General features: G+C 37.9%; 5 protein-coding genes and 4 long non-coding RNA genes across 10 annotated transcripts; 5 read left to right on the top strand and 4 right to left on the bottom strand.

The window, feature by feature from the left end:
* Positions 1-7,785: 7,785 nt before the first annotated feature.
* LOC110920296 lies at positions 7,786-8,337 on the top strand. Its single transcript, XM_022164514.1, has one exon. It carries the CDS (start codon positions 7,786-7,788, stop codon positions 8,335-8,337), a length of 552 nt encoding a protein of 183 aa, XP_022020206.1.
* Positions 8,338-33,382: 25,045 nt separating this feature from the next.
* LOC110915121 (GDSL esterase/lipase At3g48460) lies at positions 33,383-34,805 on the top strand. The gene has a single exon (XM_022159760.2). It carries the CDS (start codon positions 33,392-33,394, stop codon positions 34,532-34,534), a length of 1,143 nt encoding a protein of 380 aa, XP_022015452.1. The 5' UTR covers positions 33,383-33,391; the 3' UTR covers positions 34,535-34,805.
* A 3,971-nt stretch (positions 34,806-38,776) lies between these two features.
* Positions 38,777-39,310, bottom strand: LOC110920297. The gene has a single exon (XM_022164515.1). The coding sequence runs from the start codon at positions 39,308-39,310 to the stop codon at positions 38,777-38,779; it is 534 nt and encodes a 177-aa protein (XP_022020207.1).
* Positions 39,311-43,869: 4,559 nt separating this feature from the next.
* On the top strand, positions 43,870-44,919 carry LOC110920298. The gene has a single exon (XM_022164517.1). The coding sequence runs from the start codon at positions 43,870-43,872 to the stop codon at positions 44,917-44,919; it is 1,050 nt and encodes a 349-aa protein (XP_022020209.1).
* A 15,154-nt stretch (positions 44,920-60,073) lies between these two features.
* On the top strand, positions 60,074-60,888 carry LOC110915127. 2 transcript variants are annotated; one of them, XR_002578768.2, is made up of 3 exons: positions 60,074-60,228; positions 60,307-60,412; positions 60,697-60,888. It is a non-coding gene; the product is annotated as an uncharacterized LOC110915127 (long non-coding RNA). The 2 variants fall into 2 exon arrangements; XR_002578767.2 differs by having other exon boundaries at positions 60,077-60,412.
* Positions 60,889-72,667: 11,779 nt separating this feature from the next.
* LOC118488032 lies at positions 72,668-75,491 on the bottom strand. Its single transcript, XR_004883316.1, has 3 exons — positions 74,410-75,491; positions 73,540-74,225; positions 72,668-72,818 (listed from the first exon to the last, which is right to left on the bottom strand). It is a non-coding gene; the product is annotated as an uncharacterized LOC118488032 (long non-coding RNA).
* A 24,523-nt stretch (positions 75,492-100,014) lies between these two features.
* Positions 100,015-101,610, top strand: LOC110915128 (adenylate isopentenyltransferase). Its single transcript, XM_022159768.2, has one exon. The coding sequence runs from the start codon at positions 100,181-100,183 to the stop codon at positions 101,300-101,302; it is 1,122 nt and encodes a 373-aa protein (XP_022015460.1). The 5' UTR covers positions 100,015-100,180; the 3' UTR covers positions 101,303-101,610.
* Positions 101,611-109,492: 7,882 nt separating this feature from the next.
* Positions 109,493-111,122, bottom strand: LOC110918511. The gene is made up of 2 exons (XR_004883315.1): positions 111,018-111,122; positions 109,493-109,673 (listed from the first exon to the last, which is right to left on the bottom strand). It is a non-coding gene; the product is annotated as an uncharacterized LOC110918511 (long non-coding RNA).
* A 3,908-nt stretch (positions 111,123-115,030) lies between these two features.
* LOC110918546 lies at positions 115,031-116,660 on the bottom strand. The gene is made up of 2 exons (XR_004883314.1): positions 116,556-116,660; positions 115,031-115,211 (listed from the first exon to the last, which is right to left on the bottom strand). It is a non-coding gene; the product is annotated as an uncharacterized LOC110918546 (long non-coding RNA).
* Between the last annotated feature and the right edge of the window lie 27,519 nt (positions 116,661-144,179).

Genomic DNA, 144,179 nt, shown 5'->3' with positions numbered 1-144,179 from the left:
TTAGTCAATCGCTATTACGATTCAGTTTCCGGGATCAATATACCCAAAGAATATCTAAGTGCCGCCACATTGGGCTATGCTTTATCGTTGTCGATAATTCGATAATGAGCCGAAGCATTGTACTTTGTCGTTGTCGATAATTCGATATACGAGTTGAAGTACTATACTTTATCGTTTGTCATTTTGATAAATGAGCCGAAGTATTGCACTTGGACATTCATTGTCACAATTGATCTCGGAGAATTATCATAATCGTTGTAGTGATCACTAATCCTGTTTTGTGTGCTTTGTTATGAAATTAGGTGAACAGGGATTAAATCTAAATTCTATCAACACTAAATCTGCAATGTGAGTCATTCCTCTTTTATAAACTCTTTTCTCACAGATTGTGAGTCATTCTCTTTTTAGCAACTGTTTTACAATACTCCAAATCATTTTCCAAAAGTTATAATTACAGTGATTAAGTTTATGTAATCACCAAATTACAGTCGGTATGTGGGGTATTGTGCACAGTATTGTTATTATTGTTTCCTTCACATTAGGTGGGCGAGCCTAATTGTGACATACGTCACTCATTGGGACAGCCAATGGTGATATGACCACAGTCACAGAGCTGGTCTGTGACAAATACCTATTCTTGAAATGTTGGTTGATAATAAACATATGTAAAAACTCTTAATACTGTAAATTATAACAAATGTGTCGTTTTTAGTAAAATGAATGATTCACTCAGTATTTCCCCGCTGACAAAATCTTTTTCAAAAATGTTTCAGGTGATCTGCTGTAAATCAGGAAAAGTGCTGAGGAGCATTTCAAGCTTAAAATAGTGGCTCAGTATAAAATGAATAAAGATGTTTTAAAATAAGAAGTTATCACTAAATTTATGTATTGTAAATTATCGGGGTTTTATCCCGAATTGTGAAATAAAAATAATCGGGAAAAATTTAGCTTTTCAACGATCCTGATGTTTAAAATTTTCCGCTGCAAAACTCAATTAAACAAATATCACGTGGTTTCTGTCCCACAGCTCCGGAAACGGGTCAAACCGGGTCAGGGGCCGTGACAAATGTACCAGCGGTTACAGAATTTGAAGCAAGGAGGCAAATCTGTTGAAGATTACACAACAGAGTTCTATCAGTTGGTGGCTCGAAATGACATTCAAAAAACCGGAGATCAACTTGTCTCTCGTTACATTGGTGGTTTGAGGGTTCTAATTATGGAGTTTGTGAATTTGTTTGATCCGATGACAATTTCTGATGCACATCAGCGTGCCCTGGTTTTTGAAAAACAAAACCGACGTAGTGGTGTTTCAGCCTCATCTGCCTTGACAGGAGGTAGTTCGGGTTGGGGCAACGTGGCGTCTCGTTTTGTGCCCAACCAAGCAAAACTGGGTGGTGGCACTAATGGATCTAGTTCTAAAGGGGCCGGTACTAGTAACATGAAATGTTTTAATTGTGGAGAGACGGGTCATCGACAGGCAGAGTGCAAGAGGGCTGGGAAGAGACACTTGTTTAATGACCCTGAGGTATGGGAAGATGATGATGAGGCTGGTGGGAATTATGAGGACGGCCCAGTTTATGATGAGGAGCCTGAGTATGAAGAAGAGGAGGTGGCTGGAGATGTGGGGTTGAATCTAGTGGTTAGGAGCTCATGCTTACACCAAAGGCCAATGATGATGATTGGCTTAAACATAACATCTTCCACTCGACATGTACTGTCTTGGGAAAGGTTTGTAGTTTTGTTATTGATTCAGGGAGTTGTGACAATCTAGTTTCTGAGGAGGCTGTCAGAAAGCTAGTTTGTAGACAGAGAACCATCATAAACCTTATAAGCTCCAGTGGCTCAAGAAGGGAGGCGAGGTACAAGTAAGCAAGCGTACCCTTGTTACTAAAACATATAAGGATGATGTGTGGTGTGATGTGGTACCTATAGACGCGTGTCATTTGTTGTTGGGGAGGCCTTGGGAATATGATCGTTGCATAGAGAATAACGGGTGTTCTAATACCTACAGTTTTATGTTTGAAAATGTGAAGATAACTTTGTTGCCTAATAAACCCAAGGAAGAAGCCGCCAAGCCCACTGGTACCCTGTTGACTCTTTCTCAGTTTGAGAACGAATTGGAGGTGGGAGATGATGTTTTTGTGTTGATTGGTAAGGAAGTAGTTGACGGGGCAAACATTCTTGATGCTATGGTTCCATTGCTTGAGGAATTTTCTGATATTTTCCCTAATGAGTTGCCTGATGGATTGCCACCTTTGCGTGACATCAACATCATATTGATTTGGAGCCTGGGTCACAGTTACCCAATAGACAACATTACAGGATAAGCCCCGGTGAGCATGAGGAGTTGCGAAGGCAGGTTGAGGAGTTGATTTCTAAGGGTCATGTTCGTGAAAGTATGAGCCCTTGTGCTGTTCCTGCTTTGTTGACTCCAAAGAAATATGGCACTTGGCGTATGTGTGTTGACAGTCGAGCAATCAACAAGATTATTGTGAGGTACAGGTTTCCTATTCCTCGACTTGATGATTTACTTGATCAGATTAGTGGTGCTACTATTTTTACAAAGTTAGATTTGAAGAGTGGGTATTACCAGATTCGTCTTAGACCATGTGACGAGTGGAACACTGCCTTCAAGACTCGTGAAGGGTTATATGAGTGGTTGGTGATGCCATTTGGTTTATCAAACACACCTAGTACTTTTATGCATGTGATGAATCGGTTGCTTAGACCTTTTATTGGGAAGTTTGTGGTTGTGTACTTTGATGACATTCTTATTTATAGTGCTTCCTTCAGTGACCATGTTATGCATGTGAGGCAGGTTTTGGCCTTACTTCGCAGGGATAGTTTTTATGCAGCCACCAAGAAGTGTGTGTTCATGACCCCTGAGGTGTTGTTCTTGGGGTATGTTGTTTCTGGTGATGGGATACAGGTTGATGAATCCTGAAGAAACACTAGATAATTGACTGGAATCGAATTATCTATGGGGGTTTGGTTCTGCATAAAAGGGGGTTGTTCTCTCTCGTTTGATTCGATACAGCTAACCTTTCTCTCCGGTAAACTCTGCAAAACAAAACACTGTTAGCCTCGTCAAGGGGAGAAGAGGGGTTCTCTCCTTGACCCGACTCCGGCGTGAGAATAAGTATGTGTTTACAAAGAAGAAGATGTATTGACGAAGTGTGTGTAACTTGAATTTCATACCTGAATTGTTCTCATACTTATAGCCAAGAGTTTTGGGCGGGAAAACCTGTTGGTGAAATGCTGACGGAATATGCTAACCCCGTAAGCGGTTACATTTCCTTCCGTTAATCTTCTCGATCCGATGTGAGTGCACACGGATCACTGTTTAGATCTATGGCTAGGGGTTTGCCACGTGGAAAGTGATCAAGTGGAGGTTTCTCTCCAATTACATGCTATCCTTGTGATTTCAGGGATGCCTGAGGTGATGACACGTGTCCAGACGGTTATAACCGTCCTAGTGGTGCACAATTGAATTCTTCAGGAAGATTACTGCTGTAATCTGGTGCAACTCTTTATCGTGTGGTATCAGTTAAGTAAATAATATCCAAGTCTGGGTATTATTTAGGCGGGAGTGCTTGCTGGGATTTTTATCCCTATTTGTTATAGAGAAAGGCGCAAGGATTCATTAATTTCCTTTTGGCGCGCAGGGGTTACCTGCTGTTTTTCTTCTAAGTTCTCTTTGTAGGACCAGTGCGCGGCCGCGCAAGGTCTAAAGAGGGTTAAAAGATGAGGTTGTGGTATGGTTCCAAGTATTCAAGGCGAGGTTTTTGGGACCTTACCCTTCAAGTCCCCCCCCAGTCTAGTGTTGCTCTTATGCAAGTAAGTGGAGCACTGGACTATGAGAGAGAGTTGCTTTTTGCTGTAGAATTTTTTTGGCGCGAAAATGAGGAATCTTCTGGGATAAGATATTCTTGCTCATTATGACTCTGTTTGAAAATTGTTACTGAAGGAAATTTGTGAATTTCCTTCTTTGGTTTGATCTTTCTTAATCATGATCTGACGTTTATTACGTCAGTTTGTAAAATAAAATGAATTTATGCAATACCTTTTCATCTTCTCTCTTTGGGATATGTGTAGACGCTGTTAGACTTCTTTTAATGAGATATGACGTTTTTTCTGGTACCGCTGTTTAGGGTGAGATGATTTGATAGTTGATCATGATTATTTTTCCTTTCTCTCCTATCGATGCTGGTATTTCCATTATATATACATTTGGCAGTTGTGATCTTTTTACCTGATTTGGAGATACGAGGACCAGGCAATCCTCTCGTTCTTGAAGATTGTTGGAGATCTTGAGAGTTTACGAGGCCGTTGAAGGTCTTCTTTTCCTTGCTAATTCGCCGCCGCCGGAGGTTACCGGAAATGAGGAACCTCTTAGTTCCGCTCTTCACACATCTGTGTGCTCTGGTTATGAATCTCGCCAGCCGAGAGATGCTGGTCAGGCTTTACTATCTACCGGAGACGAGAAACCAGTGTCTTCCTTTTATCCCACAGTGGTGGGTTCTGGTTCTGAAGCTTGCCGGCCAGAAGTTGTTGAAGAAAAGGCTGGTGTTTTATCTGCTGATGCCTTGATGGCACGTTTTCCGATGATTCAGCGTGGCGGATGTGAACTGGTGTATTATCGTCGGAAGAATCGCCGTGTTGATCATGTGCCGGTTGTTGCTGATGGTGTTGCTGCTAATTAGGTTAGGTTTGGGGAACTGTGTATTCCTTTTTTGACGTTTATGTTGGTTTTGTTACTAAATTTTTTGAAGATCACTGCCGTGATTGTTGTGAACGGTTGTTTATATTCCGTTTTGATGATATATATATATATTTCTTGATACACTGTCGTGCATGTAAGCTTCAGGTTGTGTTTCGATTACAATGTGTTGCATATGTTTAATTATTTTGAATAGGTAGAGCGAATGAGAATGGTATTGTATTCACGTGTGAACATTTGTCTAAGATGCACAAGGTTGCGCCCTTTTTTAGACTGTTCATGAAGCGTACAATGTTTACCATATTGTTTTCGCGTATACCCAAAGAATTGTATGCAATTTGTAACAAACAGTAATATGAGTAAGGATTATGCTTGTATTAATAAGGGCGCAAGGCCAATAATACAAAGGATAATAAAGAAATACATTGCATGTATACTTTCATTTTGCGGATTGGTTTGGCTTATATGTAACACCTGTGCAACTGCTGTGCGTTCCAGGTGCGGGGAACTGGTGTCCCATCAATTCTTTTCAGGGTGTAAGCTCCCTTGCCTAAGACTTCATTGATGACGTATGGTCCTTCCCATTTTGGCGCTAATTTGCCTGGTTTTTCTGCGTTGGAAGCTTCATTGTCGCGCAATACGAAATCACCAGGGACAAAGGTACATACGCGTACGCGCGTATTGTAGTATTTTCGAGTTTGGATTTGTACCTTGCTTCTGTGATGGCGACATTTTCGCGCCTTTCTTCAAGAAGGTCTAAATCCAATCTTCGCTCTTGTTCGTTGTTTTGTCTTTCCATGGCTAGCATGCGCGGTGATGGAAGACCAATTTCTGCTGGTATTACCGCTTCTGATCCATAGACCAGGCTGAACGGGGTTTCCCCAGTGCTGGTTTTTGGCATGGTGCGGTGTGCCCATAAGATGCTGGGAAGTTCATCAACCCATCCTCTGCGCGCTGTCCTAAGTCGCGCTTTTATGCCATCGACGATCTGTTTATTAACACTCTCAACTTGGCCGTTTGCTTGTGGATGTGCTACAGAGGCAAAGTTGTGCTCGATCTTCATTTCTTTGAACCATTTTTTAAGATCATCTGAGGCGAAGTTAGTGCCGTTGTCGGAGATGATGCGCAATGGTAATCCGAATCTACAAATAATATGTTCCCATATAAATTTGCGGATTACCATTGCCGTCGTTGAGGCTAGTGCCTTAGCTTCGACCCATTTTGTGAAATAGTCGACTGCCACAATTATGAATTTGACTACGTCTGGCGCGTGTGGGAATGGACCAACAAGATCAATGCCCCATTGCTGAAAAGGCCAGGCGGACGTAACTGGAATGAGTGGATTCTTTGGACGTAACTGAAAAGTAGCGGTTGTTCAAAATTGGCCAACTCCTACTACCATTACTGAAGTTCGTAGTTTCTATGGCTTGCTTCTTTTTATAGACGGTTTATTCCACATTTCAGTTCTATTCATGGGCGGTGATGAGGGTGTGCGGGGAGGACCACCACACAGCGCCTGTGATTTCATGGGGCACGTGTTTTCTTTTAAATCCAATATATATACATGTTAATCATTTTAAATAGCATACTCATACCAACTCCAAGATAGGCCCATTTACAAAACAATTTTTATGGTTTAGAAGTTAGCCCAATATCCATTTGACTTAGTGAGCCCAATACACATTTGATTTTAAAAATAATAATGATATAAAATATTACGAAGAGCACATTTTTTTGAGCTCGAACAGGGTATATGAATTCTCAGAGACACCCCTGGTTCTATTATGGCCCCAGTGACAGATTGTATGAAGGGGAAGACGTTTGTATGGACAGAGGAGGCAGAGTTGGCTTTTCGAGTTGTGAAAGACAAGCTCACTACAGCACCAATTCTGGTGTTGCCTGATTTTTCTCAAGTTTTTGAACTTCATATTGATGCGTCAAGGTTGGAATTTGTGGGGTTCTTAGTCAGGGTGGTAGACATGTTGCTTACTTTAGTGAGAAGTTAATTGGGCCTAAGTTGAGGTACAGTACTTATGATCTGGAGTTTTATGCAGTGGTCCAAGCTGTAAAGCATTGGCGTCATTACTTATTTCAAAAGGAGTTTGTTTTATTCATTGATCATGATTCCCTAAGGCATATTCGTACTCAAGACAAGGTATCTCATAAGCATGGGCGATGGTTGGCCTTTCTTGAAAAGTTTACTTTTGTGGTCAAACACAAGACTAGTGTTTCAAACAGGGTTGCTGATGCCTTAAGCAGGAGGAGTAATCTGCTTGTATCTATGAAGGTTGATGTGTCGGGTTTGGAGGTCATTCGTGAGTAGTTAGCCATTGGCCCTTATTTCTCAGTTGTTTTGCAGAATGTGGAAACGGGGCAAAAGTCAAACTTTCTTTTGCATGATGGTTATCTGTTCAAGGGGAATCAACTATGTATCCCTGATTCCAGTCTGTGCTTGCAGATTATTAAGGAGTTACATGGTGAAGGGCATGTTGGGCGTGACCGTACTTTACAGCTGGTGCAAGCTTCTTATTTTTGGCCTACTATGAGGAAAGAGGTGGATCGTTATGTGAAGAGGTGTCGTATTTGCCAGGTTTCAAAGGGCACAACTACTAATGCAGGTCTCTATATGCCTTTGTCTGTCCCCTCACAGCCATGGGTTGATATGAGTATGGATTTCGTGTTGGGGTTACCTCGTACCTAGAGAGGTAACGATTCTATCTTTGTTGTTGCGGATCGGTTTTCTAAGATGGTCCATTTTATTCCCTGCAAGAAGACGAATGATGCTGTTAATGTGGCCCAACTCTTCTTTCATGATGTGTATCGTTTGCATGGGCTACCTTCTTCTATTGTGTCTGATCGGGATACCCGATTTCTGAGTCATTTTTGGCGTAGTTTGTGGAAGATGGTGAATACTCAACTCAACTTCAGTAGTGCTTATCACCCACAAACTGATGGCCAAACTGAAGTTGTTAATCGGTCACTTGGTAATTTGCTGAGGTGTTTGGTTGGTGATCATGTGAAGGCGTGGGATCAAAAATTATGCCAAGCTGAGTTTGCTCATAATCATGCTGTTAATCGGAGTACCGGATTTAGCCCGTTTTCAGATAGTTTATTCGTCTCAGCCCCCGGGCCCACATGATTTGATGTCGCTCCCTGTTTCTGGATCTGTTCCAAAGAGAGTCCAAGATTTTGTGGAGGGTTTACATGAAGTTCATAATGCTGTCTATGATAATTTGACCCGAGCTAATATGAAGTATAATCAAGCTGCTGATCAGAAGCGTAGACATGTTGATTTCGAGGAAGGTGATTTTGTTTGGGCTGTTTTGACTGAATATCGTTTTTCAGTTGAGGAATACAACAAGTTGTCGGCCAAGAAGATTGGACCAGTTGAAATCATGGAGAAGATCAATCTGAATGCATATCGTCTAAAGCTGCCTAGTCACATTCGTTGTTCAGATGTGTTTAATGTGAAGCATCTGTTGCCTTATTATGGTGATTCTTCTGATGATGAACCTGTTGGTAATTCGAGGGCGAATTTTATCTATCCAGGGGGGATGATGCGGGCCCAAGTATGGAGGAACGGGCTATCTTATATATCGAGGCCCAAGATCGTGTGACAAAAGGGGCTTCACTAAAATGGCTCTCACTTGGGCTATGGGTGTCTGTTTTGGGCGTGCGACCAGCCGAATCGATCGTGAGAGCGAGGCCCATCTTTTTACAAATGCCCACGGCGGTTTGGGGCATCATTTAGGCCCAAAAACGCTTATTTCTATTAGTTATTTATCGTTTTATGTTTTTTACTGCTTTTGGTGGACTTTTATTTTGTTCTAGCTTTTGGCCCAAGTGTTCTTTTAGGCCTGTTTTCAATTTACGTTGTTATTTATATGATTGTAATGGAGAAGGCAAATCAGTTTTGAAATATATGTAATGTCATTTTTCTCTCCCAATTCACTAGTGTGTTCTGTGTGTGAAAATCCCAATTTTTGGTATTCTTTGAGAATCAACGAATTTTGGAAGAATCGTTCCTGGTATTCTGTGAGAATCAACAAGTCCGATTTCCTATCCCGTTTTCTAGTCTACATCAAACACCCAGTTATTTCGCGCCTTTCTTATACACCAACACACCACAATAATAATGGATTGTATGCATTTCTTTCTCAACGTCGAACCCCCACAACCCTTGTAAACATTGAACAAGTATGAAACTAAGAACACGTAAATCGGATCAATCATGCACCAAGTACTAATGTTTTGCCAAAGTAATAGTTGACACATAGCAAGAAATTAAAAATATGCTATACTATTTCCACATCTTCCTCACACTATCTGCAAGCCAAGGAGTCGAAGGGAATCCCATGTTTCGCGAGCGCCCATAGTAGGTATCCGATTTTGAATAGTCCGCCATCCAAAAATGTTGATTTTTGATGGACTAATCCGATCCCAGATAGTAGCTACACGAGCTGGGCCAAACGAAGCTAGCACCCGCTTCATGGAACCCACCGAAAACAAACCCGTCGAGTCTCCTAGCCATACCACTCATCCAACTCTTTACCCCAAACCACATTCTTAATTTTTTTCTTCTAAATACTCCACAGCCCTAACATCCTGATCTTCCCCCGGACTACTTTTCCATACCCAATTTCTACTTTTCCATAACCCGTTCAACAATTCACATATATCAAAATTTTCCCAAATTCCCGGGTTACGTTTTGTTGTTAGAACTTGCACAACATTTGACGAAGATCAAACATCAACAAAAATTTAGGTTGCCTGCTTTCAGATGCCACTCAACAGTTTGATACCGTTTTTTAAACTTTAGAATTTGTGTGAGTTTTTGTGCTTTTGAGAGCTAAAGAGTAAAGAACGGTTGTGACCAAAGCAATACACTCAATACCTATTTATACCAACATATAAAGGCAAAATGATCCAAATTACTAAAAAACAAGCCTATAAACAAATACTTAGCTATAACTTTCTGTGTTTTTGAGAGTTAAAGAGTAAAGAACTGTTGTGAGTTGTGACCACACCAATACACTCAATACCTATCTACACTAACATATGAAGGCAAAATGATCCAAATTACTAAAAAAACACGCCTATAAAAAACTATATAACCGTTAGAAAATGGCTAGATTTTTTTCCAACGACTATAGCCTGCCAACCGGTTAATTTATAAGTTAAAGGAACCGGTTCATGATTGATTCTTGCTCTAAAACTCTAAACGGGTTCCTAACCTATGGCTTTTTTTTTTCTAACTAAAATCGGTTATTCCGGTATTAGTTTCAAATTGATTACGGTTATGGCTATTAACCGGCTCTTTTGTGCACCTTTACTCAGCAGGCAGGCAGGATATAAAATATAAAATCATAGAAATGATAAATCGAGTTGTTATGAAGTCCATCTGTAAGTGCTGGGTCTGGCCCAGTCTACTTAGATTTTCCCAATGGAACTTAATTAGGCGATTTAGGCCCAAATCCAATTGCTCAACATGACTACTTGAGTGAGACTGATGAGTACACTTATTAATGACCAAGGGCCCAGTTAGAAACACTGTGTATAATAATAATAATAATAATAATAATAATAATAATAATAATAATAATAATAATAATAATAATAATAATAAAATAATAATAATAATAATAATAATAATAATAATAATAATAATAATAATAGTTAAGTGTGTGTGTGTGTTTTTTTTTTTGTTTTGTTTTGTTTTTTTTTTTTTTTTGAACTACTATAATAATAGTTGTTTAATTGGTATTTAGTATATCTATAAACTAGGTTATAACCCTGTGTGTTACACGGGGTGAATCATAACTATAATATAATATAAAAAATATGTTCATAATACGATCTAAGTATATATAATATAGAGTAATATGCAGACCAAATACGAAATAAATATTGGAGTTTGTATAGTCATTCATAATAATATGATATGTTATTTGTTTTAGGATTTGTCACAGGAACTTAAAATTTTGTACCACTACTAATATTTGTTGTGACATTTTCTTGTTTAAAGGTAACGTGTCTGATTTTATCTGATAATATATTATTCAGAAGGATTAATGTTGGCATAATATTATATTTTCTACCATCTAAATATATCAATAAAACCAATTAACTATAGTTGAGAAAATACTATGTATAGTGTAATACTTTACATGTACAATTGAACCAATGAAACATATATATAAGTGAAAAAATAAAGACATGAGACTTTAGACGACAACTAAAATTTAAAAAAAAAGGTTATGACATTCCGAATGTAAAGATACCTTTCACACACCTCTACATCTTAGTTACAGTAAGAAAAAAATATGTATGTTAAGAGTTTACCTTGTTTTAAAACACATATATCTAGAGTTTTTTAAAATAATTTAAAAAAATCTCATTTGATTAAAGGGGAATAAATTATTACTTATTTGACATGGTAAACTTATCTAGTTTTACCATATCGGTTTTGTACGACACATAAAGCACTTTTAATGCTAGAATGTATTGCAACAATTCTTTAGAGTTGGAATTGAACTTTAAGAAGTAACATGTTTGATTTTCCAAGTTCTTAGAGCATTCACATCCATTCCACCATATTTTTACCCTATATTACACCAAAAACCACCATATTTTTCTCTCCTTTTCAATTAAATAATATTTTTATACCTTTATCATTACGTTTTCTCTCTCCTCTACTCACAACCACTTTCAAAATATATTAAAAAATTATAGGAGGTGAACAGTGTCCCCTCAGATATACAGATGAACAGTAACATTTTCTCTCTTCTTCACTCACAACCATTTTTTATACTTTTTATGTTATAAAAACTTCACTCATATGTTTTGGTGGAATGGATGTGAATGCTCTTAGATAGCAAATTTGCCAAACCACATTCCATTATCTTTAACAAAATTACAATTATTCCAATTATTTTGTTTGATATATATATTGTCAATTAAATTGATCAACGATTACAGTTTGTTCTAAAGTTTCGGTTCCATCAAATTTTAATTCAATAATTCCAATTATTCAATTTGGATATATAAAAAAATAAATGCACCTTAAACTCGTAAGAGTTGGTTTTTAAGAGTTGTACAACACATAATTTGTTTCAATTAAAAGAATTGTTAGTTATTTGATTAGAATTTTAGAATTTAGATTTACAATCAAGATAAAATTCTAATATAATACTTAAATCTTTTTAATTTGAAATTTAAAATTTATCTATAAATTATGAATGCCCTTGTTGAATGACATGTGTCCAAAATCAGGTTTCTTTTATTATATAGTATAGACTAGGTTAGATTCCCGTGTATTACACGGGCTGAATAAATGTAATTTTATATACTAAATAAAAAATTGTATCTTTAAAAACCGTCTATTGCACTTTCTGAGCCCTCACTTTTACCCTTTTGGACTGAGGCTAAAAGGGTTAGAAAAAAAAAAGACGTTAACCTAATAATAAATTAAAAAAAACAAAGTAAAATGTTATAAAAATATATAGTATATCAAAGTTCATTTTTTTCAAAAAACGTATATTAACGACTGTGTGTGTTAACCGATTACATCATATGTATTTAAACTGTGTAATACATGTATATGTTCAATTATTAAATATAAAAACAAAATGGTAATATGAGAAAAAGGAGTAATAGTGCCATTACCTTGTCAAAGTGTGGTTGATCTCATTTGCTAGTAATGGCTTGTATATTGCACTAACCTGTTTAATGAGTAAATATGAAACGTATAATTTAGAATTAAAGAATATATCAATTTTTAAAAGAGGAAGAATGCATACATGTATGTATGTATGTCGATAAAGAAGTAGCAACATTTGAGTTGCCACCCAAACTTCCATATGGATCTGCACACAAATTTACTACAATAGAAACCATTTAAATAATTTGCAATGCCTGTTTCCATATGTTGCTACTGGTGTGTAGAATTTCTAAATGGAGCTCCACATTCCTTGCAATCATTCATATTCCCCTATTTTTGCAAATAAACACAAAAAGTTTAATAATATGACCTCCAATCAACAAAGGATAGAGATAAACAAATACGTGTAACAATACCTTAAACACTTAAATGAAGAATTACCAAATAAGATGCTACATCATGTAAACAGTGCCTTAATATGTATAACGATACCTTAAACACTTAAATGAAGAATTACCAAATAAGATGCTACATCATGTAAACAGTACCTTAAAAAATAAGTTTCAACAAAAATTGATAGTGTACAGTTTATTATCTATACTTGGAAGATTTATTAACCAAGATGAACAAACTAAACCTAGAAATTAAAATTGAGCCAAAATTGATGAAGGATGATCCCTTATATGCTATTAAAAATTGATTACAACTAAATGTCATATGTTTTCGTTCTTTTTTTTTTTTTTTAATGGAGTCCCCCCCAACCCTTTCCAATTCATCTTCAAAATATAGAGTATACTTTCCCCTGGTTTCAAGATCTTTTCAAATCAACTTTTATCACTTTTATAACATTATATATCAAATCTGATTTGTAAATTTAAAAAACATGAATGAAGCATACCCTTAGATGATATAAAATAACAAATCTTTATTATCATAACATGCCACATTCAAGAATAATCACAACCGACAAGTATGAGTTATAGAATCGAAAACCCCATCAACAAAAAGATCAAATTAAGTACTATAAACAGATTAATAAATTAGTTTGTTGATTACCTTGGAAAGAGAGATAATCCATGATGGAGTAAGTGAGCGTGACATGGTAATAACCGACGACTATTCTAACGATTCCGTGCTCCGAGCAAATGAAAGGGGTTGGAGGCGACGGCTGATAAGAGAAACGGTGGGTTACGATTCCAAGCTCCAAGCAGATGACGGTGATCTAGAGGATGAGGGAGACTACGGTGGAATTAGGGGTTATGAATTAATTTGAAATTTAATTTATCCATCAAATCTTCTACATTTACTATATTTTTTCTATACTTTCAAATCAAAAGCTAAACAAAAAAAAAAAAATCATAGATTACGATTGAAACATTTAAAATTGATTTGAAAATTAAAAAATTTATCCATTAAATCCTCTATTTATTCATTAAATCCCCGATATTTGATATTTGATGTTTAATATTTAATTAATGTGAGAAAATTAAATTATTGATGCTCTATATGAATGACAAGTGTCCAAATAGTGGTTTCTTTTATTATATAGATAGATTTTGGACGCTTTTTGTAAGAAAAATAAAACAAAAAAAACATCTTTTTTTTCATTTATTAACAAGACTACTCACACAACAACCCAATGTTTTTTTTCTTCTTAAAAACATGTTTTTTTTTATGGTTCCCGAAACAGCAAGACTACCGATGTACCGTACATAACTACCCAATGTTAAAAAAATAATAATAAAACAAATAAATATAGACTACCAACTACCCAATGTTAAAGAAATAATAATAAAACAAATAAATATAGACTACCAAAACCCTATCAATCGACTACCTCCACTGTCCTGATTTATCTTTTTTTTTTTTTGATTTTTGAAAGGTGAACTTCATTAACCAACACCGAACCCGAAAACCGGGACGGCCGAACAAAACAAAAATTACATATTCACAAATTTACACCAATCCCTCCACTGTCCTGATTTATCTAACAACAGAATTTTAAAACCAATTGAATCTAATTGTAATTAGTTAAACCATTTCCATTCCAAATTCTAAAATACAATAAAAACCATTTTATTTCATTAACTAATTTGAAACAAAACTAAATAAATATCACAAGTGTCACATTTAAGAAAATAGGATAAGGTTATTGTATAAATAAGTTTTGTTAAAAATATAAGTGAAATTCAATTTCATTATTTTTAGTTGTGTTTAGATTTTGTTTACTTGTTTTATATTTCTTGTCATACAGGTGGGCCAAGGATGGGCTGAAGGTACTGGACTAAGAAGACTGCCTGCTTGGGCTTAGTAAAGACTCGGGATAACATGGGCTGGACTTGGATTATAAAGTCTGTGAATGAAGGCCGGGTTGTTACAACAACCCGGGTTACCCGCTTTTACTGGAATATAAAGTTAAGGGGATCCATTTCATAAAAAATATCTGAGATATTTTTTCTTTCTCGTTGTTCTCTCATTTAGGGCGATCTAGGGTTTCTTTCAACAAACCTCTTCGGTTTGTTGTCAGATTTGTTTCTTGTGTTCGTTAGTGTTGATCATCGTGTTGATGATCATCTGAGAGTTCGAGTGTGTTTCTCAGTTCAGTTTGTGAGTTGTGTCACTGAATATACAGTTTCTAGGGTTTGTAACCTTCTGATTTGAGTATTTTACAGTTTGTACAGTTAATACCATATGTTTTGACATGGTATCAGAGCATTGATTGCTCTTGGGTTTCATCGGTGTTGTTTGAGTGTCGATCATCGCTCCGATCTTCGTTCCGCTGTGGTTTTTTGTGGATCTGGGTAAGGTGTCTCCTGGCAGTTCCGGTTCTTGTACAGTTCTGTTTTTGGATTTTGTGCCGATCGTATTGCAGAAACCCTAAATCTAGGGTTTGTGGAGTGATCTGGGTCTTGGTGATCATTTCTGTTTACCGACATCAGAACCAGTCGTTGTGGTCCGCTTGGAAAGGATCTTGGAAGCTGCCGCTCTGATTAGGGTTCAATCCTCGAAGATTGTAAAACCCTAATCAGATTTGGAGGAACCCTGACTTGGGTTCGTTTTCTTGGTGAGATCTTTCCTTATTATTACTCTGTTTTTCATTTCTGCATTTAGGCATTATTGTTGCCGGGTTAGGTGGACCGGTTTGATTGATTGGGACACAGGAAGGGTTCATCCTGTTGCATTCTTAGTTGTTTTTTGGTTATTTCTTGGTGTTGTTTGCTATATTCTGTGGTTCGTGTGTTATTCCTGGTCTGTTTTATATTGTTTAGGCTCCCTTGATAAGGCTTGCAGAGGCACCTTTTGAGTGATGAACCTCTGATCTTGTCCCTGTCAAGGTTTCGCCATTGTTTTCTGATTTTATTGTGTGGTAGCTTTGTGCTGTTGTTGATTCTTTCTGTTAGTATTTTGTGTTGTTCCTGATTGTGTGTTCATAATGGTTGATGGTCCTGTTGTTACAACAGGTGGTGGTCCTTCTAGTCCACCACCTGAGACACTTGTTAGTAAATTGGATGCAAGCGATCCGTTGTACTTGCATCCTTCTGATTCAAGTAATCTTACTATAGTCACTGTAAAACTAAAGGGTTCAGAAAATTACACTGTGTGGTCAAATGCTATGCATTTAGCTTTACAAGTGAAGAATAAATGGGGTTTTATTGATAAAACTTGTGTTAAATCTGAAAATAATGAGGTGTTAGCTAGACAGTGGGATAGATGTAACTCAATTGTGCTTACTTGGATCTTAAATTCTGTTAGCGAAGATCTTTATATGGGTCACGTGTTTTCAAAGAATGCTTGTGATGTTTGGACTGATTTAAAAGAGACATATAATAAAATCGATGGTTCTGTGGTGTATGATTTATATCAGAAAATAAATTCGTTTGCCCAGAATGGTGCAACTGTTTCCGAATACTATCATAAACTGAATATAATGTGGAAACAGTTGGATCAGATTGTGCAATTACCCTCTTGCTCCTGTGATGCTGCAAAGGACTTTAATGGTTTTAATGAAATGATAAAACTCATGCAGTTTCTTATGGGACTGGATAGTCAATATCAAGGAGTGAGAACAAATTTGTTAATAAAAGAAACCTTACCTACTGTTAAAGAAGCCTTTGCTGTAGTTTCTAGAGAGGAATCTCATAGAAACTACAGTGGGGGTAATAAGAAAGGACAATCTTTAGCATTTGTTGCTAAGACTAACCAATCAGTTGAGTTTAAGAAAAATAATAGAGTTTCTAATCAGAACTTAAAATGTACTCATTGTAATAAGACTGGGCACTCGGTTGATAAATGTTTTGAAATAATAGGCTATCCTTCTTGGGTTAGACCATCAAGGGGTAATCAAGCAAAGAAAGCTGGGTCTAGTAATAATGCTTGTGTTGATGATTCTTGTGTTCCTGTTACATGTCTTACTTCTGATCAATTGTCAAAATTGTTGAGTTTGTTGAAGGATAAGTCGCCTGAAATACCACAAAGCTGCAATGTGTTAGGTGGGTTTGTTTGTTCAAATGTGTTCTATAATTCTGTATATACTTTTGGGAAGGAAATGGGATGGATTATTGATTCAGGAGCCAATAATCACATGGTAAACTCAGAAAAGTTTTTGTCTGATTTTGTTGATGTTTCAAGTTTAAAGATACATGTTAAACATCCAAATGGTACTAGTGCTTTTGTAACTAAAATTGGATCATTAAAACTTGCAGAAGGAGTAATATTGCATGATGTGTTTGTTGTTCCTGAGTATAGTGTCAATCTCATTTCTGTTCACAAACTTGTTCGAGATAATAAGTTGTATGTAGGTTTTGATGAACATAAATGTTACATACAGGACTTACTAACAAAGAGAGTCCTGGTGATTGGTGATCAACTTGAAGGATTGTATGTGTATGGTAATTCTGTTATATGTAATAAGGTGTGTTTTAATAGTTTAAACTTGTATAAACTGTGGCATGCTAGGTTAGGTCATCCCGCTGATCAGGCTGTAAAAGAGGCAAAAAAGTCTCTTAATGTTGCTTTTGAGACTGATCACGGTCCTTGTGATGTGTGTCACCGAGCTAAGCAACATAGAGAACCTTTTCCGCTAAGTGAACATAAAAGTTCACAGTTAGGTGAACTTGTTCACTTAGATGTTTGGGGTCCTTATAGGGTTGCAAGTAGGGAAGGGCATAAGTACTTCCTTACAATTGTTGATGACTATTCAAGGGCCGTTTGGATATGTCTAATGAAAAATAAAACAGAAGTGTTTGAACACATACAAGATTTTGTAAATATAATCCAAACTCAGTTTAAAAAGGTGGTTAAGTGTTTCAGAAGTGATAATGGATCTGAGTTTGTTAACTCTCAAATGAATTTGTTTTGTAAGTCAAAAGGAGTTGTTCATCAAACTTCGTGTGCATATACCCCTCAACAAAATGGTATTGTTGAGAGGAAGCATAGACATTTATTAAATGTTACTAGGGCATTGTTATTTCAAAGTAATCTTCCTGTTAGGTTTTGGCATGAATGTGTTCTAACTGCTGCATATCTTATTAATAGGACTCCCTCATCTGTTCTTGCTGGAAAAACGCCCTATGAGCTTGTATATGGTTTTAAACCCTTCTTGTCCCATTTAAGAGTGTTTGGGTGTCTGTGTTTTTGTACTGTGTTGAATGAAAGTGATAAGCTTAACAGTAGAGCAGAAAAATGTGTTTTTATAGGTTATTCTCTTGAGAAGAAAGGTTATAAATTGTTTAGTCTTGACTCTAAAACAGTTATTTTTTCAAGAGATGTTAAATTTTATGAATCTTTCTTTCCTTTTAAGGAACAGTCTGTTTTTGAAACTTATGATGGTAGTTTTGATAAAACTGTTAATGCTTTAAATTTTTTTGATTTGTATGAAAATACAGTATCCAAACACCAAACTGTGAGTGATCCCGATGATGATAGAAGGGTTACAGGTGAAGTTGATGTGGGAACGCATGTAACTCAGCAATCTGGGATACTTGAGTCACCAACTGTCATGGCTGATGTACAGCAGACAAGTGAAACTCAGGTATCCTCAGATACGGCAGAGCATGTGACTACTGCAAATGAAACTACTAACACTTCTGAGGGGGACACAGTGGATACTGAAGTGTCTGGTGGTCCTAGAAGGTCTTCTAGACAATCTGTGTTTCCTAGAAAACTTGATGATTTTGTTGTGAATACTAAGGTTAAATATGGAATTGACAAAGTAATAAATTTTTCAAAATTGTCTAGTGAATCTAAATGCTTTGCTTCTACTTTAACGAAAAGTTTTGAACCTGACTCTTATAAAAAGGCTGTCATTGATCCTAAGTGGGTTGATGCTATGAATAATGAAATAGAAGCTCTGCATAGGAATAATACATGGGAGGTTGTTGATAGACCTAAAGATAGAAGTGTGGTAGGCTGTAAATGGATTTATAAGATCAAGTACAAGTCTAATGGTGAGATAGAAAGGTATAAGGCTAGACTTGTTGCAAAAGGGTATAGCCAGAGAGAGGGAATAGACTATGAAGATACTTTTTCACCTGTTGTTAAGCTTGTCACTGTAAGATGTGTTGTGTCTTTGGCTGTTCGAAATAATTGGACTTTATATCAGTTGGATGTGAACAATGCGTTTCTATACGGGGATTTAAACGAAGATGTGTATATGAATTTACCTGAAGGATATGGTGCATCTGATAATTCTAAAGTGTGCAAACTAAAAAAGTCTTTGTACGGGCTTAAACAAGCTCCGAGAATGTGGAATGAGAAATTAGTGAATGCTTTACTTGAATTTGGATTTGTGCAAAGTAAATGTGATACGTCTTTGTTTGTTAAAAATATTAAGGATGTCTTTGTTGTATTGTTGGTCTATGTCGATGACATAGTCTTAACTGGTAATTCGTTGGCTGAAATTGACAAAGTCAAAGAATGCTTTAAATCGAAATTCATGATTAAAGATCTTGGTGTTTTACAATATTTTTTGGGTATTGAAGTTTTTAGTTGTGATAAAGGTATTTGTATGTCTCAAAGAAAGTATTGCACTGATCTGTTGGCTGAGTATGGAATGTTAGCTTGTAAGCCAGTTAGTTGTCCAATAGAACAGAGTCACAGTGTAAATGCTGTTCTTAATAGTAATAATGGTCCGTTAGAGACTGTTACAGGATATCAGCAGTTAATAGGAAAATTGATATACTTGTCACATACTAGACCGGATATTGCTTATGCAGTACATTTTTTGAGTCAATACATGCATAGCCCGACTGAAGGTCACTTAAAAATTGCCTTTCATTTGCTAAGGTACCTTAAATCCGCACCAGGTAAAGGAATTTTATTTACCAAGTCAGATGTGTTTAACTTAACAGCCTATGCTGATGCTGACTGGGCTAAATGTTTGAGTACCAGGAGATCTATTACTGGGTATTGTGTATTTCTTGGTGATTGTCTTGTGTCCTGGAAAAGTAAAAAACAGCCCACAGTGTCCAGATCATCAGCGGAGGCTGAATATCGGGCTATGTGTGCTGCAGCGTGTGAGGTCATTTGGTTAAAAAATTTACTAAATGAACTTAATATTGTTGTCAATATTCCTATAAAACTGTACTGTGATAACACGGCTGCGCTTGCAATTGCAGCCAATCCTGTATTCCATGATCGGACCAAACATTTCGAAATAGATTTGTTTTTCTTACGAGACTGTATAGCTAAGGGTATAGTTAAGTGTTTGGGTATAGAATCTGTGAATCAACTTGCAGATATCTTTACCAAAGGTCTGTTAATAAAAACACATGTTGAGTTGTGTAAAAAGTTAAAGTTGTTTGATTTGTTCAAATAATGAAATTGTGAGGGGGTGTTAAAAATATAAGTGAAATTCAATTTCATTATTTTTAGTTGTGTTTAGATTTTGTTTACTTGTTTTATATTTCTTGTCATACAGGTGGGCTAAGGATGGGCTGAAGGTACTGGACTAAGAAGACTGCCTGCTTGGGCTTAGTAAAGACTCGGGATAACATGGGCTGGACTTGGATTATAAAGTCTGTGAATGAAGGCCGGGTTGTTACAACAACCCGGGTTACCCGCTTTTACTGGAATATAAAGTTAAGGGGATCCATTTCATAAAAAATATCTGAGATATTTTTTCTTTCTCGTTGTTCTCTCATTTAGGGCGATCTAGGGTTTCTTTCAACAAACCTCTTCGGTTTGTTGTCAGATTTGTTTCTTGTGTTCGTTAGTGTTGATCATCGTGTTGATGATCATCTGAGAGTTCGAGTGTGTTTCTCAGTTCAGTTTGTGAGTTGTGTCACTGAATATACAGTTTCTAGGGTTTGTAACCTTCTGATTTGAGTATTTTACAGTTTGTACAGTTAATACCATATGTTTTGACAAGTTTCAACATGCTAAACGTGAGAAGGGAAAAGAATTTTTTTTTTCTTTGATTTTTTTTTCTCATCTAGTCAAAAATGCATTTTAGTCCTATATGTGTATAAGTACTCTATTAGAAGAATTATATAATTTCTTCAAAGTAATTGTATGTAATTACTCTACTAGAGTAACTGTACAATTTTTTTTAACTAAAAATATGCTTAAATAGAAGGGAAAAAATTTCAAAACAAATAAAAAAATAAATATTTCTTTACATCTTACATTTAACACGTTAATATTCGTTTGTTTTTGATATTTACCAAGAAAAAAATTTCTGAGATCAAAATCTTAATGTATATGACTAAGATATATTGAATAACATGAACATGAAATAAGTAAAAGTATTAAATATCATTGTATTTTTTCCATAATACTAGTTTATAAAAATAAGGAACTATATTTATTATTTAAACATTATAAAGAACCAACATGTTTATGCATATATGACTTGTAACATTGGTTTAGGGTGTTTTTCAAAAAAAAATTGAAATTTTTCTTTTTAACCCTAAAGTTTTAATCTTTGACAATTTAAGTTTAAAGTTTTAATATTTCTTTCCTTTTTAACCCTAAAGTTTTAATATTTGACAATTTAAGTTTAAAGTTTCAATTTTGGAAATTTAACCCCTTTTGATTAATTTGATTTTCCACTTCTAATTCAAAAGTTTTCATCTTATACAATTTAACCACTTTGATTAATTTGATTTTTCACTTCTATTCAAAAGTTTCCATCTTTTGCGATTTAGCCATTTTGTTTTTTTTTTTACTTATGTGTTGTAATCTTGGCTTTGAGGGTTTTTCAAAGAAAAAATGGTTATGCATATGGTTTTTGTAACATTAGCTTTGGGGTTTTTTTTAATTGATTTTTTACTTTTCACCCAAAAGTATTTCATAAATCACTTTTAACCCAAAACTATTTGTTTTTTTACTTTAACACAAAACTTTTTAATCTATCCTCACAACTTTTTTTACTTTCAACTTTGGTCCTTTATAGTTTTCATTTTCCGCAAAATTTTCGCTTTATGCTTCGTTCTAAATTTTGTGACTTAACACATCGCAACATGCGTCTTTGGTTTAACATTTTTACGTTTCGTTCTAAATTTTGCGAGTTAACATGACGCAACGTGCGTGCGTGTGTGGGTAAACGTTTTTACATCGTCTATTTTTTTCCCGTTTGATAGGTTCAACATAACGTGCGCGTCCTAAATCGACTTAGTTATAACTAAAGAATCCCCGCCGCATTGCGGCGGGTTGTATTTCTAGTTATAACAATTAAATAACTATTCATACTCACTTTCAAATTATATATATATATATATATATATATATATATATATATAGGACAAAGATCCGTTAGGAACCACCTTTTATTGCGAGAATCAATGTGAACACAACAAAAAATGCCTAAAAAACACACAATTTTTTTTTAAATATGTTTTATAAGAAAATCGCTACTTTTAGTAGCAAAAAAAATTAATTTTTCTTTAAAATTTTTTTTTTGGATTTTAACTTAAAAAATATTAAAAAAAATTAGATTTTTTTAGTTTTTTTAGATTTTTTTTAGGTTTTTTGGGAGTTTAGTTTTTAGCATTTTAGCTTGGGGGTGGTGTGGGGTTAAGTTTTTTTTGGGATTTTAGTTTTTAGCATTTAGCTTGGGGGGGTTAGGTTTTTTTTTTTTTTTTTTTTGGGGGGGGGGGTGGGTTAGGTTTTGGTTGGGAGGGGGGGTTAGGTTTTTTTAGGGTTTTTTTAGCTATTTTAGGTTGTGTTCACATTGGTTCTCGCAATAAAGGTGGTTCTCGCATGAACCTTACCATATATATATATATATATATATATATATATATATATATATATATATATAGGGTGAGGTTCAAAAAGGATCATTTTTGTGAGAAGTGTGAGAAAACATAGAAATTGACATGTAGTCATCATATTTTGGACTTAGGCATGATGTTTTGGGTTGTTTTGACAAGAAAAACACCAAACATAATAATTTAAAAAATAATGCAACGTATTATGGGTGTGAAATTTAATACGCAACTAAAACACACTGCTTAACACTTAAAACACATTACTTAACGTTCTTGGTATGGTGTTTTAAGTTTAAAGCCTAGAATTCATTGAATTGTGTCTTAAATTGTTATGTTTGGTGTTTTTATTGCCAAAACATCATGCCCAAGTCCAAAACATGATGCCTACATGTCAATTCTTATGCCTTCTCACACTTCTCATCAAAAATGTTTTTTCTACAGGATCCTAAAACTATATATATATATATATATATATATATATATATATATATATATATATATATATATATATATATATATATATATATATATATATATATATATATATATATATATATCACACACTCACACGCACACATAATTTCCTTTCGATTTCTATTTTAATGCTAACCCCCCCCCCTCCAAAAGAAAAAAAACTACACAACAGCTTAATCGATTAGCGAGATTAGGATGAGTGGCAGATTCATGATTTTTTTCCAAGGTGTTCCTTTCGTTAGATTTTCATTTATTTTCACTATTTTTTTCCAAATCATACAAGGTGTCCATTATTTTTTTCCATTTCTTTTCCAAACCGAGGGGCTTCAGGGGAACCAGGGAACCCACTGGATCCACTCCTGAATTTAAAGGCTTTCCGCTTGAAATAACGCCACCGAAATTCATTGATGAAGCGACGACGGCCATGCCAGCTCTGTGCTATAAGGACGGTGTGGAGGCGATGCTGGACAAAAAGAGTTAGTGATGATGTTGTACCTTGAGATTTCAACGAATCCAGTCTTACAACAAATACCATCACTTCGCCGTAGAGGATGGAGTAAAAATACTTGTTAGATAAAACTTGTGAAGTCCTTGCGCCAAAAAAACAAGGCAGACTTAGTATTGGCAACCTATCATCAACAAACACGACACTTTTGGTGAAATGGATAGCCCGGTTAAAAAACAGACCATATTTTGATTACATGTGAATTTGCAAGCTATGTTCGGCTGCAGATTTTCACTTGGATTAAAGTACCCATGCAACGTTTTCTACTCAGTGTCGTTGAGCTTTTTGAAACCGTTAATTCGTATCCAGCTTGCAAACCGAACAAAAAGGCGATGTATCTAATTCTAGCAACAACATGTTGGATTTTATGGAAAACCCGCAACGACACAATCTTTAAAGGAAAGATCGGATCCTTATCAAGTGCAATCGGAGAAATTAAATTGTGTTGGTACTTGTGGATACGTTCACGGGCGAAAGTGCAGGGGTTGGATTGGGTGAAATGGAGAAACTTCGACTTCAAAATGTTTCCGATGTAACGTGTCTGTAACTCCTCAGGCTGAACGGGGTGTCTTCGATGACCTCATGCGGGGAGCAAGTTTGCCGACCGGGAATGTGCCGCCAACATGCTTCTGCTGAGCGATGAAGTGGTTAAATGGTGAGTAGTCACCGAGTAGGGAAGAGGAGAGAGAATGGAGGGCAAGGGGGTTAATGGTGGGCCCCACCCTCTTTTAACAAATCACAAATTTATCTTTTTTTTTTAATTTGTTTACCACTCTCCATGTGTTTGCACCCCTGGTATTTGAGTGCAAAATGTGAAGTGAAAAAGGAAGTTGACAGACATCATATTATTGATTAGAAGAAAAGTTTACTACTCTCCATTTGGGAATCACCCTTTCCATCCTCATGCTATATACCCATGAGGATTATAATGTCTTTATTTTTTCTTGTACTTGTTTCCTATGTTTGAGCATCTTGCTTTTTATAATATAATCACCTTAAAAAAAGGGGTAAATTACATTTTTCGTTATTTATGTTTGTAGCGGGTTGCAACGGATACCCTTTAACTTCAATAATTACAGTCACAGTCCTTTATTTTAAAAACTCATTACACCTTTCGTCCTTTACCACTAACCCAATTAAAATTTTGAGTTAACTCATAACACACAAGGGTAATTTAGTCTTTTTACTGATTTAATTAAAAATAGTTTAATAGAAAAAGGCAAAAACCTAAAAAGGGAGTTTCCTCTTCCACCTGCCACCAAACACCCTCTAAAGTCTAAACCCACATTTTCTTCCCCAACCCATCCCACCACCATCTGCCATCACACTGTTCTTTCCTCTTCCAACCAACCGTTAAAACTTAAAATCAAGAACCCAAGATTTCAATAGTCCAAACGGGTCAACAATGGATGACATAAACACGAACCCACACAACCTATCTTCATCTCCACCTGCATCCTCTTCTACATCAGAGCATCATGTTTTTCTGGCATTACTCACGGTCGCAAGTCAAACACTTCAACCACAATTCTTGATCTGGTTAATGGTATTGTTTGATTTGAAGTTAAGTTTTTGGGAATTTCGAAGTTGGGTTATTGAGAATCTGTGTTTGAGTTTGATAGATTAAAGTTTTGAAATTTGTTTGATTTTTGGGTTTTTTTTCTTTCTTTTAGGATGATTTTTCTGGTTTTGAAAGTTTAATGATTGTTTCTGTTGTGTGAAAATTTTGCAATTGTTTTTCGGTCTACGGTGGTGGCGACGGAGCCGGCGATGAGGAGGTTGAGTAGAATGTTTTTCGGTCTACGGTTGTGGTGGTGATGGTGGCAACGGAGCCGGTGATGAGGACTACTGAGGAAGTTGAGTAGAATAATCGCAGCAAGGCCCAGAAAGATTAGAAAGATTGAGAGAATAAGGAACATGATGATGAGTTTGAGGAGTAATGATAAGAATTTAGGGTTTTGTTTGGGTAGTGAACGGTGGTTAACAGTGGCATGGTGGTGGTGTTCGGTGGTTGGCATGTCAAAGTTGGATCTTGAGGGAGGAAATTGGTGAGTTTAGAGAGAGAAAGTGCCGGTGGTTTGAGGAGAGAGAGACGTATGATGGCAGGTGTTGACGGAACTTGAAACAGGTGTTGAAATCTGTGAGCTTTGTTGGAGTTGAGGAGTCTGAGTTTGAGAAAAAGAGAGGACTTTCGTGAAGGAGAAGAAACAAAGTATGAAAAGACAAAAATGCCCTCACATGATGTGCACATGACCAGACTTAACTTAAATTTTTAACATGGTTAGTACTAAAGGACAAAATGTGTAACGAATTTTTCAAATAAAGGACTGTGACTGTAATTATTAAAGTTAAAGGTTATCCATTGCAATCTGGTATAAACATAAAGGACGAAAAGTGTAATTTACCCTAAAAAAGAGTTAAATGTCATTTTAGTCCCTATGGTTTGTGCCATTTTCCCTAGTTTAGTTCAAAGGTTTCATTTTTCGCCTGTGAGGCTAAAAAGGTTTCACTGTTGTCATTTTAGTTCACTGGGTTAACTTCATCCATTTTTTTGTTAACGAGAAGGGCAATTTGGTTATTTTATATGGCCGAATTGCGCTTCTAGTTAACAGAATTGCATATAAAATGACCGAATTGCCTTATCGTTAACAGAAAAAAATGGATGAAGTTAACCCAATGGACTAAAGTGACAATAGTGAAACATTTTTGAACTCACAAGTGAAAAATGAAACATTTGAATTAAACTGACAGAATGGTCCAGAGAACAGGGACTAAAATGGCATTTAACTAAAAAAAAATAAAAGCATTTAACTAAAAAAAATAAAACTTTATGTGTGTGTGTGTGAAAGACATTAGCTTGACTACAATAAATAGTAGTCCTACATTTAATTTATCTTGGACCACAACAAATTAAAATTTTCTAAAAAAATGCATATATTACAAAATTACCCAAATAAATTTGCAACATCTTATGTTTGCAGAATCTTAGAGTTCGTTTGTCAAACGATAAATCGTTTTGCACAATTTTTTGTTTTTTTATTATGGCTTAAACATAGAAAAATTAATTTATAAATTTTAAAGTTGAATATAATAATTTCTTTTAAAAAATAGTAGAGTTAAAGATGATTAAGTAATTTAATATTTATCTGTAAATCATATTTGCTATAACATTTTGTTGTATTTGCAATAAAAAATTGAAGGGTGGAAACAAAATTAGTTATGTTAAGTACTATGATTTATGTAGAATTTTCATTGAAATTAAACATCTTGAAAAATACTGATTAGACTATCCCTATTCTTTTTATTCCTTATTCCGTTTAGGATGGAAGAAATTCTTGATTTTTCTACTAGGAATTCACACAAATAGCCGCCCTTTCTGAGCAAGATTTAATCGAAAATACATTTCATTATTTCAATAACCAAGGCGTGTCCCCCCCCCCCCCCAACCCCAAGGGGCTAAGGGACCATGGGTTTGTGACGAATAAGGCGATAACCAAGATGGAGGCGGACAAAGTAGCTAAGTACGAAAAAACTTGCATCGAGAATCAGCACGTGTTCGTCCCGTTCGCTTTCGATACCTTTGACGCTCTCGCCCCTGAAGCGGCACGGTTCCTCAAACGAGTTCAATAGGTGGTAAGCAGTAACACCGCGCATGTTAAGGGGCAGCATTTTGTGTTTAGCAGAGTAGGGTTTGCTATTCAGAAGGGGGTAGCGGCGCAGCCTGTTGCACGTCTACATGTCATTAGTCTGTAATCGTCTATGTTTTTATATTTTAAATCAATTTTCCATTTCTTATTTCAATAGTAATTAGTAGAGTAAACTGTAATTTTACCCCCTGGGGTTTAAGCCAATTGGCACTCTGACCCCTCCCAGGGAAATTTCGCACTTTGACCCCCCAACTTATGAAAAGGCCTGCAAAATGACCCCCTGCTGTCAAATAAGTTAACAGATCTGTTAAGTGGAATGTAAAATGACTATGTTACCCTTTCATATTACCTCCTATGGTTTGTTCTAAGCAAACGTATTACCCCCTAATGTTAAATGACTAAATTGTCCTTTCTTATTACCCCCTAGACTTTGTTGTAAGAAACAATATTACCCCCCCGTTTTAAGTGTTTCATTGGTTCCTTACCCCCTGCAGTAAACAAAACCCTTCCCGCCAAAAAGGTTTGACCAGCCACAGTCAAAGGATGCAGAAACTAAGTGTAAAACCTGGTAATTGAACCTGATAATGCACATAAACAAACTAAATGCCTAACCTGCTGCAAATGGACTTTGGTCATTTAACTTGCTCAAACATGCTCAAATTGAATCTGCTGCTAAAATTGAATCTAGCCTACTCAAATTGAATCTGCTGCTAAAATTGAATCTAACCTGCTCAAATTGAATCTGCTGCAAATGCAGATGACAAAATGGGGGCAAATGCACATGGTCCTTTTATCTTAACACTCATCATCACTGGTGGTTATCTAACATGATCATGTTACTGCTGCAAATGCACATAACAAACAAACCAAGCCTAACTGCAGTGCATTATCTAACATGGTCAAAATGGTCATTTAACAAACAACTGCAGTGTTATCTAACACTCTTCATCTGCAGTGTAATTGACTGTACTTCATCAATCTAACATGATCATCTACCTGCCGCAAATGCAAATGCACATTATAATTGAGCCTAACTGATCATCAATCATAATCCACATAAAACCTGCTGCTGATCATCATCATCATCAGTCATCAATCAGTTAACTGATCATCATCAATCATCATTAACACTCATAATCTGCTGCAAATGCAAATGCACATCTAACTGATCGTCAATCATCATCATTAACACTCAAATCCTGCTGCAAATGCACATCTAACTGATCATCAATCATCATCATTAACACTCACATAAACAAGTAGACTTTAATGCTTGTTAATCATCACCATCATTAACATCATTAAGAGTGTTAGATAACACTACTGCTGCTGATCAAACATCATCATCAATCATCATCATTAACTTCTACTTTAAGTTAAGTTAACCTACATATTACACAAAACCTACATAACTACTAAGTTAACATCAGCTCAACTCTCTGGTGGATAATGGAAGTTGAGGACAGGCCTACCAAACATGGAGACCACCAAGTGGACCACCAGTGATGAGCTTGATAGGCTCATTGTCAAGTCAACTGTAAAAAAACACCAAACAACACAAAATTAACAGTGATGAGCTTGATACCCTCTCTTTATAACATGAGATTAACTAACACTAACACAAATCTGACCCTAATGGGGTTATACCCAATCTGTAACATCGAACCCTGATTAACTAACAATGGGTGATTGTACCTGAAGTGTGGCGAATCAGGTATCGGATCAGCCAACATACTAACGACATTTCGTTGGAGCTATGAAGATCGCCGGAGAAGATCGCTTTCGTCGGAGCTGTGAAGATCGTCGGAGAAGAGTGGGGGGGGGGTAAGAGTGCAAGGAGTCTCATATGTATGGGGTGGTGTATTGTGTAAGATACAAAAAATAGAGTGGAAATGACCTATATACCCTTTGACCGTTAGTAAATTATGTTGACTTTAAACAGAAGTTGACAGCATGGGGTCATTTTGCAGGCCTTTTCATAAGTTGGGGGGTCAAAGTGCGAAATTTCCCTAGGAGGAGGTTAGAGTGCCAATTCGCTTAAACCCCAGGGGGTAAAATTGCAGTTTACTCTAATTAGTAACTCCATACTAACAAACTATTTATGAGGAGATCAGTGGTGTCCGGGAATAAAACTAGGTTCTGGTATGGTTCATGGTTGGGGAGATTTTCGCTAAAAGATATGTTTCTAGGTCTCTCCAAGTTAAATTCAAAAAAATCCTGTTTCATTGAAGAAAGAGTTCGGTTGGACAGAAATATAGTAACCTCGTGGGAGTGGAAACGGAAAAGGAAAAGGCTTTCTAGTGGAGAGATAAAGGACATTGCGGATCTGTAAGTGATTGTTTCCATGCTTCCTTTTGGTGACGGGTCAGATGGGTAGAAGTGGTTAAGGAGACCAAAGGTGGGTTCATTGTTCAATGGCTAAAGAAATTTCTTGGACGAGGCTTGCTTTGGGTCTGGAAAAAAGGTGTCTTGGGTCCCTATTAAAGTTAATTGCTTTATATGGAGGTTGTTATAGAATCGGATTCCAGTGGTGTAAATTTGATTGCGAGAGAGATGTGTAGCATTTCCGGCTGCTGGAAAGAATTCTCGGATGTTTTGGAGTCAATGGAGCATGTTTTTTCTTGACTGTCTACTGGCCAAGGTTGTGTGGAGAAGGATCTCGGTCTAGTACAAATATGGATCTTATTGGTTTGTCGTCGCTAGAGCAGCTAGTCGAGGAGTATTTGTGGTTGGACTCATCGCTTAATAATATGATGCTTTTGGGAATAATTTACACCTACACTTTGGTCATTTGGAAGGAGTTGGACTTGCTCTTTAGGGGGATCAAGAGCTCAGTGGAGTCGGTCTCGGAGGATGTCATAAAGCTCTTATTCGGATGGGTGAAAAATCGGTCGAATTATTGTGAAGCCAGCTGGGCAGACTGGGTCTGTAAGCCTGGTATTTTTCTTATGTTTTATTGAGGTTGGGTATGTGTAGATTGTGTTCTGCTTTATGGCCTTTTCTGTCTTTTTGTTTTGTTTGCCAACTTATCGCTAGTATTTCTTTTTGTTGAATGAATCAAGTTTTGTAACGCCCTAAAACCCAACTCTTTGTTTCACTAGTATGTTTTCTTGTCTCATGGTATAGAATGAGATAACTAAGTTATTTAACTTAGTTAAAATATGAGGGCTAAGTCTGGATGAAAATGGAGGTGTTGGTTGTAAATAACCAAAACCCTAAATTAGAGGGACCCAAGGTGATATATGGGAAAGTTTATAAAAATTCTGCATTTTATATGTGTATGTGTGTGTGTCGACACACATGAGAGGGAGAGGGGACGCACTCACTGAATCCAAAAATTGAATGGTGAAATTGAAGCCAAATACTTGCATATTGGAATAATTTTACTCATCTAGTAGTAACAATCATAAGTTATGTTGTAGAATTCTCTTTGATGATAATTTGACTAGAGAATTGTTGAAAAATGAAAATATTCTATGAATTTTAGTGATGCAACATGAATTGTTGTATTTGTGTTTGGAATCACTAGATTAGCAAGTATGTGGGTGTAGTTGGAGTAATCATAAATTTGAATGAAGATTGTTGAAAGGGGTGAAGTGGGTTTTCAACATGGGGATGAACCCATGATTGTTTTTAGTTAATTTGGTGTATTAGCTTAAATAACTTGAATTTGTGCTAACTAAATGTTAATTTATGAATGGTACTTGTTGATTAGTAAGAAAAATGGGTTTGATAACATGAGCTAGGTAATTAAGCATGGATGGGTTGTACATTATGCTTAGATGGTAGTATGCACACTAAATGTTTGATGAAATGTCTACTTATGAAAATGTGTGAAATTACATGCAAGTAATGGACAAACAAGAATAAAATGTGATAATGGATGGAAGTTGTTAGTAAACTAATAATAGGAATGTGTCTTAATGAAATCCGTATGGGATTTAGTTTGATTTCATGGGTTGGTAGAAGTATACATTAGTAACTTGTACTCAATACTTGAATGGTGTGGTATATACCATGTGTTTGTCTAGATGATGAAAGTGTAACATGAATAGAATGTGAAAATGGATGAAAATTATTAGTAAACTAATAATAGGAATGTGTCTTGATGAAATCTATATGGGATTTAGTTTGATTTCATGGGTTGGTAGAAGTATGCATTAGTAGCTTGTACTCGATACTTGAATGGTCTGGTATATACCATGTTTTTGCTTAATTAAGGCTAAGAAGTGAATTGATATTGTTTGTGTAGTATGTGGACTTACTAGTAAGAGATAATATTGAAATTATGTGGTATTAGCTAACCATGGATCAAGTTGCTAATTGTAGAATTATGGAAAGACTAGTATATGTGGAATTGATTATATATGCGTATGTATGTAAATAAGTGATCATATGGATGTATGTGTATCATACAACATGAGAATGAAACGCATATGGTGTAGTGGTAGTGTTATAACGTGCCAAGATGAACATACATTTCTAAATTGGAAGTTCGTATGCTTGACAGTTGACTTTCTGGAAAGTTAACGGATGTGAGAATAACATGATTAAGCTTCCCAATGCAATTGTTAGACTAGGGAAATCATGTAATACTTGTTATACCATTTATGGGTGTGTTTGTTTACTTGCCTTAATCGATGTGTTAAATGCACTATTTATACTAAGATTGGGTTAGTTAGGCATTTAATGCATGCGCTTACCTTCTCAAACCTAGGAGCATCATTAAGGAAAGACATCTCTGATGATTGATGTGTGTGTACTTTTGGTGTAGGCAGTCTTGTAAGACTAAAGGGTATGGGGGCCGGCTGAGGCCCGGCTAGGACCGGCGCCGGTCCCCCACACCGCCCCCTGGGCTCGGCTCGGCACAACCGGCACCCCACAGCCGGGGTAGCCGGTCCTCCCTTCTCCTTCCTTCTCTCACATATACCTATACATACATACATATATATACATAAAGGGGTTCATCCCCCACCCCCTAGGTCCATCCCCTCCAAGCCACTCCTACGTGGCGCCGACGTGGCGGCCTATCCCCTTGGGGATGAGGCTCTCCATACCCCTTAGTCTAAAAACCCAGAGACTTTATCTTCGGCCTTCAGTACTGACGGGGCTCCGGACGGGCCGGAGGTGTGCTATTTTCTTTGTTGATTCCTTTGTAGGGAGCATATGGTTTCTTTTGATAGTGGGAGATTGCCTAGCGTTTGTTAAGTGTGTAGGGTATCTTCCCGACAACACCCACTGCTCCTTTTGTCAGTTCGCAGTCCTGACAACATTAAATGCTTAACAACCCTGCACTAGTGTCAGGTTGTCACAACCTCATACTTCTTATTGTCAGGTCTTCGGGGCAATGATTACATACCCTTGATTCGGGATTCCATGCCTGTTGTGTTGATTTATTATGTTCTGCTCTATGGTTTGCTCCGGGTCACCCTTCTTCGGAGTTATCTTGTTGGTTCGGCCTTCGGCCTCCATCGACTGGATCACATTCCTTCGGTATCTTGCCATCGGTACGGTCGTAGGGCTTCCTACATCAACAGTTAGAATGCTTTTGTGTATTTGCGAGTGTTGATGTATTTTGCAATTACGAATCACCTTACTATTTACAAAGAAAAGAAAGTCCAACTTTGTTCTCTTTTAGCCCATTCTCTTTCGGCTCGTCAACAGTAACTACTCAATCGCAAGTCGCAACTGAGAAGCAGAAACTAACCGAGCGGTAGCAACCTAAGAGCTCGGTACCAACTGATTAGGTCGATACTAGCAACCTTAGATAATAGATATATTGATTTAAATACTTATTTATGAATGAATTATATGCTTATTTACTCTAAAGATATAGATTACATGCTACACGTACAAATTATACGTTTGAATGAAAATGGTCTAGGTTTAAAACCGGTTTTATTATCCCAATAAAAGTTACCAGTCAAACTAAGTAACTTTATATATAACACAATAAAATCTTTGATATAATTAAATAATGTATGGTATTTTAAATTTTTAATATAACGCCTATTATGTAGTCGCCTGTATCCATCAAACATGTTTTAACTTCCATTTTATGGTCAACTTTAGAATTTTCAAGATATCACATGTTCCAAAAGTTGGGTAAGTATGTTGAGTTGTTGATAAATACCCCAACAACCAAGGTGAACAACATCTCAAAACAATTAAAAGATGTCTTCTTTTCTATACTTTGCCCTTCTCACAATTTTCATACCCATCATTCTCCATTCACCATTTTCTCATGCTAGCCCGCGAACCCGCCCGTTCGACAAAGTCTACGTCTTCGGAGACTCTTATACCGACACGGGCAACCTCAACGACGCCACCCGACCATCCATCTTTCACCACGTGGACAGCCTTCCATACGGCCGCACGTTCTTCCACCGCCCCACTAACCGATACTCTAACGGCCGTCTAGTCATAGACTTCATAGCCGAATCACTCAACTTACCCTACTTTCCACCCTACCTTAACAAGCACGCCAAAACCACTCACGGCGTCAACTTCGCCATCTCCGGCTGCACCGCCATTCCAAATTCGTTTTTCGCCAAAAACAACCTCACATTAGATACCGTCCCACAATCACTTACAACACAACTCACTTGGTTCAAAGAATACACCAAGGGTTCCGGATGTAAAGACGCGGTTTCAACCCCGGCTAAATGCAAGGCCGTGTTCAACGGTGCGTTAGTTTGGATCGGCCAGATGGCTGCCAATGATTATAACTACATTGCTGGATCAAAAATCACTAGCAAGGCGGTCCAAAAGCTAGCCATAAAGTACCAAACACAAGTTATAAATGAGCTTTTGAAAATGGGTGCAAAGCATGTAGTTGTACAAGGCTTGCCCGCGACTGGCTGTTTACCATTCTCGTTCATAATGGCGCCACGCCCAACCCAACTCGATCAGATAGGTTGTGTTGCATTCAAGAACAAAGAAAGCTACGACCATAACATCGCGCTACAAGCAAAACTACATGAACTACGCAAAATGCACCCGTCCGCGGTGATTGTGTATGGTGATGATTGGCATGCGTACCGTGAGGTTTTCGGTAATGCTGCGAAATATGGGTTCGTTGAGCGGTTTAAAGCGTGCTGCGGGAGTGGAGGGGGGGCTTATAACTTTGTTCCGGATCCGAGGAGCACGTGTGGTGCCCCTGGGGCGATGTCGTGTAAAGATCCGTCGCGGTATATGAGTTGGGATGGGTTACATGTGACCGAAGGGTTGAACCGGGCGGTCTCCAAGTTGTTTATCGACGGTTTGTTCGCTCAACCGCCGTTCCCCTATCTTTTGAAAAAAGCGGTTGAATCATGAAGGTGATGATACTCTAACGTACTACATGTTTTGTCTAGAATTAATAAGTTTGTAACTTTTAATGATTTGATGAATGCTTGAGATGAATAAGAATGTAAGAGGGTAAAATTTGGGTATTTAAGTTATGTTATAAGTTATAACCATGGTATAAGAATATCGAAATTATATGTTGTTTAAGGGCACCTTCAATGTCGTCTAGGGATGACCATGGACAAGAGAGTGGACGTTCTTATGACTTTTTTTTGGAAGAACTTACTAAAGTTAATATATATGTAGGGTTGTTTGTTTAGTTCTTAATGATGATTTTAATGGTTCAGATTTTTTACTGGTTCAATATTTAATGGTTTAAACTGTTTGTTTCGTGAGCAGATGTCTGAATGGTTCAAACATTTGTCTCTGAATGGTTAAGCATTATACTGAGTCTGGTTCAAAGGCAAATGTGTGACTAAACTTTTACAATACATTTATTAGCTAGAAAATGTTTAAACAAAAATTATAAAAAATAAAGGGGGCAATAAGGTACATCCTTAAGTAATGATTTTATTACTAGAGGGGAAGTAACTAAATTTATTACTAGAGGGGAAGTAACTTAATAATGACTAACATGAAATATATATGAAAGAAATGAAAGTATTAAAATCATTATATTTATCCTCATCATTTTAAAATAAAAATGTTTTTTTCCTTTGTTATGTAGATATTTTCATATACCACATCACGACAATAAATAAGAGTTAATAGTTATGTACTCGAATCAAGATGTGCTGGATGAGAAAGGACATAGGTTTGAGTATTTGATTTCTCGTCCTTACTGTAATTTGTTTTGTTTCTTAATCTTTCGTGTATCATACAATATCAGACTAATTTTACCATTAATATAATGTTTACAAAATCCTATTTCGTGTGTTTAAATATCAATCGTAAAGCACCTTTTATATATTGTCTTATTACAAACTCTAATAACGTAAACAATTATACCCTTATACATTTACCAACTTAGGTTATGTCTTATTTGTTTAAAAGTCACACCTTTTAGTTTTTTTTTACTCACACTCTTTCATTTAATTAAGCAACTTGGGTTATGTCCAATTTGTTTAAAAGTTGCATCCTTTAGTTTATTTTACTCACACCCTTCCATTTAATTAAGCAACTTGGTTATGTCCAATTTGTTTAAAAGTTGCATCCTTTAGTTTATTTTACTCACACCCTTTCATTTAATTAAGCAACTTGGATTGTGTCCAATTTGTTTAAAAGTTGCACCCTTTTACTCACACCCTTTTATTTAAACTTAGGTTATGTCCCCATTTTTTTAAAAGTCACACCCTTTAATTTATTTTACTCATACCCTTTCATTTAATTAACAAATTTGGGCTGGGTCACCTTTCACGTTGAACCGAGGCATCCACACCGTTTCAAACATAAAACTTACACATACCTTTTCATTCGCACCGTTCCACCGTTTCGTTGTTATGCTACCTTTTCAATTGGACACCAAATCTACACATATCTATTCAATGTAATCCCCTGTTTTGCGAATTAATTAATTAATACCCAAATCTACATCGATAATACATACTCGATGCCAACATCAATCAATTCTAAAGGATCGAAAGCAACCAAGGTTGTATGCAACGCACACCAAAATTTCCATTTTGCTGCATCGTCATTTTTTAATCAATAACAACCAAATTACCATATCCTTTAAATTCAATTATGCCAGCCTCCGGAGACGATGAGCGACGGTTACGCATGTAAATGGGGTGCGTCAGTTTGGCGTTGGTTTGGTTGTCATCTGTAAGATTCCGATGGTTCGGTTTGGAGTTCGGAGTACCAAGTTACGACCTTAACTGAAGATTTGCCACTGTTACATCATCACGGTTTGCGTATCTTTGCGACGATTTCATTTTACCGTTGTTGTCCAGGTTTCATTTTTATATTGTTTTTTCAATCTTAATGAATAACATGTTAAAATAGTTATACTTTAGAACAATATTCTCTTCTTTTGAATAAACAATCAACAGTTAAACAATCATGGATTGATGATAAGAACGATTCACAAACCGATGTGATATATAAAGGTGAGTTTATTTTCTATTTTGATGTTAGATCATAATGTTCAGTTTGATAATTTGAAGATTGATGGATGGAATCAAGAAAAGAATTTTGATATTAATAGAAGTGGGGGGATTTTAGGTTTAGTGTGTTGAATTGTTGTTTTCTGTTTTGTTAATAGGAATAGGTTTAGTGTGTAGAATTTGCTGCATTTGTTTTGTTAATAAGAAAAGACTGAAACGTGGAAGCCAGAGCCGATTAAGACAAAAGAAGATTCGCAGGAGAGGTTTAAAACCATAATAGCATATGGTCTTGGCGTGGAAGCCCCTGCAAGCCGGGAACACCATCCGCGTATGGCGTGAAAGGCAGTGTTGTGGGTTGGGTTTGAGGATTTCCATCGGCGTGGGACAAATGTGGAGGTGAGATGGAGGATTTTGATTAGTGGGTGTCGTTTAGGTTTGTTTTGATTGGTTGATATTTATATTTTATTCTCTTCCACGCCACTTTTCCACCCCGTACTTTTTTTCTCCACGCCACCATACTGACGTGATTGCCACGTGTCGCTCTACGCTCTCTCTTCAATCCCCTCCACCCCATGCTTTTTTCACCACGCCATCATATTGATGTGATTGCCACGTATCGTTCCATGCCCTTTCTTCAAGCCTCTTCACACCATGTGGTCTAAGCTTTGGGGGAAGGGGGGTTACAGATAAAAGTGATGGTGCAACAATGTCTTTTATAATATTTAATGAAACCATGTTTTTTTTCCAATTAGAAGTCCCGTGTCGGGATGAGCACAGTACCCATTCGATACCGAAATACGGGGAAAAGTGGTATCGGTACCGAATATACCGGTTCAGTACCGGTACCCGATACCAAATCCTCATCCCTGGTCCATGTCAAAGGTAATGTCTAAATTTCATTTGGTTTTAGAATTGGGTTATTCCTTAAAACACTTTTATCTATATTTTAAAGTAAAATGTTTTAGCGAGTAAAATGTTTTAGTATGCTGTTGTAGAATAAGGATAAAGCTAAATGAAAATAATGATTTACATCAAATAAAAAATTCTCGCTTCTTACATAGTGACGTTAAATACATTCACAATCATCATCCCGCTGCAACGCGCGGGCTGACATTAACTCGTTATTGAATAAAAATAAAACAATTATGACAACACCACACCACAATAATTTATGTTAAACCTAAAACGATATGTTAGGTGAGGTTTACTTGCTAAAACATTTACACAGATATATACTTAATATTCGGAATAACAATAACACAACCCATTAAAGCGGTTACATCTAAACAATTCAATAATATGAATGAAATGATGCAACATGCGTGATGCGTTATATGATTTTTGACACGAGATGACATTTACAACATGATGAATAAAAACCAACCCGAATGTGAATTATACAAACTTTTTTTTATCAAAATTAGAAGTCAAAAGGGACCTTGGACAAGTCCTAATAAGGATCATTACTTTTAGAACTTAGACATTGCGTTATTAGAAAGTAGAAAAGAACATAATATAATAAAGGGGTCAAACGGGTATTATATTAGAACTCAGCTGCCATTATGTTATTAGTAATCAAGCGATCCAAAAATATATTTGACATGGAGTTAAAAAAAAAAATCATTTCTTGGTTCAACATCAATGAATATGCTTGTTACAATTTTCCCAATTAAACAATATTTCCAAAATTCATTATTTTCTTAATCACATTGTACAAAAATTAAAGTGGTAAAAAATTGCTAACATGAAATACTTAAAAGAAATATTACAGCAGTTTCAAAACTTCTTAAACATATATTAAGAAAAGTATCAAAAACAAACAAAAAAGACATGGCTAATATAGAATTTGTAGACTTGAATTCAATTCGTTTGTTAAAACACAGAACCTATATCACTTGTATTGCATTCAAGCTTGTTGAATAAAAAAGAGCTTATTGTTGACTTTTAAGATAATAATTCACATAGTGAAAAAATAAAAAATAAAAAACATGAAGCTTTTCGGCCTTTTCCCAACTCTAAGCATCCCAAATCAAAAGTATGAGCTTTTTATTACCAATAATCAAATAATCGGAGCCGTAGGGTATTTTTTTTTTTTTTTGAAAAGTAAACTTCATTGACAAACGCAACCGACCCAAAACAGGCCGGCCCAACCGGGACTACAACGAAATTACATATTTACAAAAGAACACCAATCTTTCCACTCTATACCTTTGTGCTTCGATCTAAGGGAAAACCATAAAAAACCTAAAGCTTTAACCTCACTTAAGATGTTTTCGATCTTGATTGGCGAGTTAGAGAACCCAACATTATTCCTAGCACGCCAAAGACACCAACAAGAAATAATTATGATCCCTTGCACCGCCTCTTTCTTCCTTTCCGAACCACTCAAAACCGTATGAAAGTCAAGAAGATCTCTAGTCGAAAACGCGAGAATACTAGGAATTTTACACCACGAATTGATTCCATTCCAAACCGTCGAAGCAATGAAACAAGAGGTGAAAATGTGCTCCGTATTCTCTTCCTCGGACCTGCATAACGGACACAAGGAGTCTTCTATGATGATGTTTCTTTTCCTTAACGCGTCTCTAGTCGGGATCCTATCCATCTCCATACGCCACACATGAATGTTGCATTTAGCCGGCGTCCAGCGGCACCAATCCATCACAAAGCCGTTAACAACCTCATGATCAGAATATAGCATTTTTTTACAGCCTTAACAGAAATATCCCCATCCGAGCTAGCCGACCACGTCCATTTGTCTTCTCCAGCCGAAAGCTGGACATTATCCAGCAGCCGTGAAAGCTGCTGAAGGACTATTATTCATGCCCGAATCAGTGATTGTGGATCTCCATTCCCACTTCAATTCAGTTTCACCATCAACAGTGGAAACCCGGTCAACCACCAAGCATTTTTTGTTTTTTTCTAACCCAAACAATTCAGGAAATTTCTCTTTTAAAGGCTCGTTAGTGAGCCACGGATCCAGCCAAAAGCGAATCTCCATACCATTACCTAAAACACCTTTAAAATAATTTTTTATGTGCCGCCCACCGACTTTAGTAGAGGTACATACCTTGGCGATGTTATTCCAAGAGCCACTTAAAGATTTCTTAAACGGGATACACTCCCAACCCACCCTACTAGAATGAAGAGCGTCAATGACTTTCCTCCATAAGTTGTTCTTCTCCATCTTGTATCGCCATCCCCATTTAATCAATAAGGCTATGTTAACCTCACGGAGTTTGTTAATTCCAAGACCACCTTCCTTTTTGTGCCGTGAGACCCGATCCCAAGCAACCCAATGCATTTTGCTTTCCCCCGGGTTACCACTCCATAAAAACTTCTTTATCATAGATTCGAGGTCTTTTATCACCTTTGAAGGAGCTTTATACAACCAAAAATTATAGGTTGGTAAACTTTCCATAACCGCTCTAATCAAGACCACTCTTCCTCCAATCGACAAAGTGTTAGACTTCCACTTGGCCAACCGATTTCTGAAAGTGTCGTAAACCGGTTGCCAATTGGAAAACCGATTCATATTTGCACCCACATTAAGACCAAGATACTTAAAAGGAGGGACGTCCGGTTTACATCCAACCTCATTAGCCATAACCCCGGTTTCCTCCAGATCCACACCAATTCCGTAAAGATTAGATTTATCAATGTTTATTTTTAACCCCGAACAAAGAAAAAAACACCGAAGAATTCTCACCATGTTCACCACTTCCTCCTTGGTCTACTCCCCTACCACTATGGCGTCATCCGCGTATAAGAGGTGAGTAATAACCGGTCCGTTATTACCCGTGGAAATCCCCTTAATAATCCCGGCTTCCTTAGCTAAAGAAATCATACAAGAAAGAGCTTCCATAACAACCAAAAAAAGAAACGGAGAAAGAGGGTCACGTTGCCTCATACCTTTTTCGCATTTAAATTGAAAAGTGGGAGCTCCGTTGACCAAGACCGAAGATCTAGCCGACTTAAGAACGCCCATAATCCAACTACACCATTTATCCGGGAATCCCATTTGAAGAAGAATATTGACCACAAATTTCCATCGAACGTTGTCATAGGCTTTTTCAAAATCTATCTTGAGAAAAAACGCCTTTGACTTCTTCTTTTTGATCCATGACATAATCTCGTTGATGATGAGAGGACCGTCCAAAATGAATCTTCCAGACAAGAAAGCCGACTGAGCTTCCGAAATAATACCGTCCATCACCTTCCTCATTCTGTTGGCTAATACTTTGGAAAGAACTTTTCTAATGACACCGACTAAGTTAATCGGTCTATAATTGTTAAGAGTGACGGGGTCTTTGACCTTAGGAATTAAGGCTATAAAAGACGACCCACTCCCGACACTAATGTCAGCGCCCGAGTGAAAGGAAGCAAAAATACTTGCAAAATCTTCCTTAAACAATTCCCAAAAGTGCTTAATAAATTTGAAATTCATCCCATCCGGACCCGGGGCCCGATCGTCCCCACATTCAAAAACTGCTTCCTTAATTTCTTGACTAGAAAATGGCTCGATTAGCATATTACTTTCAGCCTCGGTAATTTTCTTCAAATTGTCACAAAACACATCTGGACGATCCTGAACTTCATCTTTGAATTTGTCTCGAAAAAACGAAAAGATTTCTTTCTTGATTTTGGATGGTTTAGTACACCATTGATCGTTAACATTCAAACCATGGATAGAATTCGACGCCTTCCTACTATTGATTAATGCGTGAAAAAACTTTGAATTCTCGTCACCATCCGTTGCCCATTTCGAGCGAGCTCTTTGCTTGAGATCCAAAACTTTCCTGATCTCCGTTTCTTTAATAACTTTCATATTTTCTGCCATAATTCATTCTTCTTCTTTTTCCGAGAGATCCCTATTTTCCGTTTCCGTTTCTAACTGTTCCAATTCCAATAAAGCATTGTTCTCCTTTTCTTTTTCTTTGACTAAGAACTCATTTCTCCAATTTTTGACCGCCGTTCTGATCCGAGCAAACTTGGCAGAAAGACAAGAATCCGAGGGACCAGATTCTTCAAAACCCTCCAAAGCGTTTTTTACCACCTCCTCAAACCCAGGTTTACCAATCCAAGAGCTGAAAATCCGAAAAGGCCGGGGACCAAAATTCAAATCAACCAACTCCAAAATAATGGGGCGATGATCAGAAAGATGACACTGGAGCGCTCTAACACATGCTGACGGCCATTTATTAAAAAAATCCGGACTAACTAGGAAACGATCCAGTTTGCTGAGTTTTTTTTACCATTTTCTCTAACACAAGTGAACTTTCTCCCCTGCATAGGATATTCAAGAAGCCCATGACCCTGTAGCATGCTCTCTTAGCAACGATATCCTCTATCCGAAGAAACTATTTCCAACAAGAATAAAAAGTCTTCAACTAATTAGTCATAAGTTGCAAACTTTGGAAAGTTAATGTACATATTTAAATGAAAAAAGGGAACATCATTAATTGAAAACAAATTAAGTTGTTCAACTGAACACATCCATTTTTCATTCATGTTCGATACAATCAATAGGATCCCATCTGGTTTAGAGAAGCGGCGATTAGGGTTTTTCCATCCGAAGATGTCGGGGAGAGACAGGTTTAAGCAGGATACTTGGTATGATGTTCCGTTCAAGAAGGGCAGGGGAAATCGGCATCAACACAACGAGAAGGAAAAGGATCCAGGGGTGAAGTTCTTCGTTTCCAATCTTCCTCAGGGGTGCGCGTCTGCTGATTTGGTTAGGGTTTTCAAAGAGTACGGTAACGTTCAAGGTACGTATATAGCCAGGAAGTATGATCGGTTAGGGAAACGGTTTGGCTTCGTTACGTTTGGTAAAGGTAGAAACATGGATGATTTAGAATTATCGCTTAAAGACGTCTGGATAGGTTCTTACAAACTATTTGTAGTACCGGCTAGATTTGTCGATGGTAAACAAATTCCAAGAAAGGAGGAGAAGGTGTGGCAACCGGTTAGGGGAGATGGTAGGAGCGAAGAGTTTCCGGAGGTGGTGAGTGATAATAATACGGCGCCTACGGAAAATTTTATGCAGAATAGGAGGACTTTCAAAGATACTCTTTTAAACAAGGAGCCTGTGATTATCAATGAAGGGTTGGAGATTATTGTGGATAATAATATTGTGGCCTTTGGGGAATGGTTTGACCGTGGTATCATCGCTCACATGAAGAGTTTGCAAGCCTTAACGTCTCTGCGGTCTTGGCTGAAAAACATTGGTCATGATGTTGTAGAGATTAAGTACGTTGGTGGTCTTTGTGTGGTTTTGCTGTTTGATAATAGGGATGCAAAGAACGATTTTACGTCCAATAAAGATGCATGGGGAACTTACATTAATTATATTGAGGAGTGGTATGGGCAAACGTTTAAGGTGAATAGGATTGCATGGATTAAAATCCATGGAGTTCCATTGAGCCTATCTTGTTCAGAGGTATTCGACGATGTTGCTTCAAGATTCGGTGAGGTTATTCAAACAGCTTTGTTTCCTGAGGAAGATGGCGACCTCTCTGTTGCATGTGTTGGCATACTTCGTTCAGAGATCGATAGGGTAAACCAGAAAGTTAAGCTTAAGTGGAAATCTTATAGTTTTGATGTGTTGGTAGAGGAAGAGATGGCTGACTGGATCCCCGATTGTTTGGTGGACATGGAGGAGGAGGAGGGTACGGAGGAAGAGGAAGTGGATAATGTAGACAATCTCGGTGTTGATGAGGGTTTCGACCTAAATGTGGAAAATACGGGAACTTTTACTGTCAATGAATCGGGGCTAGAGGTGCATGAGGGGAGAGATAAAAGTGACAACGGGAAGAAAGTCGGTTATGGCTCGAGTATAAAGAAAAGGAAAGGTTTTTGTAGGAAGAAAGGGTCTCGAAATAAATCAGTGTCACCGGGTGGGAATGATAGACCCAAAAAAAGACAACGTGATGGTGAGGATTTGTTCGATTTGGACCGGTTTATTTTTACAGTAAACGAAGGACAAAATGCTTTGGAGAAGGAGGCAAATACGGGGGCTCAAGATATTCTTCAACAGGGAGGTCGTTTTGAGCATGTTGTTGGGGTGGGCTTGGATGACGTTAGTGGTGTAGATAGCAATTCTAATGGGCCGCTTAATGGGTTGGGAGATCATATAGAGGTGATTAAAGAAACGGAAGCTACAGTGACCCTGGCTAATGATTTGGGTGTTAAAAATATGGTTAATTTTTCGGATAAGCTGGCTCAGGTGATTGTCAATGAAGGTTTTCAAGGCGTTGATCAATGAATTTCCTCTCTGTTAATATTCGTGGACTGGGTAGTGATGATAAAGGTACATGGATTCGTAAACTTAGAACTGCTAATGAGATTGGTTTTATAATGCTTCAGGAGACACAGTTTGCGTCTCTTGAAGGTTTTGATTTAGGTAAATTCTGGGGGCAAGGGGTTTTTGATTGTGATTGGGTTGACGCGACAGGCAGGTCGGGTGGGCTGGTTTCTTTATGGGATCCGAAAAGATTTTCGGTGTCTCAAGTCATTAAGAACCGGCATTTTTTATGTATTCGTGGTGTTTCTAATGATGACGGGAAGATTTTCTCAGTGGTTAATGTTTATGCCCCCCAAAGACTTAGAGATAAAAGGGTTGTGTGGGCTGATATTGAGGGTATCATCGCTCAAGACTCTGCTTTTTGGGTGATTGGTGGTGACTTTAATTGTGTTCGTGATCGGACCGAAAGAAGGAACTCTAAATTTAATGCTTTGGTTTCTAACGAATTTAATGAGTTCATTGATAAGGTGCAGATGCATGAGTTTTCTTTAAAAGGAAGGAAGTTCACCTATGTGTCTGGGAATAAGTGTAGTCGCATTGACCGCATGTTCGTGTCATGGAATTTTGTGAATGAATGGCCTAATGCGGAGTACCGGGCTCTTGCGAGGGAGGAATCGGATCATTGTCCGTTAGTGTTAAAAATTGAAGCTCGGAATTTTGGTCCTAAACCGTTTAGATTCTTTAACTCTTGGCTTCAAAGGGAAGGTCTAAGCGATTTGGTTGAGAAGGCGTGTTCGGAGGAGGTGGGTAATGCTACAGCTCAGATTGCTTTGATGCAGAAATTCCGTAAATTGAAGGCTAGTATTATTGATTGGAAAAAGGGTTGGACGAGTGTCGAGGAGGAAGAGGAAGTGAACTTGAAGGCAGAGATTCGTGATTTAGACGAGATAGTTGATGATAGCGATTTGACGGAAGCGGAATTGTGGGTCTTTGATGAAGCTAAGAATCGTGTTAGGGAGTTGGGAAATTTTAAAAAGAAAGATATGCAACAAAAATCTCGTATCTGATGGGCGCGGGAGGGGGATGAAAACACTAGTTTCTTTCATGGTTGTGTTAATATGAGAAGGGTGGTTAATAATATCCCAGGGTTAAACGTTGATGGCAAGTGGATTTTTAAGCCCTCCGAAGTGAAAAAAGAAGTTTATAAGTTTTTTAAGAATCGTTTCATTGAGGATACGGCCGTTCGGCCGATGTTGGAGGGTCACGGGATCAAAAGGTTGTCAGACCTTGAAGCCGAAAGCTTGGTGGAGGCGTTTAATGAAGCAGAGATTAAAGCGGCGGTGTTCGATTGCGGGAGCGATAAGGCTCCGGGTCCGGATGGTTTTAACTTCCGGTTTATAAAGAAGTTTTGGCCGCTTTTTGTTAATGATTTTGTTAAAGTTTTGCAGGAATTCTTTGATACAGGCCATATTAATCGTGGAGCGGGATCTTCTTTTATAACGCTTATTCCTAAAGTTAAAGATCCGGTGGGCCTGAACGAGTACCGACCTATCACCTTGATTGGAATGATTAGTAAAGTGATTTCTAAAGTCCTTGCTAATCGTCTAAAAAAGGTGATGGGTAATATTATTCACGAGACGCAATCGGCTTTTTTGTCTGGGAGGTTCATTCTTGACGGACCGCTTATTATTAATGAGGTTTATGCTTGGGCAAAAAACACGGGGAAAGAGATATTCTTCTTCAAAATTGATTTCGAGAAAGCCTACGATAACGTTAACTGGGGGTTCTTGATTTCCGTTATGAAGCAAATGAACTTTCCGAATAGATGGTGTAATTGGATACAAGGCGTTCTTGGCTCGGCTCGTTCTTCGGTGCTTGTGAACGGGTCGCCTACCTTTGAGTTTAATTGCGAAAAAGGTATTAGACAAGGTGACCCCATATCTCCATTTCTTTTCTTGATTGTTATGGAGGGTTTGTCGTCTTTGATTAGAATGGCGTGCGAGAAAGGTTTGTTTCAAGGCGTGCGGTTGAATAATGATGGCAATATTATTTCTCACCTTCTATACGCCGACGATGCTTTAGTAATGGGTGAATGGTCTCAAGGAAATTTAAATGCTTTGAAGAGGATTCTCCGTATTTTTCATATGTGCTCGGGCCTTCGAATAAACTTGCACAAATCTAATTTGTTCGGGATTGGTAAAAGTACGGAGGACATTGATTTTGGCGCTAGGGGAATGGGTTGTAATCCGGGGGCCTTTCCATTTAGATATTTGGGCATTATCGTTGGAGCAAACATGAATCGTATATCTAATTGGGATGTGATTGTTGATACCTTTAAAAAGCGCTTGTCCTCGTGGAAGGCTACTGTGGTTTCGATGGCGGGTAGGGTGACTCTTATCAAGGCGGTATTGGAGAGTCTTCCGACGTATTATTTTTCTTTGTACAAGGCTCCGGTTACGGTCATTAACAAGTTGGAGATCATTATAAAGAGGTTTTTATGGGGTGGATGTGACGAAAAAAATAAAATACACTGGGTCGCTTGGGATAGAGTGACGAAGAGTATTAAAGATGGAGGGTTGGGGTTAGCTAAGTTGGAGGATAATAATTATGCGTTGTTGCTTAAGTGGTTATGGAGGTATCGCATGGAGGACGGAGCGTTGTGGAGAAAGGTGGTGGACGCTATACACGGGTCTAGCAGAAGATGGGAGACTATCCAATGTAACAACCGTTTTGCCGGTGCTTGGTCCAGGTTAGTCAGAGCTGGTTACAATCTTAGAGTTGACGGTAATGGGTTTGTTAATTCGATAAAAGGGGTGGTGGGTGACGGTTTGACTCTAAAATTCTGGATTGATCCATGGCTCACCACGGAGCCGTTAAAGTTCAGATTTCCTAGGCTGTTCCGTTTGGATGGCGATAAGCGTTGCACAGTTGCTGACCGTATTCCTGAAGGTATCGGTTCTGGCACGATAGGCTGGAACTGGAAGCGTTATCCGAGTAGCGAGTTGGAAATTGAGGAGCTCATACAGTGCCACCGTTATCTCTCTAGTGTTGTGCTTAGTACCCGCGAGGATTATTGGGAGTGGTCTCATGATCCGGGAGAAGGTTACTCGGTTAAAGAGGCTCGGAGATGGATGAAAGGGAGCAACCAATCCGTTAATAATCTGACATATAAATGGTGTACGTGGGTGCCGGGTAAATGTAATATTTTCATGTGGAGAGCTAGCTTGGATAGGCTTGCTACCAAGGAAGCTCTTCGGTATCGTAACATTAATGTTGGAGATGGTGCGTGTGCCTTATGCAGCGAAGTAGAAGAGACGGTGGATCATTTGTTCTCCGGTTGTAGGGTTGCTTGTGGTGTGTGGGACGCTATCGGGTCATGGTGCAAGGCCCCTCGGTTCTTTGTTTTCTCGTTTTCTGATGTGTTACATGCTATTGACGATTTGCCTTACACAAACAAGAAGAAGGAGATTCTACGCGGCATCATTGCTATTGCTTGTTGGCAAATTTGGAAGGCTAGGAACGAAAAGGTTTTTAACGGTTTAGATATTAACGTGGTGCATATTGTCTCGGATGTCAAGTCTTTGGCGTATCTTTGGTTTAAGAGTAGACATAAGGGGGGTTCGATAGCTTGGAGAAATTGGTGTATGTTTGATTTTCCGTTGATGTAATCTTTTCCGCGGCTTTCCGATCTCGTTCTTAGAGATCGGTGGCGCGGGTTTGTGTTTTAATGAAATTCGCCTTTCAAAAAAAAAAGTAATCAAAGTGAATAGAAGCATTCACAAATCAACCAGTTTTGTCTTGTGAGTTGAACTTCACCAACACAAATCAACCAGTTTTCTAAAATTTACACATTTTGGCAATCAAAATGCAAAAAGCTAACCAAATCACAAAACCAACACAAAATCAAACCAGCTAAAAATAAGATTTTTAGGGTGTAGAGAGTGGTTACACACTTGAAAGTAAGATCTCAACTCAAATCAGCTAAAAATAAGATTTTGAAACTACAAAAGCCCCAAATAAATACTAATTTATTCCTACATTAGGGTATAGGGAGTGGTTACACACTTGAAAGTGATAAAGTTCAGAATCAACCAATGAGAGTGTGTCAGGTCATTCAACCTTAATTGTTTAAACTATGCTCAAAAGTGTTGGCAATGGTTAGACACTTCATGAATTAGTAAACTATTTAAAAAAAAGTGTGATTGGTTGAGATGGCATGGACCCCACCACACACACCCCCTCTCTCTCCTTCCCTCCCTCTCCCCGCTTCGGTAACCCATTACCGTGTCTCCATCTTCACCGAGCGGCAAAACCCACCTGCGGCAGTGTTACCGCTCGGTAAACCAACTTTGCCGAATGGGTTTGCGCCCACTCCGGACACCCTTAGACCATGTGTAGTGGTTTAGTGAATAATGCCCCTACAAAAGGGGGCATTATTGGGCGTTTTTACAAAAGGGGCGTGGTGGAATAATGTCAATAATGCCTCGACCAATCATTACACAATTATTATTTTTTTAAATTAAAAACTAATGATACTTCATTAAATAAAACAAAAATTACAATACTAAAAATAAAAAAAAACCGGAAAAAAGTATAAAAAAAAATATATTGCAAAATTTTAGGTTTTATAAAAGATCCAAATCAGATATTTAATAAACAAAACTTTAGGGACTGATATAGCATTTTTGAAACTTGAAATATTAAAGGTTTTGAAGTTTAAAACATTTTTTTAAATACAATCAAAGTGCAGGGACTGAATGTGCAAAATCATCTTCTTCGTCACCCACAACAACATGCAACATCAACCTTCAAAAAAACCTTTAGAAAAATCTAATTATACACACACAAATACTATTTCTTTTGTTTTTTTAATTAAAACTAATTATATACACATGGCAAGGTCCTATTGGGCAAACAAATGAACTTTCAGCGTGTTTCAAATCACGCTGGGGGGAGGGGTTTGCAAAATAACGCCGAAAACACTGGCGGGGGTGGGGACCAGGCGTTTTGAGGCGTGTTTGAGGAGGGAAAACGGCAAAATGTTGGCCACTATGGGTGGTCTTATAAAGTATCAAAACACAAAATTGAAATGAAACATAACAAATGTGTCCAACCTTCAGTTATGATTTTGATGCCTTAAATGCTAAATTTGCTACTTTCTTACCCGCACTGTACATTTATCTGCTACTTTCTTACTGAACCCCAAATTGCACACGACTGAAGGAGCGTATAGAAGAGGGGAGGATAGTCATGAAAAGAATTACAAATAAAACTTTCAGAGTTGTATAAAAAGTAATATTTAAAGTTAATAACTTTTTGTTTTTTTAATTTGATTCTTTTTAATTCTACTAGGTTTTTTCACAATCACCGCATTGCGACAAATTTATTTTGTTATTTAGTCTGTGTTTACATGTGTTTTGAAATCACTACGAGGGCGTTGCGTACGAAACCGATGACAAGAATAAAAAAATAGAAAAGAACACTAAAAGATAACCAAAAGAAAATCAACCAAAAAATTTTTATGGTAATGATTTTGTTCGTATGAAACTCGTGGTCAGAGCTAAGCAAATGGTACTGGGTACCAGTACTGAATTTCCCGAGCCGAAAGATCTTAAGTACAAATTCGGTACCGACTTTTGGCGCCTACCGGTTTTTACCTTCATATACCGGTACCGTAACCGGTATTTTCGGTATCGATATCGGTTGACACCGAGCTCATCCCTACCCCTTGAAACTAAAAAAAAAGAAATCATTAAAAGTTGAAGAAAATCAACAAAAAAAGTTGCATGATACTGTTGTTGTTCGTACGGCACCTATGATCAGAGATGAGCAAATGGTACCGGGTAGAAGTACCGAATTTCCCGAACTAAAAGATTTTCAAAATCATTTCTGTACAGACTTTTGGGGTTTTCTGTACAAGGTTGGTGCCGGTTTTTACCTTCGTGTATGTTCCAGGCTGGTGCCAGTTTTTACCTTCATGTACCGATAGCGAACCGGACCATACATGTATTTTCGATACAAGTACCGATTGACACAAAATTTATTCAAATTAAAAAGTAAGAAAATTATTATTATTATTATTATTATTATAATATCAAAATAATAAAAGTATTAAATATATATATATATATATATATATATATATACACTAGGTCAAAACCCCGTGTATTACATATTGTTTTGTGGCTAAATTGCACTGTGCGTCCTTTATGTTTCAGGGTTTCTGCAGGCGCTGTCCTTTAAGTTTAAAAATTACACTCTATGTCCTTTATGTTTGCAACCTATAACAAGCGGTGTCCTTTCTCATAAACCCAGTTATCTTTTAATGTTAAAACCCCTCTTTGTAAAACTCGTTAACAACAGGGACCATATGTGTAATTTTTAAAGTTAGACGTGCCCACCCTTCCTCTCTGCAATGAAGCTGCCGGAAACTGCAACCGTCACCGACGATCACGAAACCGTCACCGGAAAACTCAATCCTTCTAAGGAAAATGGTAACTGATTACTCTCCGACGTCTCTGATTTCCCGTCGAATTCAATAGATAAACTTAAATGATCTATATATAAAACGACTTAGACATAAGAATAAAAAAATTTATTATTTCCATTCGATTTTCAAGTCGTGTAAGAATGAACAAGAATAAGAACTCCTTCAGAATGAACAAGAATATTTTGAGTAAATAAATAATCAATAAGAAACTTTAGAAAATCCATTGGATGAGAGCTTAAGATGCACACCAAAATCTTTCTTCTTCATCGTCTTCTTAAACTGCTTCGATGCTGCTTTCAACACCTTCTTCCACCCCTGTTTCAAATCATCAAAACCTACCAAAAAATTCATCAAAATCACTCAAAATTCAACCAAAATTCACACAATTAAACCAAAAAAATTCAAAAATACTCTTACCTTAACCCGAATCGGCACAAATCTAACAAAATCAAACCCTAACATCAACAGTAATCAAACTATCACATCAATAACATCAAAAAGTGACGAGATCTTACACCAGGGGACACCTAGGGCACCCAAATAGGAGGTGATTATGAGGATTATGACAGGAGGTGATTATGAGGAAGAAACAGAGGAAACGCAGAGCAAATCATGAGATTGAAGGAAATAGGAGGTGATTATGAGGATTATGATAGCGGCTATGGTGATAGGGCAGAGGTAACCTGTACGAGTGAAGTAGTTGGTGATTCGTGTGGCGATTGAGAGGTGTTTTCTGGTTTTGGAATTGTCTTGCGAGTGTTCGTCGAGTTCGTCTTCTTCCTCCATGTGAGCTCCTATGCGCATTGAGAGAACTCGGTGATGAATCACTGAGCTTGATGATGAAGTGTGTTGAAGACTGGTTGGTGTCTGCTTCAGTGGTTCATTTTTATTAGAGTAAAATGATGGAGGCACAGAATTTGAGTATTGCACATATGGTCCCTGTTGTTAACGAGTTTTACAAAGAGAGGTTTTAACATTAAAAGATAACTGGGTTTATGAGAAAGGACACCGCTCGTTATAGGTTGCAAACATAAACGACATAGAGTGTAATTTTTAAACTTAAAGGACAGCGCCTGCAGAAACCCTGAAACATAAAGGACCCAAAGTGCAATTTAGCCTTGTTTTGTATACGAAATAGATAATAAAAAAGTTATATCTTTAAAAACCGCGTGTATTGCATTACACGGGTTAAATAAACCTGTGTATTACATATATAGTCGTTAAGATATGTTTAAAAAAAAACTAACATTGATGTGCTATTTATTTATTAAAATATGAAAGAATTAAGGCATAATAAAATCATAATATAATTACAAAATTATTAATACAATCTTAATTGTTTTAGTTACATACCTACTCTAAAGTTTTATGTTCGAGATTGAAAATGTCTAATAAATAAATTGCAATACATTATAAACCTTTTTTAAACGATGAGGATAAACATTATTTAAATCGTTGATGATATAAAATTAGTTAAGTTATTGTTTAATATTATTATTTGAAGATGATATCTTGTTAGAATTTGTTGTTTAGGTATCATATTGGATCTATGATAATCCAAAGCATTGCTTGGGGTACAAAATGCAAGGAATAATTAATTTTTTTAATGTTAAAGTTAGAAAACATATTAATAATGTATACATTAAGGTAATATATATCATAGGGTAGGGTTTGAAATGATAGATTAAAAAAGTTCTTTCCTTATCACCTACAAAAGAATTAGTCATATGTTGTATTTTTGTTATTTTACGTGTGTTACATTATATTTTACAAATAAAACATGTGGATAATAAAAAAAACTTACAGTTTGATGTATCGTCGTTGATAGGCTTTTTGTAGAAGAACAACAAATTTAAGCATTTAGTCTTTTTGACATTTCCTTGTATTATGAGAATGCAAAACAATAAAGTGTATTATAATTCATATAACCACCTAGTAACTCTGTACGTTTCAAAGCTTATTTTTTTAATAAGATTATTTGTGTACTAATATAGAACATCGGTAAATGTTTTTATGACGAAGACTGATTGATACCAAATAACAAACACAATTCTGCAACTCTTTGTATTTATTAATTTCATCAAACAAATAACTTTATAATATTCCTTTAATATTTTATTTGTTTAACAAATAATTAATTAGCATGAATAATATCTATTAATACCTCAAGTTAAAAAAGCAATTATAAGTAAAAAGTTACTAATAACATAAAAAGAACTTATATATGTTGTTTCAAATATGAAGTTATTCGGTTGGAATTTTGTTTGTAAAAACGATAAACTTTTAAGTAATATGATATATAAAGTTTGGAAAAAGATAATAGTGAACATGCTTTTTTTAATATTTGGAAAAATACATTTAATTTGGTTTATCGAAAAATTTATTAATATGATTCAACATATATTAAACCAAAGATACTCATATCATATTTACCTTTATATTAATTTTGAAAATATTATCTTTGAAAATTATTTCTTGATATTGGGAACATATTTTTAAAATATAATATTTGAAAAAAATACTTTTTTTATTTTAAAAATAAATTTTTAAATTTATACTTATCATATTTATTTAAATTTTCAAATTAAGTAGAGATAAATGAGAATAAATACATTTTAGGAGGGAAAACTCTAATTTTATAATTATCTTTTAATTAATATTATTAATTATTTATAAAGAATAGATGGCTTCAATGAATGACATGTGTTCTCCCATTGGTTTCTTTTATTATATAGTATAGATATATAACTATATAAAACTATAATATTAAATTAAAAACAAAACAAAATTACTGTTCAAAACGTTGAAAAACTACGAGGGCGTTGCGCACGAAACCGATGACAAAAATAAAAAGAAGATATAGAAAAAAACAGTAAAAGATAACCGAAAGAAAATCAACCAAAAAAATTTTATGGTAATGATTTTGTTCGTATGAAAGCCGTGGTCAGAGCTAAGCAAATGGTACTGGGTACTAGTACTGAATTTCCCGAGCCGAAAGATCTTAAGTACAAATTCGGTACCGACTTTTGGCGCCTACCGGTTTTTACCTTCATATACCGGTACCGTAACCGGTATTTTCGGTATCGATATCGGTTGGCACCGAGCTCACCCTTACCCCTGAAACTGAAAAAAAAAAAGAAATCATTAAAAGTTGAAGAAAATCAACAAAAAAAGTTGCATGATACTGTTGTTGTTCGTACGGTACCTATGATCAGAGATGAGCAAATGGTACCGGGTAGAAGTACCGAATTTCCCGAACTAAAAGATTTTCAAAATCATTTCGGTACAGACTTTTGGGGTTTTCTGTACAAGGTTGGTGCCGGTTTTTACCTTCGTGTATGTACCAGGCTGGTGCCGGTTTTTACCTTCATGTACCGATAGCGAACCGGACCATACTTGTATTTTCGATACAAGTACCAATTGACACAAAGTGTGACAACTCGAGTTTCCAAGGTTCCATCTTCGCATTAATTGCACGTTAATTGTTTAAGTTGGTTGTTTATACGACTTGTTTGCTTTGTAACCGTACACGTTTGTGATATGCTAAAACGTATTGTGAGTATTGTATTATATGTTTGATGATTTAAGATGGTAACCTGTTAATCTGTTTAGAAGTTAAAAACTTTAAACTGCTGCACCCCAAATCAACTCGACGAAACACTAGAATTGCACCACACCTCCACCCGACGAAACGCAGAGTGTTTCGCCATATACACTCCGACGAAACAGGAGTGTTTCGCCGTCTACACTCCGACGAAACGGAGTGTTTCGCCGGCCCAAGTTTCCCCGAAGCCCAGTAAGGCCCAAGACTTTATAACTTGCGTATATGAGGGGGTAGGTTACGTGAGTCGTCGTTAGGAAACCCTAGCTATCTCTCCCTCTCTGTTAACCGACGGAAATCATCACCATCATCCTTGGGAACTTGCAAGCCATTCGTTCTAGTTCCTATACATCTCGGTTAGTTTATTGCTAATGTTTATCTGTTCACGAATGCATGATTGGTATGATGACTGTTAATAGAATTTCTGTAGACTAGGGTTCAATGCTAGAAGATAGTAATGGATGTTTGTGATCACATCGATTTGCTTATGTTAATTGATTCACTGGGATGATGTTACTGTTGACATGTTGGGTTATCTAGGAAGTTTATGTTGGTATAGAATCTGGTTATGCTATTTTGATTACAGCCGTATGATGATTCCTTGAAATAGAGAACCAACAGATTTAAATAATTATCAATCGTATATATATATATATATGTAATGATTGTGTCGATTGAAGGAATGATTAGCAAACTGTTACGCATAGGGTACGGGCTACATGTATGATGATTCAATGATTTCTGTGTTGTATGATGACGGCATGATCGCTGATAGTATGAAACGACTGTTAATGAGCATTAGGGTTTCTGGGTAATCAACTGTTGTCACGACGTAACTGATGCTTTCCGACGAAACGCTAATCACGACGAAACAGGAGGGTGTTTTGCCGAAGGGATGCACGACGAAACAAGTGTGTTTCGTCGAGTTATTAAACATGCACAGTAACTCAGTTAAGTCTGTTAAGGATTAACTAGATTGGTTATGTACTGTTAAATGTAAAGCATGATTGCATGAGCATGTATAACTGATAAATGTTATATGTTAGTTGTTACTTGCATATACGTGATGATCTTGACTGTTAGTCGAAACTTGTAAATGTCAACTGATTGTGTGTACGTGCAAACCATAGGCTTTGACTGATAAATTGGAAAACGGGTAGTTAAGCATACCGAGCATACCAAGGTGAGGTCACACTTCTAAGGCATGGGATTCCCGGTGGGTTGGGAATGGGATTGAATAACTACGACAGAACTTGTACATTTACCACTACTAGACTACTTACCACCGTCCTCGGATTGGGAAGGACGTCAGTGCTAAACCTACGTACTCGATACGTACCACTGTCCTCGGATTGGGAAGGGCACTTACATAAAACCTACGTAATCTCATACACACCACTGTCCTCGGATTGGGAAGGACACTTACGTAAAACCTACGTAATCTCATACTTACCACTGTCCTCGGATTGGGAAGGACACCTATAGATACAACTAGTCTAGCAATATACAACATGGGAAACCCCCACTAAATATCGTAAAGGTTTGGGAAACAAGGATACTGGGTAACACATGGTTCTGAAAAGAACTACGATTCCTGATATGAACTCAATAACTGAACAATCAACTGTGAACTCGCTCAACTCTGTTGTTGACTTGTTGTTACATGCCTTGCAGGTCGATAGGTACTCATGGAGCTTGCACAGGGAAGCGCAGTCGTTGTGGGACATGGACAGTGTGTGCCATGTTAAACACATTATATCATTTCGAACTTAATACATATGTTGGGTTATTACATTTATGCTTCCGCTAAACACTTAACTATGTTTTGTTTTGAACACCTTTCGTATTGTTGGATTGAATTTTATTTATTACTTACAATGTTCAATATAACTGGTGGCTTGATCCTGGTCAGTCACGCCTCCAAGCGGTGATACTCCGCGTGTGGATTTTGGGGGTGTGACACAAAGCTTATTCAACTTGAAAAGTAAGAAAATAATTATTATTATAATATCTAAATAATAAAAGTATTAAAAATCTATATATATATATATATATATATATAACTATAATATTAAATAACAAAACAAAATTACTGTTCAAAACGTTGAAAAACTACAAGGGCGTTGCGCACGAAACCGATGACAAGAATAACACGAAGATATAGAAAAAAACACTAAAAGATAACCGAAAAAAAATCAACAAAAAAAAATTTATGGTAATGATTTTGTTCGTATGAAACCTTGGTCAGAGCTAAGCAAATGGTACTGGGTACCAGTACTGAATTTCCCGAGCCGAAAGATCTTAAGTACAAATTCGGTACCGACTTTTTGCGCCTACCGGTTTTTACCTTCATATACGAGTACCGTAACCGGTATTTTCGGTATCGATATCAGTTGGCACCGAGCTCATCCGTACCCCTGAAACTGAAAAAAGAAATCATTAAAAGTTGAAGAAAATGAACAAAAAATGTTGCATGATACGGTTGTTGTTCGTACGGTACCTATGATCAGAGATGAGCAAATGGTACCGGGTAGAAGTACCGAATTTCCCGAACTAAAAAAATTTCAAAATCATTTCGGTACAGACTTTTGGGGTTTTCTGTACAAGGTTGGTGACGGTTTTTACCTTCGTCTATATAACAGGCTGGTGCCGGTTTTTACCTTCATGTACCGATAGCGAATCGGACTATACATGTATTGTATTTTGATACAAGTACCGATTGACACAAAGCTTATTCAACTTAAAAAGTAAGAAAATAATTATTATTATAATATCATAATAATAAAAGTATTAAAAATCTATATATATATATATATATATATATATACTAGATTATTAGACCCGTGTACTACACGGGTTTAAGGATATAAATTTGTAAATTATTTAATTTTATATTCTCTTCGTAAATTTATATAAGTGAATTCTTTATCGTAGATGATGCAACAGTTGGTCATGTGTAAAAACCAATTCTCTTATAAACAAACCAACTTTACATAAAAATTGTCCTATACTTTTATTTATCGTCATGGCAAAACATTGGGCGAGAGGAATCTATTTCTTTTCAATATAAATGAAATATTTCTATTTGGCGGTATTAAACGAAATCTAGGGATAAATGTTCAAGTGTTATTATTACTTCCGGAGGATAATATGAGTGCCTCAATAACCTAGTCACCTGGTGATAGGACCTGTAGTCGAGTTCGTTACATAAACTATTCTTTCAATGAATATTTCTTAATAATGTTACTGGAACATTGACCTTTGTTAATTATCAATGGTATGGCAAGCCTAAAAATATAACTCCATTTAGGACATCCAGTGAGTATAGTCTTGTATCAAAATTAGTATGAAGATATTATATCATTAAACGCGTTTGTTACATAGGTCTAATAACATTAAAAGTGTTTTCAAAGCATGGAAGTAAACCGGTTTTCAAATATCAGATTAACCTATTATTTACTTTTTTATTATTATAATATAAAATAATAATTTATTGTAAAGAAATCTTTTTTTAAAGAATAAGAAGATGTTGTCACACTGACATTATATGAAATTGTTTATTATAAGTAGAATTGTTACTAATAACTAACTATATATTTTAGATAAGTCAAAATTAAATAATTAATATCTAAGTAAACAATAAAATATTTATTAGTATTAAGTTGTTAAGGAATTTTTTATTGTTTTGTATTAATTAATTAAATAATTAATAATAATAATAATAATAATAATAAATGTGAATTGAAGGAGAAAATGACATATGGCTTTAAGTAGGCTTTTGTTTAGTATGAGAATGCCATGTGGCATTATCTATATCTTTTTATTAGTATTAGATATATATATATATATATATATATAATATTAAATTAAAAACAAAACAAAACAAAATTACAATTGAAATATTTAGTATTGATTACCTTTTAATAGTTTTTGTCTATTATTTTTTAGTATGTTGATGATCTAACTTTTAATTTTAAATAGTAATTAACAAGTTTATAAATAAACTTTCAGTTTTGTATACCAAGTAGTATTTTAAAGTTTTTAAACTATTTAAAGTATTTTTTTATTTTACAGCATATGTGAAGTTAACGGGTACTAACACTAACAAATAATAACATGAAACAAAAAACACATGATTTGGAAACCAAATTATATTATATATTTACAAATTGGATTCGATAAATAGTAAATTTAGTGTTTTTTAAGATTTGGTTTCACATGTATATTATAAATAATATACGTCTCTAAACAATTTAATTTGATTTTGCTTTAATAACTAACTTGTGTTCGTTAATTTTTATTAAAAAAAAAAAAAAAACTGAATACACTTATGTTTAATTTTTTCCTCGAGCTCTCGATATAAAATTATTGAAAACGAAGTGGTATTCAAAATAGAGTATTTATTTGATATTGTAAGCTACAAAGAGTATTGATACCTTACTTGTATTGTAACGAACCGAATCGATACTGACATCGGTAATAGAGTCGGTACCGGTATTTTATTTTTTTTTGTTTTTATCGATGTAAAACATGTGAAGATATCCGTTATGGGTATATCACGTTTTTATTTTTTTGGTTTTCTATTCTGTTTACCGAGTGTCGGTACCATAACGAACCAAACCGATAGTGCCCGGATTCATGCCCCGTAGGTCGATGTGAACAGTGACTTCTTTTTAAGTTTCAGTTTCACCTGTTATATCAGTCCCTATTATACCATAAATGATAAATATTTTTAACCCATTTTATTTTTATTTAATATGTTTTTTTAATATTTGCGTTTGTTTAACTTTTTTTAAAATAAATTGAATAAGCGATGTATTCTAATAAATTTGGCATCGTAAATTATACCAAGTAGCGTTACCATACTAGTGCCATAAAAAACGAACCTATAACAACCTAAATGAAATTCCTGCCGCATCACGTTGAGCTACTCTATAATATATAAGGAATTTTAATTTGTTATAGAGTAAACTTTACCACTCATTAAAATAAAGTAATTAAAACACTTGTTAAAACCAATTTTACAGATCATAAAAATATAAAAATTAAATTAACAATCCGACAAGCCAGAGTAGTTGATTGAAGAACACATTTTTTCCATGCACAATGTGAGTGGAGTGTGAACTGGGAATAACAGATTTTGACTAAGCGTAGACACTTCTTACTTCTTAGCATCGTACCATTTTCTTCTGGAGATATTCAACAATTTTGATTTTTGAATATAAATAAATTTTACCATTTTCTTCTGGAGATATTCAACAGTTTTGATTTTTGAATATAAATAAATTTTACGCTTATGATTAATGAATACATTGTTGTAAGAAAGCTAATTTCATAAACAAATATAAATTTTATAAGGGTTAGATTTCACTAATCATGCAATGTCATCTCATTTTTACCCTCAACTACCTTGAAACACCTTAATCACTGGCGTCATCTTTCAATTAACAAAGAACTATTTTTTATAATTAAAATAAGGTATGCATTTAAAAACACAAATAAAACAAAACTTTCATTAAAATTTAAACATTACACAATTCAAAATAAATAAATAAAACATCAAAATATGAAAAGTTAAATAAAAAAACAAATATGAAAATCTTTAAAAAACAATTACAAAAATCACAAGGCCAACAAATCTAAAAAAAACATACGGTCGGTATGGATAAGCTTGTTGTTTAGTAAAAATTAGCTGTGGTTTATACCCTTGATGACTTGAGCTTGAAGTCTTGAACCACCTCCTTTCAAACTAGAACCGGCTCCTTAAGATTTAGAGGATTTCCCACTTGCACTAACCTTTGATTTTTGTGAATCTATAGAGAAATATTGTGTGTAGAATATCGTTTGTATTTGGGTAAAGTAAAATTTTAAAAACCTTTTGTATATATAATGGGTCAAATTTAAAAGAAAATGTTTCTTTTTTTAAATTGTAAAGTCACAAAATCACACTCATTTCTTCGGTAAAAACTCACCACATCCACTACCCGATTTCCCTACATGTGGGAGTCATAGCGGTGTTACTGTTCGGGTACCACTACCCGGACAGGGGTACTCGAATCTTCTATATATAATAAATAAAACTAATTGGGGGACACGTGTCCAATTCTAAGGGCCATTGATTTTGTGGGTTTCCCGCTCATTATTCTGGGTTGTAATTCGGGTCACGTGCAGTGCTCCATTTCATCTGATGACCCACCCTTTGCTCTCCTTTTTTTGAAACCCTAATTTTTCCTCTTCCCACAATTGAATGCCACCACAAACTTGGTTCAATTGATTATCTTGAAGGTTAGTTAACGCTTTTGATTTTTGGCATTCTAAAAATTTCGTTATCTCTCAATCGTTGTCATCTAATCTGTTAAAAAGGATATGGACTTTCGATGGATTCCAATACGATCTAGGTATAATCGAACCATGCTTGATGTTATGTCCTATTCTCTTTGACGATGGCGATGATGTTAATCCCTTTGCTGTAAGTTATCATTTATGCTTTCATTTTCAAATTGTTCGTAAAGTCTCATCAATTGTTTTGCTTTAACTTGAGCCTAGGTTACCAATTAAGTTTGCAATATTTAAAAGAGAGTCTTCTTTAATTTTAATTAGTTAGTTGTTGTTGTTGATTATGCCTAATCTTTTGGTTCAAACCCCTTGATGAGTATGCCTAATGTGTTGGTTCAAACCCCTCTTTTCACTGTTGTGCCTGTTATACCAAAAAATAATATTAAATAGTATTTGTCTGACAAATGGTTTTTGCAGCATGAAAGGTGTTGGGGCTACCGCCCCGAATATGTCTAATACAGCCGAAATCTGATCTAGCCACTCCATTATCATGTAAATCCATCTTCCTTTAACCTTTTTCGTGTAAGACGGGAAATACATATGAGACTATCAGCTGGTAAGTTATTGCTAGAAATATTTTAATAGGATTTGTGATGGCTTTACATTTAATATTTCAGTCATTTCTTAATAACATTATTTGATAGTTAGATGTCTTATTGTCCTTTAGAGCTGGTCTCATTTTTTTTAATCTATCAAACTAACATATGCTTAAATGAGGAAACTATACAGCAACACCTAACTTTTTGTTTCATGCGTTTTGTAAAGGTTTTTCTTTCTCTAATATACCCCGTCTTTGGGTTTCACTTTTGTGGATCTTTTGAATTTCAGTATGTACAACTGATGTTTTTTATGAGTAAAATAAGAATGTAAATGTAATGTAAGGTATAGAATTCATTTATAGGAAGATTAATGTGAATTTATTGATGTATTTGGTGATATTAAGAAAGATTTTTAGATGGCACTGTTGTGAAACTGGGGTGATGAAACAAATAAAATAACTTGATTTGTTTGTTCTCTTTAGTTCGAGTTACTATTGTCAAAACCAAGCATTTCGCGAATCAGTTTATTAGAGTTGTAGTCTGTGCATAAGAAAGTGCGAATCTTTATTGAATTGGTGTTGCCGTTGCTGGTGAAAGTTTCATTGTTGTGATGCAAAAAGTGATAAATTGTTGCTTGGTTTCAGTGGGCATATGTCACACCCCAACCAATGGCGGAAACATCGGGATGAGACGAAGTGTGAAGATTGCAAGAGACTTCATAACGCTATTTGTGACAATATTTAATAAACCGGTTTCATTTCATAAGTAAATTGTCAACAATACAAGAAATACAAATAACAACAAGTTCAAAGGAAATACATAACAACATAATCAAAATTGATACAGCATATTAAACCTAAACGTCTATATGTGTATCTAGGCATCAACGCTACTTCTTTTCATAGCATCATCATCCTCAACCTGTAACATGTTTAAAATAAAGTTCAATGCAAAAGCAAAGGCGAGTATACAAGTTTGGTACATACATAGCATAAGATAAAAGTGTGAACAATTCCTCATAGCAAGCATGCGATTCAAGATAAACATTAAATATGGCATGTGTCTAACAAATCAAACCAAGAAAACGCAACTTGCTCATGACATAACCAAAGTTTCAGTAGAGGCGGGTCGTTAATCCTATAGCGCTACATATGTCACGGTTTGGCTCGTACGAAGTTAATGATAAGTTCAACACATAAGAATCACCCAAATTTAAAGTATCAAGCCATCACATATACAAGCATGTTATAGGAATGTTCATGTGTTTAGACAAAAGTTCATGTGTAAGTTTCAATAGGTAAACATGTTACACCCCAAAGTGGTAAAAGTAAAAGGGGAAAAATGCGAGTATACTCACAAATTTGCATATGCTTTCCGATTATCCAATGTGACGAAGTTGATGAGGTTAGAAGGTTGAATATGTTCGTTTAGGAATTTAGGAAGTTAAAACACAAGAATATATGTATTCGAAAGTAATCATCCTTTAACATCAAGTACTTGTTCTTGACACTATGAAACCTCAAGGGTGAATGTTTTCATGAGTAGTATACTCATTAGAATCGTAACAAGTCTTATGTCTTGGATGATGTATTCTAATACTTTGACGAATGAACACAAGTCCACCATCAAGGATTCGAATAGTAAATATATGTATATGTATTATATGTATTATGTAGTCCAATAATCAAGCATGAGGTAGAAGATAAATCTTCATTTAGGTACCTCTATTGTGTCATAGAATTCATGTAGGAGGTAGGAAGAGCAAGCTTCCATTTAGGTACCTCTTATGGTTCACCACTACACTTGATGTAAAAACATACAAGGAAGGTCATGAACTAAGATTAATACAATTATGTAAACAGACCATGCTATGAGAAATCATCAAATCATGTGAGGATTGTATGTTTGGACAACCCAAGTTGTTCCATAATCACTCATGCATCAAAGTCTAAGTTTGACATGACTTGTGGGTTAAAACCCTAACCAAAACACCAAGTTTATGAGGTTTAATCCTCTGATTTTAAGTGTCTCAACCATGTTTTTAAGCTTACCCAACCATAGGAGAGGTTGTAAGCATTAGGACATTGGTGTGAGATGTGTTAGACACAAGTTGGATAAGAAATAACAAGTTGTTGATTAATAATAAACAAAACAGAAAGTTTTAGTCCATTTTAGGGCAAATCCAAGCATGATTCTTCCAAGGAAAAACCAAGGATTCAAACCCAAGGACATAACAAAGCAATAGGAAGAAGAACCAAGTGATTTGGTTAAGAAATAAGCAAGTTACACTCACTTTAGTGAAGTTACAAGAATCTGTCCAAAACTCAGATTTACTGCAGATTGAGAGTGAATTTGTGAAGATTAGGGAGTTGTGAAAGTGTAAGAAGGGTTGGAGAAGGTGGGTATTTATAATGAATGAGTTAGAAGGTGATTGGAGGTGATTAGAGGTGGATTAAAGGTGATTGGGTGGGTTGGATTATTGGGATTTCGTGCACAACAGCTCAAGAAACACACCTTCTGCCGAAACAAGGGGCTCGCGTGACGCCTAGCACCCTCGCGTCACGCGGCGGGTGTTGTTGCCTGACTTTCGTTTTATTACACTTAGGCCCCTGAAGTTTATATTTGGTTCCTTTAGGTGCAAAGTTGAGAGTTTAGGGACTTGTTTTGATATAAAAGCATAGTATAAGGTGTAGTTAAGCATGATGATCATAACCAAAGTATATTTAAGCGTATAAATGTCGTAACTAAGTATCGTTCTCGTTCAAAACACATTCAAAGCATAAGTTTAGTTTAATCACAAGTTTAGCACATAGTTTTCAAGAATAACGTTCAAGCACCAATTTGATTCGCAAATTGAACGTATGAGTATAATTAGAGTGCGTGTAACATAATAGTAACAAAATACAAGTTTCATTAATGATCCAAGTCTTGATTTGATAATGATTACAAAGGAAGGAACGATTACAAGAATGCAAAGTTTCCAAAAATAGAATTACAAACAAGGCTTGCTATAAATGGAAAGTACAAAAGAGCCGGGCGTTACAGCATAATTGTATATGGTTCTAATACATTAATATCCTTTTGGTTAAAATTAATAATCTATGTGTTTTCAAGTTTGTTTCACTTGACCTTTTGTGTGTGTATATATAAATATGATATTTGGGGCCAAATATTCCAACCAATGATGTTATTTTTGGCTATGGATTTTTTTATAAATCTTTGTTAGGGCATTTGCAATTGAAAGTTTTTTTATTGTGTGTGTTTGGTAAGCATTTAATTGTAAAAATTATGGTGTTAATGTTCATGTAACTTTCTGTTGATCGACATTCGGATTATATGGGTCTGGTGTAGTCGGATCATTGGTAATCGGTAATTGGGTTTGTGATCAGTTGGATGGATGGGAAGGTATCGACGGTTTGGAAAGACTATGGGTGGTGTGTTAGGAAAAAGTGGCGTCTCTATAGTGGACAGTTTGAAGGTTGAAGTTGGGAATGGCAAAAAAAAAAGTGAGGTTTTGGTCTAATAAGTGGTTGGGCAGCGAAGCATTTAAAAACATATTCCCAGAGGTGTACAAGCATGCTAAGGATAAGAAGGTTCAGGTAGAAGGCTGCTATTAAGTGACGGTCCGTGAGGCAGTGGAGCTGGGAGTGGGTGCGGGACCTGAGGACCGTGTTCGAGTGGGAGCAGCTGCGGAGATTAATGAGTTTTACGATTAATGCTCCAAATTCAAGTGTGGAAGATAGATGGTTTGGAGTAATGAGTTTGGTGCAGATTTCTCAGCAAAAAACATTCGATGTAGATTGATTGCTGGGGCCGGAGACCATAATAGCAAGCAAGTGGGATTCAAATGGAACAACTGGGTAATTCCCAAAGCTAATTTCCTGATTTAGAAGAGGGCCCTTTCGGGAGGTATTGCAACAAAAGTGGACCTGGTGCGACCTGGGATGGCTTTAAATAACACACAATTTGCAGCAGGCGTGGGCTGAGTAAGGATACTGATGAAACCGAACAAATAAATTATTGTGGGAAGGGAAAGAAGATACTAATGAGTTTGAAAATGTTGTTTATGTACTTTTTATTATTGAAAACTAAAGTTTCCTAGCCCGGGATGTTCCCGGGTGATAGCCTAGTACATAACTATATCTAAAAGACCAAATATCATTTTTAGGGCAGGATTGGCATTTCAAGTAACTTCAATACTTCTGTCTTTTTTCTCTCCTTTGACTGAAAAATAAATAAATAAAACAAAAATAACTTGTGTTTTTCTTTCGCTTAAACTATCCACACACCCTATCTGCCTATTTGAACACCCTTTGCCTCGTATAGGCCTATACGCCCCGCATAGGCCTATACGAGGCAAAGGGTGTTCAAATAGGCAGATAGGGTGTGTGGATAGTTTAAGCGATACGGGGCGTATAGGACCCCTCGTATAGGTCTCGTATATGACTCATGCCCCATATATGCCACGTATAAGCCTATATGGGGCGAATATAAGGGTTTTTTTTTAACAAACATTTATACAATATTAATCGTTTTAATAAACTTTTATACAAAAATAAGTTTTCTATCTTAAATAAATAAAAATAACAAGTACAAGATATGATACAACACCTGTATAGGCCTATACGAGACCTAAACCACATCTATAGTCCTATTCAAGACCTATACTACACCTACAGGCCTATACGAGTTATTATAATTAATATGAGTTTTTTTTTATAAATAATATTAGAGTTATTATAATTAATATGAGTTTTTTATAATTAATATTAGTGTTATTGATATTAATATGAGTTTTTTATAATTAATATTAGTGTTACTATAAATAATATGAGTTTTTATAATTAATATTAGTGTTATTGATATTAATATGAGTTTTTTATAATTAATATTAGTGTTATGGATATTAAAAAGAGAAAACAAAAAAAATTAAAAATATATGCCGCATATAGGGCTAGACTGGGCGTATAGTGTGGTTCGAAAGACCATTATAGCCCTGTTTTGCCCCCAGTCTAGGCCTAACTCAGGGCTAAAATGGTAATTTGCATTATATACATACGCCTCATACAGGCCTATACTAGGCATATAAGAGAGGCAAAAAAGACCAATTTACCCCCTGTCTAGGTCTAACTCAGGGGTAAAATGGTCTTTTTCATCTAAACGCCCCATATAGGCTTTTACAAGGCATATAAGACAAAATATGACATAATCACATATTCTCTTGGAAATTGAAAAAGGTTATACGCGACGTATAGATCTATACAAGGCGTATACGAAGGTGTGTAAATAGGGACTAGGGTGTGTGAATATGTACACCATTTTCTTTTCCTTTCTAATTAAACACCTGCACTAATTTAAACATTGCAAAATTGCAGTTGTTAATTTTAAACATTGTAAAACATTTAAATTTAGTTTGTACCTTAAAATTAAAATACATAACAAGATATTAATCTGTTTAGACCGTTGGACAAATAATAGTGGTCAGGGGCGGAACCTTCAAAACAAAACTCAAATCAAAAAACAGTTTTGCTAAATATTAATAACTTTTAGAAAATTTCTTGAATTCAAATATCTAATAAATGCTAACTAAATTATTCGTACAAGACTATAAGCAAACGTCAATGCTTCTAGAAGAGCTTCGTCATAGTCCTTACCATACACTTTAAGGCCGAACTAGTATTTTGCCTGAAGTGCGTTGCGATGGCACACGGCGGACGGAAACATATAGTAAAACAACATACGATTCGTAAAACGCGATGTGTAAAAGACAATTACAAAAAGATGTAAAACACAATTCGTAAAAGACAATTAGAATAAAAAAGTGTAAAACACAAAGGTAGACATGAAGTGTAAAACCCAATGCCTAATACAGCTCGTAAAACACAAATTTAACGTACGAAATTTACGCACTTGCTAAAACAAAGAGAAAATTAACATGGTTGGCTAATTATACAGTGAAATCGACTTGGTGGAAGTCAGTCACAGTTGAAGATGCTTGGGACTGTACGAGCCATGCATGAAGCAAAGATTCAGTATGTGGGGTTAATATTTGATCAAGGGTTAAGTAATGTTAATATTATAAAAAATTATGAATGTAAGAAACATAAAATTCAAAAAAATATGAACCTTAAATCTCAAAATTTAGTGATTTAGAGTTGTTCTTTTTGTTCTCGCAATAAATAGTGTTAAGTAATGATCATCTAACTATATATATATATATATATATATATATATAGTGGAGAGTTCAAATGAGAAGAATTTTTTGGTAAGAAGAAAAAAGAACAAATTTCAACCAATAAGAATGCTTTATTTTACTTCATTTAATATAAGTATTTAATGTTACTATAAGGGTACATTGGTAAATCTACATTGGTCATTAATTTGTAGTCTTCCTCTTTAATAGTTAATACATTAGTTTTTTTGTAACTTATCTTCAAAATATATATTTTTTTCAAAAAAATAAAATAAAATAATTTAAAGTGTAGGATAAATTAGAAGTTGTGTAGGATAAATTACGAGTTGTGTAAGATAAATTTCAACGTGTAGGATAAATTTCGAAATAGGTAGGACAACTTTTTGATATGTGTAGGCAAAAAAAGTTAGTGTGGAGGATAATAGTCTTTATGACTAATTAATTAGTCAAAAATGATAATAAATGAGATAAGTGAAAAACTATTTAATGTTTTACAAAATTACCCTTTGTTCTTTTTCTTCTCAATTAATTTTTCTTCTCAAATGAACCTTCCCCTATATATATATATATATATATATATATATATATATATATATATATAGGAAAAGTGTAAAATACAATACGGCTTAACGTACATCACGTACGACAACGTGCGTAATTATGTGTATAACGTGCGTGATTAAAATCCGATGGATAAGCTGAGTTATTTGTTTGCATAGAGACACAAACAATAATTCAACTTGAAAACAAGATATTATAAAATCCGATGGTGGGTCGCCTGATTGGAGAAGCATTAGCGACGTTTTTTCGGGGTGATTTTAGATTCAGCCAACAACGGTTTAGTGACGGATCAATGACAGTCAACGGGCGTCACGGGGAAGTACCGTTTTCCAAGAAAAGTGTTTTGTTTTAGGGCATCAAGGAAGAAAAGAATCTAAAAAGCTATAAGAGATTGAGAAGCCAAAGATGGTGCATCAATAGAGTCGCCGTATGGGTGGTGTTCTGCACAAGGGCGTATCTTTCAAGGGGCCGGGAGGGACACCCGACCCCCCCGAACTTTTCGCTCAGTAGTGTTATGTATGTACGTTTCGTGTACAATTTTTTAGGTATATACGTTTTCGACCCCCCCCCCCGGTTTTATAAATTTTTTTTATTTATATAGAATTTTTAGGTTCGATGACTTCCGACCCCCTGGTGGAAATTTTCAAGCTTCGCCACTGGTTCCGTAAGTGTCTACTGGCAATCACAGGTGTTCATTGAGTTGAAGGCAATTTGAACTGTTTACTCTTCTCTTGTTAAAAAGTTATCTCGGTTAGAAGCTCTCCCGGTTATCAAGATTAGTCGGTTTGCCATTAACGTGTGTCGGGATGGTTAAATCTCCGTGTGTCGGGGTGGGTTAGTAGACTGGCCAAAAGAAGAAGACTCGTTCAAAGGCAGTGGTAAAAGATCTCGGTCAGATCTTGGTGTACCCTTTGATTCAATTCGGTCGAAGGCAGTTGGAAAGTAATCCCTTCTTCCAGTTGATCGAGTTCTGTAATTGGTCAAGTTCTAAAGTTTCGATTGAAGTGGGTTTGAAGGATAGTTGGAGTGCTACTTGAAAAGCGTTCGAGGTCCTCTTGAAGTCTTATCAAAAGGGTCACATAGTCTGTGACTACCAATCGAATCCAGATGAAAATACATTTTTCGGGCAAGGCAAAGTGTGTGTCGCTCAGGCTCTCCAAAAGAAAATAATGGTAGTGTGTCTACTGAAGAAGATGTCAATGGGGGTCATGTGTTTATCGAAGATGGTACAGTAGATCGAGGCATAATGAGTCAAGATTGAGAGGGAGACTTATGAAAGTTGATGTTGAGAAGGAGTGATAAAATTGCAACATCAACTAGGGAGGTACGGACGATCTCAAGGGGTTGTCTGGAGGAGATCTAAAGTCGAAGGACTAAACAAGTAAAATAAAAATTAAATTTATTTAATTATTATTTGAATTATTTTAGTATTAGATTTGATTAGTATTTAACTGTTTAGAGATAAGTATATGTAAGAATAGGAGTACTAATAGAATTAGATTGTTTCTAGTATTTATATTTCTTAAGTGATGGAATTTCATTAATTCACAAAAGTTCACAACGGTTAATATAAGAAATTTGTGAATCCGGTTTGAATAACAGCAGCCCTAGCAACAGAAAAAAAAAAAAAAAAAAAAAGCGTAACCGATAGGCCCATAAATATGTATTCAAGATTTTGATCCACATAACCTTGTTAAAAGCTCAATTGCATTTAAAATTACTGTGAGATAGTAATCTTATTATTTACATTTTATATGCAAGCATGATGCATATATAATAGTAAATAATTACTTATTATTATTATTATTATTATTATTATTATTATTATTATTATTATCAATTTGTAATAGGTGTAGGCTTCACAATGTTGTAACATGTGCTTTATCTTTATTTTATGTATTTATCACTGGTACAACATGTTTTTTCCTCTATTAGACCCTCACTATTAAAAAACTGTTTTGTTTATATTAATAAGTTGCATGCATCCATTTATATACTATTAATTGGTAACATTGTTAGGCATTAAAACTTGTATTTTTAGCTTATAAAGTTGGACATTGCTTTATGATAAAACCATGTACTATATAGTATTTATTTATATACATACTATTAATTAGTAACATTGTTAGGCATTAAAACTTGTATTTTTAGCTTATAAAGTTGGACATTGCTTTATGATAAAAACCATGTACTATAGTATTTATTTATTTACTTATATACTATTAATTGGTAACATTGTTAGGTAGGGATGAGCACGGTACCCGTTCGGTACGGTACCGGTACTGAAAAACGAGAAAAGTGGGTACCGGTACCGAATACACCAGCCGTAACATGGAGCTCAAGGCTGTTTGGTAACTTTTGAATGGTTAAGTGATGAATCAGTAAGAGGTTTGAACTATTAAATGCTTAAGTAGTATGAGGTCTGAATTATTAAGAGACATTATAATGCTTAACCGTTCAAAGACAAATGTCTGACCAATTCAGATTAGAGGTCATAACCATTGAGACTCAGTATAATAATTAATCATTCAGATGCAAATGTCTGAACCATTCAGACATTTACTCACGAAACAAACAGTATGAATCATTAGTGTCGAACCAGTAAGAGGTATGAACCACTCAGACCCTCATTAAGAGGTAAACAAACAACCCCTTAATTATTAACTAACCCATGCCGGCTGAATTTGTAAGCCCGGGCCGCAACGCGGCGGGGTCTTACATCTAGTTATTATAATTTATGAACTTCTTAGCTACAATAATTTTTGTCTTTTTTGTGATTTTTGTCTTTTATGAATTTTTTTTCAACTTTCCTTTTTACTTTTCTATTTTTGGTTTTTCTTTTTTAAGTTTCAATCGAACCTGGTGTTGTACGTGTAATAACTCGAACGGCCTAATACTGACCGAACAATATCAGTACCGAAATTGATATTCGTTTTTATTGTTTTGATCGATGTAAACATATCTCAGTTTTTGTTTGGTCGTATCATGACTTTTTTTTGTTTCTCTTTCGATAAGTGTCGGTTTTTAATTTTAACCAAACCAATATCTAACGAATTCATGCCATTAACGTTATTTTTATTATTGCGTCTACATTTCCATTAAAAATTGGGTCGTCCCGCCGTAAAGCGCGGGTGTAATCCACTAGTTATTATAATGACTAAAGTCTATAAAACACAAACACGCTATATTACATATTACAGAGCCCAAATATTCAGATGAATGAGTGTTTAAAACCCCACTTTTGTGATAACCATGAAACCCAATTAAAACTAGTTCAGTTTTGCAAAACCAAGCCCAGCCCATCCTATACTACTTTACCTTTATTTTTGTATTAGTTGAAAAATTCGAGTCATCATACACGATCATATATATTATTATCAAACAATTGTCAACATAATACCGACTAGAATCAAGGCTTACTCGATATTAACGATTAAACATAACAAAAGATGATAAAAAAAACATTCAAATACCAAGGGTGAAGTGGTTTCTTCAATATGACTGAAGGAGTATGCTCCCAAATGCTTTACGTGCCGCAATCCGGGCACAGTGGCGGATCTAAGAACTTTTTTCATTGGGTTCTTTTTTATAGATTCTCACTAATTCTCACTATTTTTTTTTTTTCAAATCATACAAGGTTTTCACTAATTTTTTTCCATTTTTTTCAAACTAAAAGGGTTCCTGGGAACCCACAAAAGTGGCCTAGATCTGCCCCTGTCTGGGCACATACCCATACCCATGCTTATTCCAAAAGCACTCAGCTGGTCTCGACGTTGTGGGCTAATCTTGCAGGGGTGACATTATGCCAACATGGAGGAAACACGCATTACAAGATGAAAGAGACATGCAGCCAATCAGCGTTCGTTGGCTACTGTACCAGAAGATCCCCCCCTAGCTCTCGATGTGCTGTTGTGCAGGGGACAATGGGTACATGCGACAGCGACGTGTGACCAATCAGGATAGGATATTTCACCTTCTCTCAACCTCCACTAATGACTGATGACAGACGAGACAAAATGTACATCTAGGAAGCGACGTGTAGCGAATTACGGTGCGCAGTCGTACTCCCACCTCTCTGAGCACTAACTGCGACGACAGGGAGGATCAAATGGATGTTACTAGACAGTGACATTGTAACGTCCGCCAAAAACGAATCCCCAAAATCCTACTCGTATTATAAACCGGATTCTTGTGAAAGTTAATGAAAAAAGAATTTTCGTTATTTTTATTGTTATTTTTTTTGTTTTATTAAAGTTACGCCTTCGTATAAATAAAATCAAATTTAGCAACGTTAATATAAGTTAACTCCGTTAAAATTTATAAGAGAAATCATCTAACTAAGTATGTTTGATATGTTAAACCAATTATATTTTATAAGAAAGTCATGTGACTAAGTCAGATATAAAGTTAAATGAAACTAGTGCTTTCGATGTCGCGCGTTGCGCGAGAGGCATTTGTGTTTTCGTTAAAGCATTGGAACGTTAGTGACCTGTTATCAAAAGGGCAGACTTTGTCAACAGTCTAGTTCAGCTCAGCTCTGGTGTTAACACCATCCAGCATCCTTTCCGGCCTTGGGGTACCTCTAAAGACCTTATTATTGCGCCACAACCACAGTTTCCAACACGTAAGCATTGCCACTGCAAGGATAGCCATTACCTTTGACCTTGGGCATGGCAAACCGGCAACATGAACCAACACATTTGTCACAAATCGGCTTGTCCCGAAAACGGGGTTGTAGCCATGCCTAAATCTGCCTACGAACTGAACTGGCTACCAAGCATGAAATTAACATGTGATTTGCCGATTCTTGCGCACAGCTACATAACCGAGGAAGGGCATTAATAATAACCAAACCTCGCCAGTCAATGCATTCGAATTTGGGATTTTACCCGCAATTGCTCGCCATAAAAGTAGACTGACCTTTGGTATCGCCCAATCACTCCATCTAAATATCCTTTGCTGCTGCGCATTTCCGTCGCAGTCCATTTCCAGTTTAACCTACATTATGCTTAATCTTCCCCAACTATCAGCCATAAGCAAAATCTATATCATTATGTAGATAAAAAAAAACAAACCACATACATGCATTCTGGAATTTTGGTTTATGGTTTCTTTCTGGTACACACACTTACTGCAAATACACTGACCTATAACTTCATTACAACTGTTAAAAGGATGTCAAAAGCCTGCCTTGTCATGTGTAAGCATGTACCACCCAACCTGCTTTTTGTATGCTGGATCTGCCTCTGCAAAGTTGTTAAAAGAAGTATAATACACGAATTTTTCAGAGTTCACATTTCTCTACAACTAATATGTTTCCCCAGGTACCACGCTTTCGTGATAACTCCTTCAATTTGAATAGCAATGTGTTCGGAAACTTGAATTAACCAAAACTCAAAGAAAAATCAGTCATAAACGAAAATTGAATATGTTTAAAAGTAATCATCCAAGTCTTATTCGTCATATTAATCTTTCATTCGTATAAACTACATATATCTAAAATGTATATTCATTATAGAGTTAATTACTGTTTTGGTCCCTGTGGTTTGTCAAAAATCACTATTTCAGTCCATTAGTTTAAAAATTGCGATTTCAGCCCCTGTGGTTTCACTTTCGTAACCATTTCAGTCCACCTCGTAACCATTTCAGTCGCTGTACTTAACAGAATAATGGATTGAAATGGTTACGAAAGTGAAACCACAGGGACTGAAATGGTTACGAAAGTGAAACCACAGGGACTGAAATCGTAATTTTTAAACTAATGGACTGAAATAGTGATTTTTGACAAACCACAGGGACCAAAACAGTAATTAATAGTTCATTTATATTTAAGTGTTTGTTTGTCGGTCGGGTAAGGCCTAAGAGCATTAAGCTCATTAGTCCCTCGCGTCTCACGCGCGAAATTTAACCACAAATCATATAGGCGGAATAAATAATGTACTAAGTTGTCGGGTTATGAGTTTATACCTTCAGATGGACCATTCTTGACTGTGATTGGTCGTAGTTGACTGTCGTTTACAAAGTTTATCCATTATCCGACCTGAACTATCACTAAAGCACCAAAATTTATATATAAACTGTAAATAAGCATATATAAGTAACTATTTTGGTTAATCTTTCCATAAAAAACTTTCACAGATTGACTATTTGACTGCCATACAAACCACAAAGGCAAAACAACACAAGTACGCTTCGCCTTAAATCTCCTCTAGCACCCGTACGCTTCGCCTTTAGTTTCCTCATGTTCTCTTGATTCCATCATTCTTTTCCCCACTAATACTATGTTCATCAAACTAAATTAACTCATGTTTTTTCAAAAATAATAACAAACATAATAATCCTAGGAATAACACATGAATAAACATTTTGAGCATATATTTGACAAGCTCTTAACACATGTCCATAAAATACAATTTTTTTAACCAAATTTAATATGACACCTAATAATTAAATAAATATATATGTAGCCATTAGAACCACACATAAACAGAAATAACAATTTTCACAGCTTATGTATTACTTTAGCGCATTGTAAATTACTTTAGAAAATTAAAAGAAACCTGCTAGAACTAAAAAAACTGAAGAGGCTTGCTTTGTGTCCATGACCAAGTCTTCATGATTCTCCTCCACCCCAGCTAAAACATCACCTTTATCTGCAACACGTGCCAACCAAAATCAGAATAGAGATTCAGAAGAAATCATAAATATTGTACACTACTTAGAAGACAAACTGTATTTATGTTTTCTAACATGTAGCAGCAATAAAATGATCAGTTCTCAGGAAGCCATCCTAATAGAAACACTATAAAAATACACTTTAATTGGGAATGGAATCACCTTGTATCTCGCCCCCTCTCTCCTTCTCTTAGAGCTTCCTGCCCCTTCTCTCTTCTATTTCCTTCTTCGCTCTATGACCTGGGCATCCTGACATGGATATACATTGGTGATAAAGTTGGATACGTGTCGTACAAAGCACATAACATCATTACTGATCGTCGATCTAAAAAGAAGCATAGGGAAAACGCCTAAACCCGTTACCAAGTAAAGTGTTGTGATAGTTTTTTTTTTTCACTTCATGTAGACTCATTACCAAGTAAACGGAAGCTACAATATGACTGGTTCCTAATAAAATTGGACATCCAATCTGACTTGTTACGACCCGTTACAAAATGTAAGCCACGATCGAGAAATTGCAACCTCTATAACTTGCAATCTAAGTTGCTACAAAATAAAGGCTGCAATCTATCCACTACCAACAAAATACGATTTATTGTGTACACATATAATGTCGAACAAACTTGTGTTGATTCTTAGGTCATTCTCTTTACCTGGTAAAAAAAACTGTTTTTGTTAGATATGACTTATGAGTAAAGAATCAAGTATCAACCGTTGTTCAATCGATCAATGGTCTGAGAGTTCATCACTTTCCTCATCTATGGAGTTTGGTAGTATGCAGCTCAAAGATTGATCAGGTTAACTTTTTTGGGTTAACATTTTGTTGATTAGGTTCAGAATTATCCTTTTTCTCCATCACTCGTTGAATGCTTTCTTCATAACCTTGTATGAAGCTCTTTGGTGCATCTTTGTAAGCAGAGGCTTGGGTCATCTAAACCTGTTGCAAACCAGACCTGAGTGTCTCCATAAAACATAGCATGAAAACGTAAGTTGCTCATATGCACATGTCTATATCACATTTGTGCTCCATAATAAAATGCCCTGGCTCTTTAGCCCCTAAAGTTTTCATTAGTGACAAAATCAGTTAAATATTCAAAAGGTGTTGAATAAAAGGTAATACTAAAAGGGATTAGAAAATTAAAAAAAAAACAACTTGACTGATATGGGAATTAAAATGGTTCAGAACTAAAATGGTATTTCTTTAGTATCATTGTGATTTACAACATGGTCTAGAATAAGCAGCTAAATAACAAAGAAACCATGTGATTACCTTCAAAGATTGTGATGAACGTTGCTAGAGATTCCACATTTCAACCTGTAATAAATTCAATCAAACATCAACAAAATCACAATCACAATTAACACATCATTTAATTAAAGCATTTGTTCTCCAATCTCAAACCAACAACATTTCTTCTTAATCGCTCTGAAAATCAACTACTCGTCATATAATTACCTCGAATTAGCTGTAAACCTTGACTGTTACCGGTTACCACGAATCCACCATCATCGTCGTCATCGGCGGCCGACCTCCAAGCTTTAAACCTCGACTGTTACCGGTTACGACGAACCCACCATCATCGTCGTCAACAGCGGCCGACCTCCAAAGCCGCCGCTGTGCCTCAAAACCCTAGACACAACAGGTGTTATCGCCGGAGTATGATGGACGCTGGAGAGCTTGGCTATTGACGATGCTGCTTCTCCCTCTCTGTCTTCCTCAGTGTTTTGTTGACGGATATATTTAGGTTAGGAAGAGTGAAGAAGGAAGCAAGCGTTGAGTATCAGGTGATGGTTTCACCACCGGTTCTGTTTTAAGAAGAAAGATAGGGTGGAGTTATGAGGGAGATAACACGTAGCAAAATGACAAGTAAGTCAAACACCGCCCTTAGAAACCTCTAAGGCCCAGACACGTTGTTAGGATTTGAGGCTGTCATGATTCGTGTTTGTTTGCATAAAACTAAAATGAGTTGCAAACAAAGTAAACACAAACAAAGGAAAGTAGAGATTGATAAACAATTGCTTTTCATTGAGTCAAATGATTGAAATACAAAGCAAATGATTACAGTAAAAGCTTACAATCTAAACTCCCCCTCAGCCTGATACACCAGAGTTGGTTGCACAAGATGAAAGGATGAATTGAGGAGAAGAACTCACTCAAAACGATCAAGTGTAACAGTACAGAGTACTGTCATACTTATAGGCAAACCAAACTACTGATATACTTCAGCTGACGTCACCATGATAGTGACATCTAACGACCTAACAAACTACAAATACTGTCCTATACAAACTACTGTTATGTAACATCTGATATTCACTAACATACAAAACATAAGGAAAACTACTGCTTCACGTTCCACTGTTGTAGCCTTAGCACAGATGTTGAGTCTTTAGTGCTTCCTTCAAAGGTGATCAGTCTTTGAGAGGGCAGTGCTTGAAACTTCAGCAGCACTTAGGAAACAGCAGTAGATAGAGCAAGAGAGTTTGTCTTCAGCAGTTGTTAGGTAATCATCAGAGTTTGGTTTATCAGTTGTTGTAGTTGAGCAGCACTTAACATTTATCAGCTGTTAGATAACCACTGTCAAGGGGAGAGATTAGAGTAAACTGCTGCTTATTAGGAGTCCACTGATGGGATCCGGTTTTGGCTTTACATTATCTGTTCCTCTGTTAGGGTTCAATCCCAACAATCTCCCCCTGGAACAGATAATGCCAAAACCCTTCCTTATTCAGGACCTTTATTTTTCATCAGAAGTTCCATTGCTTTTCTTTTAAAATCTTCCTCAAAATCCTTGGAACTTGTGTCATCCTCATCCCTGCACAGTGTAAGCTCAAGGAGATCCTGTCGATCTTCAGCACCTAGGCCTAGTGCCTGATTCCTTGATATATGCTTCACATCACCATTGAATCTGAGCAAAGTCAATACGTGGGTCTTTTGATCAGACATCCACTTTAGTATTTTTTGAACTCAATGGGTTTCTTTTGATCAGTCAATACGTGGGTCTTTTGATATGTCAGCAGATGTCTTCTGCTTTTGAGCAGGGGATGGAGAATGGGAAATGATATTTGAAGGTGATGATGGTGGTGGTGACTCATCATCAGGAATGAAGACCCTTCTCCTTTTTGAAGAAGAGGCTGATGATGTTTTGGGTGGATCAGTGGTTTGAGATTGGATGGCAGTGGATTGTGATTGACTAACAGTGGTTGAAACAACTGGTGCTTCAATCACTGTTGTCACTACAGCAGATGTTGTAACATCTGCTGTCTTCTACTTTATGGCAGGAGGCAGTGGTGGTGTGGCTTTGGATGATGGTGGTTTGGTGGTTTTTGGTTTTGATGATGATTTTTGTGTTGTAAACACAGATGGTGGTGAAACAGTAGTTGTGATGGTGTCTGATGAGGTGGTGTGTGTTGGAGGTGTGTGTGTTGATGAGATGGTAGCTGTTTGGCTACTTGCAGCAGTTTTTGTAACTGCTGGTGTATCAGCTGTTTTGGGTTTCTCAGGTTCAATGTGCATCCCATCTTCTATACCTTTCTTTTTCAACCTGTTTTTCTCCCCCTTTTTGGCATTATCTGCCAGGGGTGTATCCATGAAGAAAATGGCAGATGGAGCTTTCTCACTTTGAGCATTCTGTTGAATGCTGGCCTTTATAGCCTTTATATCAGCTTGTGTATCTTTGAACCGAGATTCAACCATGTTGGTCAACATTTGCACTTGAAGAGCATGCTTTTTAGCAGCCATTTGTTGTTGTTGTTCAAGCAGTGGTTGGAGGATATTCCATAGCTCATTTGCAGCAAATGCTTGTGGAGCAGGTGCTTGAGCAGGAGGAGCAGATGATTGGGCTATTTGAGCTTGTAACAGCTGCTGCACCATATCTTTTATTTCTGCAACTGAAGATTCCAGGTTTTCAACTCTGGCCGTCAATTCATTATATCTTGAATCATCACCTGAATTAACAGGATCATCTGAATCCCCACCAGCAGTGGTTGTATCAATGTTTGACTTAGGAAGTGAATCCCAAAAATCATCCATTGATGCCCCTTGTTCTTGGTACTGGGGACTTCTTTCTTCAGCAATCGATAAACCTTTGATGGTACCAGTGGTTATATTTAACTCACTGGTGGTTACCGATGTTGCCATGGAAGAAATTGCCTTCAAGGGAGTCTTAGTTATGAAACAACTGTCCAACTGAAGATCTGTTGATCCATCAGTTGTAGTTGCTGCTCCACTTGAACTATCACCAAGAGTTACTTGTAACTCAAGGGGTGTAACCTCCTCAACTGTTGCTGGGATAGCAGAGGTATGCACATCAGACCCAGTCACTTGTGGAGGTATACTCTCAGTGATAGGTGATTGAGAGGAACTGGTTTGTGTCTGTGCCATGGTTGCAAAAGTCGCTAGGCGCTCTCTAGTCGGATTCGGGAGTACTCGTGAAGTACTCGGCCTAGGCGGAGATTACTCGGGGAGTAATGGGCCTAGGTGAACGGTACTCGGGCCTCGGCAGCCTACCTTGTAGCGAGTACTCGGGGAGTACTCAGAGCCTAGGCGGGACTTTTACAACCGTGCCATATCAACTGCATGCAACAGGGGCATTATTGATTGTGATAATATTATATGTGAGGGTGTGGGGGTAGAAAGAGACATGTCCTTGGGATCAGGACTGTGGAAGATGGATCCGAGTGGATACAGAGCTTCATAATGTGGTGTCCCAGTGCTTACAACCTGACCCTTTTGTGAGGATGCAGGAGGAGTTTTAGGCTGGGGATGAGATCTTTCTTCCAACTGCTATGAGGAAGTAGCAGCAGTGGTTTCTTGTGACTTTTGTGTTGTCACTGGCATTAACTCTGGGATCTCATCTTCCAGAGTTACCTTTGGTGTGGGTTTGGTGGGTTTTCTGGATGGTTTTCTTTTGGTCTTTTTGGTGGCAGGTGTTGGTTTCAAAGCAGTGGGTGTGCTACTTTGATCACCTGGAGCAGTGGGCTCAGCAGTGGTTACTACAGGGTCAGTGGCAGTTTCTAAAACCTGCTCTGCCTCTTTTGTTTTTAATTTTATTGGTGCCATCATTCTTGAAAAAGTTTCTTTTGTTAAAAAGTTTATTTTGAATGAAACACCTTGTTTGGGCAGTTCTGCATCTTTCTCTACAAATGTTTGTTCAAAATAATAGCTTAGAAATCTCGGAAAGAGCAGAAAAGCTTTATTATCAACGTTCTTTACCAAATCCTCAAATATTACCTGGGAGTAGTTAAAGTTTTTGTCGTTTAAAATTGCATACCCCAGGCATTGGATTTTTGTTGGTATCTCATTGAAGGACGTTGTTTTATTTGAAACACACATGAGCAGTGTGTGAAATAAAAATCTGGGTGCAGAAGGGAAATAACCCTTTTGTAGGGTATCTACCTTTGGTTGTTCTGCATAACCCCTGTTCATGAAATCCTTTACCAACTCGTCTTTTGTAAAAGAGGTTTTTCCATTTAAATCATCGAGTTTAAAGGTTTCAGAGATGGATTTCGGAGAGATTTTTACCTTCTTACCCTGTATCGAGGAGTTGATGGCGGCGGTGATATCTCCTTGTTTTTCAAGGGTGGCATTTTTCCAGAACTCTCTCTGGGTATCAAGGTAAATAGGAGCGTCTGCTGTTATCAAAGTTTTGTACTTTGATGCAGAAATGATGTCAAGGATGGAGTCGAATGTGTGGTTATCGGTGGGTTTTGTGAGTATACCCACATAATTGTGTGGAGCTTTGTAGCGTATCTCCATGGTTTCAGCGGCCATTTCAGTGGCTTCTGCTGTTTTGGAGGAAGATGATGAAGGTTTTGTTTTTTATTTCGATTTTGGCTTCGTCATTTTTTATGATGAATATCGAAGAAGATTTTTGGAGTTATGAGAGGGAAACTGTTTTGTGAAGAGAATGTTTGGAATTCAATTCGACAGTGTAATCCTCTGTTTGGATTTAATCAGGGTTTTATTTAGGGAAAAAGTGATTGCTGATGTGGCAGCGGTTATTTTGATCTGAAGGCTAAAAACGGACCACGTGTCAAACATCTGATGGAATGGTAAATGATGGAAGACAGTTGTTTTAACAACTACTGATGGATCAAGCATCAGTAGTTACAACGGTAACAAAATGAAACAGTGGATGTATCAGTGGTTGAAACAATGATTTTAACATCAGTGTTTTTGAAGAGCAGAGGTTGACACTTTAGCAGTGGACAGACTTTAGAAAACAGATGTTAAGGCACAACAACATTTTAGATACAGCAGTGGATAAAAATGAAGATCATATGTTTAACAACTGTTTGTGCAGCAGTGTTTTGACTTTTGACAAATAATTTTAGCATCTGTTGGTTTAGATGTAGATATTGATTTTTGTCTTTGTGGAAACACAATATCTTATCTATCATCTGTTGAGCACCAAAAATGCTATTCTTAACAAAATACATTTTAGATGTATTATATCAAGATTAAGTTGTCAGCAGTCATTTTCAGAAATTTTGTTCAAGGTTTTGCCATCTGTCTATTATTTCAGACAGTGATTTAGCATCCCAGATGATGAAGTCTTGCTCTACTTAGAACAACTCATTTTATGTCTAATTACTAGAACATGAGTGTCTTAGTAGTTTAAAAATGAATTTACAATCAATTTCTGATCTGTGACAAACTAAACTTGAGCTTAACATGACCTTGATGTGTGAGTCATTTCCTTTTGACCAGTTTTAAGGATAGTAATTTCACACAAAAATAAGGAGATTACATCCAGACCAGAGATGAACTTTCACTATTAAAAAAGAGTAAAAGTTCAAAATACATTTTATAGAAATTAAAATGCATCTGGTTTTATTAAAAGGAAAACACCCTTTTTTAAAAAAATAAAAGATGTTTTGGATATAATCAAAAGGATCTGACAGTTTTTTTTTTTAAGTAAATGATCAAATTATTCTCAAGTTATTCTGACCATTATTTGGGTCATTTTCTTGTCAATTGATTGTAAATTTCTTTTGAGCACAATCACTGGATATGCCATTGTTACCAGAACAATTTCTGTATTGATGAATGCACATAGTTGCATGATGACCACTGAAGATCTAATTTTAACCTCAAAAGTGTTTTATGCTAATACTCTTTTCTTTTGATTTCAAAAGTTTTGAGATAGTCACACTTTGAGATTTTGTTTATTTCCCTTTTTCCTTTTTACCCTTATTATTCATATGTTCAGAAATACTCACTAGGAGATTATATTTTGAACATACTTTGTCCATAATCACTTTGAAGCAATGTTTTAAGAAATCTGACCATGTTTGAACATGTTTTAGTTCAGATTTCACATTACTTATGATTAGGACTGTTTTGACATCTTATTTTTCTCAATATGTGTTAGACAAGGTTGATTTGGTCCTTTTGTAGGCACTCAACATGCCTTTGAACACATGAGAGATTTTGACTAAAGTTTTTCTCCCTCTTTTCGATATCAGCAGTATGCAGGTGTTTTAGATGACCACAAGTTTTGCTGATCTGAGGTACATACTTTAGTGTTTATTAAAAAAACATCACAAATATCGAAAACAACAATTGTAATTCATTTTGAAACATTTAATGATCTCATAATTTATCAGATATTTTGCAAATCTGAAAACTATAAGTGACATATGTATGAAAACATTTGTTGTGTGAGATTTGTGTGTCATATGACATCTTGGTTGATTTACAGAGTTTTTGAATAACCATTTTGATCATGATTTGCTCATTACTCTGTTTTTCAACTGAATGCAACCAACCTTAGTATCAATGAATTTTGAGCTGAACTGTTATGTCAAATTGATTGTTAGATCGAATTTGACTGTCCAAGCTCTGATACCAATTGTTAGGATCTGAGACTGTCATGATTCGTATTTGTTTGCATAAAACTAAAATGAGTTGCAAACAAAGTAAACACAAACAAAGGAAAGTAGAGATTGATAAACAATTGCTTTTCATTGAGTCAAATGATTGAAATACAAAGCAAATGATTACAGTAAAAGCTTACAATCTAAACTCCCCCTCAGCCTGATACACCAGAGTTGGTTGCACAAGATGAAAGGATGAATTGAGGAGAAGAACTCACTCAAAACGATCAAGTGTAACAGTACAGAGTACTGTCATACTTATAGGCAAACCAAACTACTGATATACTTCAGCTGACGTCACCATGATAGTGACATCTAACGACCTAACAAACTACAAATACTGTCCTATACAAACTACTGTTATGTAACATCTGATATTCACTAACATACAAAACATAAGGAAAACTACTGCTTCACGTTCCACTGTTGTAGCCTTAGCACAGATGTTGAGTCTTTAGTGCTTCCTTCAAAGGTGATCAGTCTTTGAGAGGGCAGTGCTTGAAACTTCAGCAGCACTTAGGAAACAGCAGTAGATAGAGCAAGAGAGTTTGTCTTCAGCAGTTGTTAGGTAATCATCAGAGTTTGGTTTATCAGTTGTTGTAGTTGAGCAGCACTTAACATTTATCAGCTGTTAGATAACCACTGTCAAGGGGAGAGATTAGAGTAAACTGCTGCTTATTAGGAGTCCACTGATGGGATCCGGTTTTGGCTTTACATTATCTGTTCCTCTGTTAGGGTTCAATCCCAACACACGTTGTAAAGTCACTATTCATTCCCATTATCTATTATCATATTAAGATTGGATTTCCATAAATAAAAAAAAACATTTAACTAAGTTAAGTGGATAAGTAAATTAATTTATAAGGTCTAGGGACTGGTTGTACATTTAGTGAAACTTGACTGGGACTAAGCGCATGTTGGGTTGTTTCAAACAAACCCGATTCGACTGGGAGGTTCCTAATAACGATCTGCACTCAAGCGTGGGCATATGTATCGACTTGGTTAGGAAATCTTGATGGTCAAATACGAGTTTCTTCTTGTTTTGAGCTCCAATTATCTTATAGGAGGCAGCAGGGTCTGTTCCTTAGTAAGATAATTTTTGTGAGGCTCAAATACAAGTTTAATCTTGTTTTGAGCTCCAATTATCTTATAGGAGGCGTTGGCAAATGAAGATACACGGTACCCATCAACATCACGTATGGTGAGGTTGAAGCTCACCATGTCGGGCATCGAGTGTACTAAACCCGTTTTCTTCAAAACTGTTCAGTACTAAAGCTCGGCTCCCAAAGTGGCGGTATTATCATCGTCGGTGGTAAGGTTCACCATCGGGAAGGAGGTGGAGGTCGTCGAGTTACTAGTTCGAAAGTTGCCATCTTTTTTAGAAGAAGAGGTTAGGATTTCGAAGGATAAAGAGAAGACTAAGAAATAGGGATGTTTTGAAGGATACAAAGAAGTAGGGATGTTTAAAAAAATCCGGATCCGAAACCAAATCCAAAATATCCAGATGTTTTGAAGGATACAGAGAATTAGGGGTGTTAAAAAAATCTGGATCCGAAACTGAATCCGAAATATCCAAAAATCCGTATCCGAAAACCTGGTTTTGAAAAGCCCAGCTACCGACCTAACCCATTCAATACTACTTATCATTATTTTTGTGTTAATAGAAAATTCGAGTCATCAGTTTCAATTAGGAGATTGTTATCAAATAATATGATACCGATTTCTGTGTTTGAACCAAACAAACAAATACTCGAGAGAAACGAAAGGTCGCCGGAGAGAAACGTAAGGTCGCCGGAGAGAAACGTAAGGTCTCCGACCGTCGCTGGGGGCTCGACGAAGAGGAGATTACTCGGATTAGTGTCCAGGGTCGTCGACTATTGGCTCAACCTTTAACCCTAACCTGACCTTCGATTCTTCCATTTGCCATTCCAGGACTGGTCTCATTGTATCAAAATCTTGGGGGTAACAAATCGCTGAAGGCTCGACGAAGAAAAGTCTCTTGGAATATCGTGCGAGGTCTAACCTGAATCACATACTAGTTGTTTTTTAACGTGACCTTTCATTATATTTTGAGTTTTCTTTGCTTCCATTCGCTGGAAGGATTGTGTTCCCGAAGTGGCACCATTCAGAAATGGATAGGAACGGCTATGATCGGAACTATGATAACAGAGAGGAAGAACCATGGCGGGTGGCCAAATACAAAGGAAAGAGGCTCATTGACGGGGGAAAGAACAACAGATGCCTACAAAGAAAGGAAACTTCTTTCTACATCGGAAACCTGCCGGCTGACTGTTCGAGTTTTCTATTCTGGGATGTATTTGCGGGTTTTGGTATGATGACAGATGCTTACGTTCCAAGGAAAAAAGACAAAAAAGGTAATACATTTGGATTTGTAAGATTTAAAGAAGTATGGGATGCTCACTACATGGCAGAATATCTTAGCACTGCAAGAATCGATTATAAGAAACTATTCGTTAAGCCGGCCAAATTTGCTAAGGAAGATGAAAGATATAATAACAATCCCCCTCGATTTAAACAAACGCAAGAGGAGGGTTACAGACAAGAATCTCAAGGTGGCAAGCCAAACAAACCTAACATAAATTCGTTTCAAGCTAATGGAGGAAGCAATCTGAACATGAGACAGACACATACAAATGCTGGCAGATCCTATGCAGATGTTATTATAGGTAATATACATGCAGACGTTAAAACAGGTATTACACATGCTAAGGAACCGGAGAGTGTAGAAAACATCTTGGTGGTTGAAAGTGAAGCCTCAAAAAGATGGAGGAATAATTCTTTGGTGGGGGAAATAAGGAACCCATTTGATCTTAAATGTATTCATAAACTTCTCGAGGAGGATGAGATGAATGGATTTATTACCAGATAATGGGGGGCTTAAGGGTCTTATTAACCTTTTCAAATAAAAAAGAAGCGTCGGATTTTTTGGAACAAAAGAAAGAGAGCTGGGAGAAGTGGTTCAAGGTTTTACACGTCTGGGATGGTCGTCACTTACCGTTTCAAAGATTAGCTAAACTATCTATAAGAGGTGTTCCGATTCAATTCTGGGGTCCTTCTATATTTGATCAAATAGGTGGTCTACTGGGTAAGGTGATTTTACCCTCACCGGCAAACGACGAAGACCTGGACCTATCGGTCAGTACGGTAGGAATCATCACAAATAATGTGGCCCGGTTAAACAGTAAGTTAACAATTGAATGGCATGGTCATCCTCACGAGATTCTGATTACGGAAGACATTGATGCCGGCATCCCTTTCTTTTCAAACATGTCCGGTGACAGTGTTGTCAATCGGGAAGATGTACAGTCAGACTCAAATCATTCGGTGGGTGCTGAAGCGTCAGTTTTAAATGATGAAGACCTCGGTAACAAAGTCATTAATCAGCATGAGGAGGATAAGAACGAGGATGAATATACGGCGAATTTGAAGTCCCAAGATGTCCCTCTCTCTGAATCACGCCGAAATAATGATGCGGACCCTACTTCCAATGATGATGATGACTCAGACATGGGCCCCTACGACACACCCCCACCTCCTCCTCGTATTAGGCCACCAGACTTTTGGGCCAACAACTCCAATGTGGGCCTAAATGAATTGTTTAAGGAGAATGTTTGTATACTTGAAACCCCACCTTCCAAGCCCAATTCCCCCTCTGCTCTACACCAGCCCAACCCAAACCTTGATTTAAATCAGGCCTCCCCTGACCCATTCAACATTATGGAGTTACTTAACGGGGAGAACAGTAACGCTCATCCTCTTGACCTAAACAACCCCCCTCCTCTCCCTGTCGCTGTCCAGTCTCAGTCATCCCCGGGCGCTGGCCGTAAAGGAAACACACGGAAATCAAAATCTAGATTCCCATCCATGAAGATGAAGGAAACCCTCTGGGTCCCAAAAACTGCTGAACTGTCCAAGCAAAAATATAAAATCGGTACAGCACAATCCTCAGAGACATCAACAATGCCGGAAAAAAACAATGTTGAAAAGGAAGCTAGCTTAACTGTAGAAGTGGGTGAATGTCTGGGCTTCAACATGACAGGTGCTGCTGACAGATTGAAGCAGCAGCTCAACGGTGAACAGGCGTCAAACGTTCCCCAATGAATTACTTGTCTACCAATATAAGAGGGGCGGGTGATCCCCTGAAACTGGAACGAATCAGGGACTTGAGGAAAAAGAATAACATCTCTTTTATTTCCATCCAAGAAACACAATTCTCCAACTCATCTCATCTACAGGTCAGCTCTTTTTGGGGAAATTCTCCAGTTGAGTTTGAATAAGTTGAATCCTCTGGCAGATCAGGTGGTTTATTGAACATGTGGGATCCAACGGTTTTTAATCGAACATCCTCTGTGTCCAACCGGTACTTCCTGGCCACTTCAGGTGTTATGAAAAATGGAGGGACCGAAATCAACATAGTTAACATATACGCTCCGCATGATGCAACTCTCAAAAGGAACCTTTGGGCGGCCTTAACGAACCTTATGAATTCCCTGAATGGGTGTTGGATTTTTCTAGGTGATTTCAATTGTGCTCGCGAACCTAGGGAACGAAAGAATGTGAAATTCGACCCTCTGTCAGCTGAGGATTTTAACAGGTTCATCCGTTTGGCAGGCTTATCCGAATATGCCATGACGGGGTGCTCTTTTACCCACCGATCGGACGATGGCAAGCGATTCAGTAAAATAGATCGTATACTCATCTGTCACTCCTTCTTATCCATGTGGCCTTCGGCTACCCTTACTGGTCTCCCCAGGTACCGATCCGATCACCGTCCTCTTCTTCTTACTTGTTCAGATGTCAGGTTCGGTCCCCCCCCCCTTCGTTTCTTTAATTCGTGGCTTAAAGAAACTGAACTAGAAGACATTGTCAAAAAAGCTTATAGAGAAGTCGAACCTTTTGGACTTCCTGATAAGCTACTGGCGGAACGGTTCAAGGCCATTAAATTGGCATTAAAGCCCTGGTGTAAAAATAATAGAGTCAAAAACAGCGAGGTTCTAGCAGATCTCCTAGAAAAGGTGGAATTTCTTGACCTTAAAGCGGAAAACAGTATGCTAACTGAAGAAGAGGCTGTCAACAGGGAGATCTGGATCAAGCGCTTAGGCGAAATCGAAGATAATAACTTGGCAGATTTAAAGCAGCGTGCAAAGGTTAAATGGATCAGGGACGGTGATGAAAATTCTTCATTCTTTCATGGAGTAGTAAAAGGTCATCAGCGAAACAACAGGATAAATGGACTTGAATTTGAAGGGGTCTGGGTGTCACAGCCAGACGAACTCAAGTCTAATATAAAAGAATACTTCCGTAAGCTATTTTCGGATGAGAAGTTTCACAGACCTACATTCGCTAGCAATGGTTTCAAAACACTATCTTCGATACAGGCATCGATGCTGGTGAAGAGGTTTTCCAAAGAAGAGATTAACGCAGCCGTTTGGGAATGTGGCGATAACAAGGCACCAGGCCCGGATGGCCTCACTTTTTGCTTCATCAAACACTTTTGGGAGACCGTGGAAACGGATTTCCTAATTCTCCTAGACTATTTCTACGTTCACGGCAAGTTAAATCGTGGCTGTAATTCAAGCTTCATCACCCTAGTGCCTAAGACTGACAACCCCATTCATCTAAAAGACTTCCGGCCCATTAGTCTTATTGGATGTATATCGAAAGTGGTCTCTAAAGTACTTGCCAACAGACTCAAACATGTAATAAATTACCTGGTAAGTGATACACAAACAACATATATTGAAGGTAGGAGCATTCTGGATGGGCCGATCATCATAAATGAATTGGTGGCATGGGGCAGGAAATACAAAAAGAAAATGCTACTTTTTAAAGTGGATTTCGAAAAAGCTTTTGACTCCTTGAACTGGAACTTTCTCATATCTGTCCTCACACAAATGGGCTTTCCCGCTCTTTGGAGAAAATGGATTCTTGGCATACTATCGTCCACCAGAACCTCCATTCTAGTTAATGGTTCTCCAACTTTGGAATTCAACGTACAAAAGGGTGTTTGACAAGGCGACCCGCTGTCTCCGCTCTTATTCATCCTAGCTATGGAAGCACTGCACGTAGCATCGGTCAATGCAATCTCGCTTGGTATCCTAGACGGGGTCAAAACACCAAATGATGGGCCGACAGTCTCACACCTCCTATATGCGGACGATGTCTTATTTGTAGGAGATTGGTCGGAAAAAAATTTTAGTAATCTTGCAAGATTGCTTAGATGCTTTCACTTGTCCTCCGGCCTCAAAGTTAATTTTAATAAAAGCCATCTATATGGTGTAGGTGTCTCAAAAGAGGATATTGCCAACATGGCCTCCATTCTACATTGTACAACGGGATCATTTCTGTTCAACTACCTTGGACTCCCGGTTGGTGCAAATATGGGATTGGTAAAAAATTGGAAACCGGTAATTGAAAAGTTCGAAAACAAACTCACCCTATGGAAGGCACGTACGCTCTCTTTTGGCGGAAGGGTAACTCTCATTGAAGCGGTTCTTGGTAATCTACCCACCTATTACCTCTCACTATTCAATGCACCGACTCAAGTTATCAAACACTTGGAACGGATACGTAGAAAATTTTTATGGGGTGGATGCTTGGAAAAAAAATAAAATCAGTTGGGTTCCTTGGTTTAAGGTGGTGGCCCCTAAGGAGGACGGTGGGTTAGGCATTGGTAGTCTTACATCCGCAAACAAAGCCTTAATGATCAAATGGAGAGTGAGGTACAAAAATGAAGTTTCGGTTTTATGGGCAAAAACAATCACAGCTATACATGGTGGGGACAGGTGGCATTCCAGTATCCCATTAAAAAGCACAATTGGTGGGGTATGGAACTCTATCATTAACATGGGTAGAGTCTCACAAAACCCGGTGGTAGATGCCAAAGGAAGAACGACACCGAAAATGGGTAGGGGTGATAAAACTCTGTTTTGGCTGGATGTTTGGGTTGGAAACAACACTCTATGCGAAATGTTTCCTGGCCTTTATGCATTGGAATCGGATAAAAGATGTATGGTCCAACAACGATACAGAACAACAAATACAGGAACCGAATGGATATGGGGCAGTTCAAACGGGCTGACTCTTGAATCTCAGCAAGAAGAATGGGCTGCGTGTGTCATACATTTGCAGTCAGCAGTATTAGCACCTGGCCTGGATATTTGGCTATGGAAAACGGATAAAACTAGCGAGATATATAAGGTAAAAATGTTAAGAGCTGAACTTGATCACATAAGCTCCATTCCGGAGACAAAAACACTCGTATGGTTACATTGGATTCCAAAAAAGGTTAATTGCTTTCTCTGGAGAGTTGTGCTAGACCGTGTTCCTACCAGAGAGGCATTACTTACCCGAAGAATCCCGCTTGCTTCAACTGAATGTGTTTTTTTGCAATGGTGATTTGGAATCAATAAACCATCTCCTAATCACGTGTGACTTTGCCCAGCAGATTTGGACCATCGTTTTCCAATGGATTAAGATACCCATGCCCCGCTTCATGCTAAGTTTCACTCAAATGCTGGAATATATCTCATCCTACAGTACCCATAAAGAATTAAAAAGAGCAATTCATGTAATCTTGGCTGCAACGTGCTGGAACGTCTGGAGAGCAAAGAACGATTTCATTTTCAAACTTAAACCTCCTCAATTGCCGAGAATGATAGGGGACATAAAGGCATGCTCTTTTCTACGGATAAAATCTCGGGCCGGACACTCGGATATAAGCTGGGAGAAATGGAGGGGCTTCAAATTTTCGAATTTTCCATTGTAATTTTGCTGTTCTTATTTCCTTTTCTTTGTTTTATGTACTGTTATGTATCTGAGCCTCTGGCTTGATCTTTTTAATTGAAAAATTTTCGCCCCTTGTCAAAAAAAAAATAATAATATGATACCGACTGGGGTCAAGGCTAACTTTATATTAACGATGAAGCATAACAATTGATGACAAAAAACTCAAATAACTACTAGAACCTATATCTAAACTTCCATTATAATATTATTATAAAAAGTTATCTAATCTCTTAAGACAGTTATAAAAGCATAACTTTTCAACATCTACACTGTATAATTATATTCTACATTGATGTTACATTTGTGTTATCTTAGTATTTTAAACCTTGCAATGTGTCCATTAGCTTGCCACATAAGTTTTCAATTAATGTGCTTCACAACCAAAAAATTAGAAGCTGAAATTTCGTAAAGTACAGACGCGATGTATTTATTCTATAAGATTTATGAAATGTTGTTATGAAAAACCTTGCCACATAAGCCTAGCATGTCAACTTTGTTAAGAAATTAAAAAAAGAAGTTGCTAAACTAATTAACTAAATCATTGTTTATGGAGTTGACAAATGATCAATAATAATACCTTTATCTTAAAATTTGATTAATAAATGTCCTCATAATGAAACAATTAATTGTTATACTGAGTTGTAATGAAGCCAAGTGCACGAATACTAATCGTTTTCTAAACCTAATTCTTTACTTTATAGCAAAGGGTGCTACTTTCTACATTCTACAGAATGGCCCTAGCAAGGGTGCTACTTTCTACACCCCCCTATTTACTTTTTTCACCCCCTCCTCTCACATACTTACAGATGGGGCCTGCGTGGGACCGACAGTTTTCCTCTCACAAGAGGGGGTATAATCAGGAAGAGGGGGGGTGTGTATAGAATGGCCCTATAGCAAATATATATAGATATAACTTATATTTGCATCAAAAAATTCATTATGCATGCATATCTTTTAAAGTTTCATGTTCTTTATTTACTGAGTACATACATATAAAATACTACATACATACATACATACATACATACATACATACATACATACATACATACATACATACATACATACATACATACATACATACATACATACATACATACATACATACATACATACATACATACATACATACATACATACATACATACATACATACATACATACATACATACATACATACATACATACATACATACATACATACATACATACATACATACATACATACATACATACATACATACATACGTGCGTGCGTGCGTGCGTGCGTACGTACGTACGTACGTACATACGTACATACATACATACATACATTTATTAGCCAAAACATAAATGAAAAGAACATCGGATGAACAAACTTAATACAAACAACAAATTGTATGTGTAACATACACATAAACAACAAATTGTATGTCACTAGTACAAAAATGAACAAAAGATGCTATGGGTGTTTTCAAAAGATGCGGTTAGTAGGTTGCAACCCTCTTTTGAGAAAAAACCGTGAAGCCCTTTATTTCAATGTACCTAGTTATTGGGGTTTATATATAGGGCTAGATTTGAAGTGAGATCGAATACCCTCTTTTGAGAAAAAAAAAAAAGTTGAGAATAAATCTTAAAGTCTCATTATACATCTTCGGTTTTCAAAATTTCTTTGATATAGAGTAACATACAAAATTTCTTTTAACAAACACTATGGGTGTTAACCACTTAACCGTATCAGGTAGGCGTGTTGATGAATTGAATTGTTTAGCTCGAACACGTAAACTACAGACAATTTAACCTCGTGTAACTCAAACACGTCCCCCTTAATACATGTGTGCGTTTCAGACGGGTTGATGAGTAGTAATCAGTTTGTACAAACATACTACATGTTGGTGAAGTCTAAAACGTAGGTTAAACGGGTTAGTGGGATAACATATTTAATTAAATAGTTCACGGGTCAACCTGTTTAATCAGGCATGTTAATTAGCCCAAACGAAACCTGTTTAATTAATGCGGTCAAGACTTATGAGTTATAAAAAACTACGACTGCAATAAAATTAAAAGAAAAAAAAGTTATTTAGATAATGTTCTCATGCTAATAATTTGTTCTCGCATGATCCCATATATGTAGAAGTGTGTGGGTGTATGACGTGATGTAGAACGATGTATATCAATGCTCTAATTATACCTTTTTGTTAGAAACTCATTTTTCTATTATATCTTATAATGTATATTATATGTATATACATGAATGGTTGGAGTTATTTGTCTTGTAATGATTTTATTAACAACTTGGTTTATAAAACATCATTTGACTTTAATTTTTCTATTGTTAAGTACGTTGTGATTGCTTACTAAATTTATTCATGTCCACTAAACGTCTATGAAATAGTAATTAACTAAGTCGAAAGCATATAGTTTATAATTAAATGTGAGAACTAGTTTTCATTTGATGAAAATGACAAGAAGTTAAGAATGAGAAGAAGTAATTAAACCAGGGTTAATTAATACTTAGCTTACGTGTGACATAATTATCTAATATTATTTAGCTTATGTGACATGATTATCTCTCATAATACTTATATAGCTCTATAGCCAATGAGATAGTAGAGAAAACACTTAAAAGATTAATTAGTCTTACCACGTAACATCTGGTTTTGGATAAACTAAGTTAAACAACAGTCATTGTTGATATGGTGTCGTTGATGGGAAAGTATAGTTATGTTTATTTCATATATATCTTCAAGTTGTTTGTTTACTGTTTGGATATTTTTAACATGAAGAGTTCATATTTCTCTATAGTTAATCTAATACAGGGTTTGTTTGTAAATATTATATCCTCATAGCCATTTACATTTTAACACTCTTGTATAGTTATATTGATTTAATATAGAGTTTGTTTGTAAATATTATATCCTCATAGCCATTCACATTTTAACACTCTTTTATAGTTATATTGATTTAATATAGGGTTTGTTTGTAAATATTATATCCTCATAGCCATTTACATTTTAACACTCTTTTATAGCTAATTTGTTATGTATTTTATTGGCAACAAAAAAAATAAGTCCTCAAGATTTAACTTAGGGGTGGGGTGGTAATCAATCATCACTCACTCATCACTCACAACACCCAATCAAGTTCCGCCATGTCATCAATCATTTTTCCATCACTCACAACCTTTTTTAGTGGCAATGGTCATCACTCACAACACCCAATAATAAACCCTCACACCCCCTCACATCCATTTATCACGGAATGTGCCATAACGCGTGAAGTTTATCACACACACATTTTATCACTCGTTAAAAAGTTAGGTGGCGGTGGGAATTTGTTTGTTTTCCACGCGTGGAAGAAAGTATCACGGGAACTTTTGTTCCCCACCCCGCCTCCCCTTAGACTGGAGGGTATGGGGCCGTCCCCATGCCCGTCCCCATCTCGCCGCCCTTTCTTCCCCACCCCCTTGCTCCGGCGCCGGGCCAGGCCCGTCATGTCCGTCCTCCACAAGCCGGGTTCGACGCCCCTCTCTCCCACACAAACACCTATACATACATACATACATACATACATACATACATACATACATACATACATACATACATACATACATAAAGGGGTTCATCCCCCACCCCTAGGTCCATCCCCTTTAGGCCCCGTTTACGAGGCGGTGACGTGGCGGCCCATCCCCTTAGGGATGAGGCTCTCCATACCCTCCATTATTAGCAAACACCAACTTCAAGAATAAGGAAGCTAACCCAAAGATTGGTGTTTTTATTCACCATAAGTGTTTAGTTTTTTATATATCGGATTTTTAACCGAAACCGATCCATACCGAACAACGGTAAATCAACCATCGGTTATAGTTATGGTTAATACTTTTCAATTAACTGAACCCTCGGTTAACCGGCCATTAGTTAACCGAACCCACCGTTAACCGACTTTGCACACCCCTACTCGTTATTGCAACCGAAATAAAAAAGATCCATAAAGATAAGGTAGTGATATACCTAAAAGGATTACGACACGTATTTCACATCGACAGGAAAATATAAAGTCGAATATCGGTAATGGTTCTAATAGTACCACTGCCGGCATTGATGTTCGATCAGAATGTACGTGGTGCTTATATTGTTGGGATTGTATTATGTCCGATTCGTCATGATACTGGTACGCGGTACATTCGCTATAGCTCAAGTTATAAAATAAGTACTCAAATACAACTCCGTTCAAAACTTATTTGATTTACTCAACATGTAATGTAATGGTATAGTTTTCATATTTTTATTTTAGTAAATAAAACAGTTAATTTAAAAATTAACAGTAGGGGAGAATTGTTTGTTAAGCAAGCGAAATGCAGCAGCACTGCGTAGGACCATATGATTGTGTGGGGACAGTGGGAAGCAATAGCAACCCACGCTCACTGCCACACAGTGCCGGACCGGTGCTCCACAAATACCAGCCAATTGTGAATCAGGTCGGTGATGGCTCAACCCACTCCCACCCTTGGTGGCGCCACATCGATTCACGACAGCATGCTCTCAACTCAAATTCTATATTATTAATCATTGATTTAGGAGAACCTAATTTAATATTCAACATATGGTTATTGTAAAATTAATTTAATTAATTTATACTAGCGGTACTTCTTCGCGCTACACGGCGAAAATTCGGTCAGTATCAACACTAGTTCATTACGCCACTGACACTCCCCATAGTAATTGAAAGATAAAAAATCGTGATAGCCCAAAAATGTATCAACGTACGTTTTGCACCAATCGAAAACCACAAAAACGAATGTCGGTAAAGGAACCGATGTTCGGTTGGAATCAGTTCGGTTCATTAGGGTACCGGCACTCGTGTAGATTACTAAAAAAAACTCGGCTTTGTTTGCAATTCTATTGTCAAAAAACTTTATACTAAAATGTCGAGACAAAAAGTTAAACGAAGTTGTGTATTCAACTTTTGTTTAAAAGTTAACGAACGCAAGTTATCAGACGAAAAATAAAATAGTTTAAATGCGTATATTATTTAAATTAACTTTAGTTTTCATATTCCTATCACATTTAACATGTCATATTATGATGGTAATAGTAATGTGGTAATAGTAACCTGGTAGTCGTTCATAATTATATATCTTTTTCAGCATATTAGAATTTTATTTATCTTCAAAAATCATATACACAAAAAAAGATAACATGGAGATCAAGATTCAATTAAACTTTTACCTTGTGACAAACCTCATACACCATTAGATTTTCTTAAATTGTATTATCGGATCTACATTTCAATTCAACATTAGACCTTAAAAGCTAGTTCACACATTGCTTCAAGAACTAATCTTAATGTTTATGCGTTGTCGAAGGGTAAGGTTTCCCTTTAGGGGAAAAATTGCGTTTTAAAAATAAATGCTAAAGTTCAAACTTTAGCAGCCAGGGTTCGAACTTTAGCTTAGATTCAAATAATCTTCTACTTGATTCCTTGAATGAGCTTTTATCCTTTTTTGTTTCAGATTTTTAATTATGGATATCATGGATGACATCCTAAATTAGTAGAAAAGAATTCAAATTTGACATGTAATTTAATATTAGGACATTATTTGAGCATGAATGAACTTTATTTATATTATTTTGTTGGGCAAATGTAAAATTTGTTGTTTGCTGAATGCCGAATGACCAAACGGTCAAAACTAAAGTAAAACTATGGAATTAAAGTTTTTTTTTTTTTGAAATGTGAACTTCATTAAAAACGCCAAACCCGAAAACCGGGAGGCACCAAACAACAACGAACTACATAATTACAAATTTACGCCAATTTTCCCACGATAAATTTTTACACTTGGATCTATGCCTAGCCCATAAAAACCCATAAGACTTCACATCGCTTAAAATCTTCTCAATATGGCACCTCCTGTTTCTGAATCTATTATCATTTCTAGCCTTCCATATGCACCAGCACGCAATAATAATAACACCATAAAAAATGGACTTGACCGGATCCTTTAAAGCACAGAACTCATGAGCCTTCAATAAGTCTTGAAACGAGAATGCGTAAATCTGCGGCACCTTACACCACCTGCTTATTGCGTTCCATATCATGTTAGCAACATAACATTCTGTGAAAAGGTGTGAAACCGTGTCTTCACCATCATTGCACAACCCACATACAGAATCAGTGATGAAGATATTCCTCTTACGAAGAGCGTCTACCGTTGGGATACTACCTAAATCCGCCCGCCACGCGAAGACATTACACTTAACTGGAAGCCACTTACACCACGAGAAGTTAGAGCGAGACACCGTGCCGTATCCTTTAATAAGAACCTTTTTCACCGCTCCGACACTAAAGTCTTCAGCCCCATTCCCAATCCAAGCCCACTTATCCGCACTACCAGAGACATAAAAATTTTCCAGCAGAGACGAAAGCTGAGACAACTCAGCCAGCTCCGAAGCCGACTCAAGCGGCCTTTTCCACTGCCAAATAAACCTATTACAATCGCTGCCAGTCGAGATACGCTCACTGATTTTAACCTTTCTGTTGACCTCAAGTTGAAACAAAATCGGGAACATGTCTTTAAGTGGATCACAGGAAACCCACGGATCGAGCCAGAAAGCAATACAATCTCCTTTGCCCGGGACACCTCTAAAAAAGCTTCTTAGCGGAATACCATCTATCATCGATCTGGCAACCCATTTGACAATTTTATTCCACGGACCTCCAATGTTATTCCTAACCGGCAAAAAGTCCCAGTTCCGCGGGCCGCAATGGATAGCGTTAACCACTTTACACCAAAGATCATTTTGCTCCACCTTAAACCGCCAGCACCACTTTGAAAGGAGAGCCAAGTTAATATCTCTAAGTTTGCACAGCCCAAGACCACCAAGATCTTTAGGAACCGAGACCTTATCCCAAGCCACCCAATGGATTTTTTGACCCTCTTGGGAACCTCCCCAAAGAAAACGTTTTATCATACCTTCCAGGTCCTTAATAACTTTTACCGGAGCTTTATAAATGGAGAAATAATAGGTAGGGAGGCTTTCAAGAACGGACTTAATGAGCACAAGCCTACCACCGATCGAGAGAGATTCTGCCTTCCATTTCGATAATCTGGCTTCGAAAACATCATACACCGGTTTCCAGTTGTTAATGTTACTCATATTGGCTCCCACCATAATCCCCAAATACCGGAACGGAAATTTATCCGCTTTACACCCAACCAAGGTCGCTTGATCCTCCACCTCTCTCCCGTCGACCCCCAAAGCATACAAGTTTGACTTGGAGAGATTTATTTTGAGACCCGAGCAAACATAGAAAATCCGCAGAATCCTAACAATGTTTTTCACGTTAACTGGAGACCACGCTCCCAAAATTAAGGCGTCATCCGCATACAAAAGATGGGAAATACAAGGACCACCATTCGGGATTTTGATACCTTGAAAAATACCTTCTTGCATAGCTCTATCCATCAAGCCGGAAAGTGCTTCCATAACAAGTAAAAAAATGAATGGAGAGATCGGGTCACCTTGCCTCATCCCTTTTTCGCACTTGAACTCGAACGTGGGAGATCCGTTCACCAACACCGAGGACCTCGCTGAACTGAGGATTCCCCATATCCACTTGCACCACAAGTCCGGGAAGCCCATTTGACGCATAATATCGATAACAAATAGCCAATTCACGTTATCATACGCCTTTTCGAAGTCGATTTTTAGCAAGAACATTTTCTTCTTATTCCTTTTGCACCACGCAATAATCTCGTTGACAATAAGCGGCCCGTCTAAAATATACTTGCCTTTGATAAAAGCTGACTGAGAGTTGGACACCACTTTTCCAATGACTAGCTTCAACCTGTTTGCTAAGATCTTCGAGACCACCTTACTAATCACCCCCACCAAGTTAATCGGCCTATAATTGTTTAAATCTACTGGATCTTTTATCTTCGGCACCAACGTAATAAAAGACGAAGCGCATCCCACATTCAGCTTACCTTCTTTGTAGAAGTACTCCAACAACCTTTTAAAATCATTTTCAAAAACACCCCAATAATGCTTGAAAAACTTCAGGCTGAACCCGTCAGGCCCGGGAGCGCGGTCCCCACCACATTCAAAAACGGCCTCCCTGATTTCCTTACTCGAGAATGGTTCCACAAGTAGATCCCGATCCGAATCAGTCAGATGATTAATGCCATTGTACACAAGCTTCGGCCTGTCCTTATATTTTTCAACAAATCTGTCTCTAAAGAAAGAAAAGATCTCCTTCTTAATTAGTTGACAAAACCCAATTTTGATGTAATGTTATTATATAGGGTAATTTATGTGGTATTTTAGTTATAGTAATATTTCGGTAATTAGTTAAGAGGTGTTGAGTTGTCAAAGAAGCAAAAATTGTTTTGAAGGTGTGTTAATACTATCAAGAAATACATGATTAGAGAAATCGAAAAAATCCTAGAATTATGTTAGAATATGAATACCTAGTTGCAATTCTTGTTTTAAGGAATTAAGGTGGTGTTTTCTCTTTTGCGGTTGCGGAGACGAGTCGGTAGATCATTTATCTACAGCATGCATGTTTGCTTCAGTCGTTTGGCAGCATATTAGCGCCTGGTGTCGTGTTGCGATTTTTTTCGCCTTTTTTTCAGGGACTTACTTGAGATGCACAATCATGTGGGGTTAAAAGAGCCGGCCAAAGGTATTTTTCAATGGATTGTTATTATTGCTAGCTAGAGTATTTGGAGAGCTAGAAACGAGCGTACATTTTCCAACAAGGAGCCGCGGATAGAAGATATTATTTCGGAAGTTAAATCGATTGGTTTTCTTTGGGCTATAAGTAGATCTAAGTGAAGTCCTTAAGTTGGGATAATTGGTGCAAATTTGTTATCATGTAGTTTCGTTGTGTGGCCTCCCCGTTTTATGGGTCGGTGCCCTTTCTAATGAAGTTAACTTTCAAATAAAAAATTTCTCAAATATGTGATGTTATGTTTCATCCAAATCCTTATTCAAATCAACTTTCAACCATGTGCACATATAAAACCCAAACCTCGTAAAATTTAACAGAAAATCTAACAAGGTTTGTTATATTTTTAACATATTTAAAGCACATATCAATCCCGAAGCTCGCAAAATCTAACAGAGTTAGGTATATTTTTATCATATTCTATATATATAGATATATATAGTACCTTCTTCTGTTTTTAGTGATTTTGTCTTTTTTTTTTTTGTTAATTTTTTTTTTGCATGATAAACTTTAAAGAGTTAGTTTTTGTTATTAAATTTTTTCTTACGTTTTTTTCTGGATTTTGTCGTCGTTTAGTTGTTACTTATCACGGTATTTGATGATTACATTTGGTCCCACAGTTTTTTTTACCACCTAAACTTTCTAATACGTGTCAACATAAATTGACTTTGTATAGATTTTACATCACGTAAGTCACTTGTGTTGTGTTAAAAACTCGTACTTTTGTTCGTTCTCCGGTTTTTGTTGTCGTACGTTTGCTACTTAACACGATTTTACTTCCCTGCTCTGCAACGTTGGTTGCACGGTTTTGCAGCCCCCGCCCTTCAAAGACTAGTTTAAAAAAATTACTACTGCTCTAGCATATCATAAAATATAAAAGAAAATAAAACTCTTTAAAATAAAGGATACTTAATTACTCAATTTGGGTTTTGGCGCATGGCCCACGGCCCACCATAATCCACACCCCAATACTACGATCATTCACAATTCCCCTTCTATCTTCTCCGACCAAACCAACACACCCACCCCTCTGCAACATATTCAAAAATTCGTCTAAACAAAATACTCACACGATAGATCCTAACAATGGCGATGGTTTTTCCTCTGCTTCATTACTTGATAATTATAAAATGAGTGAATGAATGAATTTATAGCAGCTTTTTTTCCTATCATCACCTTGCACGTATCTCTGCCACCAACATCCAACACGAAAACGACAACAATCCCAAACCAACATTTTATAAAATATATGCACACACACAGAGAGAGATAGAGAGAGAGAGAAAGAAGAGAGAGAGAGAGAGAAGGTTACAGATAATAATAATAATAATATTTATATTTATATTTATATTTATAAATAGTGTATGTAACAAACCCAAATGTTCCTAAAACTTTCACTCTAAAACCCCAAAATTAAACAAACACACCCTCTCTCTCTCTCTCTCCCTCTCTCTCTCTGTCTCTCATGTGTTTTGTATGTACCTCCTGCTGCTAATGGTGTATCATCATCATCATCATCATCAAACGCTAATTCCTTATGAGACTACCATTTCCAACAACTTCCCATCATCATCGTTTCAGATTATTCTCTTCATTTCTCACCTTCTTTCAACCCACCTTTTCTTCTTCTTCTTCTTACTCCTCCACGTGGAGCCTCAATCACAGTAATAACATTCACATGGAACCGTCAACACTCACCACCACAGCCACCACGACAACAACCACCACCATCACCACCACCACACGTCGCCGTAAACGTAAAATCGTCATCATCATGGGTCCCACCGGCGCCGGAAAATCACGCCTCTCAATCGATCTAGCTACTCGTTTCTTCCACAACGCAGAGATCATAAACTCAGATAAAATGCAAGTTTACAGTGGTCTCAACATCACAACAAACAAAATCACCATTGAAGAACAACTAAATGTCCCCCACCACCTTCTCGGAACAATTGACCCGACAAAACCCGTCTTCACACCTTCAGATTTCCGAAAACTCGCATCGGAATACATCTCCGACATTAAACTCCGACGAGGATTACCTCTAATCGTCGGCGGGTCAAATTCCTTAATCTATTCACTAGTTACAAAACGGTTCGACCCGAAATCAGACGTCTTCAACGGACCCGACCCGGACCCGGTTAGTACAGAGCTTCGTTACGATTGTTGTTTTATCTGGGTTGACGTATGTTTACCCGTTTTAAACAAATATTTATCAAAACGGGTTGATGAAATGTTGGATTCGGGTATGTTTGAAGAGCTGGTGGAGTTTTTCGGGTCGGGTGAGAATAATGTTATAAACAAGTCGGGTTTGGGTCAGGCGATAGGGGTACCGGAGTTTGAGACGTATTTTGAAAAGTTTCCGGGGTTTGGGAGATCGGACGGTGGGGATGAGAGTGAGGATGACGTGGGACGATCTGAGGCGTACGATGAAGCAGTGAGGAGGATTAAGGATAATACGATACAGCTGGCGAAGAAACAAGTGAGTAAGATCCTACGGCTGAGAGACGCTGGATGGGATTTGAGAAGAGTAGATGCAACGGAGGCGTTTAGGGCGTTGATGACGTCAGATTCCGGTGGTGGAAGGGTGGCGGAATTATGGGAAAAACAGGTGGTGGAACCAAGCATGAAGATCGTGAAGCATTTCTTGGATGAGTAGGTTTTCCAGCTATTTCCAGCCCAGCCTTCATTCACTCTACAAATTTTTAATTTTTTTTTTCTTATTATTATTTTTTTTTTATAATTTTTGATTTATTTTTTTCCACTCAATGTAAAAGTTTCTTCATAATTTGGGGGGTTCGACATGGGTTTAGCCGGTTAGGTAGGTTAGGACGTGGGTCGAACCCATCTGACCGGATGGCTCGACCAGTTTTGAAGCATTAGTGATCAGTACACGCCTTTTTGATGATAAACTTATAGCAAACTTCAATTCCACATTTTTTATATATTCATCAGCAATTTGCTAAATGTTGGAATATGAATTTAAAATTGGAGTTTTGAGTTTGATTTATATATCATGAAATCGGAATACATAAAAACATAAGTTGACCTTTTTGCTGCCCAAAAGGGTATCTTTGGACGCATTCTATTGTATGCCAAGACAAACTTGCAAGTGCCGTTAAGATGTGAATTTTGATGTTTTAAGTAGAGGTGTAAATATTGTCGGGCTGAGAGGTTAGCGGGTTGTTGGGTTTTGTATTGACGGGATTGAGAGGTTAGTAGCATGTTGATGACGGGCTGGATTGAAATGTATGAACTTTAACGTTTACAAAAACATTAATATATTGATGAAAACAAAAAATAAAAATGAAACGATGTAATTTGAACTTGAGCCATTATTTAAACACATCATAATATGGTTGATCAGTTTAAACAAGTTGAAGAGTTTTAAACATGTAATAAAGTTGTTTACATGATAAATATGTCGCAAATGAGTTCACAAGTTAAAATAATATATATAAAATGGGCTGTTATATAAGTTTAATTATGAATCATGAGTGTCTAGCCCCTGTATTATAGAGATTCGACATATTAATTTAAACACGATTTGTTTATCAAAAGTGATATTGAAGGGTATAAAGGGTTCATGTAGAATAGAGTACTTTTCCAAGAAGAAGAAACAAAATAACAATTCACTTTTTTCAGTTTTAAATATTTTAAAATATAAGGAAATAATCGAAATACAGTGTTAAGACACATCTCTTTTAACATTCTTACAAATATATAAATAAAAATCCTTCTATTTTTAGAATCTAAACATAGGTAAATGTTTAAAAATGAAAAAAGAAAAACAGATGAACAAATTCGTTTAATTTGCATTTTTACATAACATTTCCAAATTTCGGAACTATAAATTAGCAACAAATTTATGCTTTATGTTGTTGTAAAATAACATTAAAAAAAATAGTATTTTTCACTTTTAACCCATAATTTTTTTTAACCCCTATGACTTTTTTACTTTTAACAAAAAGTTTTTCATCTTTTGCAATTTAACCCCCCTTCGGTCCCCAGGACTTTTTATAAGAAGTGTATAAAAAAAGTAGTAGTTCGCTTTGGTCCAGAGGATCTGATCCAAACGTAGTGGTTCAATTTGGTCGATAGGATGGTTGCCTCTTCAGGTATCAAATATAAGAAGTGTATAAAAAAAGTTCAGTCTTTAGGTTAAACATGTCTTACTGTATATGAGAGTCAATACACATTGTCGATCTTGGAATTAGTTTCTAAAATTCTCAAATATAAAATAGGATTCTATATCTAAAACAAAATACTAAAATAATTATTATATACACATCAAATCTAATCCCATGTAGTAGGATCCTTGGATACTTAGAATAGTGGCCATCCACATATTCCTTTTAGATATTGTGCTTAAAGTCTTCAAATTCTTTTCTTCCATTTCTTGAAAAGATTTAAAAAGGTATATACTCTTAAATATTAATCAAGTAGATTAACTCGTATGATTCTGTCTAAACCATAACAAAGGTGTCATTGATTAATAGTGTTTGGTGAGGTATTATTGTTGTCCATGTGAACTTTTGGTTCATATTTTCGTATAGTCACATGATCAATAGTAACTTACCATTATTTTATATTGTATTAGTTTATACCATAAAATGTACTATTCTAATATTTGTCATGGATGACATAAGTTAGATGGCCTAGGTTAAACAAAACAATTAGATGGGATTTTTCTTGTAAATATTTTATTGATGTGGATAATAAGATAATGTGAGTTATTGTTGGTCACCTAAGTTCGATCTTTATTATTACTGATAAGGATGAGTAAATTACACAAATCATTCTTGTGATTTATATATTGTGTAATTACCAACACGTTGCACATAACTATTCCCCCAATTTGCATGTAAATTTCACTTCTTTTAGGAATCAACCTGAGCATGTATGCGTATTGTCTCGATATATAGCGTCCTCTCTTCAACCAATTTACGGACAAAGAACAACCACGACCTGACGCCATCGCCACCTCCTTAATCAGCACCCACCACCTTAATTATCAAAACAAAGGTGGATAATCCACTTGATTCTGCTAAACATGGGATAAAACTAAACCCTTGCTTAGATTCTTCACATTTCAAATTGTTACTTTCCGTAAGCTAATAATGAATCTAATTAAGACGATCATTATAAAGATGGATCGAATAGTGGGAAACTAAACCGAAGAAACCTTAGTTCCATGCATACAAGGGTAGCGATTCAAGATTTCAAAAAACATCAACTTGTATTAACCCTAATTATAGAGGCAAATGTAATCTCTTATTGGATGTAGTTGAATCGATGGCGGTGTAGTGTGCAACGACAACGATTTGGTGGTGATCCTGATGATCATCTTTGTAATTTTAAACATATCACATGAATCATGTATATACTTTATTATAAAGGATGAACATGACTGAATCAATATGACTTAGTAACATTATGAAACCATTATAACAAAATGTCTAATTAATTATATGACAAGTGGTTAATGTTTGGCTCATTTAGTAACCAAGAAGTAAAAATATAATTTAGCAACTAGGCTTGGGAGATCCGACACATTTGATTAAAAAACAGTATTTCTTACATGCTATTTTATTTTCAATTTTATTGGTTTAAAACCCAACAATACATTCTAACCGTACAATACTTTATTGCACCCTTTATATGTTCTCAGAGACGAAAGCTACCCCTATTACGCATAGCTAGCCATAGATCCTTGCATGGTATTAAGTGAGCCTATGACAACACCTTCATCACCAATTGCTTTCCATTCTCATTAAATTTGTGACCATTGAACAATGTGGGTACAAAATTCATACAAAAATTCAATTTATCATGGATTTCTAGCCTAGTAATATTTTGGTGTTGGGATAAGACTTTGAGACTCATAGGTCCTGGGTTCAATTCTCACAAGTGGGTTTTTCCCATATTTATTGGGTTTCCTCCTGAATTGGTGTATAGCCATTATGCCTAGTGGAGATAGATATGATCGGGTGGTTCCGCTGGTGACACAATGATACTCCAGTGGTCCGCCAGCGATCCAAATTTACCGTTCAAAAAAAAAAAATCAATTTATCAAGGATTTGAAAATGTAAAAGAGAGATATTTGTTTGAGCTCAATACATATAATATCATGTCTCAAACATTAGTAAGATAATATTTTCAACACCTTTCTTACGATCATCAAATATAACCAACTTACTTCACCTTAGAGAGTCTTTTGTGGAGGCTTCAGCGGGGAGCGCCAGCCAGGTGAAGTGCCACCCTGATCTTAATTAGCATAAAATCAAACGTTAACTCAATATTTTTATGAACAGAAAAATTAGAACTTTAAATTCCATACCTATATATCAACAAAGATTTTACATCTATTGAAATATTTATAAAAATGATCAAGCTAAAATTAAATAGCATAAAATCAAATATGAACTCAATATTTTTATGAAGAGAAAAAATAGAATTTTAAATTCCATACCTATAAATTGACAAAGATTTTACATCTATTGAAATATTTATAAAAAAATATGAAAGTTGATATGTTCATAAAAATATAATATATCGATATTAAAGTCTAGAGATATATAAGTTGTAAGCTTGTCAACTTATATAAGTTTTAAACAATTTATTTTCCTTTAATGTAAAACTAGCTTAAGAGTAATATCAAATATGTTACGCATAGTGTGTGTGGTTATAATGTTTATATATTACAACAAGTGTGAACACATTCTTTATATTTTGATAAACTATGTTTAACTATTTTAATATAAACATGCAAATCACGAACTCTTATTTTATAAAGTTAAACAAAATCAAAGTGAAAGATGACAAAACAGAATGAGGAACACTCATATTTGGTCATGAGTCTTCGTTTTTGTTAAAAAGACGAGTTAAAAAAGAATAATTTTACGTACAAGTTTATATCAACCTGGTACTAGACTACACTTTTAAAGATGGCATTGTCTCGTTATGAACTCCAAAAAAAGAGATAGCTGCCATTTTCACCTTTTTGTTCCGGTTGGAAACTTTGTGGGGACCATCTCCTAGTATTTTGGAACACATCAAATTATCTTTCCTATTTTAACCAACTTCCTTCGCCCCAAATTTCTCTCTTTAAAGATGCTAGGCCTAGCCCCTTTTTCTTGGAACTATATTCTCCAAACTTTAATGTCCTTTTTATTATTTTTTATTTTTTCGAACTAAAAATTTGAATTAGTGACAGACCACTTAAGTATGATCGTGTCACCAGCAATCATCTGATCATATCCATCTTCACTAGGCATAATGTTTATACACCAATTCAGAAGGAAACCCAATAAAGATGAGAACACCCCCACCTTGTGGGAATCGAACCCAGGACCTATTGGTCCCAAACAGTGGCGGACCCATTTTTCCCAGTGGAGTCCATTTTTTCGGTGTTCAAAATTTTAATAACAAAACGTTAAAATTTTCGGTCGGTCCTCGTTCGGGTCGAGTCAGAGCGAGGTTTGAACTCGATTTAAAAAAAAAACAGAAAAAACAGGTGAACGGGTATGGCCCCAAAAAAGCCGCGCAATCCTTCATCAAGGCTGCGCGTAGGCCATACTCCTTATTCAACCATTTTCTTATTGAACAACCTCGCGTGAGTACCACTAGATCCCATGAAGAGGCGCGAGGCCCAGTCAGAAAAGAACTACATTTCCAACACTTAAGAACCTGATAAAAGTCTTCACTACCTGTAAGCCTGCGCGACCCCACAGAAAGGTTGCCGCGCAAGACCAGGATAGGAAGGTACAGAAGGTACAAGTGGCAGGAAAAAGGAGCCAATGAACATCCAGCAGACTATGTTCAATCGTGCGCCACGATCGTCTGACGTACAGAAAACGAGAAGTACTCAAGGACGCCTACGTGGCACCAATCAGAGGACAAAGACATCTGTCCCATGATCTCCACTTGTCTGCTGATGGCAGAAGGACAACAAGGCCGACAAGAGTGACACGTGGCTCCAATCAGAGCGCGCCAGCGCCGGAGAACTTCTAGAAGTCACTAACGGTCGACACCAGTGAGACAAAGAGCATATCCGCTATGTTGTCGCTTATCGGCCCAAGGACCAGCAGCCCACATCCTCTTACACCTCTCCGGCTATAAATAGAGACCTCACTCCATAGGTTAAACATTCCATTCCCTTTACTCTCACTCTTAATACTTAATTATCCTCCCAAAGCAGTCGCTTATTCTCACGCCGGAGCCCGGTTAAGAGGGAAACCCCCATATTCCCCTCTTAACGAGTAACGGTGTTCTGTTTTACAGGAATAGACATTCAAGACGAAGCTCAGAATAATCATTAGAAGATTAACCATCATGATAGAAACATAAACCCAACTAATTAGTCCCGTAGTTAGTTTAGTGTTTCTTCATTGGCGCCCACCGGTTTTTCTACAACCATTTTCATCTTCTTTTTTCTGAGTTTTCGACACTTTTTCTTTCTTCGATCATGGCTGGTCAAGGAATCATTCCCGAGTTTGGTTTCGGAGCAAACTCCAATGCGGTGTTGGGCGAGGGAAATCCAAACATCCAAGCCCAAACATCGAAGAAATCGGTGAAATCGAAGTAACCAACACTGGGGGCTCGCGCGGGAGCATCACCCGCATCACTCAGACGGTCACCCCAGGAAACAACGGCGAGGGACCTTCAAACCCAACCCCGCCTCAGAACGTTTCGGCACTACTAGGGCTACCAGAGGGCGAGACTCCAGCCTCATGGTACGCCAAGAATATTGCCACAATTAACGCAGCGTATCAATCTTTGATCGCGCAAGAAGCAGTCTTAACGGCAGAACCGTCCTTGGTCACTCCTCGAGCACAGAGTCAGGGGGCATGCCAGATACCCCCACAGTCAAATCTCCAAGGCAGAATCAATAGGCCTCCCTCTACCAGGCGACTAAGCGTACATGACACGCGCGACACAAGGGGAGAAATGGAAAGTTACTACGACTATCCGTCACACCTTCAAAAAGGTCCTGTTCATATCCGGCTTACGCCGCGTAACATGAACAACGAATGGGAGGAGACAGACCCGAATGATCCAACTTGGGAAGATGACGAAGGTTCGTCAGTCTTTAATCGCTTGCAGAAGAACCATGAGTACTTCAAACCACGACAGCATGTCGGGTACATGGAAGAAGCGGAAAGAGACTTTCGTCTGGCCTACTGGCCAGCGAAAGCCGCGGAACATTCAAAGTTCATCCCAAAAATTGCGCTTGCGCCGCTTTTAAGAGAGAAGTTACCTCCGACAGTTGGGAAGTTCAACGGATTGACTGATCCTGATGATTACGTCAGAACTTTCACAAGCGTAGGTTGCATGGGAGGTTGGAACATGCCTATGTGGTGTCACTTGTTTATTCAAACTCTTACCGGGGCTGCTCGCGCCTGGTTCGACAGCCTTCCTCCGGAAAAGATTAAGTCATGGGTAGATTTCAAGACACAGTTCTTGAGTTACTTCAGCCAACAACGACGATACCAGCGCGACACAGCTGAAGTGGAAGACATCTGGCGAAGAGATGGCGAGGGTTTGGAAGATTCCATCACTCGCTTTAACAAAGAATGTTTGGAGATCGGTGGCGTAAGCGAGCAACTCATGCGCTGTCATTTCAAGAAAGCCATTCGCTATGATAGCCTGATCAGGACTATCACTGGCAAAGACGGAATGCCCAAAGAATGGGATAAACTCATGGAAGCCGCGAAGATAGTCGCGCAAACGGAAGAATCGCTCGCTGGAAACAAGAGTTATTACTCTGAAAATCGATTTTCCAGAGGGAACACGTGCGAGCACAACAAGCGCAACAAATACAAAGGTAATGATTGGAAGTCCAGAAGATCAAGGGGCCACGATGAAAGGTCGTGCTACAGAGAAGACGCGCGTGACACAATTGATAGAATCGGTTACCGAAAAGCAGTCAAGGATGATAATCGAGACAAGCACTGGACTCCGCTCATAAAAACACCAAAAGAGGTGTTGATGACGGAGAACCATGATTTCAAGGCTCCCAGGCCTATGACAAACAAGAAGGGGCAAGACCCCAACCTGTACTGTGACTTTCATAAAGACACAGGACACCTGACTGATGATTGCTATAGTCTGCGTCAAGAGATTGAGAAAGCGCTAAAAAGCGGAAAGCTAAGTCATTTGGTGAAAAACGTGCGAAAAGAAACTCGACAGCTTCAACGCCAGGACGAAGGAAATCACAAGAAAGTCTGGCGCCTAGAAACCCATATGGTCAACGGACCAAGATACAGTGCAAAAGAAAAAGGAAAGCGCCCCTATGAGCCTTCCTGGCAGGAGCAACAGGTCATTTTCCCGGTAGTACGCGACGGCCCTCGCGCCACTCGACCCGTCGTCATTACCGGTATTATCGGCCACTATGAAACGGAGTATGTCTTCATCGACCCAGGAAGTACATCTGACATCATCTATGAACAGTGTTTTAACCAGTTTGATGAAGATGACAAAGCGAGACTCGAGCCAGTTGATTATCCATTGTCCGGATTTTGCAACGAAATGGTTTTCCCACTAGGCCAAATGAGCTTCCCTGTCACGCTCTCTGACGGGAAACATTCAAGAACAACGAACGTAAACTTCATGGTAATGCCCGTCAAATCGAGGCATGATGTGTTGATTGGGAGAGAAACCCAAGGCGAACTAAACATGGTGACTTCCACTCCCCACTCAGCGATAGGGTTCCCAACCAAGACGGGAGTGGCAATCATCTACGCCAAAAAAGAAGTAATGTCAACAGATGTAACGCCCTAACACGTAATTGACGAAAGTCGCAGCGGAAGTCCTTGCCATAAAATTTCTTACATTATAATCATGCTTCTTACTTGAAAGTTCACTTTTTAAAATAACTCTTTTATATTAAATACAACAAACTGACTCAATAATAAAATAATTGATAGCTTATGTACAATAAATTACATCCTCAGACAGCCCCGTACAATCCCTCAAGTGACTCGATCCTTGATCTATATTCCTTGATGATCCTCCGTGACACGTACCACCTGCATTCACCACATACATTCAGAACATTAGCACACAATGTATAAACATGATCATTCACATACGCTTCACTTCTCGTTCTTTATCAAATTTCAAGCATTCCGTCTGCGTATCCATTTCCTGGCGAGGCTTCATAAATGTACCTGCATTACTGATCATTCTCAAGGTACACCAATATTAACGTTAATCCTCAATATGTCTAACTCATACACATATATGTACTTACATACCCACATGCCTATACATCTACAAATGTACATACACTCGTACATACCCTTATACATACCTACATACACAACTACATACTTACATATCCTTCCTACAACTAGACATACGTACATACACTCATACATATCATTAAGCATAACTACATATCCCACCACATGCGTGCTCTTGGAGTTATAAATAAACATATGTATATACCTACACACCTACTTACATAACTTCTACATACATATATAAATACATACGAACACACAAACTTGCTTATCCACATATGTGCATCCCTATATGCTCATAAGAAACTTACGAATCATCGGGATGCGTTACGGATCGCCTAGAAATACAAAATTAAGCAAAATGGAGAAGTGGGCTAGACAGCCCGTCGGCGACTGGGTGGGGACCCGTCGGCGACGGCTTCTTAAAACATCCGTCGCCCAAACTTTCCCGTAGCCAGAAAGATAGGCCGTCGGCCAAGATCCAATTCCCACATGCCGTCGGCGACGGCCCTTCTGGGCGTCGGCGACGGCTCCTCGTTTATTCATTTTCCTGCTGTGTTGTTTCGTCGCTCGCATAAACTAAAATTCGCATAACTTTCAACCCGATTACCCGTTTAACCTCCCGTTCCTTTCTACATGCTTGTAATTTCACCATTTATCATGATAACCTAAAACCCAACATCCGGATTAAGGAAATTCTTGTCTTACACGCTCTTGGCTTATTATTCACTTATGAATTATTCGACCCGTTATGGGTATTTATACATTAAAAGGTCTATAACATACACAACCCTATACTTTACTTTCATAATAGACAAAGACATTACTCTAATCGAATAACTCACTTCCAAATGACTTTTAAGGTCGTTTACCCGAAATCCCCACCAAGGGCGTTTTTGTCAACCTTGCCCCATTATTAACAACAAGCGCTACCTTGCATAAGCAACCAATCCTACTACCTAGTTGCGATTCTCAATCACGCATACCTTGCTCGGATCAAAGCTGAGATCCGTTTAATACTTCATCGATATCATACCATTTGTTCCTATTCGACCTCAATTATCATACCTAGTTAAGTTGCATATAGCTTTACATAAATAACTAAGAAGTGATTACGGAATCACTTACCTTGTGCATCCGTGTTCATACCCGCTTGCTTGCCTCATCTTGACCCGTTAGTCTTTCGTGCTTGAGTCCACGTCCACATGATCCCTAATGCTTTCATGTTACCGCAATCACACCCTTGTTAGTGTACACGATTTCACATCTAAATGATCATATCAAAAGCGTAACTCACATTTGACTTTCATGGTCAAGTCTAATAAACATAAAGCATACATCCAAAAACCACATCTTTTTAGACTCATGCAATCCATCACGTTAACGCATAAAACACATATTAATTTAGCACCTACCATACGACACTATGTACATTTCGTACTTATGATGCTAAAGTACTTACAACCACATGATCACATAATCATACTCGCATACACATTTGCTTACATATACTTTCACATATCATACACCTTCGCTCTTAATTACCTTGATTCAAGCACATCTAATACAAGGTGAGCATTACACCATTCAAGCACAAGGTACAAGCTCCTAATGCATAATTTTACCAAACCATACATTCAATCCGAATTCTCATATGGACTCCACCTTAAGCACACTTATCATATTATTTTGCTAACGACTACCCATAAACACCTTCTATACATACTACCCACAACTTTCATACGATTTCACAATTTTGTTCTCTTAGGCATTTCATCGAACACTTGGCGGGTATCACATTTGTAAAACATTATGTACAAGCTTTTAAAGCGTGATTCCTACTAATGCTTCACATAACTTATTAACAATCAATCAAGCTCATAACAATATTTCGCCCTAACTACGGACATATGGTTGTGACACCAATTATTCATAACAAGATCATCAAAAACAATCAAATTAACATGTAGAAATCTCAATATTTCTAGCCATTCCTTGACATGCAAGTGGGTTTTGCCTAATCCATGTTCATATTCAGATTTAACATATCTTGATGTCTACTTAGCCATTGCAACCATCATTCATACTAGATTTAGCATTATATTCACGAATTACACTAAACCCACTAAATCAAACATCACCAAATTGCAAAATTCGACTTACTTGATGTAGGAAATACTTCGATGATCACCATTCTTAGTTTATGCAGTCAACTAGCCTTCGATTTCCCTTTTAATTTGAAGATTTTGAAGAAACTAGGGTTTGAACCCTTTTCTTCCTTCCTGCTCATCGACACACACACACACTCTATGTGTGTGTGTGTGGTGTTTTAATTTCTTTTTTATAAAATCATGTTTCCCACTTAACGGTTTTGGTCCCTCTAGTTTCATTTCGGTTAAGTAAGAGATTAAAACTTATTTGTTTACATCAACCGGGTTTTTAATTTACCAAACCGTTTTTGGGGTGTTACAAGTCTACCCCCCTTAAACGAGGTTTCGTCCCCGAAACCTTTCTCATTCTTAGTAGACTATAACTACTCTTATTTTCCATCTATTCATTGACGATGCTCATCACAACATGAATACATTCGGGATCTTGGTCAGAAGTTCGTTTCATACCTAAACATGATTGTACGCATTGTCCTTACATTCTTAAATTATGTAAGTTACTTCCATAATTACATGAAACTCAGAATCTGTTCCAGAGCTCTTATTAGTGTCTTTCACTTTATACTACTAGCTCTTAACGCCTATCATCACTAACGTTTCATTCATCGAATTTATTCCAATTGTATACAATTATTAATCTAGCAAACCCAAGTCTATGGCTTGTTTCTAGCTTCCTATTTAAGCATATTACATTCATTTATTTACTAATCGAAATAAATCGATTATTTCATCCTACTCATACACCATATGCTATCTTTCATTTTGTTCACTACGAGCCAACCTAAACATTCCATTACTATCATTACTTCTGATCACCTTAAAGCCCTTAGGAGGGGTCGATATATTATCATACGCATACTATAATCATCCAAAGACTTATTATTGCAACTAAAATCACCCTCCTCAAACTTACTTATTCGTTCCTAACACGAAGACTAAGCATTATTTCCATGGTTACTATCACTCAATTCAGTACCACCAGTTCGCATAGAAGTATTATTCAATATGTAACTTTCTTTTTAACATCCACAAGTTAAACCATTTACTAACCTCGGTAATTTGGAGCAAATCAACGTGTAACAACCCGAGTTGACTTGCTCCTTCATGAATCCATAACTTAATAGGGTTGATCTTGTCCATCGGGCGTCATAAGCTTTCATTCATGAGCATTCTTTCACCGTTCTAGGTAGTTTCTTCGCATCGTGATTCCTGCCAATCTCATTATAAAATTAGGGGTTTACACATTCCATTCGATTCATTCAGACATAATGTTTATCACATCGCCTTATTTATATATTAATACTTTCTCAATTCCTTCGTAAGACATTAGTGTGTTAGACCTATTCATAACGGGTCAATACATGGCCATTTCCTAATATATATCATTCTTATTATTTGACACGTTCTTGACAGGTAGATACATAACCATTATTCCGTAATTCTATAACTTATTTGGTGTACTACTCTACACATTTCCTTTCTTCTCTAGCAGCCCCACGGTTTGAAATTAAATTATTTCTTAGCTTCTGCAGTTTGACTTTTCAAGGTCAAACTGTCACTTATTTCTTATTATACATATATATATAAATATGCGTATCGGAGTACATGTTGGTACCCCTTTTTAATTCAGACATGCTTGCGATCTCATCGCTTCACTGTTTCAGTGTTTTCTTGCAAACACTTGCCCTTCCCGTTTTAAAAGTTAGTCATAATACTTATTTCGCTTACAATTCCATCGTTTTAGTTCCATTCGCTTATTTACTTTTACTTCTTTTACGTATTCGATTACCCAATTAAATGGGTAATGGCATATACTCTCATAATGAAATTCAAGCATACCACTTACGACCCGGTCACATTGGGCTAACTGCTTTCAACATAAATATTTTGTTCTATCCGTATAACGGATTGAACTTCATACATTCGTTATTGCATTCACGACCACCCGTTCTAGACGGATGGTACGTTATCCTTACTCGACTTGTTCAACTTGAACCGGTCGACTTACATAGCTTATCATAGCATTCGCTATCATAACCAAATCCGCCAGGGATTTGCATCATTCTTATCCTTCATTCCTTGAATCCGTCTCGCGGATTCAAGCGTCGCATTCGCATATTTCATTCCTTGAATCCGTCTCGCGGATTCAAGCATTGCATTCACGCTTTTCATCCCTTGAATCCGTCTCGCGGATTCAAGCATTGCATTCATACCTTTCTTTCATGTTTCGAATCCGTCTCGCGGATTCTAACATAGCATTTCATATTTCGAATCCGTCTCGCGGATTCTAACATAGCATTTCATACTCTCATTTTTTAGAGTCTTACATTTCTCTTCACCCTCACGTCCACCTACTACTTAATTCTAACGGACACACCTGTAACAATTATCACGGGCTCACGAAAGTCATGCGTTTCTTGTGTACTGGCCAGGTACACAATCCACACACTAGTTTCGTGTCTTCGTGTAATTGTCACCTTATGTCCGAAGAATTAGGTTTCGGCACGTGTAACATTTCCAAAACTTCATTACCATTCTTATCATTATTTTTCACTTAAAATTTTCCTTTCACTGTTAGGTTTTACCATCACATGTATTTACATATATTAAACATATGTACTTGGGTCAATATGTCAAATTACATACCTTGGCGTCGGTGCTAGACCGCATCCACAAATCATTCTTTTCAAGCAACCATGGTTACCTTACACATAACATATAGTTAGTTATCTTCCAATACATACTTAAGCACGTACTTACCTTTGCTTCTACCTTTAGATCTTGGTCGAGTCTCGGATTGTACGGGTTTCTTGTGATAAGAGCACACGGGTTCGAGTTCAAGTACCTATCCTCTTGTACTTGATTCTCTCAAACCAGGGCTCTGATACCAACTTGTAACGCCCTAACACGTAATTGACGAAAGTCGCAGCGGAAGTCCTTGCCATAAAATTTCTTACATTATAATCATGCTTCTTACTTGAAAGTTCACTTTTTAAAATAACTCTTTTATATTAAATACAACAAACTGACTCAATAATAAAATAATTGATAGCTTATGTACAATAAATTACATCCTCAGACAGCCCCGTACAATCCCTCAAGTGACTCGATCCTTGATCTATATTCCTTGATGATCCTCCGTGACACGTACCACCTGCATTCACCACATACATTCAGAACATTAGCACACAATGTATAAACATGATCATTCACATACGCTTCACTTCTCGTTCTTTATCAAATTTCAAGCATTCCGTCTGCGTATCCATTTCCTGGCGAGGCTTCATAAATGTACCTGCATTACTGATCATTCTCAAGGTACACCAATATTAACGTTAATCCTCAATATGTCTAACTCATACACATATATGTACTTACATACCCACATGCCTATACATCTACAAATGTACATACACTCGTACATACCCTTATACATACCTACATACACAACTACATACTTACATATCCTTCCTACAACTAGACATACGTACATACACTCATACATATCATTAAGCATAACTACATATCCCACCACATGCGTGCTCTTGGAGTTATAAATAAACATATGTATATACCTACACACCTACTTACATAACTTCTACATACATATATAAATACATACGAACACACAAACTTGCTTATCCACATATGTGCATCCCTATATGCTCATAAGAAACTTACGAATCATCGGGATGCGTTACGGATCGCCTAGAAATACAAAATTAAGCAAAATGGAGAAGTGGGCTAGACAGCCCGTCGGCGACGGGGTGGGGACCCGTCGGCGACGGCTTCTTAAAACATCCGTCGCCCAAACTTTCCCGTAGCCAGAAAGATAGGCCGTCGGCCAAGATCCAATTCCCACATGCCGTCGGCGACGGCCCTTCTGGGCGTCGGCGACGGCTCCTCGTTTATTCATTTTCCTGCTGTGTTGTTTCGTCGCTCGCATAAACTAAAATTCGCATAACTTTCAACCCGATTACCCGTTTAACCTCCCGTTCCTTTCTACATGCTTGTAATTTCACCATTTATCATGATAACCTAAAACCCAACATCCGGATTAAGGAAATTCTTGTCTTACACGCTCTTGGCTTATTATCCACTTATGAATTATTCGACCCGTTATGGGTATTTATACATTAAAAGGTCTATAACATACACAACCCTATACTTTACTTTCATAATAGACAAAGACATTACTCTAATCGAATAACTCACTTCCAAATGACTTTTAAGGTCGTTTACCCGAAATCCCCACCAAGGGCGTTTTTGTCAACCTTGCCCCATTATTAACAACAAGCGCTACCTTGCATAAGCAACCAATCCTACTACCTAGTTGCGATTCTCAATCACGCATACCTTGCTCGGATCAAAGCTGAGATCCGTTTAATACTTCATCGATATCATACCATTTGTTCCTATTCGACCTCAATTATCATACCTGGTTAAGTTGCATATAGCTTTACATAAATAACTAAGAAGTGATTACGGAATCACTTACCTTGTGCATCCGTGTTCATACCCGCTTGCTTGCCTCATCTTGACCCGTTAGTCTTTCGTGCTTGAGTCCACGTCCACATGATCCCTAATGCTTTCATGTTACCGCAATCACACCCTTGTTAGTGTACACGATTTCACATCTAAATGATCATATCAAAAGCGTAACTCACATTTGACTTTCATGGTCAAGTCTAATAAACATAAAGCATACATCCAAAAACCACATCTTTTTAGACTCATGCAATCCATCACGTTAACGCATAAAACACATATTAATTTAGCACCTACCATACGACACTATGTACATTTCGTACTTATGATGCTAAAGTACTTACAACCACATGATCACATAATCATACTCGCATACACATTTGCTTACATATACTTTCACATATCATACACCTTCGCTCTTAATTACCTTGATTCAAGCACATCTAATACAAGGTGAGCATTACACCATTCAAGCACAAGGTACAAGCTCCTAATGCATAATTTTACCAAACCATACATTCAATCCGAATTCTCATATGGACTCCACCTTAAGCACACTTATCATATTATTTTGCTAACGACTACCCATAAACACCTTCTATACATACTACCCACAACTTTCATACGATTTCACAATTTTGTTCTCTTAGGCATTTCATCGAACACTTGGCGGGTATCACATTTGTAAAACATTATGTACAAGCTTTTAAAGCGTGATTCCTACTAATGCTTCACATAACTTATTAACAATCAATCAAGCTCATAACAATATTTCGCCCTAACTACGGACATATGGTTGTGACACCAATTATTCATAACAAGATCATCAAAAACAATCAAATTAACATGTAGAAATCTCAATATTTCTAGCCATTCCTTGACATGCAAGTGGGTTTTGCCTAATCCATGTTCATATTCAGATTTAACATATCTTGATGTCTACTTAGCCATTGCAACCATCATTCATACTAGATTTAGCATTATATTCACGAATTACACTAAACCCACTAAATCAAACATCACCAAATTGCAAAATTCGACTTACTTGATGTAGGAAATACTTCGATGATCACCATTCTTAGTTTATGCAGTCAACTAGCCTTCGATTTCCCTTTTAATTTGAAGATTTTGAAGAAACTAGGGTTTGAACCCTTTTCTTCCTTCCTGCTCATCGACACACACACACACTCTATGTGTGTGTGTGGTGTTTTAATTTCTTTTTTATAAAATCATGTTTCCCACTTAACGGTTTTGGTCCCTCTAGTTTCATTTCGGTTAAGTAAGAGATTAAAACTTATTTGTTTACATCAACCGGGTTTTTAATTTACCAAACCGTTTTTGGGGTGTTACAACAGAAGAGTTGCGCCCAACAAAAGCGGCGAAGGTTTCAACAACTGAGCCAGAGAAGTGGGTGTTAAATCGCAAGTACCCAGAGCAAACGGTAACAATAGGCCATGCCATTTCGTCAGATATCAGAACACATCTGAAGCAACTGCTGTTCAGGAATATGGATATATTCGCCTGGACCCCGGCAGACATGACCGGGGTCCCGCGCGACATTACTGAGCATTGCTTAAACACCTACCCCTCTGTTGAACCGAAAGTCCAAAGACGGCGCAGCTTAGGGGCAGACAAAACAAAAGCAATGAACGAGCAAGTATGTGAACTACTTAAAGCAGGAATCTTGCGAGAAGTACGTTATCAAAGTTGGGTCGCGAACCCAGTAATGGTGGAAAAGGCGAGCGGAGGATGGCGAATGTGCGTTGATTATACTGATCTCAACAAGGCATGCCCTAAAGATTGTTATTCTCTGCCTGAGATCGACAAAAAAATAGACTCCCTCGCGCCATACAGATGGAAGTGCTTCTTAGATTGTTACAAGGGGTACCATCAGGTTCAAATGAAGCTCGAAGACGAAGACAAGACAGCTTTCCGAACCGATCTCGGGATCTTCTGTTATACAAAGATGCCATTCGGTCTAAAAAACGCTGGCGCCACGTACCAGCGCCTGATGGACAAGACCTTCGCTGGGGATATTGGGAAGCACATTGAGGTTTACATCGATGACCTGGTAGTAAAAAGTCTTGAAGAGGACCAAATGTTGAAGGACATCGAGAAAACCTTTAACTTACCGAGAAGCGTGAACATGAAATTAAATCCAGCCAAGTGTTCGTTTGGTATGGAAGAAGGGAAATTCTTGGGCTTCATAGTCACCAATGGCGGATTTAAGGTGAATCCAGAAAAAGTCCAAGCAATAGAGCGCATGCCATCCCCTAAAACAATCAAAGAGATGCAAAGGCTAGCCGGCCGCCTGGCCGCGCTTAACCGCTACCTGTCAAACCACGCCGCAAAGTCGTATCCTTTCATAACTACTTTGCGCAACTGTGTAAAGAAGCAGGAATTCAGATGGACGCCTGAAGCAGAAAGCGCTTTTCAGCAAATGAAGGAGTGTTTGATCGAACTCCCAACGTTAACCGCGTCGTTCGAAAAAGAGCCGCTCATCTTGTACTTGTCATCATCAGACAAGGCAGTGGGTTCAGTGTTACTTGTAGAAAGAAACGGGGTCCAGACTCCAATCTACTATGTCAGTAGAATGCTCACAGACCCAGAAACGAGATACTCCACGATGGAGAAACTGGTACTAGCACTATTACATGCCTCCAGGAGGCTGCGCCGATACTTCACAGGCCATGTTATCACCGTACTGACCAACTTTCACATTGGGACGATATTGCAAAAATCGGAGACATCCGGGCGATTGGCGAAGTGGGCAATAGAGCTGGGGGGCCACGACATTTTGTATAGGCTGCGACCAGCCATCAAAGGTCAAGTCCTTGCAGACTTTATCACAGAAGTCCCAGCAGAAAAGATCAAAGATTGTGAAATTGTTGAAGCTCCCATAAAAGATACGTCAGATAGGCTATGGTTCCTATACACAGATGGTGCCTCAAACGAGGATGGCTCAGGAGCCAGGTTGTGCCTGGTCAGCGCTGAAAAGCACGAATTTACATACGCTATCAGGTTGGATTTTAAAAACACCAACAATGAAGCGGAGTACGAGGCATTTGTGGCAGGCTTGCGCCTCGCCATTAAAATGGGAGCAAAGAATTTACAAGCGCACGTCGATTCACTTCTGATCGCCAGCCAAGTCAACGGATTCTTTGACGCGAAAGGCGACGTTATGGCTTTATATCTGGATCAAGCAAAAGAGCTGTTGCAGAAATTCACGACATACAGGGTCGTACACATCAATCGATCTGAAAACAAACAGCCAGACGCTTTAAGCAAGCTCGCGTCAACTTCCTTTCAGCATCTTGCAAAGGAGGTAAGGATCGAAGTGCTCAAAAATCCATCGGTCCTGCTGCGCCAGGTGAACGTGATCGAAATGGGGCAACCATCCTGGATGACCCCTATAATTCGCTATCTGCAGGAAGGGATACTCCCAGAGAGCAAAGTAGAGGCAAGGAAAATCCAGCACAAAGCCTTGCAATATGAAATGAATGATGGTATTTTGTATCGGAGATCCTTCTTAGGTCCCTTGTTGCGCTGCGTGGATCCCCAAGACGCAAATTACCTAATTTCTAGAGATCCATGAAGGGATCTGTGGCATACATGCGGGTCCACGCATGGTTATTGCAAAAATCATGAGCGTTGGATATTATTGGCCAGGGATGCCTGTCGACGCCCTGAAGGAGCTGCGCAAATGCGACTCCTGTCAGCGGCACTCTCCAAAGACCCTGCGCCCCAAAAATGATCTTATCCCAGTGTCCACTGCTTGGCCTTTCCAACAGTGGGGGATCGATATGGTGGGACCCTTCCCAGATGCCCCGGGAGCCGGAAGGTACATAATCGTGGCTGTCGATTATTTCACCAAGTGGGTGGAAGCCAAAGCCCTCACATCAACCACTGCCATGATGGTGCGCAAGTTTATCTGGGAGCACATCATCTGCAGATTTGGTCTTCCACTCAAGATCGTCACCGATAATGGTACCAATTTTGCCTCGGAAGACCTTAAAAAATGGATGAAGGAAATGAAGATAGAACATACCTTCTCATCCGTTGCGCACCCTCAAGGCAACGGTCAAGTGGAAAGCGTAAACAAAAGCATCGTGGAGGGGATAAAAGCCCGACTGGGCACAAAGCGCAGAGGTTGGGTAGATGAGCTCCCAAGCATCCTATGGGCTCATCGAACCATGCCGAATACAAGCACCGGCGAAACTCCTTTCAGCCTAGTATACGGCTCAGAAGCAGTTATCCCGGCAGAAGTCGGTTTCCCCTCACCACGATTGACAGCAGTCAATACAATCGACAATGAAGCAGAGCGCCGTCTCGACCTGGATCTCTTGGAAGAAAGACGCGAGATCGCGCGCATTAAAGAGGCGAAATACAAAACACAACTAGAGAGGTATTACAATGCGCGAGTTCGCATTTGTACCTTCAATCCAGGAGAATACGTTTTCCGTGACAACGAAGCTTCAAACGCCGAACGCCCTGGAAAGCTAGCACCCAAATGGGAAGGCCCATACTTGGTCCATGAGGTGCTAGGAAAAGGGGCGTACAAATTGAGAACGTTGGATGGCCATATCATCCCACGCGCATGGAACGCGCAACAATTGCGCAAGTGCTATATGTAATCACTTTAGGCTCACGAGCCAACCCTCTGATGAGGGCAACGCATCCACTTGTTTTCTTATGACTAGCTAAACGCCATGTATGTTATTTACTTACAATGTATGGTTGGCCTAAGCGCCTGTTTCCAAATTAATGAAATCATACAATATGTTTTCCTATTGCCATGTTACTTCGCGAGTTACAAATGCATGTTAAACTTTTGATCAGCACGAAAACACTTCAGTAAATTCAGCCCTTGAACTACACTTGCATTTATTCGCGCTAACTTAACCAAAGTTTCGAACAACAGTGCAATTATTGTAACAAGAGACAACAAAGTAAACATAAACATCATATTCAGAAAGCGCAACGCGCAAAGTTTACATAAACCTAACATCCATTAAATTTAGTTAAAGCGCGACCGCGCAAACCTGTATATTCAAAAAGCTAAACGAAACAAGGCACAAAAGCCTTCAATCCCTATTCAGGTTGATCACCATCCCCGCCATCATCATCACCTTCATCGTCGCCTGCCAACTCCTCATCAGATAATTCAACCGTTTGTGGTGGATCTAGGACGGTCTTCAATCGATGACACCAGTCATCATGCTTCAGTGCTTCAGTAACCAAGTCCATCACTGGCAGAGACAAGTTATCGTAACCATTTTCAGCGCGAGCCAGCTCGGCTTCAGCTTGATTAGTCACCGAGCAGTGACTAGTGTCAAATTCTTGGCCAAACATCTCTGCAACATGTTGCGCACATTCCAAGTAACCACCCCGGTGACCAACAGCACGCGAAGCATCTATTAAAGCAGCAACGGCTGTATCCAGCTCCCCAGCATTCAAGACAGAGTTGGCCATCTATAATAAACAAAACACATAAGACAACAAGTCTTAACAAATTAAGCCAAAGTTAAGAGAAATCCTACCAGAGCGATCCCTCGGCTGCGCAGCCACTCAGCTTCCGCAACCAAAGTGTCCACGATACCCTGGGCCTCAGAATAATTATTCTGTGCCACATTGAGAGAAGTGGTACTAATGGCTCGCGCCTCCTCAGCCTTCTGCTTCGCTTCCTCGGCAGTGGCAGCTTTTGACTTTTCAGCTTCGAGATCAATCTCCAAGGACTCGCTCCTTTCGATCTGCTCACGCAGACGACGCTTTAACTCAGCGATCTCAACGTCCTTGGCAGATAAATCCCTATCCTTGCCAGATATTTGCGCCTTAAGCTCAGCCTATAGAAAACAAGACTTAGAAAACTTTCTACAAACTGAAGCACAAGCAACAAAAGACAGTTAACATACCTCGGCTTGGTCTTGCACAGGTCGCGCATTCTCCACCTTATTCTTCAAATCCGCAACTTGACCTTCAAGTTAGGTGATTTTAGAGCGAGCCGCATACATGCGCTCATTGTCCTTGGCACAGATAGCCTTCCATTCAGCACGTTCTTTTGAGAGGAGTTCCTCAGCGGCACGGAGTTTGTTTTTAAGGCCTTCACGGCCCCACTCTTCAGCCTTTTTATCTGTCTCAAACTTCGCTTTCTCCTCTTCAAAGGCGGCCTTCGACCTCTCAAAAGCCTTCACCTGCTTCAGCAACCGCTCGCGATACTTCTCCCATTCTTCCCTCTCCCTAACCATAGTTCGCCATTCACGAACAATCTGATGGTTAGCAGCGCGAGTGTTGGCTTCACCAACAACATATGCATGATAAAGCGCGCTGTGGGTTCGCTCCCTTTGACGATTCACCTCACCAGGAGGGATGGAGTTAAGAAGCCAATCGCGACAGGGAACGAATTCTAGAAAAGTATCCTTCTGTTTAAGGCTCCATGGAGGTTGATGAAGCGCTTCCCCTCGACTTTCCTCGGTATAAGATTTATAATAAACATCTCCCCAAGTGTCCATCGGACCTATGGGAGAGTGAAGCGCCTCACCACGGCTTCCCGCGCCAGCTTGGCCAGCTACAAAGCCAGCGCTTCCACCAGCAGCAGCAGTAGCCTGTTCCGTAACCGCCGGACCGGTTTGGACAGGGGCAGCAGTCGGCGAAGGCTCAACAGGATTCTCCACCTCCAAGGTTTTCTCCTTCTCAGCAATGGGCTGCTCATGCCCAGTAACAGGAGTAGGCCCCGACCCCTGCGCCGAATCAGTTGTAATGGGGGCAGTCACCTCAGGCTCCTTCGGCCTAGTAGGAGACTTCTCAACAACCTTCTCTTTCTCAACCCTTTTTTCCTGAACACGTTTCTCAGCCCCCTTTTGTTTCTCCTTTTCAACAAACTGTGAAGAAGTATACGGCTTGATAGTGACCTTGGTAGCCCTGGGCCTTTTCTGGGCCGGCTCCAAGGGCTCTGTGATGGTAATGCCCTTTTCAGGTTTCTTCTTTTCAGCCTCTGCAAGGATGGAATATTAGAAAAAAGGATATTACAAGTACAAGAAAACAAAATACTAACCAGGAGAGAATTTGTAGAGTGAGCGCAAGTTGCTCTTCTTTCCGATCAAAGGAGCACCGCCCGTTTTCGGCAACACAGTGGCCCCAAGCGTAGCCTCCCGGCTCCTTTTTCTTATTAACTGCACCGCAGGCTCTTCCTGCACTTCTTCTTCATCATCCCCCTCTTGCGCAGCAGAGGACGGGGTGGTCCCAGCATCCGGATTACGGGAGCCCGCGCTCCCTGAACTCTTGGAGCCTCCTGCTCCAGTTCTCTTCTCGCCTATACGCGACAAACCTTTAAATGAATCACTGATAATAACGTAATCTTCCAAGTTACTTTGACGAAGGCGGAGAGTACCTTTGTCGGCAATAGCAGTTGCGCGACTACCACCAGCTCCCTTGCTGGTCACCTCAGGATCCAAGGTGATAACCTTCTTCTTCTTCGCAGGCTTCTTCTTCCTGTCTTCAGGGTCTATCCCCAAATCGCGCAGCACACCTGCAAAGATTTGAGACCATGGACTTAGCTCTCCATTTGACGATCCCACGGACTCCTCGCTGGAAAGATAGACAATCTCTTTCCCAGTAGAAGTCACGGAGCGCAAGGGTCGAGGGTTAGGTATATGCGCACCTTCAGCTGCAGTGGGCGGCTCGGCGAAGGCATCAGCAGCTGGGTACATGAAATTGCTCCTTATCTGCTCATACCAGTACTCCTCCCCATCCCGGAGTTGGCGCACGCCCATAGACCCTCCAAACGTGGCGAAAGCGGCTTGATACAAGTGCGCCTCTACACATCAAATCGTATGAATAAAACAAAGTTATGAAGCATGAAATCAGGGTAATTAAGGAAACTACTGACCTTGATCATTGATCTTCAAGATGGGAACCTCCTCACTATCAGGCGACCATCGGTCACTCATGCGCGCATCAACGAGGACATTTTCTCCAAATACCCGGTTAGGGGTTGGAGTAAGCTGCTGATACCACCTCTAATGTTTAGGGATGGGAAGATAGTCCCGGAAAGGCATGGCGATTGGGAGCACCTCCTCGCGAATGAAGATAAATTTAGGTTTCCAATCATGGAAACTTTTCGGTGGGTTCAGCAAGATCTTTCTCGCAGCTCCACGGGTGGCAAAAGAAAAGAACCCCAAAGTTCTGATAAGCTGATAAAATGCTCGGAACTTCTCAACGGTAGGTTCGATACCATGGGCTCGACATAGGAACTCGAAATGTCGAACCCTAACCATCCTAGGAGGGCTCATCTGAGAAATATGGAAATTGTAAAAATGCAGAATATATCCCATAAAGTTCGTCACCGGCAGCCAGAAATTCCCCTGGAGGAAAAAATCTTCAAACAAAGTAATATAGCACGACGGTGCGTCGGCGGCCGTTTGATTCTGGCCCGGATATCTTGCATCCCATTCCGGAGGAAACCGGAAGCTCCGTACGATTTGCTCGAATAAACCTAAATCCCACCGGAGAACCGGGACAGGCCCCTCCTCTTCGGGATTGTCTTCAACATGTTCTTCTGCCATCGGTGTTCCTGAAGATATGAAGAACTTGAAGATCTGCTACAAGAGTTTGAAGATTTAAAGAACTAGATGAAGATGATCAGAGAGAAATGAGTGCAAAGAGCATAAGATGTGGGAGTCCTTCTCACCTCATCGAATATATATACCCATCGCATTTAATGCGATGGGAAAACGTGCCGCATTCGCCGTTCACATGGCCAACGAGAAGATGCCACATAACGCGTAAAAGCAGGGGTGACGGTTACCACGCGCGCGTGGGCCTCACTCTCCTGACGAAAAGCGGAACCGTCACAGACGGCATGATGACATCTGTGTCAGCAGTCAACTCAAAGGTCACCATCGACGACTATCTCACCAAACCGTCAGAATTCAAATCTCGAATAATTTCCCGCTCAAATTTCAAGAAACTTAGCAAAGAAGATACTCAGGGACGCGCTGGATGGCTTGGTTACCCAAGACACCCGCGCGCCATCAACTTAAAAACAAAGCAGCATCAGCTTTGCAGAGTTGTAGTCGCGCCGTAGCAACCAACAAGCGCTTGTACACGCGCCTAACAAACTAAAACAAGCATTTTCTGCACTTTCTTTTCTAAGTCCAGAGCTCCAACCATTTGCCTTGCGCATGGTGCAGCACTGGACTGGAGGGACTTGAAGGGGTATGGCCCCAAAAAAGCCGCGCAATCCTTCATCAAGGCTGCGCGTAGGCCATACTCCTTATTCAACAATTTTCTTACTGAACAACCTCGCGCGAGTACCACTAGATCCCATGAAGAGGCGCGAGGCCCAGTCAGAAAAGAACTACATTTCCAACACTTAAGAACCTGATAAAAGTCTTCACTACCTGTAAGCCCGCGCAACCCCACAGAAAGGTTGCCGCGCAAGACCAGGATAGGAAGGTACAGACGGTACAAGTGGCAGGAAAAAGGAGCCAATGAACATCCAGCAGGCTCTGTTCAATCGTGCGCCACGATCGTCTGATGTACAGAAAACGAGAAGTACTCAAGGACGCCTACGTGGCACCAATCAGAGGACAGAGACATCTGTCCCATGATCTCCACTTGTCTGCTGATGGCAGAAGGACAACAAGGCCGACAAGAGTGACACGTGGCTCCAATCAGAGCGCGCCAACGCCGGAGAACTTCTAGAAGTCACTAACGGTCGACACTAGTGAGACAAAGAGCATATCCGCTATGTTGTCGCTTATCGGCCCAAGGACCAGCAGCCCACATCCTCTTACACCTCTCCGGCTATAAATAGAGACCTCACTCCACAGGTTAAACATTCCATTCCCTCTACTCTCACTCTTAATACTTAATTATCCTCCCAAAGTAGTCGATTATTCTCACGCCAGAGCCCGGTTAAGAGGGAAACCCCCATATTCCCCTCTTAACGAGTAACGGTGTTCTGTTTTGCAGGAATAGACGTTCAAGACGAAGCTCAGAATAATCATTAGAAGATTAACCATCATGATAGAAACATAAACCCAACTAATTAGTCCCGTAGTTAGTTCAGTGTTTCTTCAACAGGCTATACAAGGATTGAACCAATGACCTCTTTTTGTTAAAGAGGGAGGTTTACCACTACACCAGTTTTCCTTTTCTGTCTATGGTGTCCACCTAATTGTATTTATGGGGTCCTTATAAAATTTAATATACCGGATCTGCTAATTTTTTATAAACATTGGGGCCCGGGGACCCCGACCCGTTCAATGTGGGTCCGCCCTTGGTCCCAAAGCTTTATCCCACCCCCAAGATGCCACTAGGCTTTAAAGAATCTCACGTGTAACCCCACCCTACTTGAGCTTTGTCCAAGGTCGACTCGTCAACCGCCATGAGACCGTACCTCCTGATAGGAGGGAACCAGATGAAATCCGTAAACCTTTGCCTCCTGTCTGGTTCAAACCCGGGACTAAAGCCCCGATTCGTCCCTTCACCCAGATGTTTCTCAAAAATGGCCAAAGCGACAACAGAACCTGCGTCTCCACTAGGGAGGGTAGGCCTTTTGACCATCAGACCAACATCTCAAGACAATTAACGTTTTCTCTTAACTCGTATCTTTTTTAAGCTCGGTGAAGCTATTTTAATTTTATTTTTGAATGTCCAACAAAGTCTGAACATCTGAATACATTCGTTGGCAAAAGGCCAGCCACGCCTATGATCACAGATGACGCTTATTTCCCAGCTCGTCACCAATTCTAGAGGAAACCCACCGCTTGAACACTTACTATTGTAAAACCACTGGCTCACACATTATATTTTTGTCACGAACGAGACTTCAACTGCTGACCGCTCTTAAAGAAAGTTGTCGGGGTCCCACTAGAGCACTGCCCCTTGGTGTATAAGTAGGCATAACATTTGTTGTTCAAGAAAATAGTAGAAGCTATTTTATCTATTTATAAGATCCAGTGTCACTTAGAAGGGAGGTTTCAGTTTCAAACCTAGACAATGAGAATAATTTAGAATTATTTGTCACACCCCGATATTTCCACGTATTACCGGTGGGCCCGGTGGGGAGTATCGTGACGTAGTTGATATCATCATAGTCAATTTATCACAGTTCAATGCACAGCGGAAGTCTAAAGTAAAAATATTACAAACCGATTCGAAAATAACATAAAGTATTACACAACGGGTTGTAAAAAGATCCACAGGCGGATCAAAACAAAAGAAATATTGTTCAACAGATTTAAGCATCAAAAGCTTGCAAGATTCTTTATTTGATACTAGGAGTACCAGCCCATTTCGCTTAGTACCTGCACTTAACCTTTTTGGAAAATACGTCAGTTTACACTGGTAAATACAATTAACCGACACTTTTGAAAATATTTAAGAAAATTGATTCAAATGCACAAGGCACAAATATTCTTTTATAACTTGGGATAATTATTTAAAAATAAACTTATAAAAGAATTATATGTTTGTCATACGTTCAGTAGCCCGGGTTAGAAGTACCGGGTTAAAGATTAATAGACACGCCACATAATATAACCCACAGCGAGTTATTCTCAACAAGCGGGTATATCATTTTTACATACGTACCGGCAGGTGTATGCCTACACCCCGGACTTAAGTCGTGGCCATTTCAATGAATGAGCCAAGGATATCCAGGACATGGTCATAAACCCCCCAAAGGCTTAACACAAACAAAACAGATTAAACGGGTTATCTCAATGATTTAATCATTATTCGATTAAAAATTCAATACCCGACCAAGCGGTATTAATAATTACCGTACCCCAAGCCCGTATAACGAAAAATAAGTTAAAAGTATTTACCTGAGCAAAATACAAATTTATCTCAGCCGTATAACAATCAGCAAGTGCAAATATGTCACACCCCGGCCGCGTATAACATGCAACTGCGGCGGAAACGCCGGGGAGTGTCGTGGACAGAATTAAATTGTTTCATAACCATGGCATACAAGTTGTATTTTATTTATAAACAAAGGTGTTACATTGTCTTAGAAAGAGAGTATGGAAATCAAAACATAATTAAGCTAGTTCAAACTTCATATTTAGGCTCTAAGGCACAGGTCCGCCCTAGAATCATGATCATCGTCCTATGGATTAGCTCCTGAAAACACATGTGAAAGTAGGTACGTCAGCATAAAAATGCCTGTGAGATACATAGGTTTTGTGAAAATGGGATTCATGACTTGAGTTTAAAGAATGTTTAATAACAGTCAGTCATGAACCTTGTAATTTGTTTTGCTTTGTAAACCATTTGAAAAACGATAACATCAAATGATATGTATAGATAAGTGCAAGGTTAAATGAATAACTAAGTAAAATGAGTTGAATAAGATAAGTTGTTTGTGAAAATAATGTCTTGTGAAGAATATGTTATTTATGTAAAATGTAATGTGTCTAAACTGAAATGACTTAGATAACGCCACGATATGTAATATTATACAAACATTTATATATAGGAAGTACCAGCGGCGTATCCACCATGCTTGTATCATATTACACATGCCTCGTTACTTAAATCACTTACCCAAACCAATCCACCATGTAAATTGTTCATGTGTAAACCAAATGTCAAGTGTTATTGTAAACCATGTCAAATGTTTATGTTCGAATGTAAACCACCAAATGTGTATGTCAATGTCGACGTGTTTATGTTCAATGTAAATCATGTAATGTGTAATCCCAAAATATATCATGTATGGTAAGCGAAATGTGTCAACTTAAACCATATGCACAAAACAAGTCGTTGAAGTAAAACGTGGTTTAAATCAGCGTTATGTTCTGCGGGAAATGCATGCTCTATTGATATTAACATTTATGTGGTATTGTAAACTATGCATACATCCAAGCCTTGAGACTGCGGCGATAAACCCTTAAACAAATTAAAGGTTTATCTAAGTTATGTATATCGAATTCGGTCATTCCTTCCAGTCCTATCAAACCCAGGACTTCAGGAATGGGAGTTGTCAATTCCTATGGTACCACTACCTACTAACGAACGGCGTAGCTAATGTTAATGAATGTATTGTCCCATGTTAAACAAACCAAATGTCATAACAAAATGAAGGCATGTGCCCATATGCTGAGTAAACATATGCAGCAGAAATGTTCATGTAAATCAATGTGTCCATATGCTGAGTAAACATATGCAACAGAAATGTTCATGTAAATCAATGTGTCCATATGCTGAGTAAACATATGCAACAGAAATGTTTATGTAAATCAATGTGTCCATATGCTGAGTAAACATATGCAACAGAAATGTTCATGTAAATCAATGTGTCCATATGCTGAGTAAACATATGCAACAGAAATGTTCATGTAAATCAATGTGTCCATATGCTGAGTAAACATATGCAACAGAAATGTAATGTAAATCAATGTACTAAGTACGCACACAATGGGCATACATAGCATGAAATGTAATGAAATCGTGTACTATAATGTACTAACAACATAGCAGGCATATGATGTGGAAACATGGAAAGCATGAATGTAACAGATAGGCACATGTGTTTCACCCCAAAACAGTTTGGAAAACAGTAAAAGATGGGGTTCTATGTACTCACCTGAGATTGCTTTGTTGTTCTTGTGAAATAACCAGGTAATGCGAGAGGTCACGGAATATCAACGGCACTTGGAGAATTTGGCGAAAAGTTGTTCTTTCTTTAGGAGTTCCAATGTAAGACGAAGATGTTGCTCATGATCAGCTCGCGTCTTAGAATATATCAAAATGTCGTCAATGAAAACGATGATGAACTTATCTAAATAAGGCTTGCAGACCCTATTCATTAAGTCCATGAAAACAGCAGGAGCATTAGTCAAACCGAATGGCATGACTGTGAACTCGTAATGTCCATAACGAGTACGGAACGCTGTCTTTGGAATATCTTCTTCATGCACACGGAGCTGATGATATCTAGATCGAAGATCAATCTTTGAAAAGTATGAAGCACCTTGCAATTGATCGAAGAGATCATCAATGCGAGGTAGGGGATATCGATTTTTGATGGTAAGCTTGTTAAGCTCACGATAATCGATACACATCCTAAAAGATCCATCCTTCTTCTTTACAAAAAGAACGGGAGCACCCCAAGGTGAAAAGCTAGGACGGATAAAACCTTTGTCGGAGAGTTCCTGCAGCTGTTTAGACAACTCTTGCATCTCGGACGGTGCAAGACGATATGGAGCTCTGGCAACGGGATTTGCACCAGGTACGAGATCAATACGGAACTCGACTTGGCGTGCTGGAGGTAGACCAGGTAAGTCTTCAGGGAATACTTCGGAATAATCCCGAACGACAGGAATATCTGAAATAGACTTACCCTTGCCTTTATCTGCTGTAACATGTGCTAAGAAAGCCACATAGTGCTTTCGCAGATACTTCCGTGCTTTAAAACAAGACATGAGTTTGAGACCACCGGCAGGCTTCTCACCACGAACTTGTAGGATCTCGCCTGTCGACAGCGGTATACGAACAATCTTCTCAGAACATACTATCTCTGCGCGATGCTTGGATAACCAATCCATTCCCACTATAACGTCGAAGCTTCCAAGTTGCATTGGCGTGAGGTCAATAGGAAAAATATGGTCGTTAAGATTCAACTGGCAGTTGCGTAGAACAGAATTAAGAACAATGGGTTCACCACTGGCAACCTCTACTGTCAAAGGTTTACCTAGTTTCGTTCTAGACACGCGAAGCATTGTCTCAAAAGACAATGACACAAAGCTCTTGTCGGCACCCGAATCAAAAAGAACAGATGCTGGCTGATTATTAATAAAGAACGTACCGTTCACCACCTCGTTGTCTGCTTGTGCTTCTTGTGCATTCATGTTAAAGACTCGACCTCGAGCCGGTGCCGGATTCTGGTTTGCATTATGGTTCTGGTTGACTAGTCTTGGACACCGATTTCTGTAGTGGGTCAGATCCCCACAGTTATAACAAGCACCTGGTGGGTAGTTTGGTCGTGCAGCCTGACCCTGTTGTTGAGCAACCTGTTGAGCAGGGTTCTGGACTGCGTGATTCTGAGCAAACCGACAAACATCGGCAAGATGACCCGACTTCCCACAGTTAGTACAGAAACGGCACTGATATTGTGGTTGGTGGTGACTGTTGCATCGATTGCACAAAGGTGCACTTCCTGAGTAGGGTTTCTTTGCTGGAGGCTGGTTGGGAGCTGCCTGGTTTGCTTGGGCAGTGACAGCAAAATTTTGGGAAGCCTTACGCTTCCTTGACCTCTTTGATGAACCAGAATCTTTTCCATTCTTGTTCTGGCCTTTCTTACTATCCTCCTTGTCAGCCGACTGCTTCTTGCCCTTATCACCCTTCCTGTGCAATTTATTCTTTCGAATTTGCGACTCAGTCAACGTCGCTGATAACTCGATCGCCTGACGAAGTGTGGTAGGGTTGCTACCAGTAAGGATGTCTTGTACTGAGTCAGGTAGGCCGTCGATGTATCTTTCGATGGCCTTATCGAGTGGGGTAACCATATTCGGGCAAAGAAGACTCGGCTCCTCAAACCTATCTGTATAAGCCCTGTGCTCGCCACTATCTTGCTTCAACACATCAAATTCTTTCTCCAACGCTCGTTGCTCATGACGAGGACAAAACTCCCTCATCATAAGAGCTCTCAGTTGAGCCCATGTCTGAGCTAGAGCAACTTCTGCACCTTGATCTCTCATAACCCCATTCCACCATGTTAGAGCCCTCTTCTGAAACACGCTTGAAGAAAACTCGACTTTGCGATTTTCCGGACACTGCACATGGCGAAAAGTGTTCTCGATGCTCTCGAACCACTGAAGAAGCCCAGTTGCTCCCTCAGAACCACTAAACTTGAGTGGCTTAGCCGAGTTAAAATCCTTGTATTTGCATGTACCATTGTTGTTGTTGGCCTGGTTCCATTGAGCAAAGAGATTCGGAAATTGAGCAGCCATCTGCTGCGCAATAATCTCCGCCAGCTCGGCAGTAGCTATCTGGTTGTCGCGTCGAGGAGGCATTCTAGAAGAGAAAAACATGAAATGAAACGAGTGAGATGTTTGGATGAAGAGAATGAGATGAAGCAAAAGCAACAAAAGCAAAGATGGCGGTTATGCATCGCAAAGCAAATATGCGACATGAAATGTCTAGTCAAAGTAAATGGGTCAGGATTAGTGTATCGCGAAGACATGCTCGCCTATAAGTGAACACTCACCCCAAGAGTTCCCAGGTAAGAGTGACTGGTCCGATTATGTGGATTTGTACGAACACTCTAGCCTTAGACAGAAAACCCAGGGTACAGGCATTCACCCTTCCAGTTCGCACGTGTTCACACTATTAACCCAACACTTTGACGGGATTTTTGAAAATCCAAAGGGGTTCAAAACCTAGTAATCAATCATCCTAGAACAGATGATTAATTTTCAAAGCGGATGCGGAACCGAAGTTCCCGTTGTGGTTATCACCTAAGGATAGGTGATGTGCATGTTTTAAACTCTAAACACAAGATAACTTGTGTTAGGGTCCTAGAAAGTTATAGTCTAGGTCAAAGCATTACTAATAACCTAATTCCCTATAACCAATGGCTCTGATACCAACTCTTCTGTCACACCCCGGCCGCGTATAACATGCAACTGCGGCGGAAACGCCGGGGAGTGTCGTGGACAGAATTAAATTGTTTCATAACCATGGCATACAAGTTGTATTTTATTTATAAACAAAGGTGTTACATTGTCTTAGAAAGAGAGTATGGAAATCAAAACATAATTAAGCTAGTTCAAACTTCATATTTAGGCTCTAAGGCACAGGTCCGCCCTAGAATCATGATCATCGTCCTATGGATTAGCTCCTGAAAACACATGTGAAAGTAGGTACGTCAGCATAAAAATGCCTGTGAGATACATAGGTTTTGTGAAAATGGGATTCATGACTTGAGTTTAAAGAATGTTTAATAACAGTCAGTCATGAACCTTGTAATTTGTTTTGCTTTGTAAACCATTTGAAAAACGATAACATCAAATGATATGTATAGATAAGTGCAAGGTTAAATGAATAACTAAGTAAAATGAGTTGAATAAGATAAGTTGTTTGTGAAAATAATGTCTTGTGAAGAATATGTTATTTATGTAAAATGTAATGTGTCTAAACTGAAATGACTTAGATAACGCCACGATATGTAATATTATACAAACATTTATATATAGGAAGTACCAGCGGCGTATCCACCATGCTTGTATCATATTACACATGCCTCGTTACTTAAATCACTTACCCAAACCAATCCACCATGTAAATTGTTCATGTGTAAACCAAATGTCAAGTGTTATTGTAAACCATGTCAAATGTTTATGTTCGAATGTAAACCACCAAATGTGTATGTCAATGTCGACGTGTTTATGTTCAATGTAAATCATGTAATGTGTAATCCCAAAATGTATCATGTATGGTAAGCGAAATGTGTCAACTTAAACCATATGCACAAAACAAGTCGTTGAAGTAAAACGTGGTTTAAATCAGCGTTATGTTCTGCGGGAAATGCATGCTCTATTGATATTAACATTTATGTGGTATTGTAAACTATGCATACATCCAAGCCTTGAGACTGCGGCGATAAACCCTTAAACAAATTAAAGGTTTATCTAAGTTATGTATATCGAATTCGGTCATTCCTTCCAGTCCTATCAAACCCAGGACTTCAGGAATGGGAGTTGTCAATTCCTATGGTACCACTACCTACTAACGAACGGCGTAGCTAATGTTAATGAATGTATTGTCCCATGTTAAACAAACCAAATGTCATAACAAAATGAAGGCATGTGCCCATATGCTGAGTAAACATATGCAGCAGAAATGTTCATGTAAATCAATGTGTCCATATGCTGAGTAAACATATGCAACAGAAATGTTCATGTAAATCAATGTGTCCATATGCTGAGTAAACATATGCAACAGAAATGTTTATGTAAATCAATGTGTCCATATGCTGAGTAAACATATGCAACAGAAATGTTCATGTAAATCAATGTGTCCATATGCTGAGTAAACATATGCAACAGAAATGTTCATGTAAATCAATGTGTCCATATGCTGAGTAAACATATGCAACAGAAATGTAATGTAAATCAATGTACTAAGTACGCACACAATGGGCATACATAGCATGAAATGTAATGAAATCGTGTACTATAATGTACTAACAACATAGCAGGCATATGATGTGGAAACATGGAAAGCATGAATGTAACAGATAGGCACATGTGTTTCACCCCAAAACAGTTTGGAAAACAGTAAAAGATGGGGTTCTATGTACTCACCTGAGATTGCTTTGTTGTTCTTGTGAAATAACCAGGTAATGCGAGAGGTCACGGAATATCAACGGCACCTAATAGGTAGCTATGTTAATATACCGGGCCAAATCGGAAGGATCGGACAGTACGCGGGTTCGAAAACCAAACGAGTATGGAGACTCGTGTAATATGGTTTAACAAAGCCTACATACTAAAATGAAACTTAACCTAAGTGCTTACGGTCCATCACGACCCGTTTAGGTAGCTTATGCCACCTTACGCGTCGTTCGCGTAGAACGCGTTCGGAACGCCTAACATTGCGACCACAAGGTATAACCTCGGAAGGTTGTAGCTATGGTCACCTAATATGTTTGGTCGGATCCTAATGACCGACCAAAAGGGTCGGGTTCGAAAGCATAAGCGATGGTTTAGATCGCTTACCTTACGACCCTATATAAGCACTAAACTAAAAGTGACGAGCTAAGCATGTTAGAACATGCTTAACTAAGTTTAGAAACAGGTTTGACATCAAAACAAACGGCTTTGATGCCCACAAGTAGTTTGGTTACAAAATATGCAAGAATGCACATTTTGGCCGAAACTACGACTCGTCACCGAGCCTAGATAACGTGGTGATCAGTAGGTATGGTCACTACGGACCATAACCATCGTGATCACGCTCACGTTATGAAGTTCCATGAACTTCGCATCGACCATATGCTGGTCAATGCAGAAAGTCAACAAAACGTTGACTTTCGGACTCGAAAAGCGAATAAAAGAGCGAAAGAAGACTTACGGAGGGTCCCCGAGTGCTAATCAAGATCCAATAGCTCAGGTATGAAGCATAAGCATCAACTTAGAGCATTTAGATCTGATTTGTGGGTTTTTACACAAAAAGGGGGGGGTATTTATAGGAAAAGTGGAACCGTTAGGATCGTTTTATCGAATATCGTGCTTTGATCTCGCGCGTACATGTGTCCAGGGGTTAGATTCAGTGAACTTGACCCTTGGCCCTTCATTTGGGTGAAAAGGCATCGCCCTTTGATCGAACGAAAGGCCAGATTCTGCATTAAATGCAGAATCTGCTGTCAGACATGTTCACGCGGCCCGCGTGAAAGTGGGTGTAGGTCTTACGCGGGTCGCCAAGCCCCGTCTGATCTGCACCACTTGCAGAATTTACGTATTCAGCCCCTATTGCGTTTTTAAGCTATTTCCAGCCCCTTTAAGACCTGTAAAGTCACCTTTAAGACCCAAAAATGATGCCTAAACATTGTGGACATGAAACATGCCCAAAAATATGTCGGATGTCGGTTCGTTTGGCCGTACGATCGCGATGTTCGCTTAATTACGACGGAATGCGCATAAGCGTGAAAGACGATCCAAATGACGCGACGAATGGATTTTTCTCATGCCAACCACTAAGGCATAATATAAGGATGCTTACATAAATTTTTGGATGTCCGGATGTATTCAGAACGTAAGTTATGCGCGAAAGTGCAAACTTGTGCACTTTTTGACACTTTTAGCCCCTGAATGATCCAAAAGTTTGTTTTAGCATACCAAACCCCTCAAAGCCTATTTCTAAGCTATGTAAAGGATATTTATGGTATGTTTAACTTATGGACATGTTCCGGAATGTTCGTTACAGTTCAAATTGGCATACTTTCGCAGTTTGTCAAGTTTAGTCCCTGTAAGCGAATTAACTTGTTTTTGCTATACCAAAGCCTTCAAAACTTATTTCTAAGTTATGTAAAGGTTATCTAAGGTATGTTGAGTATATGTTGATGTTCCGGAGTATTTGTCGCACTAAACTGAGTACGTTTACGCACCAGTTAGCGTATAACTCTCCAGAAAGTGATGTAGAGTTTGGAATTGAATAAAAGTCAAAACACGTAAAATGTAAAACACAATGAAACAAACATTGGGATCAAATAACATTATTTTATTGATAATTGAACTGTTCATGATGATTACAGGCACAAATGTTACAAAATATCTTTTACTGGGCTCCTAAATCTGGAACGAAGGTTTTAATAACCTATTAGTTTCCTAACGGGTCTTACTTAAGTTTAAACTAAGACCGGTTAGTTTTAATGAAAGGTTTACAGTTAAAAACGCAAGATTAAGCGAAGACCAGATTAGAATGTGATTTAAACCCGACAAGTATGAAGACTTGTATAATATGGGTAAACTAAACACATTCTGGATTTTGAAGTAAAAATGACCAGGTTTGACCCGTTTCGGTTAATTCATGCAAACTAGTTACATAAACCGTACCGAATGCGAAAAATGCATAACGGGTAACCAAATGAGTCATGAACAGGTTTCCTAAGTTAATATGCTTAAAATGTGTTATGATATCTGTAGGATACCTTCCATTATGCCCAAAAACGGATTTAAAATCAATTTAGGCCCCGTAGGGGTATTTTGGTCATTTTAAAGATTATAAAAGAGGTTAAATAGTAATATGAGGTTCTGGTCTAAAATGATCAGTAAAAATATTTATTTTTATAAGTTATATCAGTAAGATATTGCATATATGTGAAATTTGTCATTTATGGCCAAACTATGCACCGTAGGGGCATTTTGGTCATTTTACATAAGCTTTAAGGGTCAAATTTGGAAATCTGAGTTCAAAACTTTTACTTACTGTTAAAGTATAAAAATTTGCTTATAATATCAGTAGGTAATGGGTCTTACGTGTTAAATATAGTTGTAACCTATACTATGCGTTTAAAAAGCTTAAAAGTCGGCATTTGATGATTTTCGGGTTATATAAGGAAAACTGAGATTTTAATCAGTCTATAAGGCTCAAAATATTTTATTTAACATATGAAATCAGTAGGAAAAGGTTTGGTATCAAACTGTTATGTAAAACTCATTTTATTAGCAAAAAAGGGCATAACCGACAATTACCGGGTCAATGCAAGAGCCCTATGTTATGATCAGTTTAAAATTTAATAAAAATTTCCAAAAATCCGTAAATATTATATTACATCAGCGGGTAGAAAGTTTGTGTCAAAATTTGGGTTTAAATAGGTTTTATGCCAAAAATGCCGTTTAATTAATAAAAAGACTTCAATTTACGATATCGAGCATAACTCCTAATTTAGACCACAAAATGATGTCAAATTTCTAGGACATGTTTATAAATCAGTAATAAAGGTTTTTGTCCTCGCACATTTTCAAAAATCTCATTTTTATATCAAAAGGGCATAATGGTCAACTTTTAAGCATTTAACGGAAGCATGCAATGAACTAGGATTTCTATGGAACCAAGTTGTATAACCTCAGAGGGTTATACTAACCTATAACATGGTCCTAAAGGAACCCTAAGACATATCTAAACTAAGCTAAATCGGGTCAGAACTGAAAGTCAAAGCAAAAGTCTACTTTTGCGACTTTCGGTTGCGAACCGAGCCTAAACTCAGAATTGTCGGGTTGAACATGCCTAAACATGTTCTTACATTATTTACCAAGTTATTTTAGTGTTAAAACATGCTCCATAACCTCTGCATTGCTAGTTATGAATTTATTTGCAAAAATAGATTCTGTTGACTTTTTAATAATAAGTTTGACCCGACAATTGACCAAGTTAGAGTGGAAATCAGTAGGTGCCCCATTAAGGGTTTATTACCTACATAATTACCAACTCATAGCCACTTTCAGTTCGAATAATGGCTGGACCATTATTGATTAATCACTAAGTCAAAGCTTAATTACGATGGCTTTGACTTTTGGTCATTAAACTAATAAAACTTGAACTTAAGGAGCTAAGAACACTTACTATGGTCCTTAGCATGAATTTGGAACTTAAGAAAACTTGCTTGAACTCCAGGAAGCTCCAGAGAAAGAGTTTTGAAATAAAATTTCAAGTGTGCAAATGACAAGTGAAGAACAAGGCCTTTATATAGGATTTTTCACTTCACAAGATCATTCCACATGACCCTACAATGATCTCTGATGACTCCAGGTGTCCCTAGTGCATGAAAATCTATTGGCACAGTCCCTGGTATCGAAATCTAGCATGCAAAGGCGGTGGAACTGGTTAAACATGCACCTGTCCTTATCTTTCTGCATCTGATGGTTCTACGCGGGCCGCGACATTCCGTTATGACCGGATTCTGTAACACCTCGAAATTTTGTGTCCAATGATGTGTTAACACGTGTCATTTGTTTACACGTGGCATCTATAATAAATAAAGGACTAATTTTGACAAACCTTGAAAGTATATAAATTCGAGGGTTATAAATGTCAACAAGGGTAAATATACTGTATAGTATCCCTAAATAATGCTTAAACCTTCAAACGAATAAATTATAGATCGTACAAAAACAAAACGCGGAAGAAAGTGAGAGATTACAAACTACAGGGGTTAACTGTGTCAACATGTTTAATAATACCTCTGAGTGACCCTTTAACGTTCCAAAGACTTTGTAACGGTATTATACCCTCACTAAAATAATATATATGAATTTCGCGAAGTTTCGATATGAAACGAGAAAGTTACGATCGAATTCGTAGAAGAAGGGTTAAAAGCGTCAACGGTGAAAGTTAAGGCTTTCCAATATAATTAATAAATAAACCGGGGACTTAATAATGCGGGTAAATAACACGAGGCCCCTATCGGTAAATAACCGAGGGCCAAACCGCAAAGTTACCCCTTCAAAACCGAAAGGTCAGGCGAATCATTACGAAAGATTTCGTTATTAATGGCTGGATTCTGCAATCATTGCAAAAGGATTTGAAAATCCTGAAATCTTAACCTCTCGCGGCCCGCGTGAAGGTTAAGCTTAAGTTGAGGCGGGCCGCGAGCCACCTCAATTACGCGCCTGGATTCTTAATCCCAGGCGGCCCGCGTAAAAGAGCATGGGAACTCCCATGCGGGCCGCGTAAAGTGCCCAGATGCAGAATTGTTGTAACTACATGGCTTTTGGAGCTTATGAACGACCAAACCTCAATCAATGAGGCATGGGTGCCCCCTACTCGACCCATAACCCTCTAATACACCTGCCATTCATCCAAGGGCACTTGTAGAGTTGTGTGTAATGATCTTGAGCCATGACATTTGCTATAAATAGCACTAGTATGCAACATAACATTCACAACATCAAAACACACACCTCTGATCAGTTCAAGAGCTCTCAAGTCCTCTTCTCTGCTCCATAAGCAAGAACACAACTTCTGTAAGTGATCTAACCCTTTGTGGTGTCACATTTCCTTAGTAAATGGCTAAGAACCAAACCGTCGTAACTACGGTTTGACTTTACAATAAATCAGTAATGGTTCAGTCTTATGACGAATCAAAAGTGGTTATGAGTTGATATTTACGTTGGTAATAAACCTCTAAAAAGGTTCCCCCTGATCACCACTCTAACTATGTCAAATGTCGAGTCAAACGTGCGGTTAAAAAGTCAACAGAAAGCTATTTTAGCGATTTATGCATAATCTGTAATGTATATGTTATGGAACCTGTTTTGACAATCATAAAACATGATAATAAGTATATAAACCTGTTTGCGCTCGTTTGAATCGATCATTTACTATATTGAACCGGTTCGGGGCCGAAAGTCGCAAAAGTTTGACTTTTGCTTTGACTTCAGTTCTGACCCGTTTTAGTGAGGTATAAATATACCTTAGGACTCTCTTAGGACCAGGTCACATATTGGTATAAACCTCTGTGGTCGGTTCATGAGTTATCCGAGTCTTTTGCGCAATTCCGTCATTCGCCTAAAAGTTGACCGTAACGGCCTTTTAAAATTAAAACGAGTATTTCGGACACGTGAACGGACCAAAACCTTGCTTGTTAAATTATAAGCATGTCCTTAAAGTTTCACGTCAATCCGAGGCCTAGAATGAGAGTTATGCTAAAAGGCGCACTTTTAAGAAAGTTTTGTAATTAATGGCGCAATTAGCATAACGCCCATCTAACCCAAGTTTTCGTCACCAAAACATTTACCCACTGTGGTAAAATAATATTTTGGGAATTTTAAAGATTTTTAATAATTTTTACCTTGCTCATAACCTGCGGTTATGGCTACGGTTCGGTAAATACCGAATATGCCCTTTTTGGCCAAAACGGGAGTTCTACAAGGTCTTTTGACCCGATTCCAGTTGCCACTGATTTTAAATAATAAATAAAGTATTTTGAACTTTATAAACTGTTCGGGAAACTCAGATTTCCTGTAGAACCCGAAAAGCTCTTTAAAAGTCTTTAAAATGACCGAAAAGCCCCTACGGGGCATAATATTAACTTAAACTCGTTACGGGCATTACGGAAGGTATCCTACTGATACCAAAATACTTTTAAGGCATATTGACTTAGGAAATAAGCGTAGGACACTTATGGTTAACCGTTTCGCCTATTTGCGCACACGGTACGGCTCATGGAACTAGTTTTCGTGCAATAGCCGATATGGGTCAAATTATATTATTTGAACCCCAAAATCCAGAGTATGAACTATAAACCCATATAAAACGAGTCTCTGAACTTGTTGGGTCCAAATCATACTCCATTCTCGGTTTTCGCCTTTTCGTGCGAATTAACCATATCTATATGTCGGAATCAACCGGTTTAAACAAGGACCGTTAGGATTCTAAGAGGTTAATTAAAACCTTCGTTCCAGATTAGGAGCCCCAGTAAAAGCTATCGGTGACTTGATCTAAATTAAGGATTTATACTTGCAAAGGTAAATACTTTAACTTATTTCCCCTATATGGGCTTGGGTTACGGTATATTAACACCGCTTGATTGAGCATTATATAATTCCATCGCTTAGGTGGTTAATTGATTAAATATGATCGGCTCATTTAAACAGTTTTGTTGCTTATAAGCCTTTGGGGGGTTTAATGACCGTTGTCCCGGATATCCTCGGCATCATTTTACGAAATGGCCACGACCATCGACATCCCGGTGTAGGCGTACACCCGGTATAAAGTGTCGACATTAAAATTAAAAGACGTAGCCGTTGGTTTTTATACTACGGTTTTACGCAAACGTGGTGTGTCTATAAATCTTTAACCCGGCACGACCCGGGCTACTGAACGCATAAAAGAACATGTAAAACGTTCACAAGATCATTATGAATTTTCCCAAGTTATAAAAGAGTTTGTGCCTTGTGCATTCAAATCAACTTTAATAAACATTTTCAAATGTGTCAGTTGAATGTATTTACCAGTGTAAACTGACGTATTTTCCCCAAAAGATTAAGTGCAGGTACCTAAACGTAAATTGGCTGGTATTAGCTCCCTAGCGTCGTGATAAGTCTCGCAAGCTTGATTGCAGTATCTGATGGAACAATACTTTATGTTTATTTACGATCCGCTGTGGATTTATTCAACTTCTGTAATACATTTGATATTACAACCAGAGGTTGAAGTTTATATATTTATCTTTAAGCTTCCGCTGTGCATTATATAATTGTGTGGTTTGACTATATTATTGCCAACATCGTCACGGTAATCCCCCACCGGGCCCACCGGTGAGACACGTGGAAATCGGGGTGTGACAGGTTGGTATCGGATTGAGTCTAGACAATAACTTAGGACAAATTCGGATTATTACTCCTTTTTGTCTTTATTTTCGATTGATTTTTAATAAGTTTTGGAGCAGGAAAATGCCACCTGTTATATTCCGAGGAAGAGGAAGGGGACGTAGAGGCCGAGGAGAAATCGTGACACATCACGATCAAGAAGCTGGACCATCTGGTACAAGACATCCTTCGATGACACGGAGCGAAGAGCCACAACGACGGAGAGATCTTTACGAACCCGCGAGGCATTCCACTTCGCACAGCTCGACGCCATCCTACCGGCACTCCTTTGGGCCAGATTCAGAAAATGATCCCAACAACCCACAACCTTCCTTCATACCTCTACAACGTTCGGTTTCGCACCGAAATTACGACGACCCTACTCCATATTACATAGGTCAGTTTAATCCGGCTGACTACATACAGGAACCTTCAGGTTTTGTTCCGCTAGGGCCACAAGACCATTTTTCTGAAGATCCCATGGAGGAGGATGAGGATCCAACTGAACCAGCTCGTGGTACGCCCACGCATCCGATAGAAGTTTCTGATGGGTCATCCTTCCATGGAACACCCTATCAAGGACCTGACAGTTTCCAAGCGATGTTTGACCGACATGAATGGTACTATACGCCATCTCGACAGACATCTCAACCACCGAGACATCCACAGGATCCCTCTGAGGATTCACGCTTTGAGGCAGTTACGCCACCACCTCCGCCACCGGCACAACCAGTAATACCTGATCCACCGAGGCGTAGGAGGACAAATGCTCGTATGTCTACACGAGGAGGAGGGGGTATCCACTTCAGCACTCCTCGACATTCTAGTAGTAGCCACTATCCGCCACTACAAGAAGAAGGACCTTCAAGTCCTATACAGGAGGCGAACTCCGCACCTACTGCACGAAATTCGCCACCATTTGGGTATGACCAACCCATACCAGCTTACACAGGTCCAACGGCTTACAACCCGTTTGAACCGTCACAAGCACAATACAACTACGGCTATGAGCGCGAGCCATATGTGGTGTCGGCTAGATATAATGCGCGCTACCCTGACGGAGCACATGGAAACATGGGACCACCGGATTACTCAGCTCATGGGTATCCAATACCTCCCAGACCTCCCGTTCCGCATCAAGCGCCACAACCACGATTCTCTCCTCCCGAACAGGAAGAAATACTCCATCGACTAGATCGTGTGGAGAGAGAGTTCGAGGAAGAAAAGAAAAGCCACCGAGGATTTCTCAAAGGCTTGGCGAACCTACTAAAGGGCAAAAAGAAGAAACGTGACCACTAGCCCTTAATAGTAGTACTACTGTAATTTCTACTTTGAAATAAGTCCCTGTGTGGACAACTTATCGTATTTTAGTCCCTACGTGGACTTATCTTTAGTCCTTGCATGGACACCTATCTTGTATTAGTCCCTGCGTGGACTTGTCACTTATTTTAAAACCTCTATGGAGGTATGTACTATTTGAAAGACCCGTTTAGGGCAATATGTAATTGTATTGAGATTTTGGAATGTATGTTATGAGTTTTGTTTTAATATATATATAAAAATAAATCAAAACCATTCCTTTTATATTGATCTGCCTAAATAAAGAATCTTAAAAGGTGAAACCTAGCTTGGGGTCTGTTAAGATCTAGTCAAGATGGTACGACCTAACTGAAAAGATTCTGATTCCCTGTTAACCTCTGTACGAATGTTAACATTCATGGCAGATGTGATTCGTTATAATCACGCACGTCATTCTTATACAATAATCCTTTAAGGATTTCAAAACCCAACTAAATGATATATAAATCGTGGGT

This window comes from Helianthus annuus, chromosome 16, assembly GCF_002127325.2.
Source record: "Helianthus annuus cultivar XRQ/B chromosome 16, HanXRQr2.0-SUNRISE, whole genome shotgun sequence".
NCBI lineage: Eukaryota > Viridiplantae > Streptophyta > Magnoliopsida > Asterales > Asteraceae > Helianthus > Helianthus annuus.
Note: the sequence above shows the minus strand (reverse complement) of the source record. Positions and strands in the feature narration are given on the sequence as shown.

Bases quoted from the DNA above. Each gene is read 5' to 3' on its own strand.
- LOC110920298 (XM_022164517.1), top strand. From the start codon at position 43,870: ATGAATTTCCTCTCTGTTAATATTCGTGGACTGGGTAGTGATGATAAA.
- LOC110920297 (XM_022164515.1), bottom strand. From the start codon at position 39,310: ATGCTATATTCTGATCATGAGGTTGTTAACGGCTTTGTGATGGATTGG.
- LOC110920296 (XM_022164514.1), top strand. From the start codon at position 7,786: ATGCTGTTAATCGGAGTACCGGATTTAGCCCGTTTTCAGATAGTTTAT.
- LOC110915121 (XM_022159760.2), top strand. From the start codon at position 33,392: ATGTCTTCTTTTCTATACTTTGCCCTTCTCACAATTTTCATACCCATC.
- LOC110915128 (XM_022159768.2), top strand. From the start codon at position 100,181: ATGAGACTACCATTTCCAACAACTTCCCATCATCATCGTTTCAGATTA.